General features: G+C 39.0%; 11 protein-coding genes and 1 long non-coding RNA gene across 17 annotated transcripts; 4 read left to right on the top strand and 8 right to left on the bottom strand.

Annotated features, from left to right (window-relative positions):
- Positions 1-12,414: 12,414 nt before the first annotated feature.
- Positions 12,415-15,068, bottom strand: htr7a (5-hydroxytryptamine (serotonin) receptor 7a). The gene is made up of 2 exons (XM_082143964.1): positions 14,283-15,068; positions 12,415-13,623 (listed from the first exon to the last, which is right to left on the bottom strand). Exons 1-2 carry the CDS (start codon positions 14,888-14,890, stop codon positions 12,792-12,794), a joined length of 1,440 nt encoding a protein of 479 aa, XP_082000090.1. The 5' UTR covers positions 14,891-15,068; the 3' UTR covers positions 12,415-12,791.
- A 1,509-nt stretch (positions 15,069-16,577) lies between these two features.
- LOC309479135 (C-signal) lies at positions 16,578-20,564 on the top strand. The gene is made up of 3 exons (XM_082143040.1): positions 16,578-16,942; positions 17,047-17,224; positions 19,927-20,564. Exons 1-3 carry the CDS (start codon positions 16,619-16,621, stop codon positions 20,211-20,213), a joined length of 789 nt encoding a protein of 262 aa, XP_081999166.1. The 5' UTR covers positions 16,578-16,618; the 3' UTR covers positions 20,214-20,564.
- Positions 20,565-23,259: 2,695 nt separating this feature from the next.
- Positions 23,260-36,279, top strand: pank1a (pantothenate kinase 1a). 2 transcript variants are annotated; one of them, XM_082143038.1, is made up of 7 exons: positions 23,260-23,866; positions 27,953-28,305; positions 29,476-29,729; positions 31,328-31,504; positions 32,303-32,426; positions 32,993-33,118; positions 33,736-36,279. In XM_082143038.1, exons 1-7 carry the CDS (start codon positions 23,638-23,640, stop codon positions 33,793-33,795), a joined length of 1,323 nt encoding a protein of 440 aa, XP_081999164.1. In that variant the 5' UTR covers positions 23,260-23,637; the 3' UTR covers positions 33,796-36,279. The 2 variants fall into 2 exon arrangements, with proteins under 2 accessions (XP_081999164.1, XP_081999165.1); XM_082143039.1 differs by lacking the exon at positions 23,260-23,866 and adding an exon at positions 24,438-25,270.
- Positions 36,280-37,788: 1,509 nt separating this feature from the next.
- On the top strand, positions 37,789-46,811 carry slc16a12a (solute carrier family 16 member 12a). The gene is made up of 9 exons (XM_082144013.1): positions 37,789-37,946; positions 38,395-38,497; positions 38,790-38,851; positions 39,098-39,398; positions 40,548-40,651; positions 41,538-41,681; positions 43,268-44,219; positions 44,990-45,249; positions 45,383-46,811. The coding sequence occupies exons 4-9, from the start codon at positions 39,157-39,159 to the stop codon at positions 45,517-45,519; spliced, it is 1,839 nt and encodes a 612-aa protein (XP_082000139.1). The 5' UTR covers positions 37,789-37,946; positions 38,395-38,497; positions 38,790-38,851; positions 39,098-39,156; the 3' UTR covers positions 45,520-46,811.
- A 164-nt stretch (positions 46,812-46,975) lies between these two features.
- LOC309479824 (interferon-induced protein with tetratricopeptide repeats 1-like) lies at positions 46,976-50,018 on the bottom strand. Its single transcript, XM_082144020.1, has 2 exons — positions 48,934-50,018; positions 46,976-48,717 (listed from the first exon to the last, which is right to left on the bottom strand). Exons 1-2 carry the CDS (start codon positions 48,936-48,938, stop codon positions 47,427-47,429), a joined length of 1,296 nt encoding a protein of 431 aa, XP_082000146.1. The 5' UTR covers positions 48,939-50,018; the 3' UTR covers positions 46,976-47,426.
- Positions 50,019-50,662: 644 nt separating this feature from the next.
- Positions 50,663-52,947, bottom strand: LOC309479825 (interferon-induced protein with tetratricopeptide repeats 1-like). The gene is made up of 2 exons (XM_082144021.1): positions 52,667-52,947; positions 50,663-52,453 (listed from the first exon to the last, which is right to left on the bottom strand). The coding sequence occupies exons 1-2, from the start codon at positions 52,669-52,671 to the stop codon at positions 51,223-51,225; spliced, it is 1,236 nt and encodes a 411-aa protein (XP_082000147.1). The 5' UTR covers positions 52,672-52,947; the 3' UTR covers positions 50,663-51,222.
- Positions 52,948-53,330: 383 nt separating this feature from the next.
- On the bottom strand, positions 53,331-56,977 carry LOC309479823 (interferon-induced protein with tetratricopeptide repeats 1-like). The gene is made up of 2 exons (XM_082144019.1): positions 56,459-56,977; positions 53,331-55,882 (listed from the first exon to the last, which is right to left on the bottom strand). Exons 1-2 carry the CDS (start codon positions 56,461-56,463, stop codon positions 54,586-54,588), a joined length of 1,302 nt encoding a protein of 433 aa, XP_082000145.1. The 5' UTR covers positions 56,464-56,977; the 3' UTR covers positions 53,331-54,585.
- A 147-nt stretch (positions 56,978-57,124) lies between these two features.
- Positions 57,125-65,432, bottom strand: LOC309479827 (tumor necrosis factor receptor superfamily member 6-like). Its single transcript, XM_082144023.1, has 8 exons — positions 65,110-65,432; positions 64,574-64,688; positions 64,085-64,216; positions 63,811-63,925; positions 60,125-60,204; positions 59,693-59,805; positions 59,554-59,569; positions 57,125-57,963 (listed from the first exon to the last, which is right to left on the bottom strand). Exons 1-8 carry the CDS (start codon positions 65,146-65,148, stop codon positions 57,668-57,670), a joined length of 906 nt encoding a protein of 301 aa, XP_082000149.1. The 5' UTR covers positions 65,149-65,432; the 3' UTR covers positions 57,125-57,667.
- Positions 65,433-65,879: 447 nt separating this feature from the next.
- Positions 65,880-68,988, top strand: LOC309479826 (uncharacterized protein). Its single transcript, XM_082144022.1, has 2 exons — positions 65,880-67,471; positions 67,713-68,988. Exons 1-2 carry the CDS (start codon positions 66,571-66,573, stop codon positions 67,763-67,765), a joined length of 954 nt encoding a protein of 317 aa, XP_082000148.1. The 5' UTR covers positions 65,880-66,570; the 3' UTR covers positions 67,766-68,988.
- A 2,253-nt stretch (positions 68,989-71,241) lies between these two features.
- Positions 71,242-71,656, bottom strand: LOC309479829. Its single transcript, XR_014199445.1, has 2 exons — positions 71,492-71,656; positions 71,242-71,459 (listed from the first exon to the last, which is right to left on the bottom strand). It is a non-coding gene; the product is annotated as an uncharacterized lncRNA (long non-coding RNA).
- A 3,757-nt stretch (positions 71,657-75,413) lies between these two features.
- LOC309479828 (tumor necrosis factor receptor superfamily member 6-like) lies at positions 75,414-82,086 on the bottom strand. Its single transcript, XM_082144024.1, has 9 exons — positions 80,811-82,086; positions 80,275-80,389; positions 79,781-79,912; positions 79,501-79,615; positions 78,629-78,708; positions 78,269-78,381; positions 78,130-78,145; positions 76,970-77,084; positions 75,414-76,140 (listed from the first exon to the last, which is right to left on the bottom strand). Exons 1-9 carry the CDS (start codon positions 80,847-80,849, stop codon positions 76,005-76,007), a joined length of 861 nt encoding a protein of 286 aa, XP_082000150.1. The 5' UTR covers positions 80,850-82,086; the 3' UTR covers positions 75,414-76,004.
- A 7,784-nt stretch (positions 82,087-89,870) lies between these two features.
- ptena (phosphatase and tensin homolog A) lies at positions 89,871-116,764 on the bottom strand. Of its 5 annotated transcripts, none has more exons than XM_082144015.1 (15): positions 116,030-116,764; positions 112,348-112,432; positions 112,143-112,187; positions 112,006-112,049; positions 110,407-110,645; positions 110,107-110,248; positions 109,367-109,435; positions 106,824-106,990; positions 106,114-106,434; positions 99,280-101,619; positions 92,603-98,843; positions 92,078-92,192; positions 91,587-91,715; positions 91,313-91,427; positions 89,871-90,526 (listed from the first exon to the last, which is right to left on the bottom strand). In XM_082144015.1, exons 1-10 carry the CDS (start codon positions 116,112-116,114, stop codon positions 101,434-101,436), a joined length of 1,383 nt encoding a protein of 460 aa, XP_082000141.1. In that variant the 5' UTR covers positions 116,115-116,764; the 3' UTR covers positions 89,871-90,526; positions 91,313-91,427; positions 91,587-91,715; positions 92,078-92,192; positions 92,603-98,843; positions 99,280-101,433. The 5 variants fall into 5 exon arrangements, with proteins under 5 accessions (XP_082000141.1, XP_082000142.1, XP_082000143.1 ...); XM_082144016.1 differs by having other exon boundaries at positions 92,603-99,429; positions 100,474-101,619; XM_082144017.1 differs by having other exon boundaries at positions 92,603-99,407; positions 100,474-101,619.
- Between the last annotated feature and the right edge of the window lie 1,122 nt (positions 116,765-117,886).

Genomic DNA, 117,886 nt, shown 5'->3' with positions numbered 1-117,886 from the left:
ATCCTTGCTTGATGAAGAATGAGACGGCCCAACGGTCAGTTGAAATATAAAAGGCTGATTTTCGCGCTTCAGGGTAGTGACGAGTACATATGTTGTCCAGTGGTTGTCCAGACACCCTAGACACAACCTCATGCAATGGCCCTGAACGGTGGTTTAATGTCAACATTGTTCGCTGTAACAACCTTCACCACACAACGTAGTTATAGCAACCTTTTGGCCATGTTGTTAGAAGGTTGGGTAGGCTACGTTGTGCCACGTCCTGTGTTTGCTGGGATCCACCTTGTTCATGTTTACACGACGGAAAAATGTTTTATTCTGTGTGAACCCGTTCTCATACTGCATTTACATCTACATTTACATTTGCTGTGGTGAAATTAAAGGCTAGGTACGTGGAACTCTATTTTAGCCTAGGAAAGCATAGCCTAATTGAGTATTTTTCAGCTATAGGCACAGCTGGTCACAGCAGCTACTGAAGTGCTTAAGTTGCTTTTATTTTTTTCCACACATAAGAAACACATTTGTGGTGGTGTTTTTTTGTTTTGTTTTGTTTTTAAAGCATTTAGCACCTGCTGTTAAACCATTTTCACACGTCCAGCACCCTACAGTTGCGAGTGATTCTGGACTATTTACTGGGCTATTTAATTGGGTCTAATGACCCCTGATCATTGTAGGCTTACATGCTGGTCCTTTTATCACATCACACCAGCAGCCTACCAAATAAATCTATTTTAGAATTGCATAATGTTCCTAATTGCAATGGTGTTAATAGCCTTTCCTTCCGGTTGAAATAACTTTTTCTAATACAAATGTACTAACTCTAAATGTAGGGACCAGCCAGGGTCATCACTGTGCAAACTAAGATGACCCAGAGAGGCAACATACTCTGTGTCTCCTTTCATTTTCCCCCTCACTTCATTCTGATGTTGTTCGATAAGTCTCCCTCCTCCACTTTTTTCTTCTTTCTTTTCTTATGTCTTCCCTGCCGTGACTTGTACAGTTCACTAGTTATGGCAAATTAATTTGTTACCTCTATTTTAAAATCTGTTCAGACCAGAGCAAAATGGTGGAAAACCGTCCTCATTGAATGTTGCTCATACGATCGGTTTTGTGTCAATTAAAGATACTTTTACTGTTAAAATTTACACTACTGTTTAAAATGTTGTAGCCTGTGAGAAATATTTTTGCAAGAAATCTCTTATGCTCACCACGGCTGCATTTATTTGATAAAAAATGCAGTAATAACAGTAATATTGTGAAATAGCAACATTTAAAATAACTTTTTTTTCGTAATTTACTCCTGTGATGGCGAAGCTGAATTTTCAGCAGTCTTCATTGTCACATGATCCTTCAGAAATCATAATATGCTGATTTGCTGCTCAGATAACGTTTCTTATTATCAGTGCTGAAAACTGTTCTGTTGCTTAATATTTTTATGGAAAGTGGAAACTGTAATACATTTTATTCAGGATTCCTTATTGAATAAAAAGTTCAAAAGCACTGATAAATGTCTTTGCATCCTTCACGCTTAAAAACAGGTTCTTTATTGATATTGATGGTTCCATGATCATCTACAAAACCTTTCCATTGCATAAAAGCTTCATCATTGTGGAGAAGGTTCTTTAGATTTGTTTAATGTTTATTACTAAGGAAAAAAATGGTTTTTGAACTGTTCACTGAAAGGTTCTTTGGGGAACCAAAAATGGTTCTTCTGTGGCATCGCTGTGAAAACCCCATTTTGGATTTTTTTTAATTGATTTTTATGTGCTTTAGTTGAATCTTTCACGTGAAAGTAGAAACCTCAAATCAAAGAAGCTGTGTATGGTCAGAGAAGGACAAAACAATACCTTCAAACTTATTTTACCACCTCTGCTACAAAAAAAAACTATTTTAATTAAAGTCTAACTTTGTTCTTTCTGGAAAAAAATAAAGTAGCTACAAAAGAATAATTCAGCTCTTTTTTCCGGCGTGGTACTTGGCCATTTGGCCATGTTTTGCTTTTGTTCTTAGACCACAAAGAAATAATTAACGTTTACAACAATTTAAAAGGCAGTTAAACTAAATGGCAGTCAGACAAAAAAAACACAGATTTCCGTCTGGCCACTTAAAACGAGACTCTAATGGTGTGATCTTATTGCTTTTGTTTGACTGTAAAAATTCAGTGTTACTCATTATTGCAAGGGAATAAAGCCTTCTAAATGAGAATTACTGTTGTACATATCCAGTAGTGTTAAACCCAGATAAAACTGTCACAAATTGAATTTATAATAAAATAAAATAGCAAAAAGGGAAAAACCAACCTGTTGGATATGACTTGTATTGCTTTAAAGGGATAGTTCACCCAAAAATAAAAATGTATTTCATCATGTACTAGTTGTTCCAAACCTGTATGAGTTTCATTCTTCTGTTGAACACAAAAGAAGATATTTTGAAGAATGTTAGTCACTAAACATGTTTGTATGAGTGGGGCTACACATATTTATTGGATGGAAATCCTGCCCTCAATTAAATTGAGTTTGTCCAATGAGTTATTTTTTTTAGTGCAGTTGACGGTAGGCAGTAGCCATTGACTTCCATATAATGTTTTTTCCTATAAGGGGTGCTGTCAACTGTCTGGTTATAATAATTTTTTAAATATCTTATTTTGTGTTCAACAGAAGAAAGAAACTCATACAGGTTTGGAACAACATGAGGGTGAGTAAATGATGACAATTTAAATTTTTGGGTGAACTATCCCTTTAAGGAGTGTCATAATATAAACATTTTTCATAGAAATTTGTAAAGTAATTGTTTAACCTTAATACTGGGATTGTCAGCATGGTTTCATCCGAAAACATGGCCAAAGGTGAATGGTGTGTGACATTTGATAGAAAAATGCCTGGAGCAGCAGTGGCGCAGGAGATCAGTAATGTCTGTCTGCTCAGATCTGACCGTCTGCAATAAAGGTCACCGCCCTTATTACCACTGGTGCTTTAACCTATGACGCCACTTTCATTTTTACAACTAAATAAAGAGCTTTTTTTTTTGTCTTTTTTATTATTCAGATGTTCTGTTGTCATTTTGCGGTTAATGTTGAGCATTTTGTCTGATTGCTGTGTTCACATGCTTGTTTGCCATGCTCTGCAGAGCGTGAATAAGACACACAGCACGCTCAAAAGCACTATTTCTGTCTTATATTGCCCCTTTTAAGGTCATTCAATAAAAGCTATGAATTTACTTTTTTTAAGTATCTTACCAGATTTGACTGTCCAAATTGGGCTGGTCTATCTTTTATGGTGTAAAGATTTCTAGGTCAAAAGGGTCTCAAACTATCAGCCCCTCAGGGAATTCCCTTAATTCATCCTGGCTGGAAATCAATTTTTACTTTTTGGTTTCCTGTAGTTCTCTTAAGGACTTTAACAGTGAGCATGTCATTTTGTGTGTGTGTGTGTGTGGGTGGTCCTGGTACGTTATGGGAATAATTTTTTTGGTGAGACAACTTGTAAATAACACTAAATTATGTTTTTTGAAAATGTAAAAATGCAGAAAGTTTTCTGTGATGGTTAGGGTTAGATGATATAATATACAGTTTGTATAAAAAATCAATATGTCTATGGAAAGTCCACACAAAAAATGGAAAAAAATGTGCGTGCGTGTGAAGAATTCTCCTAAATGATTTATGTTTCTTAAGAACACGACGCTTGCTTTATTTTGAAATGGATTATTGAAAGTAATAATAACAGTTTAATAAATGAGTCATATGTTGATTCTTCCAGTTTTTTGATTGCTAAATACAGATGCATTGCAGTCATATATTTGTGATTCTGATTATATATATATATATATATATATATATATATATATATAGTGAAATATCAGAAAATAAATTAAAAGCGATACATTTAATCTACTTTAAAAAATAATTTATTCCTGTGTTGGCAAAGCAGAATTTTCAGCATCATTACTGCAGTCTTCAGTGTCACATGATGATCCTTCAGAAATCACTTGAATATGCTGATTTGGTGCTAAAGAAACATTTATTATCATAATCACTGTTGGAAACTGTTAAGCTGATGCTTAATAGTTTCTCTAGAAATCGTAATTCTTTTTTTCAAGACACTTTGATGAATAAAAAGTTCAAAAGAAAAGCCTTTATTCGAAGTGGAAATCTTTTATAATATTATAAATGTTTTTACTTTCACTTTTGATTTATTTAACTAATGCAATTTAATATACAGTACTGTGCAAAAGTCTTACGCACGTTCCAAAAAAATGGTTTTATGCCAGTTATTTATATCTTTTGCTGTAGTGTGTCAGTAGGAAATATCTTTTTACATTTCCAAACATTCCTTCTGCCATTAATTGTAATAAACATAGTTTTCAGGTACCTTTGACGGAAGGTTTCTTCAAGCATCTTGGAGACGTTGCCACACTTCCACAGTCTGTTTTAGTCTTTTCTGTTTCTTAAAATAATCACAGACCGACTCGATGATGGTGAGATCAGATCATACCGGTTGATGTCAGACTCCTTGTGCATACACAAATCTCACTGGATTATTACAATTAATGGCAAAAGGAATGTTTGGAATTGTAAACTGATATTTCCCTGCTGACACACTACAGCAAAAGATCTAAATAACTGCTTAAAACCAACACACAAAAAACAAAGCCAGATTGTGTTGTGCCACTGACTTGGTTTAACTCAATAATCAGATGGAAAATGTCAAAGTATCATTTGTCCTAAGATTTAACAAAATACCACTGGAATCATACAGAAGCATTTCATTAAAACAGGGGGGCTTAATCAAGATTGCAACCACAGATTTGGGGCACAACGAAAATTAGAAATAAGAGAATATAGAAGGATTAGAAAAAGAAAAAAAACAATTCCAAACAATTTAAAGAGGACAAAATCTATTAAGGGTTGAGTAAAAGGAAAGATTTAGGGAAAGAGGTGTCCTTACAATAGTAACAAATTCAAAACAAATTCTGCTGTAAAGCAGCTCTGCCAAGCCAATAGTGTAAATATTCAACGCATGTTGATTCAGTTCAGTTCAATAACTGTAAAGTTCATCATTTGTGCATACATACTGTACAGTGTATTTGTGCACATACATGTACGTGTGACAAACTCCTGTAACTCCACGGCACACTGAACAAGCAAAATGCACGAGATAGTAGTGTTTTACATTTTTCACATCCATGTGTAGTTTGGTGTGTATGTGGCTAATCATTTTATGTTTGTGTGTAGAGTACTACGCAAAAACACAATTTTTGGAAGAGGTAAAATAGTTTTGAACAAAGTGTTTGCTTTTGCAAGAGATGGCTGATGTTTTGCTGTGTGTATGCTTTGTGGTTTTGTGTAGAGTTTCAAGAAATGGAGCCATAGTTTCAGAAATTGTGTGTAATTTGAAAAAAGTAAATGCTTTTACAGTTTTTTTCCAATTGCTAACACACAATTTTGCAAACTAGGCTGGTTTTATCAAAATACTTAACACAATTCACAAAACCACACACCCAAACTGCAAAATACCTAATATACCTAATAACCAAAACTATATATAGCATTATCAAAATCAAACTTTTGCACGAAATGGCGCACACTTCATTCATATTACCAGATTTTTGTGTAACCAACTACACACTGTTGGGCATAACGAAAATGCTTTGCCATAATACTAAAATAGTTCAAATTATAGGAAATTCTTCAGATTGTTCACATGCACAGAAATATTTGCAGATATACACATAACTATATATTGAACAACTTTTTTTTTTTTACCAAACAAATCAGTGCAACATATGCATAGCAGATATATTTACATTGGACTGAACAAAAACATACTCACAAAAAAACAAAAAAAAACAGTAAACTGAAAAAGATTGAAGTGTTATAATTACCCATTGAGGTGTTTGGCCAGGTGGCACATGCATTGGCCAATTAGCTCATGTAGTGTCATTTTGAATGGCAGTGTTTTGAAATGGAAAACATGTGACTTTATGTCAGATTGTTGTGTCTTATGCAGAGAACCGTGTTCAGTGCATTTAAAAAGTGCCATTTTGAATTGCAAAATGTGTGTGAAGCAGAAAATGTGTTTAGACTTTTGGAGACTTGAGAAGAGGTTTTGCTCTCTGTGTGTCAGTTTAAATAATTGTGCTGTGCATGTCGTTTTAGTGTGTTAGCAATTGGAAAAAAATGTATATACCTGCCTGCTTAGGCCTGACTTCAAGATGTTGATATATACTTTTTAAATGATCTTATAATAATATCTTGGACTTTATAGGTTGTTTTTAGGCTGTCTTTTTTTCAAACATTTGTCAAACATTTTTTGGGGGGATTAGACCAAATTAAAGTAATCATAATGTCATATACAGAATTTTTCTGAGACATGTATCTCTCTTTTCAGGCACTTATCTTTTGTGGTTGGGACCTTGTTTTTAGATTTTTTTCTCAAATAAGACAAAGTTTTTGTGAAATTGGTTTTGCAATTTAATAATTTAAAGGTCCCATTGCATGGATTATTTTATTATTTTAGAATGTTTCCTGGGGTGCCCTTATAATGTTAGTATGTTTTTTAGATCAAAAGTTGTTATAATTTAGAAATAAAAGGCATATTTCCTAGCCTGATTTTAGCCTCTGATTGAAGGGGCGTGTCTGCTGTGAGACTTCAGTGTAAACGCCCACTGCTGTGATTGGCTGACATGCTTGCATATGAAATATTTAGCATTACATGTGGAACTCTCTCGAAAACTTTTACTATTACAGCTATTATACGTTTTTACTATTACAGCTATCGGGATTAACAAATCGTGAGAAGTTTTTTAAGTATTTAGATCTATTCCCATCACATAAAAGGTTGCACTGATGAGCATTGAGAAGACGACAGCCTGTTGATTGCGTGAATGAAGATCTTATCATTGCAACGCAGTTTCTGCACTCTCACTAATGATTTCACCAATGCAACGTTTTGGCAAGTGTCCAGATAAACTCGCGCTGTGTGATTGACAGCTTGGGCGATTGGAAAGGGATTGTTCTTTGATCGTTTTCTGTATATATATTAATCACAGTTTAAGTACGATTATTTTCATCCTACTAAGAGAAACGACGTGAAGTTGATCGTTTAGTCACTGGCTGGATTTACTGATGCATAAACAGTATTGAACGACTTTGAGAGAAAGATTATCTTTCTGAACTTGAACAATTACACATCAGAAATTAACATAACCCACTGGTTCTTCAGAGGCTCGGATGAAGGAACTGTGTGTGTGTGTGTGTGTGTGTGTGTGTGTGTGTGTGTGTGTGTGTGTGTGTGTGTGTGTGTGTGTGTGTGTGTGTGTGTGTGTGTGTGTGTGTGTGTGTGTGTGTGTGTGTGTGTGTGTGTGTGTGTGTGTGTGTGGATGTGTATGTTTTTCCTGTGACCATGCTGTGAGATTATGAGATGGCTGTGGGAAGCACAGCTCTCTGTAATCAGTCTCACAGAGGGGAACTGACCATAGAGGCTTAATTACTCCAGAGATTGAGATGCCTTTTTACAGTGTCCTACCCATTGAGTGCCCATATCATGTGTATCTGGGCAGGTGTCGAGATGCAGTGGGCAGCCTCAAATTTCCAAATAGGCACTTCAAGACTAATGTTCTCTAGAAAATAGGATAATAAACAGTTTGGTATATATGCAGTTCAAACCAACGCAATCTCACGATCAATTCATACGAGTGAGTAAAATGTGACTGATTCCTGTCTCTTTCATGAAGAATTACAATCAGTCAGTTTAAAAAATCCTGTCCTAAATGAATTTTGTTGAATATTGACAAATTTACCCACAAATAATGCTTTTTTCACTCATAAGGTGCATACGCGTATAGATCAATGAGGTCTATGATCAATCAGTTCCAAAAAGAAATACAAAACCTGTCCTAATTGAAAAAAAAAAAATGTGACAAAAAAATGTAATCCAATATTTGGTGATAATAGAATAATGAGAGATTTATAAGCATTTTTTGTAGGCCGGTCATTTTTGACCTAGAACACCACAAGTTTTGAGTGTAACAAAAATTCAAAAAAGGAAAAGAAATAAAAATGAAAAAGAAAATTCTCTCTGAGTCAAAATGACGCGAAACAAAACTTGAGGGTTGAATATTTATACATTTTGTACAGTCAAACTTTCACATGACATTTTATTTTATTCCAGCATGTATAAGGGGGGAATTTAAATGGTAATAGAGTGCTAAGGTGCCGTCCACTTTTTTCGGTTCTGAAAGTATTTTTCCAGGTAACTTTTCTCAAAAAAAAAAAAAAAAAAAAGCCTCAGTTAGAGTGTTATATAGCATTGAACCAAACCATCCAGCTACGAGGTGAATCACATTACAAACTTTGATTTGAAGCAAAATTGTATTTGAAAATCGGACAAAAAGACAAAGGTACAAGACTGTACGTAACAGGCGACATACTGATTATTGAACTATTGTACAAAACTAAGTTCTCACCCCTTTAGCAACAACCCTATGTATACAGTAGTGGCCAACAGTGATGTACGATGCACAACACGAACACTTTCACACTAATGAGTCGCTGGGTAACAGAAGAAAGAACATGCTTCTTCTTACAGGGACTGGGAGAACGTGGAGAGCTGGAGAAAGAGACAGGTTAGAGTGGAGGTGAGGAGAACAACACAGAGGAAGGTATCTAAGAATAACATCCAAAGCGTAGACCAGACAAAGATGAGTGTGTGGAGCAGGCTTAAATGGAGTGGAGCTGATGAGGCTGAATGATGTGTGCAGGTGGGAAACAGGAACGATTCTGGGAACTGAATCGTTACATATTAGGTATATTATTAGATGTTATTTTGTAGGTTTTATAGAAAAGGGCCAGGTGGAAGAAGCTGTCCTCTACAATCAAGGAGGATATTGTTGAAATGGCTAAATATGGTCAAGCGGTTTTGGATATTGCTAATGTACAGGATGTGAATGGTCACAAAGTCTTTATTTCAAAGCTAAGTGAGACCACTACCATGCAGAATTTAAAGTGCTGTGGCTGGTCAAGGAACACACGTGATCATTTTGATCGGAGGGTGAAAATCACCTGAATGTGGGAAGACTTTAAAAAAGCATCTAAAGACCTGGATGAGACTTCCAACCTCCAATGTCATCTTGAACTGGAGAATAGAGACCGGATTGAGAGGTTGTGTACCAGTAAAGAAACCATTTATTGGATTTATCTACTGCAAAGTGTTTACCTTGCATTTGCCCAAAAAAGAAAAACAAGGACTGGAGTGTGGAAGATGGGAGCCATGTTCTGCAATCTGAAAAGTCCAAAGTTTGCAAAGGTGCAAAGTTTAGCGGGTCAATGCCCAAAATAATGTTCTGCTGTTATCAAGGAGAACCAACAAAATATTAATAACTGATTACATTTTTAGTCAATGAATGCCTTATTTCCTGTGAGCTTTTGGTTTTTCTATGCTTTTTGTGTAATCCAGTAAAACCCATATTTAATAATATGCTGGAATTTGCCTTTCTTGACAAATAATTTTAATACCGTCCTTAACCAAGTTTAGTGGATACTTCTTCCCAATACAACATACTCCATATTTTGATTGTTTATTAGGACCTGAAGTGTCATTAAAAGCAAATATTGTGCAAATACCCCCTCACTTTTGTCACACATCTTGATTATAACTTTGCTTCAAGTATTTTGTCCAGTTTTATTTAAAAATTAAGAATGATGGGAACTAGGACTTGTTGTACACTTCTCTACATTGTACTGCCTTTTAGTTCTTATTCCAGAGGAACATAACCTGATGGAAGCCAAATGTATAGACAGTCACTCAGATATCATTATGATCTATTTTAGACATAATTACATTAACCTTTATAATAATTACCTGCATTGGCAATTGAGCAAGTCCTTATCACATAATCAGTGCGGCGAAAAAAGCCCTGTAGTTAGACACTGAACAGCTTTCCACTCAAATGAGTGACAGACAAAAGCAATGAGACAGATCTGAGTGGATTTGTGAGTAAAAGTCATCCTCACATGGCACCGATGAGTAACAGGCAACATTTTAGATAAGCAGCAACAAGTCCTTTTAGGAAACAGAACACATGATCATAATTTTTGTTTTCTGATTGTTAAATAATGTTTTATATAATGCAAATTATGTGATCATGATCAGTGTCTGTAATTACTGTTGTAGTGAAAAAAGGCAGCTTGAATATTTATTTCTTTTTTTAAAGCACAAGTATGAGCTAATCAGTCTTAAGTGCGCAGAATGCTCAAAGATCAAGCCTCTTGTTATTTTTCTGGTTCTCTGTGCTCTCATCTCTCTCGCTTTCTTTCAGCAGGAAGCCGGAGCAATTTCTGTGACCACCTTATGAGGCACTTCATATGTAAATGGCATGCAGACTGATGAAGAATGCAGATGTATCTATTTTTCTGGCACACAAATCACATAAAGAGCAGTTCAACGATCCACTGACTGCTTCTATACAGCAAGACGAGAGAAAAAAAGCAAGAGGAAATTGTATTATTATGATTATTATTTATTTTGCTCAGAGCGCTCTAAAAAGTTGACAAAGTGTGAATGCCAAGGACGCAAATGAGCTTCACAGAATATATTAGCAGAATTTTAGCAGGATAATTTAGCTGGGCCTAATGTGATTTTCAGAATTAATCTCCAGGTTCCAAATGTAATTAATTTATGCAAAAAATATATATAATGAATTAGTGTTCATAAGGAGAAATGGACTCAGGTGAGTCAATAATCTGAAATAAATCACATCACTGTCACGATGAATGGAGAGAACACCTTAACGCTGATGGAAAAAAGGAAATAAAGAAAGATTAGGAAAGTAATAAAAAGACGCAGAAGTGTGTCAGAGGTGATCATATGGGCTATAATCACACTCTTATATGACTGAAAGGATTTTCTCAGTGGGGGAATTATTATGACCTATAATTTTACAGTCCTCCAGACCATCTACCACTGCGGCATCAGCCTTTATGTTATTTTATTTCTTCAGCTCAGCAGGCAGAAATTATTTCTTTGTGTCAGCAGGAGCTCATACAATACTCATGGACCAGAGTAGATTCATGTTGAGTGAAACACACGTGTGAAATCAGGACCATCATCATCATCGGCAGTGCAGCCTCTGAATGAATCTTTCACCAGCGGCAGGTAGCTGTCACAGGTAGACACGATGGACCCTTAAAATAGAATTCCCAGCAGGGCCTCAATGACCGGACAACTAATTAGATTTGAGTCATAACAAGTGCTTTAGTGATTCTAAGTGAATACCTCCCCCGCACTTCGCTTCTCTTTCTTTTCTTTCTCCCGCCATCCTTCGCTCACCCTGAGCGCTGCCTAGGTGTATTCAGTATTCAAGGTGCAGTCATAGAAATGGCATGCTAATGGGAAAAAACAATTATTAGTGGCGTAATAGGCAGCAGTTAAATTTTAGATCTGTCAATGTTCTGGAGATTCGAACTGTAAACAAAAGTACTTCACAAAACTCCCAATTTTCTCATTTAATCCAACTCGTATGGGAAAATATGCACAAGAAGTGACATTAAAACATGTATACAACAATAAAGACACTCAGATCTATCTTTACATTTTGGGGCATTTTTTTATATTTACACAAGCAGACTTTAGACTTAAGCACCATACAAAAGTCATTACAAATTTGATTAGGCTATATTATTTTTATGCACAGGTGATTCTGAGGGATTCAAAAGAGTGAATCTGATCACAACGAGATGAATTTTTCCGTGACAAGTATACTAAATAAATACTCGTGACATAAAAGCTAATTGCGTAAGATCCACGCAGAACCGAACTATAAATAGCTGCCAACAAAAAGAAAAAGAGCCGAGTCAATCTCATCAGAATCCCTTTAATTACTGATTGGTGATCAGATTACCTCCTGTTGCTTCTGGCTTAACCACAGCTGCAGGAAGAAGCTTAGCTGACATTAGACCTGTGTTTTTAACGCATTGGTTTTATACGGAGTGAGCATGTGCAGACTGAAAGTAGAAATGGTAAATTGTGTTTAGCATTTAAAGTAGCAAGAATCAGACACAGATGAATCACACTTAGTGAGCTAACAGGTGCTGACAGTTTACAAACCAGTTTCTCACAGCTCGTTGAGCTCGATTAACGTTTTTACAGCAGAAACGGAGCTGGGCGGTTTTCTATTTTTAAGAACAGATCAATCTAAACAGATTTCTCCCTACAGTTCTATTGATCTCTATATCTCGATTCCCTCAAATCCCTTGAGGGACAAGATTTCACAATATCAAGTTATCAGGATACTGATGCAATATTACACGTGTCCTGTATATAAATTTTTTTTTTAAAATCATATATATATATATATATATATATACATATAGCCTACATATATATATATATATATATATACTTTTTTTTTGTCAAGGTAATATAACACAAAGTATGCCGTTTTAAATATATACATTTTTTAAATGTGAAAAACGTTTGTAAAAAGGGTTTGTCCATTTCTTGTTTTGTGGTTTGAAACAGAACCTGTACTCTATTTGATCCATCCGCTATATGTATTTTCTCTGCTGTTCTACTAAAGAAAAGCCAGTTATAGTGTGTTCCTGTGTCAGCAAAGTTGAGAAAATGCAACTGCATTGACCATAATGCACCTCTGTCCGAAGTGGCCACTGTTTTGACTGTGTAGGTACTGTACCGTGACATCTTCCAAACATGACTCCTAAATGCCATCATGACCATTTAGGCTTGCGAGTTGCAAATGTTAACCTCTGAACTCTTTGTATGTTATGTGCACTGTTCGGGTCACCCAGAGACAACCACCTCCGGTCTTTCCACCAGTCGTAGGGCCTCATGCATGCCGGCGGCTGACAGTCTGCGGTTAATATTACGGTAACGGCAGCTGAGCAGGCTTCGGTAGGTGGTGCGCAGGTCGCGGTTGAAGAAAGCATAGATGAAGGGGTTGATGAGTGAGTTGGCGTAGCCCAGCCACAACAGAGTTCTCTCCACCCACAGCGGGACACAGCTACACTCTGTGCCACAGATGAAGGGCCGGGCCGTGGACAGGAGAAAGAACGGGAGCCAACAGACGGTGAATGCTCCTACCACCACCCCGAGCGTGGCTGCCGCCTTCTGTTCCCGTTTGAATATGGAAATGCTCCTGCGGTCCGAGCTCCTCCTGCCCACTCCTCGCAGGATTCGAGGCAGACACGCACACTCTTCCACTTCCCTCTGAAGCTTGATCGCAACAGTTACGCAGTCCACACCCATGGGACCCACCGTCCCATCGACCCCTTCCACTTCCACCTCATCCTCCTCTTCCTCCTCCTGTCCTGCACGAGGGAAGCCAGTGATGGTGTGTTTGGCAGCGCTGAGCTTGGCGGCACGGTAGATGCGGTTATACATGACCAGCATGACAGTCATGGGGATGTAAAACGCAACAGCTGTTGAGTAAATAGTGTAGCCAAAGTCCTGGCTGATCAGACACACGCGGTCATCGTTCACGTTCTGCGCCCAGCCAAAGAGCGGTGGCAAGGTGATTGACGCAGAGAGCAGCCACACTGAAAGCACCATTTTGGCCATACACCATCCGTTCTGCCTCACCGGGTATGTTAGGGGTCTGGTGATGCCCAGGTACCTGTGATAGAGGGAAAATTTGGATGGATGGATCGGATGGATGGAAACATTTTTTTTTTTTTTTTACATCAATTTAAACAAAATAAAAAATAAGAAGTGTTGCCTTGGCAACTATAGCTGAAATAAAATACGATTAGGTTTTCTATATTTTACTTTATTTCAATGACGAATATTTTATGGGTTTTTTTTAATATAGTTTTAGTTAACTTAAAATAAAAAAAGTATTAGTTAATTATACCTAATGGATTCACTAATGATAACAAACAGACCATTATTGTAAAGTGTTGCCAAATCATTTATCATGTTTGTAGGTTATGTGCCTATCCATCCCTAGGTCCAGATTGAAACACCGTGGTGATCGAGCTTTTTCTATTGCTGGTCCAACATTCTGGAACAAGCTCTCTGTAGCCATCCGAACAGCACAATCTCTTTTTGTTTTTAAATCTATGCTTAGGTCCTATTTTCTTGAACAGATGCTGTTAGTCTAAAATATGTTATGTAGTTGTATTTTATCCCTTTGTAAATTTTAATGTACAGCACTTGTCAACCCATGGTTGTTTTTAAATATGCTTTATAAATAAAGAAAAGAAAGAAAGAAAGTATCAATAAACTGATCATCATTATGATGAACATAATCAGTTCACTGTTAAGAAAACTCACCGGTCGATGCTGATAACGCAAAGGGTCATGATGGACGCGGTGCAGCACATCACATCCATGGCTATGAACACGTTACAGAAGAACTTGCCAAAAATCCATCGGCCGCCGATCAGGTCCGTGATGCTGACGAACGGCATCACCGCGAGCGCAACGGAGAGGTCCGCGAGCGCGAGGGACACGATCAGATAGTTGGAGGGCTGCCGTAGCTTTTTCACAAAACACACGGAGATGACCACGAGCAGGTTCCCGCAGATGGTTATGAGTGTGAGCATAGTCAGCACCCCACCGATCAGCACCTTCTCGACCTCTCCGTAGCTGAGGATCTGCTCCGCGCAGCGCGTGCCGTTTGCCACCTCCATCATCTCCAGTAGGATCGGCGAGCTGGAGGGCTTCATATCCAAGGAACCGGAGCCCGTAGACACTGACATTTCTCCAGACTCGTCTGCAATTTTGAATAGTCGAGGGACGAGGATCTCGGAGATCATTATACCGTTAGATGTTTCAACACATGCACCTGTCTCTCTCGTGCGCTCCTCGGCCATGAAGGGCTTCATAGTTTGTCCTAGGCTTTGCGCGACACTAGTTCTGTTGGTATCGCCCAGCACCATGCCGTGCTCCTTTTATTCATGAACTTTTCAGAGAAACCGATGATGGCACGAGATCACAGCTGCGCGCGCAAAGACTGATGCGCATCCGATTAGCGTTCAATCACTGACGCGCGGCTAATTTCTCTATTTTTAGAGGAGATCATTGGTGATTCGTCATTTTCGCACACCATGTTCCGACAAAAACTGAGAGAAGTTTGTCATGTTTTTATGCAAGTGATCTAGCAAGCTGGTGTCAGTCTTTTATCCTTCACAACAACAAATAAGAATTTGGAAGATAATAGGCCTAACTTATTTATACACGATGGCAGTTTATAATCGTGATAAATTGTTGTAATTGATATAGCTATATTACAGTAACATAATATATCAACATTTTGTGTCTGATGTAAAATCAACAATATACCCCTAAACTGTGTAATTAGTGTTACAGCCTGTACAGTTTTAGTAAAATAAAAACATTTACAATTTTGTCAGTAAAAATTGTGGTAATCAAATAAATATTTTGCCATCATCACCATCCAGCACACCTTTATTACATTTTTAACGTTTTAATTAAAAATGGTATGCTAACCATATAGGACACTTTAACTGAAAAAAAACGAAGAAAAAACAGGAACTAGTGATGAAAATAGAAAAACATTGCTCTAAATCATAAAAACAATGTGTTATTATTCGCTCTGAGGGTCTCTATATTAATTAGGTCTCTAATATATTAATATCAGGAATATCTGTGGGTCTAATATAACTATTCTGCAAAGTGTGCTACAACCCCAAGAAAATCACTTTTTAGCATTAAAATAATAATAAAAAAATAACATTATTCCACAGAAACCAGAAGGGAATATCAATACTCTTCTACTCTTCTACCTACTCTTCGGTTCTATCCTGAAGTTTTATTTAGAAACAAGCTGCACTGTCGCCTCCTAGTGGCAAATAAATATACATAACTATATATAATATATCTATATACAAACGGCAAAGGCGCTACCCAAACACATGCTTAATAATCACACAAACACATAATCACAAGATTACAGCTGCGCGCATGAGACACATTTGAACAATGTTTTTTTTCTCTCTCTCTCTTTTCTTTCTAAGACACATGTGTGCTCCTGAGAGCAACTGAAATCATAAATTGACCAAAATGACATTGGGACCAGCTGCTTAAAAGTAACTGCAAAATGTAAAAGAATAGTAGTAGCCTACAGTTAATTCTAAGAAATGTTTTATAATATTTTCTTCACAGGTGCCACTTTTTGAGTCTAATGCAATGACATTCGTGCATTTTAAGAGTCCCTTAATTGTCTAAATGATTTTTAGGGCTGTTCAATGACTATGCTACATTGGCTTCCTTCTACTGATAATATAGTAAGCCTAAATTTGCAAATGTAGGCTATTTCTGGCTTATTATTTACTTTAGTATTAGTAGTAAATTTTAAATATAGCCTATATAATATATAGCCTACATAAAATACAATGTGATTTTTATAGGCCTAGCTACAATCATAATTGACAAACTAGATGTAGGCTTAATCTTTGGAGCCTATTACCTAAAAAAAAACCCCACTTTTTTGAATGCCATCTGAATTGAAATTACTCCCAACATCTAGTACGGAAACACGCACGATAATACAAGTTACAAAACTAGTTTGTTGTGTAAGCGTCCTTCTGCCGCCCATAGAGGGCAGTCAATACAAATTCACGTGCGTCTGATTTTCGTGAGGAGTCATGGCTGCTGTGGCGCTTGTGCAGGGAGCAAGCAGAGGTTTGGGCTTAGACTTCTGCAGATATCTACTTTTAAACAAATCTCCAGCAGCCGTTATCGCGACATGCAGAAATCCGGACGCCGCACAACATCTGACTGAGCTGAGCGCGCAGCACGCGGGCAGGATGACTGTACTGAAACTGGATGTCAACAGGGAAGATGACATCAAAAGAGCAGCTGAAAGTGTCAAATCTACCTTTGGGAAAGTGGATTTGATCATTAATTCTTCAGCTATGCTTCATCCATCCGGTAAAGGAGAAACAAGTTTACGGGACGTGTCCGCTCAGGTGACCAATATCAGTATTGAAATAATAGGCTACGTTGTGGGGCATATTCAAATGTTGTGGACAAAATTCTAAAGCTTTGACGAATTTTTATTTTATTTTTACAGGGAACCATTTCCACTTTGGTCACTAATACGGTGGGTCCTCTAGTGATGGCCAAATATTTTGTCCCCTTGCTTCAGAAGGGAACAGGGGCGTTTGGCCAGCAGCCCCCAGAGAAAGAGAAACAGCACAGTGGCATCATTGTGAACATGACTGCTAAAGTGGGATCTATAGGAGACAATGGTTTGTATCCCTATGCAAAACAGTTCAAGTGCAGGTTTTTCTCCATTAGGTTTACAAGTGCGTATCCTAAATAAATAGCCTAATTTTGATATATTTTAAATATCAATTAAACGCATTAAAGTCAGTAATATTTTTTTTCAAACGTGTTATTTGTGTCACGTCTTATTTTGATTGGTATGTGCCACCGAATGTTTTGTAATACCAGTGCTACTTTATGTTGTTTATCTCGCAAAGTCACAAACTGCCCATTCTAGGAAAGACACGAAATAAATCTATCATGGGTCACTTACTACGAATTAAAGCAACAGTCGCGTCCGTTACTGTAAACCTTTATTTTTGCGTGATGCTGCACGGACGCACGCACGCCAGTAGGTGTCAGTATAAGTGAGTGTAACACTGGCCAGCGCAAGATTCTCATCTGTGGCTTTCAAGTCCTTCCAAAAAGTGTATTAAAAAAAAAAAAAAATCAGATATTAAAAAAACATTTGTTAGGCTAAGGATTACATACCGAGGTACTAGCAATCTTCTTTATTTACAAGTGCAAAAAAGTGCTCAGTGCATTTGAAAAATTCTACAATTCTAAAGTACTACCTTTAATATTTCAAAAATAATTTTATGTAATTATTCAATAAGATAAATATAATCCATTTTTGTTGTGCAAATAAAGTATGTGCATATGTTACATAATCTACATTATACTCAGGCAGACAGCTGCAGGTGTCACTACTGGAGGTGCCACAACAAAAAGAGACATGTCAGTTTTAGTGACACAGGCCAACTGGCACGTGTCACTAACACGTGTGATGTGCCAATGGATTGCGTCATGTGCCACTTGCATAGCAATTTGCTTTATGCTGTCAAACATATGATTTATTACATCGCTGAGTTAATGTGTACAACATTATTATTCATAATTCGATACAATTATTTTTTTAAATGTTAATACGTTATTCGTAGTGAACCATGATAGATTTATTTTGTGTCTTTCCTAGAATGGGCAGTTTGTGACTTTGCGAGATAAACAACATAAAGTAGCACTGGTATTACAAAACATTCAGTGGCACATACAAATCAAATACAGACGTGACACAAATAACACGTTTGAAAAAATATTACTGACTTTAATGCGTTTAACTGATATTTAAAAATATCACAAAATTAGGCAATTTATTTAGGATTTTGTGTCACAATTACGTCAGTATAGGTGCTCAATTCATCTGTCAGTCACTACTGGAGGTGTCACAACAGTGACATGTTCCGCGACTCGGTGTCAGTCAGGTGTCATGTCAGTGTCGGTGTGTCACGATAATGCCAATACGCGTAGTGACATGTGCCATTGGCTTCTGAGCGTCAGATGCCATGTCACTTACTATTAATACTGCTACTGGAGAGAAAATAATTCACAGTACAAAAATAAAAGTACACATATGGATTTTAATTTTCTAGGAGCCCTGAAGACCTTGGCTGAATCTGAAATCGCCCCCTATACCCATAAAATAGAGCATTACTTGAGTCAGCCATTTTTAGTGGTGTCTGAAACCATAGTGGATGTTATTGAGTGCACTCATTCAATCGGAGGGATATAAATCTTGTGAGGAGTCATACAAAAAAAACAATAAAATATAATGACAAAATAATAATATAAATTCACACATAATAATTTTAAAGGGATAGTTCACTCCAAAATAAAAATTCAGTCATAATTTACTCACCCTTAAGTTGTTCCAAACCTTTATTAATTACTTTGTTCTGCTTAACACAGAAGAAGATATTTTGAAGAATGTTTGTAACCAAACAATTGTGGGGCACCATTGACTTCCATAGTATTTTTTTTCTAAATACTATGGAAGTCAATGGTGCCCCACAGCTTTTTAGTTACAAACATTTTTCTTTTTTTACAGTCTATGGTCTGTGCATGACACTTGCAGTGTTAACCGAGCTTTGATGATGGATGATCTGAAAATAAGTTGACTATTAAAAAGAAAAGCCTAATATCAGTTTACCAAAAACATAAATGAAATATGAAATTTGTTACAGTTATTATTTTGGAATAAATTAAAAAATTATTAAAAAGCACTTGATGAGAAACTTAAAAAGCAACTTGATGAGGAAATATATTTAGTTTTGATAAATATAACATTAATTACACTGTTAATGTAAAAATACAAAATATAATTGGACTAGTTGTTTTTGTTTATTTGATAGTATAAGTAATGCTTATTTAACCTGTTTAAATGTTGTTGTTTTTTAATTTACATTAATTTACCTCCTTTGCCTCCTCAATTCAGAACATAAACGGCATGAGCTTCAGATCAATACCTTAATGAAAAAATGATGCTGTCATAAGTTACCTGTACTTGAGCTTAAGTTTATTCTACCAATTACCTGATTATGGCCCTTCAAATATGACAATAATGAAACAAATGTTGCATTTGTCTTATTTTTTAAGAAACTCATGCACACATTTTCCACAATGTTTTCTATCCCCATTTAAGTCTGTTTCTCAAAATAAAACAGAACTTGAATATGATGTTGCATTTTAGAGCAAAGCCCAAATTATTTACTCCTACTAACATATAATTATAGCTACATGCTAGAAGTGACTTCAGATGAAATTAACTAGAGTTATTTACAGCCACATCTGGACTATTTCTTAACAGCCTGAAGCTTACCACTCTGTTGGTTTATATTTCTGTCTACAGCTCTTGGAGGCTGGTACAGCTATAGGATGTCTAAAGCTGCCTTAAACATGGCCACCAGAAACCTGTCCATTGAGCTGGGTCGAGGGCGATCTAAAATTGTGTGTGTATCCCTGCATCCTGGAACCGTGAATACGGATTTGTCTCGGCCCTACCATCGAAACGTACCCAAGGACAAGCTGTTCAGCGCAGAATACTCTGTCCAATGCCTTATGAACATAATAGACAATCTAAACATTAACAAAACAGGGAAAGCCTATGCTTGGGACAGCAATGAAATACCTTGGTAAACAGTCACGTCGAAAACAACAGAGTTGTGTCTACCTCATTTTAAAATAAGGTGTATAACAAAATAATGCTGAAACAAATAATCAGGCAATGTAAATCTAGCACAGAAAATAAATGTTTGCATATTAATAAAACACTGGGGTTTAAAATTGACTGTTGGTTTTTTTAGAGAGACACACATGCATTCCAGGAAGACTAACGGATGTCACAGCAGATAAAAAGAGCTTATCACAAATTTCACAATATAAAACATCATAAGAAGAATATGTTTGTGATATAACAGTATAAATTTTTACTGTTTTTAAGTCTATAAGCTTAGATCAAATGTTTAATAAATTACATTTTTAAACATGTTTGGTGTTTTCTTCATTTCTGAATTCTTTTGTTTGGATCCAAGAAAACATTGATGTTTGTGTTGCCTTATAGAAGTATTCAGTTTTCCTCATTACATTTTGTCAAAGATGTCCAGTTCTTTAGTATCTTTCCAAGTAGTTGCTGAGGTCACTGGTGTCACATTAACAGCAGTTTCCTAAATGATTTGGCTCCTCTCAGTCTTGTAGCTATTTTGGCATGTAAAAAGTACCACGCACTGTACTTTCCAGAAGATGTTCACAGTGAGTGAAATGACATTTGATGGTGCAATTGTTCCGCTGTTCTAAAGCTAACTGAACTGACCAAAGTCAGTTAACTGTGGTGTGTGGAGACCAGAGGTGGAAGTAACGAATTACAACTACTCACGTTACTGTAATTAAGTAGTTTTTTTGGGTACTTGTACTTTTTTGAGTATATTTTTTAATCTGTAATTTTACTTGTACTCAAGTACATATTAAGATAAGTAATCTACTTCGCTACTTGTAAAATCACATTTCGTTACTGAGTACAATTTGAATTGATATTCAAATCTTTGAATGGCATTTCGGTAGCCAATAAAAATATTCGATCGTAAACGGACCAATAAAACCCCTGAAATTTGGACTGAATGAAAGCCGCCGCAGTCGCAGCAGGTTTTGAAGAGCTGATCATGAAGGAGGCGAGGAGCTCAGAGTGATTAATGGCTGGACTGAAAGTTTGGAACAACAAACTACATAGTAGTATTGTCAAAATATCTATATTTTACCAGCTGCGCGTTCTCATTCTCTCATCTCAACGACAGCGAGTTTGACACACCCGCCTCCTCTCAGCGCGGGATTGCAGGTAACGTTAGGCCTATTACGCATAATTTTATTAATACCTGCAAGTTTCTATGGCATATTTTAATGGCAAATGTCACGAACAATATTATAACGCGAGGGCACATTCATGTAATCGCAGAAAACTGGACGCGAGCTCTCAAATATACGAACGAACTGGACTCGGATATTGAGTGTGCGCTCTCGGACTGTGTGTCATATCATGTGCAATCGCGAATCTCTCCAAGTGGTTCTCACTGCAGACTCAAATGACGTCCAGCTCCAATCTCTCCATGCTCTTGAATTAAACGCTGTCAAAAGTTATGAAAAATCTAGTCTTTTTGCAAATTAAATTCAGTTTGAATTGAAATCAAGCTTCCTTGTGCTGTGTGTGAGCTATTGCAACAGTTCACGTTACCCTATTGTAAAGACAAATACACTGAGTGAGTAAATATTAGATTATTGTAATGGTTATTGATCAATGTTTAAATATGTAAACAAAAGCCTAAATTAAAATCTCACCTTATAAAGTGGATGTGTCTCTTTAGAAGACTTGAATTAAACTTTTCCATTCAAATAGATTACTGTTACAATGAGTGTTGTGCTTTTCAATGCTTGAAAATAATGATTGCCTTGACAAAATGGATGGACAAAAATTTAGATATAAAAATATTTAGTATGTAGCCTAGTAGTTTTCCCGATGGTATTAAAAATTATAGGCTAGGCCTACTGAATATTGACATATTTCAAGGTGTCATATTGAAGTTAGAAATTCCAGTATCCACTAATTAATGTCCTTTGACAATAAGGTAAAAACGTGTTAAAAGTAGCTATTTTCTACATAAATCTATGATTTTGTTGAATATTTTTATTGGTAATGCATTAACTATCGCCAGCTAAAAAGTAATTAGTAACTAGTACTCTGAGTAGTTTTTGAGAAGAGTAATTTGTACTTTTACTTAATTACTTTTTTGACACCAGTACTTTTACTTGTAATTGAGTATTATTTCAGCAATGTAACGGTACTTGTACTTGAGTACAAATTTTCAGTACTCTTTCCACCTCTGGTGGAGACTTAAAATTGACTTATTTTGTCTCTGGTTATTGTGGTATTTACAGGTCTGCCACTCAGTCAACTGTCTTTTACTCTTCTCTCCATTAGGTGGCCGAGCCAATTGAGCAATCACAAAGGAAAATAAAATACAAATTGCAACATTTATTATTATAAGATAATGGTGTGAAAAGTCAGAAACTGTCGATTGATGTGTAAATTTGTCTTTCTGTGGGTACTAAAATAAAATATTGAATTTAGCAGAAGGTAATTCATCCGTTTAAACTTAAAAAGCACACTCTAGTCCACCACATATGTCTGTATTTGGTTAACTTCAGCAAGAAAATAGATAAGAGAGAACTAGCCGAGTTTATTTTAAACGACTGGAATAATTAGCCTGCACGTGTGCATTTGGTTAAAAATACACTTTATGAACCCTCCATCTTCTCTGTCTTCCCAATGTCCTTTCTTACCTCCACGATGCTTGCTAGACACCCGAGAACCACCATACTGAAACCCTTTGACCTCATTCATCCCACACCCATCCATGCTGAGAGAAATCGCTTTCAACTTAGATAGATAGATAGATAGATAGATAGATAGATAGATAGATAGATAGATAGATAGATAGATAGATAGATAGATAGATAGATAGATAGATGATCAACACAACAGAAGTGACGCAGGTAGCCTACACTTTGAAAAGGAGGTATTTAAAGACCTTATCAGTTGACTTGTGAGGAAAGATCGTTTTGTACTTTGATCTTTAGCTTGCGATAATATTAGAAGATGGTTGTGTGTGTACGTGCGCGCATGGCGCAATGCTCTGCATGCACTGAGCCGTAAACTGGCTCGAGCCATTCCTGGTGACGTCATGAGCCGGTTGTTTGACGGGGTATCTGCCGCAGCGCCAGGACTATGGAAATATGACCGTCAATGACCTCGACCGCAGCGCGTGTTGGTGTATTGCTCTAATCGTTTTGTATTCGACACTTGTAAACACGCGATTTTATTATTGCTGTAGTTGTTGTAATAGTCGTTTTTTAGATTAAATCCGTGCATTGGTTGTTGTTGGTCATTATTAGCCACGCGCTTTTTCTTATCTCGAGAGCGCGGCACATTCATCAGCGCGCATATCTGTGTGTGTGTTTTGAGGCTTACAAGAGTCATAACGTTACGCTGTTGACATTTACTGTGCATTGAAATATGGATAAGGCCAAATCAGCGATGGATCAGAAAGGTTCTGGTCCTTGCTACACAAACATGCACAACAAGCCAATCCGGCGACAGCTGAGCAACGGGAGCTGTAGTCCGTACAGTCCGACGGACGATAATTACCACCATCTTCTTAACCACGACCCTCAAACCAACGGCTCTCCGGCGAAAAGGTGTCGGCTGTGGAGGCGATTGGAGTCGGCAAAGAAAAACAGACCTCGTAAGTTTATAGTTAACGTTACTGACTGACACCTTCAGTGTTTTTTAGATCTGTACATGATTTCCTCAATGTCTGATAAGTGATGCCATAAAGGCTAAAGATACAGACAGACCTCTTTGTAAGGACGTGTTCGAGTCAATATTTAACACATTATTGCGAGAGCAATGGAATTCGTCGCAATTAAATTGAAATGTTGCCAGTGTAATGGCACAATATATTACTTTGCCCTATTTTTGAGCCAGTTACTGGCATTTAGAATTACAGATGTCATCGATTTCAGTTAACCCCCACAATTTTACCTCAGGTAAACTCAACTGAATAAGGGTACAAAGTGGAAATGGAAATCTTAATAAATGTATCGATTCCTTTATGTAATAGCCTAGGCTAGGTTACATTTGAGGGACTGTTTGGGGGAGAAAGTGCAATTCTTTTTTCGTTCACTTCGCTCAGAAGTAACGTTACGTTGCCAAATTGTAAGATATATAACGTTATACATACTACAAAGAAATGTACTACCGTTCATGTATGTTGACATACTTTTAAGTATAACGCATCAGTAGTTGGGTCATTTGGAGTGGGGCAATGGGAATGTAATAATTTTCGGTGCATTAAATAAGTCAGATAAATCAGTAACCGCTCCGACTGATTCATAAGTGTTTTGTTTCAATAAAAAGAACCGGATGAACCGAGTCTCTGGTCTCGCTGGGGATCAGTATCATTGAAAAGTACTGCAGGAATTGCCAATGGTCAAAATACTTTAATGGGTTTATTTTCATTTGATGTTACTTGCAAAATAGTAATAAAAAGTAATGCAAGAATCACTGTCATTATTTTAATACATTCAGTTCATAGCAGCTAAATGATGACGTTCAAGTGCTTTAACGCTTCTCGAACGTGCATGAAAATCATTTGGCTGCAGTATTTATAAAAAAAAAATGATTCTCAGCTCCCAACCTTTGAACAAACTGTCATTATTTCTGTGCTGTGTCTGACCTGTACACCGAAGAGTGTCTTTTGTTTTGATGAAACCTTTGAGACTGTTCTTCTCGCTCTCTGATTGGTCGGTGTGAAGTCAGGAGGTGTGTTGAAATCGCTCCTGATGTAAAGGCTCGACGCGCTTCGACCAATCAGCGCTTGACTTTTGTCTTCGCGTGGCCGCGTTAAAGGGACAGACAGAAACGCCCCCATCCTTCAGTAATAAGAATTTCTCTGTATTTATTCACTTTTGCTAAACGACGACAAGAATTCAACTTTGAGAGCGTAGTTATAATGCCATTACAAGACAAACTGAACTTCTAATTTCTGTCTGTTTGTGGGCTTTCCTACTGCTTGGGCTTTTGTGTTGGGCACTTGAACGTATTAGGGCTACCAGCAGGATGAAGTTAAAGTGTTCAAAGAAGCCAGGTAAGACATCACCTCATCCTTGTGTAATGTAAAATATCTTGCTTCCTTGGAATTGCTCTGACAGTTTTAGGAAAGTTATACCTGCAGCATATTCTGGTGATTGCAACACTAAATGGATTTGATTTTTTTTTTCTTTGCTATTTACTGAAGTGCAAAAATGTTTTAGAACAAAGCGAATTTATGTCAGGAATTTGTTTTGCCAAAGGTAACGGCTGCAGAAAAGTGACTGCTTTTTACAGTGCTTATATGCAGTTCAGCGAGTCTAAGTCTTAGTTGTGTCAGACAGCATGCCAGGCCAGCTTGTCTACATTCCTCAGCTCCAGCCAACTTTTGTGTGTGTGGTAACACCTTTGTTGTTGCAGTTGTTTTTGTATTGTTCTTTTATTTATACTCAACCCATGTTAATGGTGTTAAAAAGTATTCATACCAGATATACAGTATTCTGAAGTATTTCACATGGTCCTCTTTCACATGGACACTCAATTTGCTCGCCTACCATGTTAGTCCCTCTCCTTCACTCGGTCACATTCTCTCTCTCTCTCGCCACTTTTCTGCCTTTCCCAGCGTCTCACATGGACACACATGCCTGCCAATTTTCTCTCTCTCTCTTAGTCTCTCTCCCTTTCCATGCCTCTGCTGACTGGGGGATGTAAACAGACCTCTCACCCACATGAGCTGTTTGATGTCATTATGTCACACGACTGTCACACCCCGTTCACCTGCTGCTTCTGGCTCAGGTCATTCAGTTTAATGAAGAAGCAACATTGTTCATTCCTGGCTAGTAGTGCTGCACGATTAATCGAAATGAAACTGCACTCGATTTGGCAAATAAATAAAACATCTACAATACATGATCTAGCATAGGTTTACATAAATTGGGAAAGAAACGCTATGGAAATGTTATGGAGCTGGTTATCGATTTACTTATACAGTATATAAATATGTTCATAATGAGTTAATATGTTCGTAACGCAATACAATAGTAACCTGGAAGATTTGAGTTTTGTTTTGGTGATGCTGTCACAAGCTCTTAGTGCTGGTTATATCCTGGATTACATTTCAGCAAAGAATAGGTAGCACTTCCAGTATATTATTCCGAATATTTTATGCGCAGCTTGTCAGTGCAGCACAGCTGATCGGTAGTACATGCTGCTCCATCTGAAAGCCAGAGGGCGCTCTTACGCAGAAACTCCAAATATGCCAAATAGGTTAATAAATGCTTCTCATGTTTGGAAAGATGTTTGACGCGTGTTGCTTTTTCAAATGCACGTTATAAGTGACTCAAACTCGCAGTGCTATCAGATGGAGCAACATTTACTACGGATCACAGAGCCGTACGTCACTGACAAGCTGCGCATAAAAAATAATCGCAATAATCCCAATCGGTTAAGCGCGATTTAGCATGCGTTTTCCTTTGTACAACTGTGTTTTTAAAACTATGAAAGCAAAGCATGTGGATATTTATTTAGTTGGGCTCTTGTCCACTTGATTTGCATGCTTTGAAATAAGAGTGATGTCCAAAATAAACCTCCCAGCATACGCCCACATCTATATTAGGGGGGAAAGGAAGCGTGAGGGTCATTTGAGATGATTTTGTAGCAGAGAGTATTCTGGTCAAAGACAGGTCATCTGTGCAATACCAGCTGACAATGTGGCAAGTCAGTCATAATAAATCTGATAGAACAAATCAGATCTGAGGAGCACAGATTGGTCTGCATCTACCAGGTTATTCAGGTTTAGATCTGTGTGTCCCTGACCTGCCCAAATTTTTCCTGACTTTTCTGAGTTCAGCCCAGTGAACGTCTGATGTAAGAGTCATATCAGTAATAATGTACCTATTAATATCTGATAAGATAAGACTTTGCTCTCTCTGCTTGTTTGAGATTTCTGTCTGCTGATCTTTTACATTTATTTCGAAATGATAGAAACAGACATGGGAATCTGTGAACGTTTGAACTGGTTCTGCTTCTAAGCATCCTAGAACAGCCATTTGCAGCCTCATGGCTGTTGCCATGGTAACTGCCTTGTCTCATCATTAGCTGCTGCAGTATTGCTCATCACTGCCTCTTAAGTTGGCCAGATAGTTATGTTTGAATTAGTTTACTTGCATTCAAAAGTTTGCTTCTTTTTTTTGAAAGACGTCTCTCATGTTCTCCAAGGCTGCATATATTTTTGATCACAAAATACATTAAAGAAGTAATATTGTGAAATATTTTTAATGTATTTTTATCATTTATATAATAAAATAAAAAAAGTAATTTATTCCTGATGGCAAAGCTAAATTTGCAGCATCATTACTCTAGTCTTCAGTGTCACATGATCATTTAGAAATCATTCTAATATGCTTTGTGTTTAAACAGTTTGAACTGCTTATTGTTTTTGTGGAAACCATCATGAATTGAAAGTTCAAAACAAAACGGCATTTATTTGAAAGAAATCTTTTGTAACATTATTAATGTATTTATGGTCACTTTTTCCAATCTAATGCATTCTTGATGAATAAAAGTATTAATTTCTCTAAAAAAATATGGTAAAATTGTTCTTAAAATGTTTTAACTGACCTTTATTATGTTGTGGATTTGTTGTTGTTGTTTTTAGTTGCCAATCCAGTTTGTCCACTTTCTTAATCTTTGGAACACAATTTACACAATGACATTAATCAGTCTCATTGTCTCTTTCTAGCCTTTCCATGGTTTGGGATGGATATTGGTGGTACTTTAGTAAAGCTTGTTTACTTTGAGCCAAAAGACATCACCGCAGAGGAGGAGCAGGAGGAGGTGGAGAATCTGAAGAGCATACGCAGGTACCTCACCTCCAACACAGCCTACGGCAAAACCGGTGTCCGTGATGTGCACCTGGAGCTGCGCAACCTGACCATCTGCGGTCGCACAGGGAACCTGCACTTCATCCGCTTCCCCACCGCCGGCATGCATAGATTCATACAGATGGGCAGAGATAAGCACTTCTCCAGCCTGCATACCACACTGTGCGCCACCGGAGGCGGGGCGTACAAGTTTGAGAATGACTTCAGAACGGTAAGGAGATGGCAGCAGTTGGGCTTTCAAATGGTTTTGACAATAAAATCAAATGTTTAATATACAGCTATGTGGGGTAGGATTTTGGACCAATGAGATTTCACAGTCAGGTTACTGCGTCATGCCAAAGAAAATAGAAACCAAGCAATCTGCAAAAATTTCCTAACTCCTGGGTCCTAAATTTTTTTACCCCATCAGCCATATAAATTTTTTTTTTTTTTATATTTAAAATATATTTAAATGTATATTTAAAACAAAACATAATAATTCAACAATGGGGTAAGAAATAGATTTCAAAATAGAAATCTTTTCTAAGAATATAAATCTTTACTATCACTTTTTATGAATTGAACACATCCTTGCTGAATTAAATATTAATCTCTTTTTTTAAAGGAAGAAAAAATATTGAACAGTTATATATTTTGTTACAAAATATTTCAATAAATGCTTTTAAATAAATGCTGTTCTTTTTAAAAACTTTTTATTCTTCAAAAATCCTGAAAAAAGTATCACAGGTTATAAATAATTATTAAGCAGCACAACTGTTTCAAAATTGATAATAAATCAGCATATTAGAATGATTTCTAAAGGATCATGTGATACTGAAGACTGGAGCAATGCTGAAAATTCAGCTTTACCATTACAGGAATCTTAAAGTATATAAAAATGGAAAACAGTTATTTTAAATATTAAATATTTCACAATATTACCGTTTTTTTCAGGATTTTGGATCGAATAAATGCAGACTTGATGAGCATAAGAGACTTCTTTCAAAAACGTGTTTCATAACTGTAAATGTTTCATAACTTTTGATCGGTACTGTATGATTTGAAAATATCTTATGCTGAACAAGGCTGCAGTTATTTAATCAAAAATACAGTAAAAACAGTAACAAATAGAAATATTATTACAATTTGAAATAACTTTTCTTTATTTCTATAGAAATCTTTTGTAACTAGTTTTTAATGTTACTTTAGGGCATGTTACTTTTAAGCTGACCTATAAACACATTAAGCATCTTATTTTGGTCCAAACTGCTCAATGGAAAGTCAAAGCCTGAGGTTTTTTTGAATTAATAAACAATGTATCATCAAGAATTACATTTAAGGGATAAGTCTATTGCATGCAGAGCAGTGAGTAGCCATAAATGATTAATTTTTTTCTTTGTAGATGGCAGACCTAGAGCTGCTGAAGTTGGATGAGCTGGACTGTCTGATCCAGGGGCTGCTGTACATAGACTCGGTCGGTTTTAACGGTCATCCTGAATGCTATTACTTTGAGAACCCCTCCGACACACAGAACTGCATCAAGAGATCCTGTTGTCTTGACAACCTTTTCCCCATGTTGCTGGTCAACATTGGCTCGGGCGTCAGTATTCTGACGGTGTACTCCAAGGACAACTACAAACGTGTGACAGGCACCAGGTCAGCACAGCTGAGCAACGTGCACCATGTAGCAGAAACCCCTTCAAATGTGTTACTCACTCTCAATAACTATGTGATTAAACTAGTATTTTGTGCTTTTTTTTCCATTTGTTTCCAAAAGAAATTCACACAGGGATGTTTTACTTAGAGTAATTGTTGATAATGGCTGAAAAAGCTTGTAGTACCAAATAACAAGCTAACAATAATAATAAAAAAACACTACATTAGTGGTTGTAATTTATTAGATTTTCTCTGAAAAACGCTCTTTGCTTATTCTGTCTTTTCTGTGAGCAACTTTTGCTGAGATACATCCAGCTTGAAATATGAGTTTACCATTGGCTATTTTCTAAACACGCGAACCTGATTGTTTCCTCATCTCTCATTGACACAGTATCAAAGCCTGTTAGAAGCATAAGAGCACCTGCTGTGTTAATTTTTCCCTTTGAAACATGAGACATCTTCAGAAGATAACAAATCTGTGATTGACAACAGAGTAGGTAGTCAAGTTCATTTTAAATGTGGTTGTACCAGAATGGAACAGCCTTTCAGCGGTGACTGACAGGAGGGAGGAGATTTGTCAGGGGAAGTAAAAGCTCTTGTGCAAATCTGTCACACTTGCTGGAGGATCAGGAGCTATTACTTACACTCTTCAACGTTTTACAAATCCCAGTGTATTTCCCTGTCACTTTTACTAAAAATTCCATTTAGTAATTCTGAACATTTAGCACATTCATTTACACTTCAGGTCAAATGTTTGGAATAAATGATTTTGAAAAAGTCTCTTATGCTCACCAAGGCTGCATTTATTTGATCAACAAAACAGTAATATTATGAAATGTTATTATAATTTAAAATAACTGTTTCTATATATTTAACATTTTAAAATGTAAATTATTCCTACGATGGCAAAGCTGAATTTTGAGCAGCCATTGCTTTAGTCTTCAGAGTCACACGATCCTTCAGAATCATTCATTGAAATAGAAATCTTATGTAAAGTTTTTAAACATCAATTTTGATCAATGTAATGCATTCTTACGGCATACAAATATTAATTTATTTAAAATAAATCTTACCCCAAACCTTTGAATGAAAATGTATCACAGTTTCCACAAATTAAGCAGCACAACGGTTTTCAACTTTGATAATTTCTGAAGAATCATGTGACTCTGAAGATTGGAGTAATGATGCTATAAATTCAGCGTTGCCATCATAGGAATAAATAACATTTTAAAATGTATTAAAATAGAAAATTTTTATATTTATTTTTACAACATTATTGTTTTACTGTGTTTTTAATTAAATGCAGCCATGGTGAACATGAGAGACTTGTTTCAAAAACATAAAAAAAAAAAATCTTAATCTTAATTATTACAAACTTTTAACATTTATAATATGTGAACTAGTCCTTGCTTTTTGTTGCAATGACCACATTCTGTAATCTGGAATGTTTGAGACCCTTGGCCATAGGCACATAGTTTAAATTGAGTTTAAAGGTCAAAAATGTCTGCGTGTGTGAATGCACATGTGTGCTCTTCAGATGCAGCTAGTAACCATGTTTTGACCCTCAATGTTCCTTTCTCACTCTTTTTCTCCTGTAGTCTTGGAGGAGGGACGTTTTTGGGGTTGTGTTGCCTGTTGACGGGTTGTGAGACATTTGAAGAGGCCCTTGAAATGGCCAGCAAAGGGGACAGCACCAACGTGGACAAACTGGTGAAGGACATCTATGGAGGGGACTACCAGCGCTTCGGCCTACAGGGGTCTGCGGTGGCTTCAAGGTACAGAAGACACTCTGTGTCTGTGTGTGTGGTGTCAGGTGACAAAGGTCCACGAGTGAAATGTGATGCTATGGGGTCTTGCATGTAGGCCTGCCTGTTTCATGTGACACAAATGTACAGTATGAGTCCCCATTCCTTGGTTATTTTAATATACATTACTTTTCAAAAATTTGCCATCAGTAAAATTACTATTTTAAAAAAAGAATTTAATGCTTTTATTTCGCAGGGGTGCATTACATTGCTCAAAAGTAACAGTAAAGACATTTATTATATTACAAAAGATTTCAAATGAATGCTGTTTTTTTTTTTTTTTTTACTTTCTAAACTCAAAGAATTCTGATGGGGGAAAAAAATGTGTTTTAAGGTTTCCACAAAAATATTAAGCAATGATGTCTGAAGGATAATGTGACACTGAAGACTGGAGTAATAACTTCTGAATATTCAGCTTCGCCATCACAGGAATAAATTACATTTTAAAATATATTCATATATAATCTAATAGAAACAGTTATTTTAAATTGTAATAATATTTCACAATAATTCTGTTTTTACAGTATTTTTAATTAAATAAATGCCTTGAATAACATAAGAGACTTTAAGAAAGAGACTTTCTTACAGACCTATTTTGAACTTAATATGAACTTAATATATCTAATAATATATTAATTTAATTATAGAAATTATAAATAATTGTTTATTGCTTCAGCAATAAACTCCAAAATCTACACAGACTTGATTGCAGTGCTTTCTGTGGGTGTCTGTTTGGTACATAAATATATGCTTGTGTTTTTGTTATAGTTTTGGTCACATGATGAGCAAAGAGAAGAGGGACAGTATTTCTAAAGAGGATTTGGCCCGAGCAACACTCGTCACCATAACCAACAACATTGGCTCCATCGCACGCATGTGTGCAGTCAACGAGGTGTGTGTGTGTGTGTGTGTGCGTGTGTGTGTGTGTGTGTGTGTGTGTGTGTGTGTATCTGCACACAGTCAGCAGCAGCTGTGAGCGTCTGTCTGGCCACTCTGGGCTTCTCTACAGTGTTGCCTTGTAGCCTGGTGATCAAGCAGCATTGTACAGGGCTTTCAGGGTGTACAGAACACCATCAGAGCAGTGACTCCCAACAATACCTGGAGAATACAGGACTTTTATCACATTAGTTAGTATCTATGACAAGTTGATGATGGCAAAAACTTTTAATTTGTCAAAAACACAGATTTAAGTACCTACTATAAACAGTCCATAAAAGGAATTGCTTGTGTCAGGACTCCCTCTGCTGGATGAAAGATGAAACGCTGCCGGAATCAACCTGCTGGTAATTCAGCAGAAAGAATGTAGTACTTGGCACTCAGTTGAAGTAATTTTACCATGATTAAATCTGTTTCACGAAATTCTGTAGATTTTCTTCCAAAATGCGTGAAAAAAATGTGAAAAACATCCACAGATTCTATGGTCATAACTAAGTGATGCGATTGTGTTTTGTCCTGTAGAAAATCGAACGAGTTGTTTTTGTGGGGAACTTTCTGCGTATAAACACAGTGTCAACAAAGCTTCTTGCCTATGCTATGGACTTCTGGTCTAAGGGCCAGCTGAGGGCCCTTTTCCTGGAACATGAGGTAATTTTGTCTTCATTAAGTTGTATTCTATTGCTTGTATTTTCTCAAATTTGGGAAATACATTTAAGATAAAATGTTTGGGGTCGGTAAGATTATTGTAATGTTTTTGAAAAGAAATCTCTTATGCTCACAAAGTCTGCATTTATTTGATCAGAAATACAGTAAAACCAGAGTACTGTGAAATATTAATTTATTACAATTTAAAATAAGTTTTTTATTTTAATTTTTTATTTTAATACATTTTAAAATGTAACATTCTTTTGCTGGCAACATTTATAGCAGCCATTACTCTAATATGTTGATTTGGTGCTCAAGAAACAATTCTTATTATTATCAATGTTGAAAACAGTTTCATAATTTTGTGTGGAAACTGATCATTTTGTTTCTTTGGATTCTTTGATGAATAGAAAAGCCAAAATAACCAAATTTATTTAAAATCTAAATATTTTATGAGTCTTTACTGTCACTTTTAAACAAATGAATCCATTTTCCAACGGTAGTGAATAACAGCGAAGGTCTCTCAGAATCACATATTTTATATGGTAGTAGTTCAATGAAATTATTTTCATATATTGTTTGTTTATATGCACACTCATATGTGTGTATGTGCGTTTCAGGGATACTTTGGAGCCGTTGGTGCTTTTCTAGAACTGCTGAAGTCTTCTGAAGACGCATAAAGGAAAGGAATCCTCATCTCTGATTATCCAGAAGCTGCTTCAAGACTTCAACAAAGAAGCTCCAACAGGAATGCTGGAATACTGGGAACACTGGAAAATTTGAAAGAAGCCACTATAGTAATTAACCTGTAAATAACCCTTAAAATAAGATTTTAAAGAATATTTTTATGAGCAACAATCTCCCTCAGACTGACGACTAACGGAATCTAATTGTTAATTTGTTTTCCTTTTGTTGTTCTCCTTTTGTACTGTTTGTAAATATCATTGTGTAGTGAACAGGGAGAGTTTACTGATGGCCAAAACCTGCTGTTTAAAGTTTTGCTGTTCTTGACCAGCCACCAGCAGACCCAAATGATGTTTAACACACTATTATAATTCAGATTTAAGCATCAGATGCTGTGTCAGGAATGTGTCCCGGCTGTTTGGGATACAGATCCTCTAAGTAAAGAAAAGATGTTGACACTGTTATCTGTACAGCTTAGAGCAGCCTCTTCACTCGTCCTCTTTGCTACAGTTAACAGTTTTCCATGGGTTTATGCAAAACAATCATTTTAAACAGTTCAGTTTAGAATCCGTTTTCTGTTCACTTTTTAAATATATATATATTAGCGCTGATTCACATGAAGCCTTTCATTTTAAAAGGATTCACAGAAAGCTCAGGGTGTCTCACTTTTAGTTCTGAGAGGGAATTCTGTGGGACCAAGTGGCCAATTTGACACTTCAGATAACAAGTTCCCCTAACATCCCATATTTTTTGTCCTCCTTTGCCCAGCTTTGCCTCTTCTTGTTCCATCCTGCCTTTTCCTATTCTTTTTCGTATGCAAACCAAAACTACTTCATTCATCTTTGTCAGAATGCACAGTCATATGCATATACTTCCTCTTTGGTTGCCTTCCTCGCATCTATGGTTTGAAAAACAGCACTAACAGTATTCAAAGTAGCAGAGAGATGACAAAACAGAAGGATTAAGTCAGTATGACAGCAATTACCCACAACCCCCCTTTCTTCACCATTCAAATATCAAACATGTTTAGACAGTTCAAAGACTCACCCATTGTGTTTCCATTGTAGTGCCAAACTGAAAAGGGGAGGAGTCAAACCAGAAAGCCTGCCAATACAAGCATTCCTGTTTTACCAGGCCATGCACATCATTACTTCTCCCAAAAGTCACCTAGCATTATAATGTTAAGATGAAATTCAATATGTAATCAAAATATAAACACTACTCCCTTAGTTATATTCTGTTCTTCGGTCGTCCTTCTGTCTCTCATGCCTTCTATGTGATCGCTCTCTTCTTTTAACTTGTGGCTTTTCTTTTTACTGATTTCTAAGAAAAAGCAGAATTAGATTTTTGGGACCTCATGCCAACTGCAATATTTTCTTTTTCAGAAAATACCTATCTTGGTGTTCTGTTTTGTTTTGTTTTTCACCTTTTTTTGTGAGTTTTTTGGGGGATATAATTGCCTAGTTAAAAATGTCATATTGCTTTATAATATTTAATTATTGCTTTGGTTGGCCTTGTATATTTGGCATTAAATTATTTTCATTCTTGATTTGGATGCTCTGCTTGCTTGTTTGTTTGTTTACCAAACACCATATGACAGCAGTAGTATGCCATATGGATGATTAACATTCATGAAGATTGTACATTTATGGTATTGTTAACAAATTGTCCTTGCCACCCAATCCTAGTAAGATACAAGTGTGAACATGCTTCAAAGTGTGCAAGCCTGTGTAATTGCACTTTATATTTCTAGATATTAGATATAGCTAACAAAAGCTGTCATCTATAGAGTATTAGATAAAAAATACAGCTTCGTTTTGCAAACACGGGTGAGGCCCTCAGAGATTGGTAAGGTTTGAAGTAACTGTAACTTGTGATGTAACTTATTGGTCAGTAAGCAGCAAAACTAGCTGCCAGTTACAGCAGTTTTATATATTGAAGAAGCAACACCACAGACTGTATGTGTATTAATCTGTATCGCAGAAGGTAGTTGAGAGGTCATCTAGTGTTCTTTTCCTCTGAATAGAGTCAGTTGCTCTGAATGTTGTTTTGCTGAAAGCTGCTTGGTTGATGGAGTCATGTGTCTCTGAGAAACTAGCTGCTCATGTCCTGTTTGCCACTGTTGGCAGTAATGCTGTTATGCAGAGTGAAAAGGGTATTTGAAGATTTTTCTGTGTCTGTGTTTTCTTTTGATTCCTACTGACAATTTTAAACACATGATCCTTTGCGTTGCTTGTTTGATGCTACTCTAATGGATACTTTGTGCTGTTTGATCAGATTGTACAAACATGTAAATATTCTTATCTTTGTTTTTCAACTCTCAAAGTGTCTTTAAAGCCTGTGTTGAAATTTGCGGCTTTATTAAGAAGACATGAGAGACTTGATATATGTGTGATTGATGCTGTTATGCATAGACTCAAGAAAGGACATTTTTACAAAATAATAAAAGTTTGAAAACAAAAAATGCATTTTGTGGATTTTATTCAGTATGAATTGCTTAATGTCTCTTAAAGGGATAGTTCACCCAAAAAAGACAATTCTATCATCATTTATTCAACCTCAAGTTAAATACACCCTCTTGTATAAATGTCTATAAATGTGTGCTAAAAAGGAAGATATTTTAAAGAATGTTGGAAACTAAACAGATCCCGTGCCCCATTGACTACCATAGTAGGGAGAATATACTATGGTAGTCAATGGGGCCTGAGATCTGCTTGGTTACAAATATTCTTCCAAATATTTTCCTTTGTGTACAGCAGAACAAAGACATTTATACAGGTTTGCAACAATTTGAGAGTGAGTAAACAATTACAGAATTTGTATTTATGGGTGAACTAACCCACCTAGAAATGGCTACTTTTATGTTATTTTCAATTATTCAGTCACCCATTTTAAATGCTTGCACTTTAACAAAATGCACAGGTTTGTGAAAGTCATCTTTGAGTGAAAATCTTAAAAAATCTCTCCGACTTTTCTTCGTTTATTTTGTCTTAACACTTGATCATATACATTTTTAGTTACTTAGGCCTAAACTAAACTGAACCCGAGAGAAGGAACGAGGACAAAAAGAACAATTAAACCATTCACTACCCCCTCTCAAACTTCCCAGATAAATGTTTTTCAACAGCAAATGAGTGATCACCTTTACCCCTAGGGTAATATGCATGAGCAAATCGCTGTTCTCCTGTTATCTCCTGTCTGATCCCCTCAGTTAAGCTTGGGATTGAACCCCACGAACTCAAAACAAACGGTGAGGGCGGGGTCTTAGAAATACACTTTTTTTACTTTATTTCTTTTACATATAAATATATGTTTCCCTTGGGTTTTCAAACACTTCAGTAACCACAAAAGTTAGTTTACAATTCATTCAGGGCGTATTTTCACCTAGCTCTAAACACTTTCGTACACTTTTCGCTGATGAGGCAGGTAACAGTATTTAGAACCGTAGCCTATTATAGATTTACATTTTAAATATATCTCATTGAACGTTTTTTATTTTTTATTTTAATTTTTTTTAGTTATATTTCACAAGATAAAATATTTTTCAAATTAATTGCGTGATACAATTGCGAGTTATAAAGTCGGAATTGTGAGATATACTTGCAATTCTGAGGAAAAAGTCAGTTTTTCCCCCCTCATAATTGGACTTAATATAGCTCGCAATTCTGACTTTATAAATTGTGAGATAAAAAGTCAGAATTGTGAGATAAAAAGTCGAAATTATCCTTTAAATTGTTATATTCCGTAGCGGACACAAGCTTCCAGAGTTTGACCAAAAGAGAGTTTGAACGAACTTCAATCTATTGTGTCCTGAAAACTTCTTATTGAAATTCCATTAAAACAGTGAACCCCCCTGAAAGTCACTGTATAATAATAATTTGCATACAGGGTGGGGTGAGAGGGAACCATGACAAATATCGTACCTAGGACATTAGTTAACTGTAGTTTAGACCAAGCAGCCCCTCTACTTCCACCTCACGTTGGCTGGCTGTAATTTCCGCCCTGCTGATCTGTCCAAGCGCGCGCGCACCCCGCGCAGTGATGCAGAGCCATGTGCGCCAATGTGTACCACACTTTGGAGGAGAGCAGTGGTTGTTTTTGTCCCTCGTCTGTTCCAGATTCTGTACACTGGGAAATATGTTTCAGAGTAAGTGCGCTTCTTTTTGACCACTTCGAAAGCTCATTCATGTATTTTGTTGTGTGTATGTTTAGAAAAACTTCCTAAGTGATTTTAGGCTACACAACTGTTATTACTCATGTGCTAATTCATAATTATTTGAGCTTGTACCTACATTGATCAAGAATGATGATTTGTACATGTTCTGTTCACTCTTCTGACCTCTACTGGTTACAACTTTTCAATGGCTAATTATTTTGTTTCACTCACAGGATAGTGCAAAGTACATTCCTTTATTTATAGATAATTGTAACTATAGCATAGTATAATGTCAGATGAAAACAGCTGCTTAATATTTTTGTGGAAACTGTAATAGTTTTTGTTTTGTTTTTTATGAACAGAAAGGTCAAAAGAACATATTCTTTTAAAAAGTTGAAATTTTTTGTCTTTAATGTTATTGTGACCTTTTTTCATGCAGAAGACGTTCCATCAGTGAGGCGGCCTGTTAAGTCTTTCATTTAAAGACTTCAAGTCATTGCATCAGGTCTGACTGTGATCTGGTTTACCAGACTTAGATTGAGGTGAGTCCAGGACAAAATCTAACTCTGGTAATGGTTACTATCAGGAGTTGGTTGATTGAATGAAGCTTTGTTTCATGTTTACTAATTTTTGCAATAAGTAACTGCTATTGCCCCATGAAGTAGTTTTTGGCCCTCTTTCTTGGCATTGATAGACACACTGTTCCTCGCCTCCCTTTGAATCAGACTAGTGTGTGTAGTAACTTGGTCACTATCTGTATCATGGAAAGCATCTCAGAGTGTATATGTAGGATAGACTCAGCCTGGGACAATTTTGCTCTTATTTCTTTGCCAGGTCTCTCACTCACTAACCAGTCAGTCATAGTGGTAACTCCTGAGTTGTGTGTTCACACAAGGGTGAGTAAATGATGACAAGAATGTTAATTTTCTGTCTCAAATTGTTTTTTTTTTATCTCAGAGACATTTAGTATTCAATCCAAACCACAACAATGTCATTTGAAGCAATTTCACTTTTATTATGTCATTTGAAGCAATTTCACTTTTATTACAACACAGATTTTTCTTATAATACAGACTGATATAGATTGCACATACAATTTTTGAAGGCTGCTAGGATTGAAAAAAATTATGTTTCTGGTGCAGATTTTGCTTGATGACATTTAAAAGCTCCTCATAGATGAAAGCGAGAAGGAACAGAAGTAATGAGAGAAAAACAGCAAGTAAATACGTCCCAAACAGAGCCGGAGAGAACAAAACCAGCTGAAACTGGACAGAAGAGGAAACAAGAGGCTGAAAGGAGTGAGAGAGTGAGGGAGAGGATGAAGAGAGGACTAGAGATGACTGAAAAAACCCCACATTCAGCGGCCACTCCGGATGGCGGATGGGGCTGGATGATCGTGGCTGGATGTTTCCTCACCACCGTTTGCACACGTGCGGTCACTAGGTCAGTTCATGACTCCCCACAGACACGTTTTTTTATAATCTTCTTTGCTTACCAGAAATCAAGGTGATACCCTCACATCACCTCTGTTTTGTCAAGAGGCTATATATTATGGTCTTGATTTTGTATTTGGAGTCAACTAGAATAGGTTTTTAATGCTTGAAACACATTATATATATATATATATATATATAATAAAAGTTTGTGTTTACATAATAAATGTGTGTGTACTGTGTATAATTATTCTGTATATATAAATACACGCACTTGCATGTATATATTTAAGAAAAATTTGTTATTTATATATACAAATATTTATATTTACATATAATATAAATTATATGTAAATATATACAGTATATACATGCAAATATTTCTTAAATAAATACATGCATGTGTGTGTATTTATATGTACAAAATAATTATACACAGTACACACACATTTATTATGTAAACACAAACTTTTATTTTGGATGCGATTAATCGCGATTAATCTTTTCACAGCCCTAATATATTTATTTATTTATTTTTTTATATTGTTGCAGCACCTCTCTTCCCAGTCTGTCAGTAACGCTCTTTTTAGTTTCTGTCTCTCTGAAGGCCCTCCTTCCAAAAGTGTAATGTGCTCTGATTGGTCAGCTGGACAAGTGTGTTGTGATTGGTCAACATGTTTCAGAAATGCCACGCCTCACCTTTTAGCGGGAATTATTTAATTGAGGAATATTGTGACGTGTACGTTCCTGGAAGAAAACACAAGACTACAATTGAAGCGTTTCAGGGAGATCAGAAACAGTGCTTACTGATATAGAGAATAACTCCCTCTGGAGTGGACTTTGTGCTTTGTAACGTTGCAGACATTTTTCATGCACAAACAGCAACATTACACATTAAAGGAAGTTGAAAATGTAATGAAGCATAATAGATCATCTTTAATGTGAGACTAAATTAAACTAAATGCTGTGGAAATGGCCTTTAAACTCAACCAAGATGAATCATTCAATAAGCAGGATAACTACCCCAGGAAAATACCCACTTTTGGATGTTGATTGAAAATGTTGTACTTAAAAGAACTAAAATGAATGTTGCAGTAAGCAACAGATGACCTTTAGCATATTGCTTCCTCAAAACTGTCCATTTTCATGCTGGTTGCAGGTGTGTTTCCATCTTTTTTGTGGAATTCCAGTCATACTTTTCCAGAGATTATTCTGCAACTGCATGGATTCATTCTCTGCTGGACTGCACTACAATGTTGTGTGGTAAGACCCATATAAGGCAAAAGAAAAAAAATCCTCTAGTGTTCACCCTATAGTCAAACTGGCAGCTCAACTATATTGATTTTAGGAGAACTTTGTTTAAAAAAAAAAAAAAATCTGTTTACAGTTTTACAGTGCATAGTCCACACTAAACCCGATTTATCTGGCTGACAGTGAGAAAGAATATTCACAGAAACACATTTTATTATTTATGTGGGGGTTTTGGGTGTATCTTTTGGTATTTATTTTTCCACTGTTTCTTTACAAGCAGTTCGATTATTTTGTCATATCAATTGTGATGCATACATACACAATATTCATTAATCATGAGGATAAACACCCATATAAATGCACACAAATGGTAGGGTTTAATAAAAAAAAAAGTCACATATGTTAATACTAACTGTAAAAAGGGATTTTAATGAGCTATTTTTACCTAACACTTTATACTTTTTATATATATAAAAATAATGTTTCTGCATGATGAACAATTTATCTGTTCCTTATCAGTTTTTTATTTATTGGTATAGATTGATAATGTATATTTATCAATCAATATTTAATTGTGAATGCTCATTTCCCCTCTTTTTACATTTAGATTACTGTAATCTAACTCTCATTTAAAGTGGAAATTAAATAATTTAATAACACTCTTAAATGTGAACAAAAGTAAAAAAAAAAAAAAAAAAAAAAACTGTAAATTCACTTGTTGCTTTTAAAATTATACATTTTAGTATTTAGTTTTTTTTTTCTTCTATACATGCAAGATGTGAGTACAACATGTACTAAATTTTTATATTGTCCATTAATCGGTTATCAGTCATAAAATCATACGAACTTCCACTATCATGCAATCCACCTCATTCTTTTTCTCTTTCTCTCTTTATAGCACCACTGGGTAGTTATATAGGGAACCGCCTCTCTTCTCGTATAGCTGTCATGATTGGTGGACTTCTTTCCTCTGCTGGTCTGGTGCTCAGCTCACTGGCCACTAGCGTAGAGTTCCTGTATCTTACACTGGGTGTTCTTACAGGTTTGATACAGATTACACACACAGCAGCATACACAACATTCTCAATATTTCAAACTCAAACAGAGATTTCAACTACACTGATAATCATAATTTTCCCCTGTAACTATTATGTTAAAGGTAATGAAAATTGCTGTTAATTTACTCACCCTCAGGTCATCCAAGATGTAAAGAAGATTTTTAGCTGAAACTGTGGTCCTTGGTGATTCATATAATGGAAGTCAATGTGTGTTGTCACTTTGAGATAAAAAAAACAAAACATATGCTGACAAATCAAAATGAATACCCGCGACTCCTGACAATACATTGAGGTCTTCTTAAGCAAAATGATTGGTCTATGCAAGAACTGATCATAATTAAATTTTTTTTTTACCTCTTATCCACAGCCTTGGCAAACGGTCAAGCATGTGCCTGTCTGGAGCGCAAGCTTTCTGTCGCATAATGACGTATGTGTAGGAGCGACCTCGCATGTAAGCTGAGCGCTGTTAAATTATGATTTCATGTAGAAATGATTATGTATTCATTTTAATTTATTAATGCAAATAAAAGTCAAAGGTGTATAAAGTGTATTGTGAATTCCAAACATTTTAATGAATCAAGCAAAAATGTAAATGTTTATGCGACAGAAAGCTTGCACTAAGACTGTCGCTAACACGCTCAGGACCGTTTGCCAAAGCTGTGGATTAGAGGTAAAAATGTTGTAAATAATGTTCAGTTTCTTGCATTTCACTTCTTAAGACCTCAATGTATCCTCAGGAGCTGCGGGTATTAATTTTGTTTTGTCTGCATATGTTTTTTTTAATCTCCAAGTGAATGCACCCATTGACTTATATTATATGAATCACATAGGACCACAGTTTCAGTTAAAAAATCTTCTTTACAGTTCTACTGAAGAAAAAAAGTCACTTAAATCTTGGATGGAGTAAATTAACAGCAAATGAAAAATTTTGGGTGGACTATCCCTTTAAGAGGGTACATTATGTAACTTTCTGCCCTCTAGCAGTTAAAAATCAAAACTGCTTGCATTTGCCAAAGGCAACTTCACTACTAGGTTTAAGAGATCTAACCAGTTTAGATGGAAAGGATCTCAAGCTGACTAGCTGAAGACATTACTGTAGATTTACCCATTAATAGACAGTACTTACTTGAAAATAAATTCCAGCACAGCACTGCAACAACCATAATGGAATGACCCTTCACAATAGATAATGATTTAATGAACTTTGTTAGAGGTCTAAATATGGCAGTATCTGTTCAATAAATTAGCCCACTTTACTCATCTTTTGAGTACTCTGCAACTCTGCATCACTTTACAACATTTCAAATCCCTCAGTTCTCGACATGTATAAACACAATTTCCAGTGAAAACCATCCCGTCATGTCTAAAATATAAACACTTATAATAGGCTTATATTCTTTTATAATAGAAAATCAGGATAAGACAAAAACTCATTTTGAAAGAAAGACTGATGATGTATTTACACATTCTTTAAATTGTGTTAATTTTGAACAGTGAACCTTTAATTTGCAACAAACTAGCCATGCATATCTGTAGTCTTGAATACTAGCCTTCCTGATTTTCTGCACAGGTTTGGGATTTGCTCTCAGCTACACTCCTGCAATCGCCATGGTGGGTTCTTATTTCAGTGAGAGAAAAGCGCTGGCTTACGGGATCGCCATGTCAGGCAGCGGCATTGGAACCTTCATCCTAGCACCGGCTGTGCAACTCCTCATTGAGTTCTTCTCCTGGAGGGGTGCGCTGCTCATTCTGGGGGGTTTGGTGTCTCACCTGTGTGTCTGTGGAGCCCTTATGAGGCCTTTGGAAGGTCAAAGAGGGAGGCAGAAGGAGATGGACTTGGAGGGGAACAAAAAGGTTGATTTGCTGGATGTGAAACTTGCTGATGGAGTCCTTAATGTTGAATTGAGTGCACAGGAACAGAGATCAGTGGCGGTAAAACATATGGATACAGATAAAATGATGAAAGACAAAGGGTGGAAAGAACAAGCTGACAATATGCCATGGGATGGAAAAGAACAGATGGAGGCAGATAAGTCAGGGCCCTCTGATGCAAAGCATACACACTCCGATGAGAAGCTAAACCATAGACAGGATCTCTCTGAAGACTCAGAGACCGTGAACGGAAGCGCAGATGAATGGAACATCTCAGTCCCAGCTTTAATACAATCAGATGACTTGCCAGCTATCCCAGAATCAAAATCCGAAGCAAACGCTAACCACACCAGTCTGACACAATCAAAGGTGGTAAACACAAACATACAGAAGGAGTCCAAGGAAAATGTATGGTCTATCATAAGGAAACCCGTATTGAGAGAATATTCCTTCCTGTTGATACCAGACTTCCTGTTGCTGTTGGTGTCCTTCCTGTTCCTTGCATACGGTTGCAGTGTGCCATTTGTGTATCTTGTACCATATTCACTGAGCGCAGGCGTCAGCCCTCAACAGGCAGCATTACTCATGTCCATACTTGGAGTGTCAGGGATTGTCGGAACTATCACTTTCGGATGGATTGCGGATAGAAAGTAAGTACGGTTGGTGTGAATTTTTTTTTCTTATTTTCTCGTAAATTGCAATATTTGAGAGTTACATCTACGCTAGACATCGGTTTACTTCATAGAATCTGTGGAGGTAGACATTTAATTAAATTTGTGGTACTGTAATCTGTCTTTAAAATCACATTCATGTCTACTAATGTACTGTGCTGTGATAATACATTACAAGTAATCAATTACTTTTCCCAAGTAACTAGTATTTTCCATCTATTTCCATTTTCCATTGCTTTTAAATTTACTACAAAATACCTGAGTTACTTTGTTAAATAAGTAACGCAAGTTACTTTGTGTTCCAATTTATTGACTGACACCTCTCTTGTCCCCATTTTGAGAGAAATTGCAAAATACATTTAAACATGCATTTACTCATCTCACTTGCACAAAAACAGATTCACTATTCCTTAAAAATGAATAAAAACGGTGAAATGCATACTCAGTTTATTACTCAAACCTGCAATATTTAAATGTATTAATTAGCACAAATATACTTTATGTACTTAATCTCGCTTTATCAACCAACGACTGAAAAAGGACAAAAGCACTGAAATGTCATTAGAAGCTTGAACAAACACGTATTCTAAAAATTAATTTACATATTGTTCAAAATATCTTCTCTTTTTTTTTATTAATTCCTTGAACGTACTAAAAATACTATTAATGGAACTGTTTATTACTGTAATTCTTAACGATTCCCATCTAACTCTGCGGTTTGATCTGTATCTGTGTGTGTTTCTGTTTAGGTGTTTGAGGCCATATAGGGTGGTGAGTTACATGCTGGCTGTGGGGTCAGAAGGGCTGAGCTGTCTCTTTCTGCCTCTGCTGAGTGGTTTTTCCCTCCTCGTCCCCTTTTCTCTCATCTACGGCTACTTTGACGGAGCTTACGTGGCACTTATTCCTGTGGTGACCTCTGACACTGTCAGCTCCACTCAACTGACCTCAGCTCTGGGAGTTGTTTACTTCCTCCACGCCATCCCCTACCTCATCAGCCCACCTATTGGAGGTCAGAGAAGAATCAATCACACAAGTTACTGTAGTTACGGAGTTACTGTTTACACATACAGTTGCTTATTCACTTGTATGTGCCTGCAGTATATTTAACTAAATCAGAGTGTTTTATGAAATTTCTCTCTCAGGTTGGCTATTGGATCAGACAGGCTCCTACACATCTACATTCTTCCTCAGTGGAGTCTCTCTGATCTGCAGTGCTGTGATTCTGGCTGCTGTGAGAGTGATCATCCGCTGCACTAGAGGGAGCTCTTGCTTAAACTGACTCACAACCAGGTACAGGAGATTTCTAAAGCAGCAGAAAGGTACAGCAATATTGCTGTCAAGAAACATGAAAGTGCCTCCTCTGGAATTAAACAGGGTTATATGAGAGTTTATTCTGTGTTTCTGATCCAAAGCTCTCATCCGTCAAATGGACTGCCACAAACACATGCTCAAACACACGGCTCTACTGCCAAAAGACAGGTTTGGTGATTTAAAAAGGTGACATTTTGTGCTTGAGAGTAACTTCTGTCATTGTTCCAAATATTTTAATGAGTTTGCTAAAAAAGAAAGTGTTTCATATTTGATACTCATTTGATATTGTAATGTGTCTCTCAAGCTGATATCTGATTGGCTGGACAGACAAATGAAACAATGTCCTTTGCCCAGTAGTTAAATGTATACTACTTTATTCACAGTTCAAAGTATTTATAATGTACACTACCATTCAAATGTTTGGGGTCTGTAATATTTTAATGTTTTTAAAAGAAGCCTCTAATGCTCACCTATTTGTTGAAAACAGTTGTGCTGCTTTTTTTTTTGGAAACTGTGAAACAGTTTTTTTAGGATTCTTTAATGAATAGGAAGTTTAAAAGAACATCATTGGTTTAGAAATATAAATCATTTGTAACATTATAAATGCCTTCACTGTCACTTTTAATCAATTTAATGTTCCTGTGCTGAATAAAAGTGATCCCAACCTTTTGAATAGTAGTGTATACAGCTTACATGCACTACTGTTTCCAAACAGTCAAGCTCATTGGCCTTAAAACACTCAAATCAAATGTCACCCTATTCAGTGTCAAAAAAGTGTTATTCATTTTAGTGCTGCTATCAATATGATAGCTAGTGGCCCAGATGAAATCAAATCTGCTTCTTTTATTTCCACATTTTCTATGTTGATTTTTTTGGGAATGTTTTGAATTCTGCTGAATGTTGTAATGATTTAAATATGCCAAATGTGTTAAATAGAGCTTTCCTAATTCTGCATCAGTCAGCAGAGTTTTCTTTGGATTTTAGACTCTCTTGAAAATCATTACCAAGGAAACAAGAATAATATTAGATACTATATGTAAGCAGTATCAGATAGCCTGTATTTCAGATAAAGGTCATGAACAATACTGTGCCTTTGATAGGAATTATGGGTTTTTGACAAGAAGGGAAACAATTTTAATTCCTTTTTTACATTTTTAGAAAATACATTAAATACCTTGTGATTCTCAACAATACACATTTATTTGAAAGTGACTTGTAACTGCTGTTTACAGTAAATAACATTCAATTTGTCACAATGTATCTTCAGCCTTTCCACTGGCAAGCTACAGAGTTTCCTTAAGAAAATGGAAAACAGAAAAATCATGTTTAAAATGCACTCAACTTGTGAGACACTGTAAGAAAAGGGTTTAATTTGTTACTGCACACTGAAAACAAAGTTGCAAAATCAACTGAGCAGGTCAAGTAAATCTTATCAACAAACTAAAAATCTAATCAGAAATGAAAGAGAGACATGTTTATTCTTGTATTTGAAACATGTAGCTACTTTAAGCAACACATCTGTATATCCACATTTCAGAAATTAAAGTCTCAAAGGAAAGCAGTTGCGAAAGGGGTTTTCTGTCTCATATGAGAGCAATAGTTATAACTAGATGCAATAATCATATGATCCAAGAAGTTTTTTTTACATCAATGGAAACAATAAACAGGTATTGGAATCTACAGTCCATTAACACAACAAATATAACACTGAATACAATATATTGACTAGAGATTGGGAATTAAGATAGTTGTCCCATTTCTTCATTATGGTTTCTGCATTGAGTGAAATTTAAAGATCCTCCATAATGATTTTTGAGGATTGATGTATGACGTTGGGACATTGTTCATACCTTGTCTGATGCGTTAGAGCACATTTTAATCAGAAGCTTTAATTCCCTCCAGAAAATGCTGAATTTCCATACAGCGAGGGTCTCTGCCCCTCCTCATAATGTTTTTAAGGACTTTTATACTCTTTTGTTTGAATTCTGTCATTACTGGGATTTCTGCTGCTTTCATGTAAAAGGAGACTGAATCACTGGATTGTGATTTATTATGATTTAGATGTTGGGCATAACTATAAAATAAGTGCTGCTGTCTATGAGGAGAAATATCATTTTCCTCTGACAGGAGATTCTTGTAAATCTCATCTGCCTTCTCAATTTCATGTGTGGAACAATACAGCGATGCAAGGTCTTTCTTTACTTTGTATGAGTGAGGGTAATGTCTAAGATCCTCCTCAAAGAGCTTAATGGATTCCCTAGCCAAAGTCTCCCTTTCCTCGCTGTCGTTCATGTTGTAAACCTTCCATTTGTAGCAGTCTGCCAATTGTTTCAACGCTTTAACTGAAGAGGGGAACTTTTCATGAGCCTTCTCTGCTATTCGAATAGCTTTATCTAAAGATTCCTGTTCTCTATAATATCTGAGAATAACATGAAAACTCTCCAGGTGTTCAGTTTCAAGAGATCTTTCTAGTAAACCTTGCATCTCCCTTTCAATGCACACATTTTTCTGTTTGCACAGTTTTAGTAAATAATGAGAATAAAGGAACAAACTATTTGGTTCTTTTTCATGTGCAATTTTCAGTTGCTCTACAATCTCATCTAGAGTGAATTCAGACTGTGCAAATTCCGTGTTCATGGCAATGGCAAGTCCTTTGTGCCATTCCTTCCTATCTGGTTCTGCATTTAAAGCCATCTTAAAGTAATCAATCGCCTGCCGCTTCTTGGACTTGTTAAACTTCACCAGCGTCCAGGCCTTTTCTCCACTGACTTCAGGGTGTAAAGGGCATCCAGGTGGAGCAGGATGCATTCGCTGAAGCCTCTCCACCTCTTCTAGATATCCTTTGCTCTTATCCATCTCTCCCAAATGGAAGTAGACCCAAGCCAGGTTTGCTTTATTGACCTGAAGCTGGACTCCTGCCTCTTCTGTTCCCTGCTCCTGGATCACACTTTCTGCTTTGTGCAGGTGCTTCACTGCCTCTGTGTTGGAGCCAAGAGTCTGATGGATGTAGCCCAGCAGGTTGTAATAGTGAACTGGCCAAGTGCATGTTTCCTGGTCCATATAATTCAGCTGGCTCAGTAAATCCTTGAATTCATTTGTACTGCACTCCAGATCCCAGGTGAAGTAGCACTCCAGCCTCTCAAGACGTTGTTTTAGACTAGAGTTACTGACACATTCAGAAAAAAAAGATCTATTAATAAAGAGTTTCAAATGCTGTGTTTTGGTTTACATATAAATATGTCGCAGCAGTCATGGGACAGATGATCAACAATTTCAACAATGCCACAACATTTTTACACAATCTTGAGTTTAGTCTGGTAAATCACTTTAAATTCCTACATTAGACTAGATAGTTGCATATTTGTATTGGAAAAGTACTTACTCCATAATAATGGTTAGAGGTGGTCTGGTTTGAGATGTTCCTCAATGCTGATTTGAGCTTCGTGTGAGTTGCTGAGAGATTGTTCTGTATTTATAATGATCACACTCATAAAACCATCTTCTAATCTACCGGAACAGTCATTAAACACGTCAGCTAAGGATTCTTCTCTAGTTTCTATTCTGTCTAAGGTTTCGTTGTTTACTTCAATCAAGTGTAGTACGTAATGACAGTGATAAAGTCCAGAGCCTGCCTTCTTCCTCAAGCATAAACTCTTTAGATGCAGGTTTTAAGTGTCATGGATAATTATTAGATCATATATTCCAGACATTTTTTAATCATTTGATATTAATGATATTATGTGGGTGTGACCTACTGTATTTCTAGCTGGCTGTTCAGATGGTTGAATTGATTTACATATTTACCATATTATATAAAAAATTTGGTAACACTTAATAAATTTGAACTAACATGAACAATGAGCACTATACATTTGTTACAGTATTTATTAAGATTTGTTAATGTTAGTGTGATGGATTTTTAATAGTTAAGATAGTAAACTATCTTTTAAACTAACCATGATTCTAACATCTAAATCTTACTCCCCTTTTAGGCCTAACACTAACATTTGAACAAAATGTACCAAAATGTTCTCTGAATATTGTGTCCATTGAAAATTCTGAAGTGCTGGCCATGACAATATCAAAAATATACTGTCTTGAATTGTTTCATGACATATTGAGTAATCAACTGAACTCTTAACCCTTTTCTTTATTTTTTGTGATGATTCGAGATTATTTTGCTCACGCCAGTAACAGAGGGTGAAAGAGGGGGGATTGCTTTTACAAACTGAACCAATCATATTGAAAGAAGGTGGCATGAGTTAATCACATTGATCTTATTGTTGTATCTGTCTTTATCCTATAAAACCTGATTTCTTTTGCGGGTGGGATTCTCTCTGAAATTTGTCTGAGATCCTCCAGCCGTGATTAAAGCATGTTTGAAGGCATTGTCTGTCGGTTATTATTGCTGTGCAGCAAGTTAGTCAGGGGAGCAAGTTAGGGTTAGAAAACTCGAAGCCACTTGTCGACTGTAGACGCAGCGCTAGAGTATAAAGATTATTAAGTGTCGACTGTAGACGCTTGGGTGTCGATTGGGACTACCCAGGTATTTGGGTTCAAGGTACGTGAGAAAAATCTACCACATTAGTCAAAATAAATCTGCTAATTTTTAGTTCATGTTAGCTCAGTTCCATTAAATGATATTAACAAATACAACTTTTGATTTAAATAATGTATTAATAAATGTTGATATTCACTTAGAGTAATGAATGCTTTATTGTTAGTTCATGTCAACTAATGAAGTAATGATAACAAATGCAATCTTATTGTAAAGTGTTACCAACAAATTTATATTCAGTTTCACTCTCAATATTGTGCTGCTGTTAACACAGTTAATTTCACTGTTTTAAAACATTTTATTATTTCCAGCTGATTCTGCAGCTATTTCTCTCTTCAAAAATGCCCTTTTAAAATGTTGTTTTAAAAAAAATACCTTTACTACACTATACAGAAAAAAAGAAAGAATTATTAAATATAATTTGTTTCAGATAAAATTGTACATGTGCTACTACTGTCAAAATACTCTTAATGAGAAATGTAAAGCCACAACATTAATATACCTGTGTGAAAAAAACAACAATGTTATCTTGTTTCTTGCTATTGGTTTTATAGCTGTTATAAGTCATGCAAAAATTAATACATAAAAAATGTAGAACAAATTAAGAAATCATATTTTATGATGCATGTACAATACACAAATACATCTCCACTTTTATTTAAGCTGTGGTCACATTTGGGGAAATTTCATAGTCAAAAGTCTATTTCCAATAGTGTAGAGATGTATGAAGCACAGTTTGTACAGAAGTCTCATTGAAACCAAGTAGCTTTCTCTTGGTCAACACGGTGAATCCACATGACCAACTTGAACCCATTGTGAAATCTGACCAAATTAAACCTATTGCAAATTCTTTTGATCACATGGATTCTTATTGAAATGACTGGATTTTACCCATGAAAATTCACCACACAATTGTAAATGTGACGCATCTTTACACTTAATGTTTAACACCTATTGAGATATTGGATCTAGGTTGAGTGATTTTTCTAGCTATTGCTATGCTATGCTATTCATGTTGCATAAATGAAGTGAAATAAAGAGAATATTTACTCATCTTTGAGAACAATCTTTAGAAATTTTGAAATCTCCTCACAACGAGAGTTTCTGCCATTCTTAACAGTTTTTTTTAAGACGCATGCTCTTCTGTCTGTCTTCTGAAATGTTTTGGATTGCTGCTGCTTTCATGTGATAGTTGATTGATTGGTCTCTGGACTGTTTATTATAATATAGATGGCACGCGTAACTATAGTAAAGTAACTGTTGGGTATGAGGAGGGAGATCATCTTCCTCTGCTAGAAGCTGCTGGTAAATCTCATCGGCTCTCTCAGTGTTGTGTGCGTAACAGTGTAGTGATGCAAGAGAAATCCATCCTCTGACACTATCTGGGTAATCTCTGACAACCTCCTCAAAGAGCTCAATGCCTTTCAGAGCCCAAGCCTGCTTTTCCTGACTGTCTTCCTTCATGGAGTACACTTTACGTTTGTATAAATCTGCCAGGATTTTTAAAACTGTAGTGGAAGTGGGGAACTTTTCCCGAATCCTTTGTCCCTCTTGAATAGCTCTCTCAAAGGAAATTAGTCTAAAGTATTCGAAAATAAAACCCAAACCATCCAAGTTTCCGGTACTAAGGGTTCTCTCTAGAATACTTTGTACCTCTTCCTCATTGTTTTCGGCCTGCGCCTTAGACTTTCTTAGTATATAGAGGGATTGAAGGAACAAATCATTTGGGTCTCTCTCTGATGCGGTTTTCACCTGCTCTAGAATATCAGCGTCCAGCTCTGGAGTGAATTCAGACCATATATATGCCGTGTTCATGGCTATGGCAAGTCCTTTGTGCCATTCCTTCCTATCTGGTTCTGCATTTAAAGCCATCTTAAAGTAATCAATCGCCTGCTGCTTCTTGGACTTGTTAAACCTCACCAGCGTCCAGCCCTTTTCTCCACTGACTTCAGGGTGTAAAGTGCATCCAGGTGGAGCAGGATGCATTCGCTGAAGCCTCTCCACCTCTTCTAGATATCCTTTGCTCTTATCCATCTCTCCCAAATGGAAGTAGACCCAAGCCAGGTTTGCTTTATTGACCTGAAGCTGGACTCCTGCCTCTTCTGTTCCCTGCTCCTGGATCACACTTTCTGCTTTGTGCAGGTGCTTCACTGCCTCTGTGTTGGAGCCAAGAGTCTGATGGATGTAGCCCAGCAGGTTGTAATAGTGAACCAGCCAAGTGCATGTTTCCTGGTCCAGATTCTGCATTTTCCTCTTCATCCCCTGGAGCTCATTTCGATGTTGCCCCAGATCCCAGGTGAAGTGGCACTCCAGCCTCTCAAGACATTGTTTTAGACTAGAGTTACTGACACATTCAGAAAGAAAGATCTATTAATAAAGAGTTTCAAATGCTGTGTTTTGGTTTACATATAAATATGTCGCAGCAGTCATGACAGATAATCAACAATTTCAACTAAGCCACAACATTTTTACACAATCTTGAGTTTAGTCTGGTAAATCACTTTAAATTCCTACATTACACTAGATTTTTTCACATTTGTATTGGAAAAGTACTTACTCCATAATAATGGTTAGAGGTGGTCTGGTTTGAGATGTTCCTCAATGCTGATTTGAGCTTCGTGTGAGTTGCTGAGAGATTGTTCTGTATTTATAATGATCACACTCATAAAACCATCTTCTAATCTACCGGAACAGTCATTAAACACGTCAGCTAAGGATTCTTCTCTAGTTTCTATTCTGTCTAAGGTTTCGTTGTTTACTTCAATCAAGTGTAGTACGTAATGACAGTGATAAAGTCCAGAGCCTGCCTTCTTCCTCAAGCATAAACTCTTTAGATGCAGGTTTTAAGTGTCATGGATAATTATTAGATGATATATTCCAGACATTTTTTAATCATTTGATATTAATAATATGATGTGGGCGTGACCTACTGTATTTCTAGCTGGCTGTTCAGATGGTTGAATTGATTTGCATATTTACCATATTATATTAAAAAGTTGGTAACACTTTACAATAAACATGAACTAACATTAACAATGAGCAATACATTTGTTACAGTGTTTACGATTTGTTATTGTTAGTCAAAATAAAGCTGCTCATTTTTAGTTCATGTTAGCTCAGTTCCATTAAATAATATTAACAAATACAACTTTTGATTTAAATAATGTATTAATAAATGTTGATATTGACTAAGATTAATGAATGGTTTAGATGTATTTTTTATTGTTAGTTCATGTCAACTAATGAAGTTAACTAATGATAACAAACACAATCTTATTGTAAAGTGTTACCAACAAATTTATATTCAGTTTCACTCTCGATATGTGCTGCTGTTTACAAAGTTAATTTCACTGTTTTTAAAACATTTTATTATTTCCAGCTGATTCTGCAGCTATTTCTTTCTTCATCAGATTCAGTGTGGTTTTAAAGTCAGTTTACGCTTTCCTTGATGAACAGAAACAGGAAATTAAAGTAATAAGGAATAAACAGATTTATTGAATAACTTTGTCAAAAGTTCCATTTAACAAGTGCTTTTATTACAGGCAATAGGATGGAAAATTGCTGCTGTTTTACAGTGAGACATATGATAGAGAGAACTCCTTTATCAGCTGATACAATTATTCTGCCAATTAAACATATAGGGGAATCTATTTATATCTATTTCATAGTGTGCTAAATGTCTTAAATACAGGGTGTGAATAAAGGTGAAGTGTGACACTTTTTGATAATTTGTCATTGCCTTTGTTATAAAATATAAGTCCCTTATAAAATGGCATTTTAAAATGTTCTTAAAAAGACCTTTACTACACTAAACAGAAAAAAAGAAATAATGATTGAATATAATTTTTTACAGATAAAATTGTACATGTGCTACTCCTGTCAAAATACTCTTAATGAGAAATGTAAAGCCACAACATTAATATACCTGTGTGAAAAAAACAAACAATGTTATCTTGTTTCTTGCTATTGGTATTATATGAATAGCTGTTATAAGTCATGCAAAAATTAATACATAAAAAATGTAGAACAAATTAAGAAATCATATTTTATGATGCATGTACAATACACAAATACATCTCCACTTTTATTTAAGCTGTGGTCACATTTGGTGAAATTTCACGGTCAAAAGTCTATTTCCAATAGTGTAGAGATGTATGAAGCACAGTTTATACAGAAGTCTCATTCAAACCAAGTAGCTTTCTCTTGGTCAACACGGTGAATCCACATGACCAACTTGAACCCATTGTGAAATCTGACCAAATTAAACCTATTACAAATTCTTTTGATCACGTGGATTCTTGTTGTAATGACTGGATTTTACCCATGAAAATTCACCACACAATTGTAAATGTGACGCATCTTTACACTTAATGTTTAACACCTATTGAGATATTGGGTCTAGGTTGAGTGATTTTTCTAGCTATTGCTATGCTATGCTATTCATGTTGCATAAATTAGGTGAAATAAAGAAAATATTTACTCATCTTTGAGAACAATCTTTAGAAAATTTGAAATCTCCTCACAACGAGAGTTTCTGCCATTCTTAACAGTTTTTTTAAGAAGCATTATGCTCTTCTGTCTGTCTTGTGAAATGTTTTGGATTGCTGCTGCTTTCATGAGATAGTCGATTGATTGGTCTCTGGACCGTCTACACTGATGTAGATGGCACGAGTAACTATAGTAAAGTAACTGTTGGGTATGAGGAGGGAGATCATCTTCCTCTGCTAGAAGCTCCTGGTAAATCTCATCGGCTCTCTCAGTGTTGTGTGCGTAACGGTGTAGTGATGCAAGGGAAAGCCTTCCTGTCCAATCTGGGTAATCTCTGACAACCTCCTCAAAGAGCTCAATGCCTTTCTGAGCCCAAGCCTGCCTTTCCTGACTGTCTTCCTTCATGGAGTACACTTTACGTTTGTATACATCTGCCAGGATTTTCAAAACTTTAGTGGAAGTGGGGAACTTTTCCCGAAACCTTTGTCCCTCTTGAATAGCTCTCTCAAAGGAAATTAGTTTGAAGTATTCAAAAATAAAACCCAAACCATTCAAGTTTCCGGTACTAAGGGTTCTCTCTAGAAAACTTTGTACCTCCTCCTCATTGTTTTCGACCTGCGCCTTAGACTTTCTTAGTATATAGAGGGATTGAAGGAACAAATCATTTGGGTTCATCTCTGATGCGGTTTTCACCTGCTCTAGAATATCAGCGTCCAGCTCTGGAGTGAATTCAGACCATATATATGCCCTGCTCGTGGCACTGGCAAGTCCTTTGTGCCATTCCTTCCTATCTGGTTCTGCATTTAAAGCCATCTTAAAGTAATCAATCGCCTGCCGCTTCTTGGACTTGTTAAACTTCACCAGCGTCCAGCCCTTTTCTCCACTGACTTCAGGGTGTAAAATGCATCCAGGTGGAGCAGGATGCATTCGCTGAAGCCTCTCCACCTCTTCTAGATATCCTTTGCTCTTATCCATCTCTCCCAAATGGAAGTAGACCCAAGCCAGGTTTGCTTTATTGACCTGAAGCTGGACTCCTGCCTCTTCTGTTCCCTGCTCCTGGATCACACTTTCTGCTTTGTGCAGGTGCTTCACTGCCTCTGTGTTGGAGCCAAGAGTCTGATGGATGTAGCCCAGCAGGTTGTAATAGTGAACTGGCCAAGTGCATGTTTCCTGGTCCAGATTCTGCATTTTCCTCTTCATCCCCTGGAGCTCATTTCGATGTTGCCCCAGATCCCAGGTGAAGTGGCACTCCAGCCTCTCAAGACATTGTTTTAGACTAGAGTTACTGACACATTCAGAAAGAAAGATCTATTAATGAAGAGTTACAAATGCTGTGTTTTGGTTTACATACAAATTAGGGCTGTCAAAAGATTAATCGCGATTAATCGCATCCAAAATAAAAGTTTGTGTTTACATAATATATGTGTGTGTACTGTGTATAATTATTTTGTATATATAAATATACACACATGCATGTATATATTTAAGAAATATTTACATACATATACTGTATATATTTATATATAATTTATATTCTATATAAATATATATTTTTATATATAAATAACAAATTTTTCTTAAATATATACATGCATGTGTATGTATTTATATATACAAATTTAATTATACACAGTACACACACAAATATTATTTAAACACAAACTTTTATTTTGGATGCGATTAATCGCGATTAATCTTTTGACAGCCCTAATACAAATATGTCGCAGCAGTCATGACAGATAATCAACAATTTCAACTAAGCCACAACATTTTTACACAATCTTGAGTTTAGTCTGGTAAATCACTTGAAATTCCTACATTACACTAGATATTTGCATATTTGTATTGGAAAAGTACTTACTCCATAATAATGGTTAGAGGTGGTCTGGTTTGAGATGTTCCTTCTAGCAATGCTGATTTGAGCTTTGTGTAAGTTGCTAAGAGATTATTCTGTATTTATAATGATCACACTCATAAAACCATCTTCTAATCTACCAGAACAGTCATTAAACACGTCAGCTCATGATTGTTCTCTAGTTTCTATTCTGGCTAAGGTTTCGTTGTTTACTTCAATGAAGTGTAGTTTGAATGTAGTGAAGCCTTGTTCCTCAAGCATAAACTCTTTAAATGCAGGTTTTAAGTGTCATGGATAATTATTAGCTCATATATTTAGTCATTTGATATTGATAATAACATGGGGGAGTGACCTGCTGTATTTCTAGCAGGCTGTTCAGATGGTTGAATTGATTTGCATATTTACCATATTACATACAAAATTTGGTAACATTTAACAATAAGCATTAACTTAAATTAACAATGATCAATACATTTGTTAATTTTTATTAAGATTTGTTAATGTTAGTCAAACATTTTGAGTTCATGTTTGCTGTCCCATTAAATAAAATTAACAAATTCAACTTTTGATTTTAATAATGTATTAATAAATGTTAATATTAACTAAGACTGATAATGCTTTTGAAGTATTCTTATTGTTAGTTCATGTAAACTAATGATTACAAATGCAACCTTATTGTAAATGAAAATGAAAATGAAAATTTTTATTCAGTTTCACTCTCAATATGTGCTGCTGTTTACAAAGTAGTAGACCCAAGCCAGGTTTGATTGGTTAACCTGCAGCTGGACTCCAGCCTCTTCTGTTCCTTGCTCCCGGATCACACTTTGTTTTATACAGCAGATGTCCTCGGCAAACAGGGCTGCAATTACTTGAAACATGCCTTTCCACGTTTCAAGGGAAGTTACCCAGCATACGGTATACAGACTGTAGCATTGTAAACAAAGACATTATTCGGAAAGCATACCTATGATAAACATAATAAAACAGTTACCTTACAAGTTAATAAAGTCAGGGTGGAGGATTGTTTGACTTTCTGTGTTGCAAATCAGTCTAAATTGACCTATTTTGGGGCATCCTGAATATACCAGGTATTTTCTAATTATTTCTCAATGTGAAACTTAAAACTAACAATATGGCTGTTATTTATAACTGTTAAATTTGACAAGGTAAAGTGCAATACACAATGTTAAAAATGAAGTACATCTCTTGTTCAGTCTATGGCTGAGCTTTAGCCTGTCCTTTCTCAATGATTTTCTTGATCTCATCTGCTGTTCTTCTTTCCTTTATGGCATGAAGAGTTTTGATGAGAGCTGGGTAGGCTTCATATAAACCTTGTGTCTGGGACCACTCATGCAGAAGTCTATAGGTCTGTTCTTTCGCATCATTAGGGTGGTTACTCTCGTGATTGTCAATAGAAGCTTGCTTCATGCCACTGTGCAGGGCAACACGTTTCATCACTTTCCAGCCCAGATGATCAGCAATTTCTAACAGGTAAGGGTTCAGGTCCAAGTCTACACAGAAAAAGACACCATTGATTTAGGTTTCTTACACAGCTATTTTTTAAACCAGTGGTTCCTAAACTTTTTCTGCTGGGCCCCCCTTTTGTGGAGAAAAATATTTTCAAGAGCAGAACACGCATCATTCATTTATAACTTTCTACGGCTTCCTGCAATACTCAATTATGATTCTTCAATCGCACAATACAGCGGGTATTGTGTCATCTTGAGGTAATAAAATGTCAAATTAATATTTTGTGTTCAATTAATAACTTATGTGGCAAGTCGCTGCACAAGCGGGATCATTTAGCAATGAAGTCTTGTATCACCCTGAAGAAGTTTATTTTGCATAAGAATCTGCTTTAACTTTGCTGGACCCCCGTTTTTATCATTTCGAGCCCCCCAGTTTTGGAACCACTGATTTAAATGTCTTTTTCTTTTTTTTACCCTCCATGCACTTTCCAGGTACAGAGTACAAAATAAAATAAAAACAAATTTTTTACTGTTTTTTTTCCCACACAGACAAAAAAAATGCCAAAATAGGTGCTTAATCTTAAGAAAAAAGACATTAACCTCACATGGCTAAACCAAATATTAAATTCAGCTTTTTCTTCATTTAAAGGGGTCATGACATGGGATTATTTTATTATTTAATATGTTCCTTCAGGTTCACTTATAATGTTAATTAAGTGTTTTTGCGCGCACACACATACTGTTATGATTGGCTTATGTCATTGCATAGGAAAAAGTATCACTCGTTATTGCACGCGAGTAAGATAAATGAGTAAACAAACAAAATCCTCCGATGTGATCCGGGACCCCACACAGATGTCAGAGAGACGCAAACAAGCTGTTTAAACAGGACGTGTTGTTTACGCTTCCATTTGACCTGTTGTCAGCAGACTCGGGCACGTGGAGTATGTCAGAGAACAGGCATCTGTATACTGTATTTATTGTATACAGTGCAGTGATTATAATGGACGATTATAATTGATGCAACACTCGTGTCTGGAGTAGAAAGCAGTCAGCCGTTAAGCGACTGAATGGCAGTGGGCATAGCATGTGGTGCGATGATATCGATGATTCGTCAATATCTTGCATTAGAGGCAGTCATATGCAAAATGTATTTGCCCGTATGATATGATGTCACAGATCCCACAGCTTGGTAAAATAAATGCTTAAAAAGAAAGTTTAAAAAGAGGGGGGCGTTTGAAACTTGCAGGATATTTTAATGGTACAAAGAGCAAATTTGATTTCTCATGCCATGTGCGAGGATTTGCAATCCCGTTACCATAATTTAAGACAGTTTAGTTTGCTAAAATTGATTTGTGTGATTTTGTCATTTTCAAAGATAAACATTGAATAAACAATTAAATAGTTAAAAATGTTCTAAAACTTAAAATCCAGTGCAAGTAGCTTGAATTAAATAATTAAACTTGAATTAACCACCCAGAAGGGGCAAGTTTAGGACCAAATGATAATTAGAAGTTGATTAACATATTTCCCATAAACGAAAGGGAAATATTATATATATATTATATATATACATACATACATACATATATTTATATATTTGATGTAGATGAAAAGTACAAGCACACTTGCCTTTCAGCTGTTCTGCCTATATGGGAAAAAAAGGAAGACAAACAATCAGACACAAATGTTTTGAAATACACACACACACTAATATGCAGTTCCACAGTAACACAAGGGTGCCATGAACACTTAAAAAAAGATAACTTACCTCAGGCCCTGTGTCTATACTCTTTTTGTCCTTTTTTTGTTTCCACAAATAAAAGAGAACCAGGCAGATTATGATGATGAGTGACGGAACCAAAACAGCAGCTGCAATGACCCCTGGAACAGAAGCAACCATAGATATTTATCCATTACCACCCCCTGTACTGTACTTTGTGTTTATACTGCATAAGCTTTAAAGTACATTTCCAGTCACATCTTATACTGTGTGTGTGTGTGTGTGTGTGTGTGTGTGTGTGTGTGTGTGTGTGTGTGTGTGTGTGTGTGTGTGTGTGTGTGTGTGTGTGTGTGTGTGTGTGTGTGTGTGTGTGTGTGTGTGTGTGTGTGTGTGTAGAGAAGAGCACTTGGAACAGAAGCATTTTAACAAATTATCCCTTGGCTATGCCTGTGGATGTGTGTAGCTTGTGGATATACATGCCTTTTGACGTCGTTGTGTCTTTGGCATCTTTGCACACTGTGTTGCTGGTTTCTGTGCATTTTGTTTCCACTTCATCACACCTGTTGGATAAACATGAACACAACAAAGACTGAATACTGAGCTGAAAGAAATGTTTCTAAATATAAAGCTTATGAAATGCTGAACGCTAAAACAAAAATTCAGATTTTTAAGGAACTGGGTCTTCAATGTTCCCTCTAACTTTTGCTCTTGCTTAGCAAACCTTTTATAAATTAAAGAACAATTTATAAAATAAATGTATATTGGGCATATCCTTCAGGCATCTGAGCAGAAACACCCTGCGTATCAGAAATGTGAAGCCCTCACCGACTCCCTCTTTAATAGGGCTGGGCATCGTTCAGAATTTTTCGATCCGGTGCCAATTTCGATACCGATTCCTAACGATACTTTTTTCGTTACCATATGTTTTAAAATTAATTTCAACATCAACAAAAATACATTAAACACAAAGCTTTTATTTTCCACCTTAATTGTGAATCAAAACAGTTATCAAAATAAAATAAAAAATCTGGTAAAACTACTCACTTAGCATGTCCACAAAACGTATATTTTTCTCTCCGTTTTGGCCTTCCGTCCACACGGAGACGGCGTTTTTATTAATGAAAATGAAGCTTTTTTGAAAACGCACTCCATAGTGGATACATTTGAAAACGCGTCAATACATGAGAGCAGTTGCGTTTTAGACCAAACATACGGTGACTGCGTGCGACCTGGACCGCATCAGTGAATGGTGAGATATTTTACTAAATAAAGTTATCCTGTCAGACGAATTGCGCGATAACTTCATTATTTATTTTTCCATCTGAATCATATCAGTGATCTTTGGTGGGGATTAACACATGCGCAGTAAGGTGAATTAAGCGTTTTCAGGCGTTTCTCAAAAGTTTCTCATCCACACTGAAACGTCCGAAAACGCCTGAAAACGCTAGTGTGGACGGAGAGCGTTTATAAACGAAAACGCCGTTTTCAAATGTATCCGGATTAATGTAGACATAGCCTAACATTAATAAAATGACTGCCTGTCAGTCAGTCATCAGGGGAGAGAAAACACCATTGTGGCTGCTTGTTTAGTAAGAGGAAGTGTAACGTCAACAGCACCGCGACCGCTTTCTGCTCGCCATTAAATTAATATCATATCGCAGCAAACGCTGTCTGCGTGAAGTTTTAAAAAACTGTTACCACACTTGAGACCAACCGTGACTCTCTGTGACTTCAGCAAAACTGCAAACAGTTTAATCCGTCCGCACCTCTCCGTGTGTGTGTGGGTCGGAGCTCCGCTCTTTGTCAATATGCAGAGAGCAGTGGCGTATCCAGGACATTTTTACTGGGGTGGCCAAGATGGGACACAAAACTAGAGTGGGGTGGCCATATATACTATAAAGTAATGTTATGTAAACCTTTAAACTCTTATGAACAATAGAGGATTTTAATAATAGTAACAAAGTGCAAACTTTATTTTTAAATAATGGTACTATTTCATAAAATGTAAGATACAGTCACAGGCCTATTTAGGAAATGTGTTTACTATAGTCTGTTATTAATTGCCATAGTGGGGATATGATTTACTCATTTAGCTTGGCCATTAACTTGTCCGAAAATGCATTTGTGTTTATCTGCAAAAAGGTTTACATACACTAGATTGCAGCCTAGGCTACTGTTAATGTAAATATAATGTTAGTGGTTTGTTTTTAAAGTCTACATTAGAGACCTGCGCGGGACGGATTTCTCACTTATTAATTCCTAATGACATCTCAGTTCATCGCCATCTCACAAATCTCTGTTATTCTTAATCTTTCATATTATCTACACTTTGTTTGATATGATAGATGATTTGCCAGCATGCAGAATTCAGCACTGAACAAAAAGTCCATTTTGAGTGGTGAGGGGATTCTATCTTAAATGCATCTGATTGGCCATTGCGTTCAAGAAATCAACACATATGTCTGTGATTGGTTACATTGTTCAACGCTGCAAACATGTTATAAATAGAGACTCTGGCCTGTAAATCGTTTCTATTTTGTTTTAGTTGTTCTTGTTGCTTTTGTGCAACAGATGAATGACAATTTATTCGTTTTTATTTGTTCAATTTATAGATAATTCTATTTTGCCGGAGTCCCGACTCCCGCGAATCGACACACGAGTGCATTACCGCCCGCGCCCGCACTCGGCCATCAGATCTATATTCCCGTGCCGCACTCTGTTGCGTTGGGTCCCGACCATACCTCTCAATCGACTGATTCCAGCGTTTTTATCGTTGTTGTATTGTTGCAACTGTGTGACCGTCCTCTTGTTTCACGGACCAGCAGCAGCAGGTGCACCGTGCAGCGCGCGTGCTCTTATCTCATGGGTCATCTGACCTGCATGGCCAAACGTCCGCTGAGCAGAAATCAGCTCTCACAGTCTCAGTACGACCGTTACTGTGTTAGTTAAAAATGTGAAACTGGCCCTAAATCAGTTGATCAGCTGTCATCACTGATTGACAACATTTCTCGTTTCTTGTGTTGACGAACTTGACCTACCTATCAGATCTGGGGTGGCCACAGGGGTGGCCAATGAGCTTTCAGGGGTGGCCCCGGCCACCCCAGGCCACCCCCTAGAATCGCCATTGGCAGAGAGGACAGATAAGCTTGCGCTTACGCGCTCAGATGGAACAGAAATTTGGCACCGAAAGATAAAGAATTTTTCGATACTCATAGAATTGGAGTATTTTTTTCGATACCATAAAAGTATCGAAGTTCGGTACCCAGCCCTACTCTTTAAGCATGATTCATTTTACACAGAAACTAAAAACAAACTAATATTTATTATTCAAATATTTAGGACAATTTTGCCAGGATTTAATGTGTTTACTTTTTTGTCTTGTCGATTTAAGATTATTATTTTTTTAAATGCTGAGATCATGAGGGAAAAAAAAGTTATAAACAAATAGAAAATTAAAAGACGGGGCTTTTTGTTTTGGACACAGTCACTGAAATCCGGATGGATGCAGCTATTATCTGAGGAATTAGCACACACAGCTTCAGTTTTGCAGTGAAAATCAAATGGACATGCTTTTCCCCCCGCACATTTCGGAGTCTGACTTCTGCATGGATTTTCTTGTGATTTGTGTGGGAGCAAAATAAGTATGCATCTGCACACAGCTTTTTAGAAGGAACATTGGTCTCCATTAAAACTAACAATATAACTTTCTTCACACACACACACACACACACACACACACACACACACACACACACACACACACACACACACACACACACACATGTCTGGTTTACTATCTTTGTGGGGACTCTCCATAGACTTAATGGTTTTTATACTGTACAAACAGTATATTCTATCTCCTTACACTAACCCTACCCCTAAACCTACCCATCACAGAACACTTTCTGCATTTTTACATTTCCAAAAAAACCTCATTCTGTATGATTTATAAGCTTGTTTACCCATGGGGACCTCTATTTAGGTCCCCACTGTGACACGAGTCCCCATGAGTCTGTGTGCATTCAGGTTGAAGTCCCCACCAGGATAGAAAAACAGGTACACACACACACACACACACACACACACACACACACACACACACACACACACACACACACACACGTCATTCTGTCCAGAGAGAAAAGGGTCTTTGGCTGACTACATACTTGTCACAAGGCTTACACATCCTGCAGTAGTCCCCCTGGTCACAGTAATGATCCTTCTTACACCTGCAGATAGTGTTGGAGTACGGTGAACATCCCTCTTTCACCTCCATGTTTGCTAAAGCAGGGAGACAAAGCACAAGTTAGACTTTATAGAAAAATGGCCACTCTAAATGGGATTTTCCTCAGTGCATCATCAAATAAGCAATCACAAACATTTGCACAAAATAACCATTAACTTGACTTAAACTAACAAGGATAAGATGTTAACACCTACCTTCGGTTTCGCATATTTTACAAGGCTGGCAATTGCGATCATTGTTCGGGTAGTCCAAATAGGTGGTGTTATACTCACACAGATCACAATCTGGATGATTTGTGTCTGTGCAGTCACGTATGAGCTTGTAACCTGTAACACACACAAATACATACATTTGATTGCATATATAGAGAACATCCTATTGTCTTTATTCCTTTTAAATAAAGATAATTACATGGTTCTCTGAAATACTTGATTCTGATTAGTCAATGAGAGTAAAATATCTACTGGCTGCTAAACTTTTTATTTCTCCGTTGCCCATGACAACGCTACTTGCAGGTCTCTCATATCACTCCACAGTCTGTGGAAACAAAAATGGTTTTGAAAAACAAAAATCACAAAAAAAGAAGAAAAAAAGAACCCTTTCCAGACCCTAACGCTACACTTTCATGTGGAATAAGACACAAAGTCTACCTCGCTAACCAAAATATAACGTTTAGATCTTACCAACTGAACAGAAGCAGCAGGTTTTGGTTGTCCCCGCAATCGTGTAGTTCCCGTGGTCGCACGTGTCGCGTCTCTTGCGCATGACCCTGCCTTCTGTCAAGCCTACAGGGAACATCTGACACACGAAAAAATACATTTTACAGATAAATAGGAAATTAAAGTTATGTTTTCTTATTGAAACATTCTTTTAAAAATATCTTTTGTTAACCATTATAAAACCAGTGACGACCTCAAATAGCTTTATTATACAAATCGAAAGTGAAATGAAACTTTTTTTTTTTTTTTACTATTTTACCACTCATGTTTAGTATACAATTTATCCTATTTTCAATCAAAATGGCATTAAATTGGCTATTTTTAACTGATTAGAATACAATCAACAAATATAGGACAAACTAAGTCCATACATTTCCGTATTCCCCTAGTAAATAGTCGATGTAGGGCGTTGGCTAAGATATGTTTTCAGCTAATGTTAGGACTATAACTTAAGTTACAGTATAAATTGAATAAGATAAGGTTTAAAAGGCATGACTTACCACACAACACAGAAATGCGATGAGATTGCAAACATACATGTCTGAAGAGTAACAGGCAAACAATAAGAAGCTGTAGATATCCTTCCACTTATTTACATAAACAGCTCGCGCAGTAGGCTACAGCTAACGTTACACTACTGTGGTCTTGCCATCTGTGCTCTCAGATTGCTTGACTGCAGAAACTTAACTGAGTTCAGGAATTGTTGTGGAGGTATCCGATTCGTGAGCAAATTGTTATTTTGAACCAGATCTTCTCATTCGGTTGAAGCAAAACCGGCCAATGTAAACCTGCTGTGCTCGTACTCTACTCTAAAGGCGCACGGGGTTTTTCCAAAATACGACGTGACGTAAATGAATCACTAGAAGGTTTTTTTTAAAAAATCGGTTCATTGAAACAAACTGTGCGAAAGAACCGATTCAGCTGTGGTTTTCTTAGAAAATGTGTCAGAAAGAAACATCCGTTATTGAGCTGCATTCAAATTTCAGGTCGTTCTTACTGCAGACATTTGTAGACCAAAAATATTTTTAATATTTAATATTTTATTTTTATATGGTTAATTCATAGGCATCTGACACTAACTGACTTTTGCAAGTTCTATAAAACAACAGTTAAAGGAATAGTTCACTTAAAAGTTTTATGCAACCGGCCCCAGGCCTTAGTGAATAATGTCTCGTATTCAAACCTAAAGTATAATTTGAGATGCCATTACTTTCCCTAAATTCATCCACCTGCCTTTAAACCTAACCGTGACAGGAAAAATGTGGGGTACCTGATACTGATACTACCCAACCTTTATATGCATGACCTGCAGTTGTTATGTGCAGAAACCGCACGTGATTGAGCGCTCATCTTTGTTTGGGTGTTACCACAATGTTGCATCATCTTTTTTTTCTGAGACACACAGAGGAAGGTGACACTTATCTGGGGCAGGTGGAGGGAGGAAGAGGAAGGCGAGATGGCCATTTCAGATCAACCCTTTCATACCTGAACAACAGTTTCTCAGCAGCCAGGAAGTCTAACTCTGAGACATTGTGTGTTCGTATTCTTAAAGAACACTGGCCATGCGCATTCTTTCATAGACAGACTCTCAGCTGTGCGACCCAGTTTCTGCTATTTTCTTATTGGTTGAGCCCCTGCTGTGAATTATGGGATGTTTTACTTCTGCTTTGTTACTGGCAGATGGCACCAGAGGACAATATACACATACAGTACTTCTAATTCTGACAAATATCCATGCGGCTCACACAGTATGAATATGAAAATTAGTCAATTTAAATTATGATTTGCCATCTAGACTATGGTCCCATAAAGAACTTCAATGGAACCTTTCCATTGCACAAAAGGTTCTTTATTGTGGAAAACGTAATCGGTTACTAACGTAACCTCGGTTCTCTCTAGAAGAGGGAACGAGTATTGCGTAAGTTAGCTTACGCTACGAGAGCCGAGGCGTTTGTTTCAAAATGCCTCGTATTTCATGCGGCTCGTGCCGAGCCCCTCTCAGCGACAGGGACCGCCACCTCGTCTGCGCTCTCTGCCTGGGACGTGACCATGCAGCCACCGCCTTGTCTTCGGGCGGCTGCGAGCTTTGCGAAGAACTGCCGATGTCGACCCTGCGGGCTCGACTCGCCTTGTTCGACGCTGATGCTGCCACTCCGCCTGTCTCTGGGCCGCGTAAGAAGAAACGCCGCTCACAGAGACCACCGGAGTCTGATGCGCCAGCCAGGTTTTCGCCGGAGCCTCTCCCGCGAGCCTCGCTCTCTCCCTCTCCGCCCCCGCTTCCCGACGCGCAGCTGCCGGCTCCTGCCCGCACTGCCGTCGCCTCAGGGGATGAAGCGGATGAGGACACCATCATCGACAGCTGCTCTATCCTGGCTTCGGACAGCGAAGAGTGGTCCGGATCTCACCGCTCCACCTCCTCTTCGACCCAGGAATCTGGCCGGGCTCGCGCCAGTGTGGACGACGAGCTTCTCCGCCTCCTCACTCAGGCTGTCGAGCACTTAGGCCTCGAATGGTCACCACCGAAGGCGCCCGCGCCTAACAGGCTCGACGGGTGTTTTCTGCCTAGCCGCCGCCAAGCGCCTGCCTCTAGGTCAGCACCCTTCCTGCCCGAGCTCCACGCTGAGCTTTCCAAATCCTGGAACGCTCCTTTCTCTGCGAGACTCCGCTCCTCAGTCTCCTTGACTCTCTCTCACGTGGACGGAGCCGCGGAGAAGGGATATACCCAGATTCCCCCGGTGGAACAGGCGGTCGCAGCGCACCTTTGCCCCCCATCCGCGAGATGGCGCTCAAAGTCTGCCCTCCCGTCAAAAGCCTGCAGGACTACGTCAGCACTCGTCAGCCGCGCCTTCTCTGCCGCTGGACAGGCTGCTTCCGCCCTGCACACAATGGCGGTTCTCTAGATCCTCCAGGCCGATCTCCTCCGCGAAATGGACGAGAAAGGCCCGAGTCACACCGCCTTCACGGACTTGCGCAGCGCGACGGACCTCTCCCTTCGCGCTACCAAGACCGCGGCCCAAGCCATCGGGAGATCCATGGCCTCGCTTACAGTCACCGAGTGCCATCTGTGGCTAACGCTCGCCGACATGGGTGAGTCTGAGCGGTCCGTCTTCCTCAACGCCCCGCTCTCCCCCACCGGCCTCTTCGGCCCTGCTGTAAGCGGCATCGTGGATCATTTTTCGGAGGTACAGAAAGCGTCGCAGGCCATGAACCTCTTCCTGCCTCGCCGCTCAAGTTCCGCTGCAGGCCGCTCTCAAGCACAGCCTCCTGCACGCAGCTCTACGCAGCGCTCGTCTCGACCTCCGCCTTCACAGCAACGACAGGGCGGCCGCTCTAGGTCGCGCTCATCCAGCCAGCACAGACCGCCTCCCTCTCGGGGACCCCGGCCTAAGATCTCGCTGAAGCCTGAGCCTGCGAAGTCCTCCTAGCATGCGCAGGGAGGAAAAGACGGTTGGGTCCCGCCGCGGCCGGACCGCCGTCGAAACTCACAACGTTACCTCTGCCAGTCCCGTTAGAAAAGGCTACTGCAGTAGTGTTCACCGCAGCCAACGAGTCAGTTACACAACTCGCTCGCCTGCACACAAACGCCGTTCTCACGGCGACCCAGAGAAATCTCAAAAAGAGCATAAAGTCTGGTTTTCCGGCTCACGCCGACGGTGTTATGAGTGTAGCAAATGTGCCCACATCCCAGTGTTCACCCCTACACACAAGCACGATCTCCCCTGTGTACCCCACAGAGCACACTCTCATAAAGCGGGCACGCACCGCTCGAGTGTCAAATGTAGGAAATGTGCCCACGATCCAGTGCCCACACCTACACTTTGCCCGCTCTGTCTCACAACTGTCTCGGGGGTTAGATCACATAAAGCTCCCCTCCACTGGCCGTGTTACGAATGTAAGCCCTGTGCCCGCCTACGAGCGCTCACGCTTACTGATAAACACATTAAAGCCCACGCCGCTCTCGCGCCACGGGTTTCTCACTGCAAAATGTTCTCCGTCCCAAGTGACCGAGTCATTAAGTGCTGTCCAGCCAGTTATCACTATCAGCGAGCTCCCGTTCCCCAGAATCGACAGCGCGCGCACCGCGCAAATTCCTCTGTTACGTGTCCCCTATCCCGCGCAGTGCAGCGGCCGGGACCCAGAGGCCATTCGACCCCTAGCTATGCATGCGGAAGCGTGGGAAGCTATCCCGGGCGTGTCAGAATGGGTGCTGAACATTGTGAAACGGGGCTATTCGCTGCAGTTCGCTCGCCGTCCCCCGCGCTTTCGAGCACGGACCGAGACGAGAGTGAATACAGAAGCAGCCCATCTGCTTCATACAGAAATAGCGAAACTATTGTGCAAGGGGGCAATAGAACGAGTGCATCCTTCTCTGACCGAGACGGGCTTACAGCCGCTATTTCCTCGTTCCCAAGAAGGACGGAGCTCTCAGACCCATATCAGATCTGAGATATTTGAACAAAGCTCTCATGAGACGGCCGTTCAAAATGCTCACAACCAGACAAATCCTCGCGCAAATCGGCCCGAGGGACTGGTTTATTTCTCTCGATCTGAAAGACGCATACTTTCAGATTCAGATTATACCCCGTTACAGGCCATTCTTGAGATTCGCCTTCGACGGTCAGGTATATCAATACACCGTCCTCCCGTTCGGCCTGTCCTTAGCACCCCGTACGTTCACGAAGTGCATGGACTCGGCCCTCGCTCCCCTGAGAACACAGGGCATGCGAATTCTGAACTATTTGGACGACTGGTTGATTCTAGCGCAGTCAGAGGAAGAACTCATATCCCACAGACTAGCGCTACTCAGCCATCTGAAAAGCTTGGGTCTCTCCGTCAACTGGACCAAGAGCTCATTAATACCCAGTCAGTCGATCTCTTTTTTGGGAATAGAGCTGGACTCAGTGGCTATGACGGCCAGACTGTCGACACAGCGCGCGCGCCGTATTCGACATCTCGCCGCGTCTTTTCAGAAAGGCAGGTGCTTCCCCCTGAAAGCATTTCAGAGGATGTTGGGCCACATGGCTTCAGCTGCAGCGGTGCTTCAGCTGGGCCTACTGCGCATGCGCCCGCTTCAGCGCTGGCTGAAAGCGAGAGCGCCCCGCAGAGCGTGGATTGCCGGCGGCTCGCGAGTCAGTGTGAATCAGGGCTGCGTCTCAGCCCTGCAGCCCTGGCTGGCGGCCGAATGGTACCAACGGGGAGTTACAATGGGAGTTATCTCGCACCGGAAAACGATCTCGACAGACGCCTCCAACCTAGGTTGGGGAGCGCTTCTCGAGGGCAGACCTGTCTATGGCCTCTGGTCAGACCAGGAGAAATGCCTTCACTTAAACTGTCTGGAGATGCTAGCGGTCGAGAATGCACTGAAACTTTTTCTCCCATACCTGCGAGGACACCATGTACTAGTTCGCACAGACAACATGTCAGTGGTGTCCTACGTGAACCGTCAGGGCGGGATCAGATCCAAAATCCTCTGCGCACTGGCGGAACGCCTCCTCGTTTGGGCTCAGGGCTCACTGCGCTCGCTGAGAGCCGCGCATGTGCCCGGTCACCTGAACGTCGGCCCAGACAGACTGTCCAGAGACAACGTTCCCCCCGGGGAATGGTCTCTGCACCACCAGACAGTCCAGCTTCTATGGCGCCTGTTCGGCAGAGCGAAAGTCGAACTCTTTGCAGCAGACGACAATGCCCACTGCCCGATATTCTTCTAGAAGAGCGAGGACGCGCTGGCCCAAGCCTGGCCCAGCCTCCCGCTGTACGCTTTTCCCCCGATCTCGCTGTTACCCCAGGTGATCGGGAGGATCAGAGAAACGCGCCACTTAGTGCTCCTCATAGCCCCGCACTGGGAGAACCAGACATGGTTCCCGGAATTAATGCGGCTGGCAGACTCAGCCCCATGGCCGATCCCGGTGAGGAGAGACCTTCTCTCTCAAGCCTGCGGTTCGATCTGGCATCCCCATCCAGAGCGCTGGTCTCTGCATGCGTGGAGAATCAACGGATACTCGTTGATTTGCCAAAAGGGGTCGTGAACACGATCACGCAGTCTAGAGCCCCCTCTACGAGACGGCTCTACGCGTCAAAATGGTCTGTGTTTAACAAGTTGTGCACGGGGAAAAATTTAAACCCACAAGCGTGTGGGATTTCGTGGGTTTTGTGCTTCCTTCAGGAACTGCTGGACGCGGGCAGGTCCCCCTCCACGCTCAAAGTCTATGTTGCGGCTATTGCAGCGTTCGCCGACTCGGCGTGCGGCCGCGCATTAGGAAGGAATGAATTCATCATCCGCTTCCTTAAAGGAGCCAGGAGGAGGAATCCCCCGCGGCCCCCCTCGGTTCCGATCTGGGATTTGTCTTTGGTCCTAGAGGCCCTGAAAGCTTATCCCTTCGAACCTTTGGACACTGTGGATCTGAAATACCTCACTTTCAAAACCGTTTTTCTGATAGCTCTCTCTTCAGTTAAACGCGTGGGTGACTTACACGCGTTATCAGTTAACGCGGCGTGTCTTGAGTTCGGACCTAATGACTCAATAGTCATTCTCAAACCGAGACATGGTTACGTCCCCAAGGTGATGGGCACTCCTTTCAGAGCACAGGTCATTTCCCTCTCAGCCCTACCGGCATCCGGCAGCGAGGTTGATAGCAGAGATGGGACCAAGTCACACATGTGCAAGTCTCAAGTAAGTCTCAAGTCTTAACCTTCAAGTCTCAAGTAAGTCCCAAGTATTTTTTTCTTGGGCAAGTCAAGTCAAGTCAAGTCACAGGCTATGTCAAGTCAAGTCAAGTCAAGTCCTGTAGTAGGTCAAGCCAAGTCCAAGTCAAGTCACCTTATTATTGTAATTTTACCTGCAGAATCTGATCTTAATAAAGTGAAAAGACAAGATATAAGTACTGTAGCCTAACTGTCAGTAAATTACAATAATTTGGATTTGACTCATGTTCAGTAAAATACATCATGGAATCAAACAAAATTGTAACTTCATAAAATTATTTATTTTTCACTTCTGCCAACAGTGTTTGAAATGTTTTAAATTGTCAACATTGAGTCCATAAAACAAATAACTTTGTGGAGGAGGGACAATGCTCCGCTCGGACAAGGAACATGGACCAGAGAACCGTGGTGGTCAGACCGGGTGGGGAAACAGCCTGACCCAGCCCAGGGAAAGTGCACTTTGTGTGGGCGAGACTTCCAGTAAATAGAGTCTGGTTTGGACACCCAGTCCCTCGGTGCCAGGCCGTGCACACCGGTGAACATGCACCGTCCTGGGTGAGCTAGGGGTGAAAGACACACTGGAGGATATTCCTCCTTGTAAAAATGTCCAAAAATATCTTGTATTTGAAGAAGAGCTCCATGCTCGCAGACCTCCCGGGCCAGCCCCAGGGAGGGTGGGTCATTTCCGGTCAAAGTCAGATCCGTACACCTGCTGGCGCTCCTGCTGGAGCAACCACGGACGCACGGGGTGTTGTAGAGGAGGGAGACGACACTCTTATCGGACTAGGTAATGGAAAACAGGCGCCTCCGGGTTGCCTGGGGCCCAGAGGAGCGCACCCTCTCTTTCGGGCCGTCAAGTCGGGGTGCCCGGTCGATTGGAGCTTCGGACGCGCCTGGGGATGGAGCAGCTTGCTCCTCCCCGATTTGCGCGTTGACCTCGGGAGACTCAGATGGCCCGTCTGAAACGGATGTCTGCAAAGGTGGCCGAGGGCGCGTCGGGAGGCTTGGATTAGTTGGGGCCCCCCTGGCATTTCTTAAGAGCCAAACTTTGCCCTGCGCCTCCCCCCGCTTTGAAAGCACCCTGCCCCTGCCCCCGGTGGATGGTTCCTCATGCGCCCTACGAGTGGCCGTGTTGTCTCGAGCCTAGGCCCAAGTGGAGCGAGACCCGTGTGTAGGGAGCCTGCGCATCGCGGTTCACCGTCCGGGGCTTCTCGGTTGATCCCAAAGGTAAAACGTATGCATGTCGAACAGTCGGTCTGGGTAAACGGCGAAGCGACTCCAGGGGCTTGAGACACCCCTGGAGAAAAAGCGGTGGAGGAAGGTCCTCCTCCGAAAACAAAACGGACAGTGTCCGTGAGGTTGCAGATGGACGAGATTCCCATGCTGACTTTACTCCCTAGCAGGCTCCCAGGGAGAGTGCGGAGCTCCTGTCGGAGCGACCTCGGTCCTAAAACGGACCTTGGGGGTTTTGTCGAGGAGGGGACAAACGCTCCATTCGGACAAGGTGAGACGGAGAAGGTGCTCCACCTCTTTGCCTAAGCTAGTGCACCCCAGGCTACTGATTTTACTTCCCCCTTCTTTTATTTCTCTCCCTTGCAGCTGCTCTTATAGACTTCTTTCCTTCCTTGACCTCAGCGGCTGCACTCTCCATCTCCTCGAGGGGTGTTTTGCCCCAGGTTTTCTTCCTGGTGTATTACCTTGGCATGATGGCTTTCCTACTATGTTTATGACATTAAAAATAAAACATATGTCATGTAATATTACATTAAAATATGTTTAAGACTAAACTTAACTTGTGCCTCATGTCTCACTTTACCCCACAGCATTTGTCTCACTTTACCCCACCGCCACATTTTAGAAAAAAACTATCTCTCTTAGCAATTCAGGCTTATCTTCAGCTAGCATCATCACATGGTTTTATATGTTGGTAGTTCATCAACATGTATGATATAAGTTTTTTTTACCTGAATCAATTTGCTTTGGCACAACAGTTGATTAAAGCTGCCGTCGGCAAGTCTGGCAGATTGGGTCGATTAGCCAAAATTTTGAATGTTTACAACTCTCATGCCCCTCCCCACTACCAGCGAGCACCCTCCCATCGAGGTCGTGCTCGTCAGTGCGTCACTGTGCGTGTGTACCTGATTTTCTGTGAACGCGTCCGTCTCTTCAGCATCTATCAACACCATGGACTCGGAGGTAGGCTGCCCTGGCTAATCTATCCATAGATAGCAATAACCGAGGAATTGGAAGCTTGTTAGTAGATTTTCTCTCCGCCATCACGCGTCATGCAATCTCCAGGCGAACTTCAGGCGTGGCGTGTGCATGTGATATTAATGTGCGCGAGTGAGGGGGGATCTGTGGCGTGTGCACGACCTGTGATTGACAGTCAGATCTCACACCCCCCTGCGCTGATTGGACCTGATGAAGCGGGAGCCCTGGATTTTTGCAAAACAAATAACACGCTCCAGGTGGAGTTAGAAGCTCGGGTTTTTTTCTAAAACCACCTTATTTATGTTGTTCTGTCGGATTATAGTGTCGATTACACTGAATATGATAAAAAAAATGTTGCCGACGGCAGCTTTAAGTTGACAGCAAGAAAATTTACTTTTACATGCAAAAAAAATATTTTTGTGGAAAAAACATGCTTACGACAGCACCATGAGGTCCTCTCCTTCATGGCCAAGGGGAAATGGAAGGGGCTTGAAAACATAATGGTCATATGACCACAATTGTGTTCCATTGCCTAGATATAGGGGGTGTCTCACATTACCCGATGTCTCACATTACCCCGTTCTCCCCTACGAGAGGGCATGACTGATGATAGTTTCATGATCCAGTCATGACAACGCTATTCTCAGCCTGCGCTCCAGCTGGGTAATCAACTTGATTTTTTAAAATTATTTATTTATTTTATATTCAAACTGAAAACATGATGTGATTAACACTCAAGTCATTCAAGTCATCGTGTCTCAAGTCAAGTCAAGTCCCGAGTCTTTAACTTCCAAGTCCGAGTCAAGTCTCAAGTATTTAATTTTTTGTCAAGTCAAGTCACAAGTCATAAAAATAGAGACTCGAGTCGACTCGAGTCCAAGTCACCAAGTCACAAGTCCCCATGTCTGGTTGATAGTAACCTCTGCCCTGTCAGGGTTCTGAGGAATTACGTCACGCACTCCGCCGCTTTCAGGCGCTCGGAGCAGCTTTTCGTTTCGTTTGGAGGGCGCACCAAGGGTCTCGCCGCCTCGAAACACAGTCTGTCCAGATGGATAGTGGACGCTATTGCGGCAGCTTATGCGTCCAGAAACCTGCAGTGCCCCTTGGGCATCCGGGCTCATTCCACCAGAGGCATGGCCTCATCGTGGGCTTGGTCCAGCGGAATTTCCATTCATGACATTTGGACAGCGGCAGGCTGGGCCTCCCCCTCTACATTTGTTAGGTTTTATAACCTGGAAGTCCCCGCCCTGCAGGCTAAACTTCTATCAGTCTGAGTCGTGTGTATGCCCTGCCCACACTTTTGTGCGCGGGCTACTTACTCGGTTTAGCTCTCCTGGTTGAGCTGCACTAGAAAGGGTTATGTCAGTACAGACCGGCCGAGCCGCTCTACACCCCCTAATGTGTGCTTATGAACATGTGCTGGCCCACTATTAAACTGTCGGCCACCTGTTTCCCACTTATCAGTGTTCCCCGGGTTTCCCCTGGGACTCATGTAGTGGATGCTGGGTGCGCACGGCGTTGACAAGGGGTTCTTTAATCATGAATAGATGCACTTTTATGATGGATGGATGTTTTTTTTTATGGACTTCAAAACATAAACGGCCATTCACTGCCATTATGACGCTTGGAAGAGCCAGGACATTTTTTAATATAGCCTGACTCCGATTGTGTTCGTCTGAAAGAAGAATGTCATATACACCTAGGCTTGAGGGTGAGTAAATCACGGGGTACATTTTTTCTTTGGGTGAACTATGTGTGTTTGTCCTTCAAGTTTCAAGTTCTCAATGAAATTAGATATGCTGATTATACAGTATTACCACCAGTTCAGTTCATTTTTACATGAATATGATATGCATTGTGGAATAAAATGGTTATTCTTTTCAGCATCTGCTTCTGTGATTTGCTCAGGAATTTAATGATACAGAATAATATTCAAAACATTGCAATAATAGGAACAATGACAACATTTTCTCAATTTTTATCAAAATGTCATTCAGAGTAACAAACCATGGTCATTCGGTGTAACAGATATATTTATGTAAAAATTAAACAATATTCTTTTTCTGAGCTGTACTTATTAAAATATGTAAAACAATATGTGCTCCTACAAAATTTTATTAGATTTTAATTGATTTTCAATTCCTTACAAAAACTTCTTGCTGACAAATGGGTAAAACCTAATGGTTTAAAGGATATTGGCGAAGTGTAAAGATTTTAAATTACAAATAATTATTATTTGGGAGCTGCACTGTGATCTTTAAATAGAATCCTATAATATGTTATCAAATTAGAGTTTTTCTAAAAATGTCTGATAAGATTTTTTTGCAATAAAAATATTGTTACACTGAATTACATTTTAGTGGGTGTCTTCAGTAAAATCACAGTAAAAATGTATGGTGGTAATTATTTTTTGCTCAGAAAAATATAAAGTTAAACAGGATATATTCTAATGTATGTGAAAAAGAATACATTTAAAGCAGTTTTACACTTTTATTTTTTTGATGCTTGAAACCCCCTTTTCGTCTTTGACCCACATGCCTTTTGACGTCGTTGTGTCTTTGGCATCTTTGCACACTGTGTTGCTGGTTTCTGTGCATTTTGTTTCCACTTCATCACACCTGTTGGATAAACATGAACACAACAAAGACTGAATACTGAGCTGAAAGAAATGTTTCTAAATATAAAGCTTATGAAATGCTGAACGCTAAAACAAAAATTCAGATTTTTAAGGAACTGGGTCTTCAATGTTCCCTCTAACTTTTGCTCTTGCTTAGCAAACCTTTTATAAATTAAAGAACAATTTATAAAATAAATGTATATTGGGCATATCCTTCAGGCATCTGAGCAGAAACACCCTGCGTATCAGAAATGTGAAGCCCTCACCGACTCCCTCTTTAAGCATGATTCATTTTACACAGAAACTAAAAACAAACTAATATTTATTATTCAAATATTTAGGACAATTTTGCCAGGATTTAATGTGTTTACTTTTTTTGTCTTGTCGATTTAAGATTATTATTTTTTTAAATGCTGAGATCATGAGGGAAAAAAAAGTTATAAACAAATAGAAAATTAAAAGACGGGGCTTTTTGTTTTGGACACAGTCACTGAAATCCGGATGGATGCAGCTATTATCTGAGGAATTAGCACACACAGCTTCAGTTTTGCAGTGAAAATCAAATGGACATGCTTTTCCCCCCGCACATTTCGGAGTCTGACTTCTGCATGGATTTTCTTGTGATTTGTGTGGGAGCAAAATAAGTATGCATCTGCACACAGCTTTTTAGAAGGAACTTTGGTCTCCATTAAAACTAACAATATAACTTTCTTCACACACACACACACACACACACACACACACACACACACACACACACACACACACACACACACACACACACACGTCATTCTGTCCAGAGAGAAAAGGGTCTTTGGCTGACTACATACTTGTCACAAGGCTTACACATCCTGCAGTAGTCCCCCTGGTCACAGTAATGATCCTTCTTACACCTGCAGATAGTGTTGGAGTACGGTGAACATCCCTCTTTCACATCCATGTTTGCTAAAGCAGGGAGACAAAGCACAAGTTAGACTTTATAGAAAAATGGCCACTCTGAATTGGCTTTTCCTCAGTGCATCATCAAAGCCTGTTCCTTCAGGTTCACTTATAATGTTAATTAAGTGTTTTTGCGCGCACACACATACTGTTATGATTGGCTTATGTCATTGCATAGGAAAAAGTATCACTCGTTATTGCACGCGAGTAAGATAAGTGAGTAAACAAACAAAATCCTCCGATGTGATCCGGGACCCCACACAGATGTCAGAGAGACGCAAACAAGCTGTTTAAACAGGACGTGTTGTTTACGCTTCCATTTGACCTGTTGTCAGCAGACTCGGGCGTGTGGAGTATGTCAGAGAACAGGCATCTGTATACTGTATTTATTGTATACAGTGCAGTGATTATAATGGACGATTATAATTGATGCAACACTCGTGTCTGGAGTAGAAAGCAGTCAGCCGTTAAGCGACTGAATGGCAGTGGGCATAGCATGTGGTGCGATGATATCGATGATTCGTCAATATCTTGCATTAGAGGCAGTCATATGCAAAATGTATTTGCCCGTATGATATGATGTCACAGATCCCACAGCTTGGTAAAATAAATGCTTAAAAAGAAAGTTTAAAAAGAGGGGGGCGTTTGAAACTTGCAAGATATTTTAATGGTACAAAGAGCAAATTTGATTTCTCATGCCATGACACCTTTAATGCGAGGATTTGCAATCCCGTTACCATAATTTAAGACAGTATAGTTTGCTAAAATTGATTTGTGTGATTTTGTCATTTTCAAAGATAAACATTGAATAAACAATTAAATAGCTAAAAATGTTCTAAAACTTAAAATCCAGTGCAAGTAGCTTGAATTAAATAATTAAACTTGAATTAACCACCCAGAAGGGGCAAGTTTAGGACCAAATGATAATTAGAAGTTGATTAACATATTTCCCATAAACGAAAGGGAAATATTATATATATATTATATATATACATACATACATACATATATTTATATATTTGATGTAGATGAAAAGTACAAGCACACTTGCCTTTCAGCTGTTCTGCCTATATGGGAAAAAAAGGAAGACAAACAATCAGACACAAATGTTTTGAAATACACACACACACTAATATGCAGTTCCACCGTAACACAAGGGTGCCATGAACACTTAAAAAAAGATAACTTACCTCAGGCCCTGTGTCTATACTCTTTTTGTCCTTTTTTTGTTTCCACAAATAAAAGAGAACCAGGCAGATTATGATGATGAGTGACGGAACCAAAACAGCAGCTGCAATGACCCCTGGAACAGAAGCAACCATAGATATTTATCCATTACCACCCCCTGTACTGTACTTTGTGTTTATACTGCATAAGCTTTAAAGTACATTTCCATTCACATCTTATACTGTGTGTGTGTGTGTGTGTGTGTGTGTGTGTGTGTGTGTGTGTGTGTGTGTGTGTAGAGAAGAGCACTTGGAACAGAAGCATTTTAACAAATTATCCCTTGGCTATGCCTGTGGATGTGTGTAGCTTGTGGATATACATGCCTTTTGACGTCGTTGTGTCTTTGGCATCTTTGCACACTGTGTTGCTGGTTTCTGTGCATTTTGTTTCCACTTCATCACACCTGTTGGATAAACATGAACACAACAAAGACTGAATACTGAGCTGAAAGAAATGTTTCTAAATATAAAGCTTATGAAATGCTGAACGCTAAAACAAAAATTCAGATTTTTAAGGAACTGGGTCTTCAATGTTCCCTCTAACTTTTGCTCTTGCTTAGCAAACCTTTTATAAATTAAAGAACAATTTATAAAATAAATGTATATTGGGCATATCCTTCAGGCATCTGAGCAGAAACACCCTGCGTATCAGAAATGTGAAGCCCTCACCGACTCCCTCTTTAAGCATGATTCATTTTACACAGAAACTAAAAACAAACTAATATTTATTATTCAAATATTTAGGACAATTTTGCCAGGATTTAATGTGTTTACTTTTTTGTCTTGTCGATTTAAGATTATTATTTTTTTAAATGCTGAGATCATGAGGGAAAAAAAAGTTATAAACAAATAGAAAATTAAAAGACGGGGCTTTTTGTTTTGGACACAGTCACTGAAATCCGGATGGATGCAGCTATTATCTGAGGAATTAGCACACACAGCTTCAGTTTTGCAGTGAAAATCAAATGGACATGCTTTTCCCCCCGCACATTTCGGAGTCTGACTTCTGCATGGATTTTCTTGTGATTTGTGTGGGAGCAAAATAAGTATGCATCTGCACACAGCTTTTTAGAAGGAACTTTGGTCTCCATTAAAACTAACAATATAACTTTCTTCACACACACACACACACACACACACACACACACACACGTCATTCTGTCCAGAGAGAAAAGGGTCTTTGGCTGACTACATACTTGTCACAAGGCTTACACATCCTGCAGTAGTCCCCCTGGTCACAGTAATGATCCTTCTTACACCTGCAGATAGTGTTGGAGTACGGTGAACATCCCTCTTTCACATCCATGTTTGCTAAAGCAGGGAGACAAAGCACAAGTTAGACTTTATAGAAAAATGGCCACTCTAAATGGGATTTTCCTCAGTGCATCATCAAATAAGCAATCACAAACATTTGCACAAAATAACCATTAACTTGACTTAAAGTTAAACTAACAAGGATAAGATGTTAACACCTACCTTTGGTTTCGCATATTTTACAAGGCATGCAATTGCGATCATTGTTCGGGTAGTCCAAATAGGTGGTGTTATACTCACACAGATCACAATCTGGATGATTTGTGTCTGTGCAGTCACGTGTGAGCTTGTAACCTGTAACACACACAAATACATACATTTGTGTGCATATACCCTAGAGAACATCCTATTGTCTTTATTCCTTTTAAATAAAGATAATTACATGGTTCTCTGAAATACTTGATTCTGATTAGTCAATGAGAGTAAAATATCTACTGGCTGCTAAACTTTTTATTTCTCCGTTGCCCATGACAACGCTACTTGCAGGTCTCTCATATCACTCCACAGTCTGTGGAAACAAAAATGGTTTTGAAAAACAAAAATCACTAAAAAAAAGAAGAAAAAAAGAACCCTTTCCAGACCCTAACGCTACACTTTCATGTGGAATAAGACACAAAGTCTACCTCGCTAACCAAAATATAACGTTTAGATCTTACCAACTGGACAGAGGCAGCAGGTTTTGGTTTTCCCCTCAATCGTGTAGTTCCCGTGGTCGCACGTGTCGCGTCTCTTGCGCATGACCCTGCCTTCTGTCAAGCCTACAGGGAACATCTGACACACGAAAAAATATATTTTACAGATAAATAGGAAATTAAAGTTATGTTTTCTTATTGAAACATTCTTTTAAAAATATCTTTTGTTAACCATTATAAAACCAGTGACGACCTCAAAAAGCTTTATTATACAAATCGAAAGTGAAACGAAACGTTTTTTTTTTTTTTACTATTTTACCACTCATGTTTAGTATACAATTTATCCTATTTTCAATCAAAATGGCATTAAATTGGCTATTTTTAACTGATTAGAATACAATCAACAAATATAGGACAAACTAAGTCCATACATTTCCGTATTCCCCTAGTAAATAGTCGATGTAGGGCGTTGGCTAAGATATTTTTTCAGCTAATGTTAGGACTATAACTTAAGTTACAGTATAAATTGAATAAGATAAGGTTTAAAAGGCATGACTTACCACACAACACAGAAATGCGATGAGATTGCAAACATACATGTCTGAAGAGTAACAGGCAAACAATAAGAAGCTGTAGATATCCTTCCACTTATTTACATGAACAGCTCGCGCAGTAACGTTAGGCTACAGCTAACGTTACACTACTGTGGTCTTGCCATCTGTGCTCTCAGATTGCTTGACTGCAGAAACTTAACTGAGTCCAGGAATTGTTGTGGAGGTATCCGATTCGTGAGCAAATTGTTATTTTGAACCAGATCTTCTCATTCGGTTGAAGCAAAACCGGCCAATGTAAACCTGCTGTGCTCGTACTCTACTCTAAAGGCGCGCGGGGTTTTTCCAAAATACGACGTGACGTAAATGAATCACTAGAAGTTTGTTTTTTAAATCGGTTCATTGAAACAAACTGTGCGAAAGAACCGATTCAACTGTGGTTTTCTTAGAAAATGTGTCAGAAAGAAACATCCGTTATTGAGCTGCATTCAAATTTCAGGTCGTTCTTACTGCAGACATTTGTAGACCAAAAATATTTTTTATATTTTATATTTTATTTTTATATGGTTAATTCATAGGCATCTGACACTAACTGACTTTTGCAAGTTCTATAACAGTTAAAGGAATAGTTCACTTAAAAGTTTTATGCAACCGGCCCCAGGCCTTAGTGAATAATGTCTCGTATTCAAACTTAAAGTATAATTTGAGATGCCATTACTTTCCCTAAATTCATCCACCTGCCTTTAAACCTAACCGTGACAGGAAAAATGTGGGGTACCTGATACTACCCAACCTTTATATGCATGATCTGCAGTTGTTATGTGCAGAAACCGCACGTGATTGAGCGCTCTTCTTTGTTTGGGTGTTACCACAATGTTGCATCTTTTTTTTTTTCTGAGACACACAGAGGAAGGTGACACTTATCTGGGGCAGGTGGAGGGAGGAAGAGGAAGGCGAGATGGCCATTTCAGATCAACCCTTTCATACCTGAACAACAGTTTCTCAGCAGCCAGGAAGTCTAACTCTGAGACATTGTGTGTTCGTATTCTTAAAGAACACTGGCCATGCGCATTCTTTCATAGACAGACTCTCAGCTGTGCGACCCAGTTTCTGCTATTTTCTTATTGGTTGAGCCCCTGCTGTGAATTATGGGATGTTTTACTTCTGCTTTGTTACTGGCAGATGGCACCAGAGGACAATATACACATACAGTACTTCTCATTCTGACAAATATCCATGCGGCTCACACAGTATGAATATGAAAATGAGTCAATTTAAATTATGATTTGCCATCTAGACTATGGTCCCATGAAGAACTTCAATGGAACCTTACCATTGCACAAAAGGTTATTTATAGTGGAAAACGTAATCGGTTACTAACGTAACCTCGGTTCTCACTAGAAGAGGGAACGAGTATTGCGTAAGTTAGCTTACGCTACGAGAGCCGAGGCGTTTGTTTCAAAATGCCTCGTATTTCATGCGGCTCGTGCCGAGCCCCTCTCAGCGACAGGGACCGCCACCTCGTCTGCGCTCTCTGCCTGGGACGTGACCATGCAGCCACCGCCTTGTCTTCGGGCGGCTGCGAGCTTTGCGAAGAACTGCCGATGTCGACCCTGCGGGCTCGACTCGCCTTGTTCGACGCTGATGCTGCCACTCCGCCTGTCTCTGGGCCGCGTAAGAAGAAACGCCGCTCACAGAGACCACCGGAGTCTGATGCGCCAGCCAGGTTTTCGCCGGAGCCTCTCCCGCGAGCCTCGCTCTCTCCCTCTCCGCCTCCTCACTAAGGCTGTCGAGCACTTAGGCCTCGAATGGTCACCACCGAAGGCGCCCGCGCCTAACAGGATCGACGGGTGTTTTCTGCCTGGCCGCCGCCAAGCGCCTGCCTCTAGGTCAGCACCCTTCCTGCCCGAGCTCCACGCTGAGCTTTCCAAATCCTGGAACGCTCCTTTCTCCGCGAGACTCCGCTCCTCAGTCTCCTCGACTCTCTCTCATGTGGACGGAGCCACGGAGAAGGGATATACCCAGATTCCCCCGGTGGAACAGGCGGTCGCAGCGCACCTTTGCCCCCCATCCGCGAGATGGCGCTCAAAGTCTGCCCTCCCGTCAAAAGCCTGCAGGACTACGTCAGCACTCGTCAGCCGCGCCTTCTCTGCCGCTGGACAGGCTGCTTCCGCCCTGCACACAATGGCGGTTCTCTAGATCCTCCAGGCCGATCTCCTCCGCGAAATGGACGAGAAAGGCCCGAGTCACACCGCCTTCACGGACTTGCGCAGCGCGACGGACCTCTCCCTTCGCGCTACCAAGACCGCGGCCCAAGCCATCGGGAGATCCATGGCCTCGCTTACAGTCACCGAGCGCCATCTGTGGCTAACGCTCGCCGACATGGGTGAGTCTGAGCGGTCCGTCTTCCTCAACGCCCCGCTCTCCCCCACCGGCCTCTTCGGCCCTGCTGTAAGCGGCATCGTGGATCGTTTTTCGGAGGTACAGAAAGCGTCGCAGGCCATGAACCTCTTCCTGCCTCGCCGCTCGAGTTCCGCTGCAGGCCGCTCTCAAGCACAGCCTCCTGCACGCAGCTCTACGCAGCGCTCGTCTCGACCTCCGCCTTCGCAGCAACGACAGGGCGGCCGCCCTAGGTCGCGCTCATCCAGCCAGCACAGACCGCCTCCCTCTCGGGGACCCCGGCCTAAGATCTCGCTGAAGCCCGAGCCTGCGAAGTCCTCCTAGCATGTGCAGGGAGGAAAAGACGGTTGGGTCCCGCCGCGGCCGGACCGCCGTCGAAACTCACAACGTTACCTCTACCAGTCCCCTTAGAAAAGGCTAATGCAGTAGTGTTCACCGCAGCCAACGAGTCAGTTACACAACTCGCTCGCCTGCACACAAACGCCGTTCTCACGGCGACCCAGAGAAATCTCAAAAAGAGCATAAAGTCTGGTTTTCCGGCTCACGCCGACGGTGTTATGAGTGTAGCAAATGTGCCCACATCCCAGTGTTCACCCCTACACACAAGCACGATCTCCCCTGTGTACCCCACAGAGCACACTCTCATAAAGCGGGCACGTGCTGGTCGAGTGTCAAATGTAGGAAATGTGCCCACAATCCAGTGCCCACACCTACACTTTGCCCGCTCTGTCTCACAACTGTCTCGGGGGTTAGATCACATAAAGCTCCCCTCCACTGGCCGTATTACGAATGTAAGCCCTGTGCCCGCCTACGAGCGCTCACGCTTACTGATAAACACATTAACGCCCACGCCGCTCTCGCGCCACGGGTTTCTCACTGCAAAATGTTCTCCGTCCCAAGTGACCGAGTCATTAAGTGCTGTCCAGCCAGTTATCGCTATCAGCGAGCTCCCGTTCCCCAGAATCGACAGCGCGCGCACCGCGCAAATTCCTCTGTTACGTGTCCCCTATCCCGCGCAGTGCAGCGGCCGGGACCCAGAGGCCATTCGACCCCTAGCTATGCATGCGGAAGCGTGGGAAGCTATCCCGGGCGTGTCAGAATGGGTGCTGAACATTGTGAAACGGGGCTATTCGCTGCAGTTCGCTCGCCGTCCCCCGCGCTTTCGAGCACGGACCGAGACGAGAGTGAATACAGAAGCAGCCCATCTGCTTCATACAGAAATAGCGAAACTATTGTGCAAGGGGGCAATAGAACGAGTGCATCCTTCTCTGACCGAGACGGGCTTTTACAGCCGCTATTTCCTCGTTCCCAAGAAGGACGGAGCTCTCAGACCCATATTAGATCTGAGATATTTGAACAAAGCTCTCATGAGACGGCCGTTCAAAATTCTCACAACCAGACAAATCCTCGCGCAAATCCGCCCGAGGGACTGGTTTATTTCTCTCGATCTGAAAGACGCATACTTTCAGATTCAGATTATACCCCGTCACAGGTCATTCTTGAGATTCGCCTTCGACGGTCAGGTATATCAATACACCGTCCTCCCGTTCGGCCTGTCCTTAGCACCCCGTACGTTCACGAAGTGCATGGACTCGGCCCTCGCTCCCCTGAGAACACAGGGCATGCGAATTCTGAACTATTTGGACGACTGGTTGATTCTAGCGCAGTCAGAGGAAGAACTCATATCCCACAGACTAGCGCTACTCAGCCATCTGAAAAGCTTGGGTCTCTCTGTCAACTGGACCAAGAGCTCATTAATACCCAGTCAGTCGATCTCTTTTTTGGGAATAGAGCTGGACTCGGTGGCTATGACGGCCAGACTGTCGACACAGCGCGCGCGCCGTATTCGACATCTCGCTGCGTCTTTTCAGAAAGGCAGGTGCTTCCCCCTGAAAGCATTTCAGAGGATGTTGGGCCACATGGCTTCAGCTGCAGCGGTGCTTCAGCTGGGCCTACTGCGCATGCGCCCGCTTCAGCGCTGGCTGAAAGCGAGAGCGCCCCGCAGAGCGTGGATTGCCGGCGGCTCGCGAGTCAGTGTGAATCAGGGCTGCGTCTCAGCCCTGCAGCCCTGGCTGGCGGCCGAATGGTACCAACGGGGAGTTACAATGGGAGTTATCTCGCACCGGAAAACGATCTCGACAGACGCCTCCAACCTAGGTTGGGGAGCGCTTCTCGAGGGCAGACCTGTCTATGGCCTCTGGTCAGACCAGGAGAAAGGCCTTCACATAAACTGTCTGGAGATGCTAGCGGTCGAGAATGCACTGAAACATTTTCTCCCATACCTGCGAGGACACCATGTACTAGTTCGCACAGACAACATGTCAGTGGTGTCCTACGTGAACCGCCAGGGCGGGATCAGATCCAAAATCCTCTGCGCACTGGCGGAACGCCTTCTTGTTTGGGCTCAGGGCTCACTGCGCTCGCTGAGAGCCGCGCATGTGCCCGGTCACCTGAACGTCGGCCCAGACAGACTGTCCAGAGACAACGTTCCCCCCGGGGAATGGTCTCTGCACCACCAGACAGTCCAGCTTCTATGGCGCCTGTTCGGCAGAGCGAAAGTCGACCTCTTTGAAGCAGACGACAACGCCCACTACCCGATATTCTTCTCGAAGAGCGAGGACGCGCTGGCCCAAGCCTGGCCCAGCCTCCCACTGTACGCTTTTCCCCCGATCTCGCTGTTACCCCAGGTGATCGGGAGGATCAGAGAAACACGCCACTCAGTGCTCCTCATAGCCCCGCACTGGGAGAACCAGACATGGTTCCCGGAATTAATGCGGCTGGCAGACTCAGCCCCATGGCCGATCCCGGTGAGGAGAGACCTTCTCTCTCAAGCCCGCGGTTCGATCTGGCATCCCCATCCAGAGCGCTGGTCTCTGCATGCGTGGAGAATCAACGGATACTCGTTGATTTGCCAAAAGGGTTCGGGAACACGATCACGCAGTCTAGAGCCCCCTCTACGAGACGGCTCTACGCGTCAAAATGGTCTGTGTTTAACAAGTGGTGCACGGGGAAAAATTTAAACCCACAAGCGTGTGGGATTTCGTGGGTTTTGTGCTTCCTTCAGGAGCTGCTGGACGCGGGCAGGTCCCCCTCCACGCTCAAAGTCTATGTTGCGGCTATTGCAGCGTTCGCCGACTCGGTGCGCGGCCGCGCATTAGGAAGGAATGAATTCATCATCCGCTTCCTTAAAGGAGCCAGGAGGATGAATCCCCCGCGGCCCCCCTCGGTTCCGATCTGGGATTTGTCTTTGGTCCTAGAGGCCCTGAAAGCTTATCCCTTCGAACCTTTGGACACTGTGGATCTGAAATATCTCACTTTCAAAACCGTTTTTCTGATAGCTCTGTCTTCAGTTAAACGCGTGGGTGACTGTTGAAGATTTTATTATTTAGAAAATAAGTAATTTAACTATTTTTTGTACACTATTATTTCCTTTCTGTCTGTGTATGACTTTGGGTAACTTTGGAACCTGAGAGCTGTGTGGTTACAGCAGAGAATTCTATTTCAGTAATGTCACATGGTACAAAACTATTTCTCAAAATACCTATAGAATGTATTACCATATTTGGGAGAAGGATGTAGGTATATACGTTTGCTGGACAATCTTTCTAGAGCGTCTCTCTGCAGGGTCTTTCTGCAGAGGGGCACTCGGCTTTGTTTGTTAATAAAGTCTAATATTTCTGGTATCGAAAATCTCTGAAGTCATTTCCCTGAAAAGAATTAAACCACAACAAATGGCGACCACGAAGGGACTTGGCTCAGGAGCTGAAGAAGCCACGAAGGGATCGCTGGTGACTGACACAGACAACAGTGGCCGCTGTACTTTGAGGTGAGCAGTTTTGCTTTTGAATAAGGTATGTGTTAGTCACCAGTGGCCCGGATGTGGTAAGAAAAGGCTTCTCCAAATTTAAAGAACTTAAAAAGTGATGTTTGATATCAGAAATAATTGCATGCATTGTCTTTGTAAATGTCAAGTAGTTGGTAATAGCGTGGGGGAGCTCCCGATAGTGTTTGCCAGTACTTGTTTAATCCTGAGTGGATTCTATAACTACTGGTGATGCTGATTTAGCGCTAAGAGTTTTGACGTACGTACGTAAAGTTTTGTGTTTGTTGAGTATGACTTTGGGTAACTTTGGAACCTGAGAGCTGTGTGGTTACAGCAGAGAATTCTATTTCAGTAATGTCACATGGTACAAAACTATTTCTCAAAATACCTATAGAATGTATTACCACATTTGGGAGAAGGATGTAGGTATATACGTTTGCTGGACAATCTTTCTAGAGCGTCTCTCTGCAGGGTCTTTCTGCAGGGTCTTTCTGCAGAGGGGCACTCCGCTTTGTTTGTTAATAACGTCTAATATTTCTGGTATCGAAAATCTCTGAAGTCATTTCCCTGAAAAGAATTAAACCACAACATGACTTACACGCGTTATCAGTTAACGCGGCGTGTCTTGAGTTCGGACCTAAAGACTCAATAGTCATTCTCAAACCGAGACATGGTTACGTCCCCAAGGTGATGGGCACTCCTTTCAGAGCACAGGTAATTTCCCTCTCAGCCCTACCGGCATCCGGCAGCGAGGTTGATAGTAACCTCCTCTGCCCTGTCAGGGCTCTGAGGAATTACGTCACGCGCTCCGCCGCTTTCAGGCGCTCGGAGCAGCTTTTCGTTTCGTTTGGAGGGCGCACCAAGGGTCTCGCCGCCTCGAAACACAGTCTGTCCAGATGGATAGTGGACGCTATTGCGGCAGCTTATGCGTCCAGAAACCTGCAGTGCCCCTTGGGCATCCGGGCTCATTCCACCAGAGGCATGGCCTCATCGTGGGCTTGGTCCAGCGGGATTTCCATTCATGACATTTGTACAGCGGCAGGCTGGGCCTCCCCCTCTACATTTGTTAGGTTTTATAACCCGGAAGTCCCCGCCCTGCAGGCTAAACTTCTATCAGTCTGAGTCGTGTGTATGCCCTGCCCACACTTTTGTGCGCAGGCTACTTACTTGGTTTAGCTCTCCTGGTTGAGCTGCACTAGAAAGGGTTATGTCAGTACAGACCGGCCGAGCCGCTCTACACCCCCTAATGTGTGCTTATGAACATGTGCTGGCCCACTATTAAACTGTCGGCCACCTGTTTCCCACTTATCAGTGTTCCCCGGGTTTCCCCTGGGACTCATGTAGTGGATGCTGGGCGCGCACGGCGTTGACAAGGGGTTCCCGTAGCGTAAGCTAACTTACGCAATACGAGAGAACCTCTCGTAAGAGAACGTAATCGGTTACTAACGTAACCTCGGTTCTCTCTAGAAGAGGGAACGAGTATTGCGTAACCCGCCGTGCTCGCGCCACGAGCTCTTGTCGCTTCAGTCGACGAAAACCAGGGTGGCAGCCTCCGAGCCTTCCTTTTATACGCTAAGCCACTCCCATTCTGGCGGGCTGTGACGCGTGAGGGCGCATCAGGCTCACTGGTAGGCTGCTGCAGTTGCCGCGGAGCAGCCAATGAGCGCGATAGGTAGCCTGCTCTAGGTCTGCTAGCTGCTGCACTGCGTTGACAATGAATAAAAATTAAGGATAATTTTTTGGCTTCATATCTCGAGAAAAGATGACTTTACCCGTAGCGTAAGCTAACTTACGCAATACTCGTTCCCTCTTCTAGAGAGAACCGAGGTTACGTTAGTAACCGATTACGATTCATTTGAAATCGAATCAAATCGTGAAATTTGAGTCAAAGTGCATTTATCCATCATAAAAGTTTATCTATCCATCATAAAAGTGCATCTATTCATCATTGAAGTGCTCCTCATTGCTCTGGGGGGTTAATAAAGGCCTTCTGAAGTGAAGAAAAAAGAACACTTGTTCGTGTAAGAAAAATATCCATATTTAAAACTTTATCGACTAAAATAACTAGCTTCTGGCAGACGGCTATACGCATCGATTTACGGTGGACGAGTAAACCGTGACCTGTCGCACAACATAATGACGAACTTGGAAGCGCAGAGCAAATCACGAAGAGTCTAAAACGAGAATTTTTAAAGAGAAATGTCGGAGGAGTTTGAGTTTGTTGCCCAGCCCTGTTTGTTTGAACCGCGAGAGGCTTTAAACTTATGATACTCCTATATCTACGTCATACATCGTCAAGTGTTGCTCTTTTGGCGTAAGTTGACTTGCATAGGCTGTCTGCCGGAACATCGCACGAACGCATCGCTTCACTTCAGAAGGCCTTTATTAACCCATCAGAGCAGTGTGGAGCACTTTAATCATGAATAGATGCACTTTTATGATGGATGGATGGATGCTTTTTTTTATGGACTTCAAAACATAAACAGCCATTCACTGCCATTATGACGCTTGGAAGAGCCAGGACATTTTTTAATATAGCCTGACTCCGATTGTGTTCGTCTGAAAGAAGAATGTCATATACACCTAGGCTTGAGGGTGAGTAAATCACGGGGTAAATTTTATCTTTGGGTGAACTATGTGTGTTTGTCCTTCAAGTTTCAAGTTCTCAATGAAATGAGATATGCTGATTATACAGTATTACCACCAGTTCAGTTCATTTTTACATGAATATGATATGCATTGTGGAATAAAATGGTTATTCTTTTCAGCATCTGCTTCTGTGATTTGCACAGGAATTTAATGATACAGAATAATATTCAAAACATTGCAATAATAGGAACAATGACAACATTTTCTCAATTTTTATCAAAATGTCATTCAGAGTAACAAACCATGGTCATTCGGTGTAACAGATATGTTTATGTAAAAATTAAACAATATACTTTTTCTGAGCTGTACTTATTAAAATATGTAAAACAATATGTGCTCCTACTAAATTTTATTAGATTTTAATTGATTTTCAATTCCTTACAAAAACTTCTTGCTGACAAATGGGTAAAACCTAATGGTTTAAAGGATATTGGCGAGGTGTAAAGATTTAAAATTACAAATAATTATTATTTGGGAGCTGCACTGTGATCTTTAAATAGAATCCTATAATATGTTATCAAATTAGAGTTTTTCTAAAAATGTCTGATAAGATTTTTTTGCAATAAAAATATTGTTACACTGAATTACATTTTAGTGGGTGTCTTCAGTAAAATCACAGTAAAAATGTATGGTGGTAATTATTTTTTGCTCAGAAAAATATAAAGTTAAACAGGACATATTCTAATGTATGTGAAAAAGAATAAATTTAAAGCAGTTTTACACTTTTATTTTTTTGATGCTTGAAACCCCCTTTTCGTCTTTGACCCACATGCCTTTTGACGTCGTTGTGTCTTTGGCATCTTTGCACACGGTGTTGCTGGTTTCTGTGCATTTTGTTTCCACTTCATCACACCTGTTGGATAAACATGAACACAACAAAGACTGAATACTGAGCTGAAAGAAATTTTTCTAAATATAAAGCTTATGAAATGCTGAACGCTAAAACAAAAATTCAGATTTTTAAGGAACTGGGTCTTCAATGTTCCCTCTAACTTTTGCTCTTGCTTAGCAAACCTTTTATAAATTAAAGAACAATTTATAAAATAAATGTATATTGGGCATATCCTTCAGGCATCTGAGCAGAAACACCCTGCGTATCAGAAATGTGAAGCCCTCACCGACTCCCTCTTTAAGCATGATTCATTTTACACAGAAACTAAAAACAAACTAATATTTATTTTTCAAATATTTAGGACAATTTTGCCAGGATTTAATGTGTTTACTTTTTTGTCTTGTCGATTTAAGATTATTATTTTTTTAAATGCTGAGATCATGAGGGAAAAAAAAGTTATAAACAAATAGAAAATTAAAAGACGGGGCTTTTTGTTTTGGACACAGTCACTGAAATCCGGATGGATGCAGCTATTATCTGAGGAATTAGCACACACAGCTTCAGTTTTGCAGTGAAAATCAAATGGACATGCTTTTCCCCCCGCACATTTCGGAGTCCGACTTCTGCATGGATTTTCTTGTGATTTGTGTGGGAGCAAAATAAGTATGCATCTGCACACAGCTTTTTAGAAGGAACTTTGGTCTCCATTAAAACTAACAATATAACTTTCTTCACACACACACACACACACACACACACACACATCATTCTGTCCAGAGAGAAAAGGGTCTTTGGCTGACTACATACTTGTCACAAGGCTTACACATCCTGCAGTAGTCCCCCCGGTCACAGTAATGATCCTTCTTACACCTGCAGATAGTGTTGGAGTACGCTGAACAATTCACGTTCACCTCCATGTTTGCTAAAGCAGAGAGACAAAGCACAAGTAAGACTTTATAGAAAAATGGCCACTCTGAATGGGCTTTTCCTCAGTGCATCATCAAATAAGCAATCACAAACATTTGCACAAAATAACCATTAACCTGACTTAAACTAACAAGGATAAGATGTTAACACCTACCTTCCGTTTCGCATATTTTACAAGGCAGGCAATTGTGATCATTGGTCGGGTGGTCCAAATAGGTGTCAGGCTCACACAGATCACAATCTGGATGATTTGTGTCTGTGCAGTCACGTGTGAGCTTGTAACCTGTAACACACACAAATACATACATTTGTGTGCATATACCCTAGAGAACATCCTATTGTCTTTATTCCTTTTAAATAAAGATAATTACATGGTTCTCTGAAATACTTGATTCTGATTAGTCAATGAGAGTAAAATATCTACTGGCTGCTAAACTTTTTATTTCTCCGTTGCCCATGACAACGCTACTTGCAGGTCTCTCATATCACTCCACAGTCTGTGGAAACAAAAATGGTTTTGAAAAACAAAAATCACAAAAAAAAAGAAGAAAAAAAGAACCCTTTCCAGACCCTAACGCTACACTTTCATGTGGAATAAGACACAAAGTCTACCTCGCTAACCAAAATATAACGTTTAGATCTTACCAACTGGACAGAGGCAGCAGGTTTTGGTTGTCCCCTCAATCACGTAGTTCCCGTGGTCGCACGTGTCGCGTCTCTTGCGCATGACCCTGCCTTCTGTCAAGCCTACAGGGAACATCTGACACACGAAAAAATACATTTTACAGATAAATAAGAAATTAAAGTTATGTTTTCTTATTGAAACATTCTTTTAAAAATATATTTTGTTAACCATTATAAAACCAGTGACGACCTCAAATAGCTTTATTATACAAATCGAAAGTGAAACGAAACTTTTTTTTAAAACAATTTTACCACTCATGTTTAGTATACAATTTATCCTATTTTCAATCAAAATGGCATTAAATTGGCTATTTTTAACTGATTAGAATACAATCAACAAATATAGGACAAACTAAGTCCATACATTTCCGTATTCCCCTAGTCGATGTAGGGCGTTGGCTAAGATATTTTTTCAGCTAATGTTAGGACTATAACTTAAGTTACAGTATAAATTGAATAAGATAAGGTTTAAAAGGCATGACTTACCACACAACACAGAAATGCGATGAGATTGCAAACATACATGTCTGAAGAGTAACAGGCAAACAATAAGAAGCTGTAGATATCCTTCCACTTATTTACATGAACAGCTCGCGCAGTAGGCTACAGCTAACGTTACACTACTGTGGTCTTGCCATCTGTGCTCTCAGATTGCTTCACTGCAGAAACTTAACTGAGTCCAGGATTTGTTGTGGAGGTATCCGATTCGTGAGCAAATTGTTATTTTGAACCAGATCTTCTCATTCGGTTGAAGCAAAACCGGCCAATGTAAACCTGCTGTGCTCGTACTCTACTCTAAAGGCGCACGGGGTTTTTCCAAAATACGACGTGACGTAAATGAATCACTAGAAGGTTTTTTTTAAAAAATCGGTTCATTGAAACAAACTGTGCGAAAGAACCGATTCAGCTGTGGTTTTCTTAGAAAATGTGTCAGAAAGAAACATCCGTTATTGAGCTGCATTCAAATTTCAGGTCGTTCTTACTGCAGACATTTGTAGACCAAAAATATTTTTAATATTTAATATTTTATTTTTATATGGTTAATTCATAGGCATCTGACACTAACTGACTTTTGCAAGTTCTATAAAACAACAGTTAAAGGAATAGTTCACTTAAAAGTTTTATGCAACCGGCCCCAGGCCTTAGTGAATAATGTCTCGTATTCAAACCTAAAGTATAATTTGAGATGCCATTACTTTCCCTAAATTCATCCACCTGCCTTTAAACCTAACCGTGACAGGAAAAATGTGGGGTACCTGATACTGATACTACCCAACCTTTATATGCATGACCTGCAGTTGTTATGTGCAGAAACCGCACGTGATTGAGCGCTCATCTTTGTTTGGGTGTTACCACAATGTTGCATCATCTTTTTTTTCTGAGACACACAGAGGAAGGTGACACTTATCTGGGGCAGGTGGAGGGAGGAAGAGGAAGGCGAGATGGCCATTTCAGATCAACCCTTTCATACCTGAACAACAGTTTCTCAGCAGCCAGGAAGTCTAACTCTGAGACAGTGTGTTCGTATTCTTAAAGAACACTGGCCATGCGCATTCTTTCATAGACAGACTCTCAGCTGTGCGACCCAGTTTCTGCTATTTTCTTATTGGTTGAGCCCCTGCTGTGAATTATGGGATGTTTTACTTCTGCTTTGTTACTGGCAGATGGCACCAGAGGACAATATACACATACAGTACTTCTCATTCTGACAAATATCCATGCGGCTCACACAGTATGAATATGAAAATTAGTCCATTTAAATTATGATTTGCCATCTAGACTATGGTCCCATAAAGAACTTCAATGGAACCTTTCCATTGCACAAAAGGTTCTTTATAGTGGAAAAACTGTTCTATAGATCATTAAATGTTCTTTACACTAAGAATTTTTATTTTATTTTAATAACTGTTCACTGTAAGGTTCTGTGGTGAATCATAGTGAAGTCATCACTGCAAAAAACACCTTTAGGAAACTTTATTTTTAAGAGTGCAGGAGAGAAATATTTTGATATGAACAAGCAACAACTATTATGTCAACACTTTCCTCTTTCACAATACCAACTAGCACCTCTGTCGGCCATAAATCTGACACATTCATTGATGTACCAACCTGTTACTCAAAAGTAACACTGGTGACATGGAAACCACAAAACTTACTATAAGCGTCAACTCAGCTGTTGGAGTGGAGAACATGTCGGATGAAACTTTTTCCTGCATGACAAGTATTACAAGTTATTACATTAGAAATCTTATTTTGTGCTTGCTTAAAGACAACCTATTTCCTCTTTTATGAAAGTCCTTTAATACTAAGCAGCCATAATAACCCAATAAATTCCTGTTCTTATGCTTGTTTGTCTTCATAAATTCTCTTTAGCTAACAGCACCAACAGATGTTTTTTGTTGTTTTAAAACCATATAACAAAGCTTCATGGGAATGACTGCATGTGCACGTATTCAAGTCTAGTGCAGCGTTGGTGTTATCTTTATCCTTGTGTGTGTCGTTGGGTATTAGTGCGTGTGTGTGTTTATATCATGACGTGTTAATGTGTCACATCAACAAAGGCTGAGATAGTTTCTGCGGTTTTCATAATCTAGGGTCGACTCGAAGCCATTTCAGACCTCTTTATGATGGCCTTTGTGCTCGTATGAGATGTGTGACAGTAAGCCGGGTTCATGGAGAGGACACACTCCTCTGTGCTGATAGGAGAAGTGTTGGTGCCTGTTATCTGAGCCCCATATTAATTTGGCGGTGACGGATGTTAGCCTGGTCTAGCGTGGCCGATCGTCTCTAGGGAAAACACGCCATAATCCTCTAATCCTTTCCCTTTCGGATTCTGTCTAATCAAGCGCTCTTTAAAATGAAAGAGCGAACACAGTCTGAATACAAACATCTATACATTGCAAATTCTTGTCCCTCAGAATCTGCCACAGCTCTTCTCCAAGTAAAGATTTTCCTTCAGAGACTTAAAGGAATATTAGTTTAGTGTCTACATTTATATTGTTTATAGACATTTTCAGGTAACCTATTTGATTTAATCTTAGAAACCTGAAGAGGCAGTGTTTATTTATTGATACTGGAGCTAGTGTGCTGTCCACAAACAACCATAATGTTTGAGCTTGACAGACCTTAAAGGATTATTCCTGGCTCAACAGAGTTAAGCTCAATCAAACGCACTTGTGGCGTAATGTTGATTACTTGTCCCTACTTTCATAAAAAAAACTAAAATATAGGTTAAAAATTCAAGTGAATGAGGCCAATCCGTAAAGGTTAAAAATGTTATACTGTTTCAACAGTATAGCCACAAGATGTAAACAATAAGTCATGATGAAACAGAAGTAGTGACATTTTTTCTTCTGTATTGTACGTATACATGCAAATGTGTAAAAAGTAAAGAAAGTGGGGCAGTGACTTTATTCTACCCATCAATTGTTGAAATTCTGAGATATTGGTGTTGCACTCAAAAATGAATGTGAGCTTGCAGTCAATTGTGAAGGGGTGGGGTTTAAGTGGACTAAATGATTGGAGAAGTCTGGTGTATATCAGCAAAGAGAAGTCTGATGTTTTCACTGGAAGACATTGATTAAAAGTTACAAGCTCAAAAAAAAAAAAAAGTATATAAATTGTTCACAATAAGATCATTAAGATGCATTTAAAAGACAGGGTGGATTTTCATTCATGCTGACTTTGAAATAATGATAAAAAAAATGGCTTATTTAGCCTTTTCTGGGTAGTTGACTCCAATTGTACAATTTTGTTGCCCTGACAATTTGACACCTAAAATGGCCGTAAAAATGCCATTTTAAGTGTCACGTGGTCAGCTCAAAAATACACAAGTTTTAACAATCAAATGAAGTGCTTCTATAAAATAAGCATCACATTTCTGCTTTTGAATCCTCTAAACACTGGCCCCTTCACTCTTCCATCTAAAGTGCCTCACTGTAACCTCGGCTTTTGCGGGACAGTACGCCACAAATGCGGTTGATTGGGCTAAATTTGATTAAACCCAGAATATTCCTTTAAAGTCTAAATTGAGGTCATTAGATTAATTCTTAAACAAGCCTATACTTTCTGATTTCATCTATGACCACAGGTATATTTTCTAAAAATAAAATAAAATACAATATAGTACAGCTCAACTTCTTCTCTTAGAGCTGTTTAGCTCTTAAATAAATGCAGAACTTGCCACCCAGGCCAGTTAATCCCCACTTTCTGTTTGATTCTGGGCCTAATCCAAACAGCAAGTTTTCGCTAGATTAGTTTCATACTGTCCCACAGTGTAGATGAAGGGTTGACTTGCAAGATTGAGCGAATACTTTCCAAACCCCCGCCAAAAAAGACACGAACATGCTAATGCTGCAATTAGATGAAGCTTGAGTCAAAGCGAAGAGAATATCCAAATTCTAGTCTAATCAATTCATATTGCTGTATAAAGCAGCTCTTAAAATCTCCTAAAAATATGCATAGCAGGGTACAGCGGTTGCCATATTGTCGTGGCATTGCATCAGCGGCAAGTTCTAAGATGTAAACTGGAGGCGTAGCCGTTCTTGGTGACTGAACATCTTCCTAATGAAAGAAACCGTGCTTGCCGACAGAGGACAAGCACCTCATTGGTCATTCAGGGCTCATTTCTATGACTCCCCAATGGCCAACCAATTACGGTGTAGTGGAACAGTTCCCGTCTCCATCATTAGCGGCTGTGGGTCTAGTTTGATGTTTTTATCAAAATCAGAAAAAGATAAACGACAGCATCGAGCGAACGGACAAAGGGGAATAAAACCGACCAAGAGGAGAATTAAAAGGAAGAAGGAAGACAGAGCGACGAGGAGAGGGGTGGATTATATATCTGTCCTTTTCTCTTTGTTATGAGATTTATATTTCCCTCCATGTCTACACGCTCTAATCTAATGACTGCAGAAAGCTACTGATATGCAGAGACAGCATTACGGCTAGACAATTATATACAGGATAGACTAGTCAGATTACTGATTCCCACAGTAACTATCAAGATTCTTTTATAATCGTAATTATAAGAGTAAATTTTCACTGCTTATATCAAGCACTAAGCCCTAAATAGCTGCCTGAACCAACATCTGCTTCAGAGCACTAAAGTGCTGTGCCTAAACCCATCACAGGGATTTGCATCATTTATGTCAAGCTAAAAATATCCTCATCAACCTGGAAACCGACAGAAGACCCCAATTTCAAAAATGTATAATACTGCATTATAGTAGAGAAACACATTCTCCATTCACAATATAAAGTTCAACCCTCAAAGACCCAAATATAGAAGAAAAAAAAAACTACAATTTATTGTTTCACCTTTAAAATGTTGTACGAGGCCTCGAATGCAGAAACAAATGGGTTTTTATATATTTTACATTTTAGTACGTTTTTAGGGAAATGTTTGGTAGCAGAATTTTTGATTTCCGGGTTCATTTGCAGGGTGTACTGCTTATGTAGCCCCATAACCGTAGCCTATATACACACTAATAATCACACAATATTAATAATTGGAATAGTAATATTTTTATGAAAAATGTATTTATTATAAAAATATGTTCAGATTGTATTTACAAGTCCTGATGAACTGAATGAAAACTTTGGCATTTACGTGATTTAGCTCTGTTCATTCACAGCCATGCTCAATTATGATAAGCACAAAGCATCAGCATCTTTTCTCTCTCAAAATGCGCAAATGGCTTCACATCGATATATCCACACCCATTTAGTTTTGCAAGCGAACTGCACTTTAGCACACAACGTTTTCTATCATGACAATTTATAAATTCAAGCGATTTTAAACTATAAAGTCCTCGCATGCTCTCTGAGAGAAGGTCTTCAGTCAGTACGTGCTACCAAATCGAACACACACAGTCCATTTTAGCCGCTTATTACACATAACCGTTCAAATACACACAGTTATGTCAAAATGCCTGTCTTGGCAAATATTCGCGTCAGTAATGTAACTGAACAGCATATTGTCATTAAAACCTGCTACTGTCTACTATTGGCTGTCTGTATTATTAATGATAATGATAACAAAATAAAAACTTTAATAAGTTATCTATATTTAACTTAGTTATGATTATGCAGAGTTATTTTATCTTTGATTATTCAATTTCTGTGGTATTTTTACTGAATTCTACTGTTAGACCTATACCTGAAAAAATGTACAGCATTGTTTAACTAGTATCTTTATTCCATTAATTATGCTACTGCTTCTAATGTGTTTATTCATTCTTATTTACGGACTATTGCAACAAATTACCTCATAAAAACACAAATACATTGAGTGAGCAAACATTTCGGCAAGATAACTAATTTCTTTAAAAAAAATAAAGTAACCCCATAAGAGTAATCTAAGGGGAGAATTCCCCCCATTTTCCAAAATGAATTCTTTTTTTTAACCGTGGTATCGACTTTGGTATTGAGTATTTTTGGCTACTTTCGATTTTTGGTATCATAACATCCCTAGTTGGGACTGATAAAATCCTTTTTCAGCCAGCGATACCTGTCATGGGACATGGTCTGTGTTCTTGAATGACTTGATTTTGATCATCAGATGGGTGATCACTGGGTTATTTATTTTTCCGGGTCACAGGCATCTCCGCATTCCTCTTCATCACTTGTATCAGAATCCATTTAAAAATCACTGCACCCATTTTGGATGGCATCAATGACATCATACACTTAGTAGATAATATGGACTTTTCTGGCTGGTGGCATTCTGAAATGGAAAAAAAACACTGGTTATTTTCCAATCATACACATTTTAAAGAATTCACACATACTGTCTGGCTAACTTATCAGCCCCCACATTACAGAACGTTATCACCTGTCCCTCACACAGCAAGCAGATATTTGGTTAAAAATTATTTGATTCAAAATCAAAATTGTAACACAGATGACATTTAAAACTTGAATGATCAAAAACATATTTCTATTAGTATTTATTTCACATGGAACAGGTGAGAAGTAAAATTCATCCATGCAATGTGCACAGGCAAATTTTGCTACCCCTATTTCACCAATGTTGTAAAAATGACAAAATTGACATTACAAGCTCAAAATCTAACATGATTAAAGCATTCAACAGTACCTTAATATCTGCATGATCTAGACATTATTAATCAAATAAAACATATTTTGGGCAATTTACTTACTTGAATGTTGATTTATTCAGTCCAGTAAAACAAGATGAGGTGTTAAGACAATTTCGTAGGTTGTGTGAGTGAACGGGCCTATTCACAATAATCCCATCCAATAGCATTGCAAGGCTGAACAATAGGACCTATTAGATGTGTAAATGAGGTCTTAAGAGAGAGAAAAACATCTGCTAAAATTGATGTTGTAAACAGTGGACCTTACAGGATTACGAGCAAGATTACAGAGGGAATGAGCATCCACCAAGGACAACAAAACAAAACTTCTATTAAGGAGAGACTTTCAAAAATGTGAACCTAGAAAACCTCATAAAATGACAAAAACGTGTTCAAAGAAAAAGAGAAAAAATTAGGGATATGTTTATATTAATATTAACTAATAAATAGCCAATACTAAGTGTATTCTATAATTTACACTGTTCAAAAGTTTGGGATCTTATTCAGCAAGGATGCATTAAATTCACAGTAGACATTTATATTGTTACAAAAAATATATATATTTTTCAAATCAATGCCGATTTTTTAAAAACTTTCTATTCATTAAAAAGACTCCTTATAAAATGTATCACAGTTTCCACAAAAATATTAAGCAACAATTGTTTTTAACTGAAAATAATACAAATAGAATAAGAAAATGCTTCTTAAGCACCAAATATTTCTAAAGGATCATGTGACACTGAAGACTGGAGTAATGATGCTAAAAAAAACAGCTTTGCATCACAGGAAGAAATGACATTTTAAAGACATTTTTTACTGTATTTTTGATCAAATAAATGCAGCCTTGGCGAGCAAAAGAGACTTTTCAAAAACTAAAATTCTTACCGACTCCAAACTTTTGAACTGTAGCGAACCATTTTGTAAATAATTGAAAATAACACAAAAAAACCCCTCATTTTAAATGCAAATGAATTTAGGCATGACCACATTATAACGTACAGTATTAAGAAAATAGACATTCATTTTGTGATTTGCTGAAGATTAAATTTAAGTGTTGTAAAATGATTAGTGTTTTAAAAAAATTAACTAAGTGAGCATTAGATGTAAATGTATAAATACGGGAAATGAGCATGTACTAAAAATACTGATAAATAAAAATAAAAACACTTGCAAACATAGTACTTGTATATTGTGTTTTCACTAAAAGTGCTTTAAAAAACAAAACAATTATAGCTTAAGGTCTTAAAACCAATTTACCTTTGTGAATTGATCTCAGACGACCGTTTAAGAGAGTTCTGACACTTCTGTTTTAATAAAAACACATCATATAGCATTTATTAAACATGGACACTGACTCCAATGACATGCACACCAATTTATCCTTTAAATGTTGTGTTAACATTATTGCAAACACTGGTTCCCTGCGCTTTCATGTATTATATTTTTTTATTATCTTAGGATAAAAAAGAAAAAATAAAGAAAAAAACCGACAATTACATGGGATGTCGTGTTTTTCTGCATAATTTATCGTTATACACAGTGGGGGTGGGGAGGGGAGTGGGACGGGACGGGACGGGACGGGTCGGGTCGTGAGACTAGGAAAAAGGAATGCTGGCACGTCGTAGCCTTTGTACAACAGCCTGAAGGACTACGTACACCAGCACACACTGCGCAGGAAGGGGTCAAAGGTCTTAGCGCCCGCGGACAGCACGAGAAGCATTCACAGTAAGGAGGGGAAGAGCGAGGGAGAGGGTGATTGCAGCACTGGCCTGGGTGAAGACAGGGAGAAGGAGAGATGTGTGGTCTGCTCTACCTCTCCTCCTCTCCCCTCCCCTCTCCTCGCCTGATTGCCTAGATTTTTATTGTCTTTGACACAAAAAAGGGATTTTATATACACAGAATAGCTACAGGACCTTCCCTCCCACCTCAGGCAACGGTGTCGTTATCCACACACCAAAATCAATCAAAATGAAGTAAAACAATATATTGGTCAGGATATTTTCTTCGTTATGATCAATGGCGTCCGACACGACTGTCCTCGAGCTGTTGGAGGGGTGGGGAGGAAGGGTCCTTTTTCTCTTCAGTTTATTTTCAAGTTTTCTCCTTTTTTTTTTATTTCACTGGTGTTGGTTGGTTTTTCTTGTTTTTGTCCGGCATGTATTTGTGTGTGTGCGTGCGTGCGTGTGTATGTGTGTGTGTGCAGTTGCCAAAAAGTGTTCAGACTTTTGTAATCTGTGCGTGCTGTTCCTCATCAAAAGGTTCGTTTTCCGGGTCGGAATCAGTGGTGTCTGAATACCGGTAGTGATCTGGTTCATTATCACTCACATCCGGAGTGACAGAAGTTGAAGTGCTCGCTTCTGAGTTTGAGGGCTCCTCCACTGTCTTGGTAAAGTACAACTTCACCTGAGAGAGAGAGAGAGAGAGAGAGAGAGAGAGAGAGAGAGAGAGAGAGAGAGAGAGAGAAAGAGACAAAAGACAGGGTACAATAAATAAGAGTCATCTGGAGTACACAAGAAAAATAAAATCAATTCTAAATGTTCTTTTAATGTACACCATCATTCAAAAGTTTGTGTCAGTAAGAATTCTGGATGTTCTTGAAAGAATGCTCATATGCTCTTCAAGGGTGTATTTATTGAATCAAAAATACAATAAAATTAATTATATTAATTATAATAATAACTTCTCTATTTAAATATATTTTTAAATGTATTTTATTCCTGTGATGGAATTTTCAGCATCATTACTCCAGTCTTCAGTGTCACATGATCTAACATGATCAAATTCTAATATGCTCATTTGCTGCTCAACAAATATTTCTTACTATTATCAACGTTGAAAACAGTTGTGTTGCTTATTTTTGCGCAAACCATGATCAGGGCTCAAGACTAACATTTGAGAGCAGTAGCACTGGTGCCACCAAGCTCTACGGATGGTGCCACCAGCACCTAATTTGGTAGCTCAGAGGGGGGATTGTTAATCATAAATCATAAATCATTGTTTTGCATTAATAAGTGCAGTTACTAATAATATTTCATGTTTATTTCTTGGAAATGCACATTGGACAGTAAAGCTCTGAGCTTGAGTTGAGATGCTGATAAAATTAACTTTTAAAAAGTAGGTTGTTTATAAAAGGAACATTTTAATAATCTTCTCTTATTAAATGTACCATCGTTCTTCTATAGTATCTTACAGAGCTGACAGCTTCAGTGATTTTCAAGGAGCACTCTTTACTTGCTTTCTATGCAATTCGAAGAAGTTTTGTTTCTGCCACAATATCAGTTACAGTTAGCGTTACTACATTAAACCCATGGTGAACGTTGGTGATTTGTGGAATGAAAAGCCGTTTATGGTACAACGTTTCTCCTGGTTTCCACGCCAGCGCTGTTTGATCTGATATCTGTGGTTTATATGAGTAAATTCTGTGCTGAATTGAAATGCTTCCCACTAGATCTCTCTGCAATCTTGTTAATTCTGCAGCGAATTCAAATGCTTTCTCAGAGCATCTTCAAGCCTGTGTCAGTGTTAATTTTGACAGCAAATTTTGATTTAGTTTTAGTCATAGTCTTTTGACTAAAATGCCATTTAGTTTTAGTCATATTTTAGTCATCTGAATTGTTTTAGTTTTAGTCTAGTTTTAGTCGACGAAATACAAAAAGATTTTAGTCGACTAAATCTACAGTAGATTTAGTCGACTAAAATATAATGGGTTTCAATTTAAATGCATTTATTTCGAATTTATCAAAAATTTCCAAACCCATATACTCCCGGAGAAAACATATATTAACCTGATAATATGAATGATTTTAAAGTTTGAACGTGCAATACAGATACAGATTTAACTACTGTAACTTAAAAAAATATCTTAAAATTAAATAAAACAACTTTTCCTAAAGTAGAAGACAGTCTTTTTTTCAATGAATGATATATGAATTCTTTATAACTAGGCTACTTGCATACATACATCATTCTCTATTCTTTCAAGCAGACATATTTATTTATTAAATATAATTAATCCTTATTAAAGCTATTAACGAGCAGTGAATGCTTTTCTCTTTTTCTTTTGTTGCTTGATCAATATTAAGGACACAGACCGCATTAGGTTTATTACCCACTGTCACTTTAAGACATCGGATCATGTCCAATGACATGCGGATCTAATGCACTGATGCACATAGATACACTCACAACTGTTTAAGACATAACCGACATAATTTACGTGAATACTCTCCAAAACGGAAATTTAGACATAATATTTGTGTGTATTTGTCCATTCAGACACGAAAGAGAGCTCAATTCTGTACTCGCGCGCTGTGTAGGCTAGGTGTCTATGTGAATGGCTGCACGCTTCGGGTCGGGTGTGTGCGCACAGAAAACCGTACAGATTATAGCTCTTTTTTTGCGCCGTCACTCTTATTCAGATCTTCATGTCTGCTCCACTCATTCTCCCAGACGTTTACATGTTTTAACGTTTTATGAGACATGCAGCGCATGCCAACTCGTGTGCCGCTGGGTAGATCACGTTACAGTACAATTGTCTGTCTATGACAATTGTGCGCATCTACCACAAATGCAGGACATCAGACTGGATCGCTACCCAAATCGTCACTATCTAACATTTGTGTCTAGTTTTTATTCGTTGACGAAAATGTCAATAGATTTTCGTCATAGTTTTTGTCATTCAAAACTAGTTTTTATTTAGTTATCGTCTCGTTTTCGTCTGTGAAAAAATGTCGTTGACGAAAATAATGACGAAAATTATTCGTCAACGAAATTAACACTGGCCTGTGTAGTAACAGTGTCACGTGATCAAAGACTGGCCCGCAAATACCTGTTCTGAGCTCACGCTGCGCAAATGTTGGTCCAAGCTGATAAGCGGTCCGCGATACGCAGCTCAAATGAGTAGCATGGTTTCGTTCCACTTTTGTTTTGTTTGCCACTTGATGTTTCTCATGTGCTAAAGAAATGGCCGCTTTTGTCAGTTAACAAACTAACAAATTTAGTCTCACGGGCAGGAAAAGAAAAGTTGCACAGTGTGGAGCCCTGTGTGATACATTGAGTCTTTGATAAAAAAATAAATGTTCAACATTAAATCAAAATAGAAATAACATGAAATGTCTTAACTGTTACTTTTGATCAATTTAATGAGTCCTTGCTCAATAAAAATTCTACTGACCCCAAACTTTTGAATGGTGGGGTGTGCATGTATATGAATATAATTTGCAGTCATCCATGATTCACTTAACGAAAGATAAGACAGTGAGATAGAGAGTAATATTTGGCCAGTCATGTGATCAACACCCTAAACCCAAGAAGATAAATAAAACATGACTGTAAGTGTACATAATTTTAAAATAAATTACTAAGTTGCACTATAGGCATCTGGGGAGGTTGCTCCACCAGTTTCATTGTACATCTACAGTGACAATAAAAATCTTATCTTGTGATTTAAACATTTAAAACCCCACATTGCAGCGGTCTCATATTGCTTCAATATTTAACACATTTTGTCTCCAGTCTCCAAATTAAGTCATGTTTTGCTGCCAGTAGAAAGAGTTATCTTATGTATGCATGCATGTATATGTATATATGTGTGTGTATATATATATGAAATTTTCATCTAGAATAATCATTTTTATCAAGCTTGTATATTTAAGTTCAGTAATTTCACTTTAATGACAATTTATAGGTCATTTTCATTGCCATTAAAGTGAACATAGACATACTAGTGTTGTCACGGTACCAAAATTTCAGTATTCGGTACCGATACCAGTGAAAATCCACGGTTCTCGGTACCAAAGCTTAATTTAGATTAAATTTACATAATTATATTAAAGTGTATATCACAAAGATGGAAACTGTAGTATTAAAAACACTTTACAATAAGATTCCATTTGTTAGATAACATTAGATAAAATGACCTAACAAAAAAAAACAATAGTTATATACTGTCGCAATTATTCTCCTTTAGGGGTAAATTTAAAAATACATTTTTAAAATCAAAAGTTAACATTATTTCTGTTAACATTATTTAATGCACAATGAATGAAGTGAACAAACATGACCAATCAAGTGTTTTGTATTAAATAACATTCACAAACATTAATTAATGTTGTAAAAATATATTGTTCACGCAATGTGTTATGTTAGATAACACATTAAGTGATGTTAATGAATGGTATCTTATTGTAGCATTACCAAACTATACAGGAGATAAAATATGTTTTATTTGACTTGACTATACTTTTATTTAATCCAAAACTGTATTCATATTTAACTTTAAAAGGGCTTTTTAAACCTGCTAAGAGTTATCCAGCCAAGAATAAGACTAGAACTGCTTTTCTGACGGACTGATATTAATGACGGCTTTTTATTTCTCATCTCCATAAATATATCTAGTAGTAAAGCTAATGCAAGGGCTAGAAATCAATTAATAGACCTATGTCACACTTCCTCGTCATCATGGAGAGCGCAGTTCGCACAAGCGTTTGTACTCCCGTGGCGTCTGTCGTTGCTATGCATCCATGAACGCACATGGAAAAGCGAGCGCGCCGCTTCTATTATGAGCGCGCTTGCCGCGCGCCATTTGAAATAACGTATCTGCACGCGCAAAAACATCAGCACCACATCAGCAGCAGCACCGCCGATCGCCATCAGCGCTTTTATGAAGAGGACGCAACTGCACGCGCTTCGGGCATGCACGCGCATCAAGTACCGGGTTTGAGAAAACCTGGTACCGTGACGTTTAAAAAAGAATTAGTACCGACTTGGTACCGAAGTACCGGGTCTTTTGACAACACTAAGACATACAAGTGTTTTTTTAGTTTTTTTTTATAACTTGTAGCCACCAAGTATGTTTGAAATTATGCAAATGTCCAGCGTTGAATAGTGTTTCCTCACCTTGAAGTTGGGTGAGAAGTATCGGTTAGCTTTGTCCTTATTGGCCTTATCCAAGTCATTCTTCGTTAAGGTCAGAATCAAGTAGTCTTTATCTCCATCGGCTATACCCGCTCGCTCTCCTCCCCTTTCTGCTCCCTTTTCTCTTTCAAGTCCGACTGCTGCAACTCTCTCTTTCTCTCTCTCCCTCTCTGCCGGAGAGCTCTGGCTCTGAGAGGAGAGGCTGTCCACATCGTTGACCACCGACCCATTCTCCACTTTCTCCCCAGCTTCTTCGGGACCCGGGATGAAGAACGTGTTTATCCAGAAATGGAACATTTTATCCTGCGCACGCACACAAGCACACAAGCAAAGGTTTACATTTGGGCATTGGATGGCCATAAATAGCAAGTGTTTACAAACACTGCACAAATACACATTCCAACAAATGCACTTATAAACACATTTATATAGAGCACAGAAACGCAAACCGGCAAAGGACAGTAATGCTCTGTTGGGAGGGAAAAAAATTGAAATTGAGGAAGAAAACATTTAGAACACACATAGCTACTGAAGCAGAGACCAAAAACATAAAACAATAGGAAAACCACAAAACACCAGAAGGCAACGTCTCTGCAGCCATGGTAACAAGGTCAAGATCCTGTGATGCGATGTACCAAAGAGATTATGGTTTTGAGAGGTGGTCACAGGTCAAAGTTTACACAAGATCTTACCTTCTTCATCATCTTGCTCTGTTTGTGGAAGAATTCTACTTTGATGTCGCCACAAACCGGAAGAGGCTGAGGGAACTCAAAGATCATGTGCTTCTCTTCCCTCCGTGTGTGAGCTGGATTTGACGTATGGATCTTTACCTTCAACTGATACACGACGAACTGAGGGTCTGTTTGATAGAATAGAGAGATGGGGAGAGTGAGAAAGGGAAGGAGACAGGGAGAAAGAGGAGATCAAATGGTGGGAATAAATAAATAAATAAAAGGTAAGCAAAAACATTGTATTGAGGAAAAGAGGACAAAAGAAAGGTGTTAATTATCAAGGAGCCCACACTGAGTGAAATAACTCCACCCCCAGCTCTGACATCATCAGTAAAGACATGTCAGTGATTAGGAACAGGGTTGATGCAAAGGGAGAAAATATGTATCCAAGAATAACCAGCCGCCCAACCCCTGCATGCACCCAGCACAGTCAGCATGTTACAAAGGGAGGTTCTTCTTTTAATCAAGTACACTAGGTGTGCGGTATGACAGCCCATAGATGTTTTCCTATATATACACACACTACCATTCAAAAGTTTACATATATTTATTCAGCAAGAATTGATCAAGTGGCAGTAAAGACTTCTACATCGTTACCATTTTTTTGGGAACTTTCTATTCTTCAAAGATTCTAGAAAAAGAGTATTACATAGGACTGAGTGGTATATCAAGTTTGAATGATATATTGATATATTTTTAGACTGAGGCAATCGTTTATATCGATATACAGTAGTTTGAGCGCACCTGAAAAATAGCGGAGGACACAGAGTGAGCTGCTGCGTGGAAAGTGCATAATCCAAATTGTCCTAAACATGAGACATACTTTACATTAAAGGCTTCAAAATGACTGGTAGGATATAGTTAACCCATATAGTTTAACACTGGCTGCCCCATCAGATGTTCTGACAGTTGAGATGTGGTGTTGTCATCAGTGCATAACTTACATTTCACAGCTATTTCCTCTATCTGTAAATGTTAGAAAGTCATGCAAATATATCTATTTTAATGTCAGGAGTGGACGAGCCTTATGTAAGCGAGTCTCCACTAAACTTCACAGACTTCAGCGGACGAGCACCAGAGCACAATAATTCTGACTAAAATATAAATTTTGCTAAAAAAAAATTTTGTTGGATATTAAATGTGCCATGTAGAATTTTAAACCTACAAGTAAGTGTATTTTTATAACTGTGACTATTGTAATGGGGTAATATAAAAAAATTAAATCTAGGGTAATATAATTACTGACCGAATGAGTGATCCTCTTACCTGTGCTTTTGCTTTTATTTATTTTAATTTTTAATTTATCAAATTTAACTTCTGCTTTTAAAAGCATTATTTTTGTTTTTAGATTGTAATGTTGTTGTTACAATGTTAGAATGTAATGTGATTTAAAACTTTTTTGCACATAATATATAGTGCAGCCTACATGGATTGTTTTTATAGCCTTCAATTTGAACATTGTTTGTAGAACAACATTGGGCAGGATGTGAAAACATTTTCTTTTTTCATAAATACATATTATTTCTTTACCCAACAAGATATAATTTTTAAGCTATATTGCCCAGGCCTTGTATCATAGTTTCCACACAAATGTTAAGCAGCACAATTTTTTCAAAATAAATTACATTACAAAATATATTAAAATAGTAAACAGTTGTTTTAAATGCTAAAAATCAAGTGGGTCATACATTTTAGGTCGGAAAACACAGATATCCGCACAAATATGAAAAAATCACATCGCTGAATAATGTCTCACAATATTAGTGTTTTAACCATTTCTGATTAAATAAATGCAGTCAAACTAATTAACATGAGACTTAAAAAAAAAGAAAAAAAAAGAAATCGTACCGACTCCAAACTTTTGAACAGTAGTGTGTGTATATATATATATATATCTCCATTGACAGAACTACTTTGTTATTTACATGCAAAGAGGATGTTTCTCAACTTATCAAGGGGTGCATATAAATTATAAGTGCATATAAGTCCAGAAGTTACAGTATGTAATATATCTAACTAGAAGTAAATGTATAACACTATAAAAATAATAATAAAATCATAATAATATTACATATTAATACATTTAAAACTTTTTAGTACTATAATACATTTGATTCTTTTAAAGCATTTAATTCACCAGTAGTATTTAATAGTTAACTGCAAAATAAAATTACTCGTACCATGATATGAAATTTAGGTCATACCACCCACCTAATGCACAACAAATTCATTTTGTTACCCAACTTGATTCATTTATAATTATATCATTATAGTTAAATTGCTACTGCTTTTTGTTCTTGATGAAAAGAGTACATCTCTAAGGGTTTTTAGGGAAGATAAAATATTTAGGACTTCTCACTACTTCATGTTTCTAGGCTCCTGCCTGGAAGAAACTAGAGCAACAAAAGCTGTACTGAACTGTACTGAATGCTGCACAGGGCAGGGCCTGTCTGACATTTAAAGATGCTTCTATTAACAGTAGTAGTAAAGTAATGCCGTTTTACCCCAGTGCCAGCTGCCTTTCTTGAAGCCCTGGGGATTCACCTCACTCCTGTTTCTAACAGTATTGTCCCCTTAGAGAGAGAGAAGGAAGTTAAACACCACCACCATCAGCCTGACCAAGAGCTCAGCACCGCACTGGCCTTGGAATGACAGCAACCTCTACACACACACACACACACACACAGGTCTGGAACTCTGGAATCTACCTCTGAATCATGGGAGTTCTGAGACTGACTCTGCACTTTTAGTTCCAATTTCAAAACATGAAGAACTTCCCAAAAATGGCAGTGATGTAGGGTGCAGTTCGGGTTGGCGTTCAGCCTGGCTGTGGCGCACAAGTCCACGAACGTGAACAAAACATGGACTAGCACACTATGTACGAATGGGGGGGAGGGGAGGACAGAGGGCACAATGTGTGATGTCATTATGTGTGAGACTGTGGTGGGCGGCAGGAGCCGATATGTCGAAACAGTTCTCAGTGGAAATTTTTAAAGAAAAGAAAACAGGAACAGAGAAAGAAAACGTACCCATGAGTGTTAGAGTGTTAAAGACAGAACCAAAAGATGTGGTACAGGGTTAAAATGACAAACACAACAGCAGCTCCTTGTGAGTGTGACCACAACCTCACATGACAGCATAACCATGTCAGTTACATCGAACACTTTCAAAACATCTCAGCATTCAAAAAAGCTTCATTGCAAGACTTTGTGTTCAAGAAAGGTTAAAGGAGAGTAAGACTTACTGCAGGTGCCACCACTGAACATGGGCAGAGTCTGGAAAACCATTTTATGGAAGAGGAGAGCAACGGGTTTATAGTCCAGCTTGTTCTTCAGCAGGTAGCTGTAGTAATACACATACCTGCGCTGACTGGGAATGGTCACCCCCTGAAAAAAGAAAAAGATGAACAGGCTCAGTAACATCCACACAAAACATTTTTGTGAACCGTTAAAACTAGGAAATGCAAACTAGCTGCGAGAACTCATCGTCGATGCAACAGCAGTTCCAGATTGAAAATAGAATGCATAAGTAAAGAGTGTTGTACCTTTTTATCCCTGGTCCTGACTTCCCCATAAAAGTCCAGTGCCTCTTGTGCCTCTGAGAACTTTCTGCGATGCAACAGGTAGGCGCATATCATGACCCCCGTGCGACCTTTGCCTGCCTTGCAGTGGATGGCCGCCACGTGGTTCTCGTCCTCGGACAGCCACTGGTCGAGATCCTCGCAGAAGGGCTTAATTAACTCCAACTGTGGCGGGTTGTGGTCCTCGAAGGGATATTGTGCCACTGAAGACAAAAAGATTTAAGGTTCTAGAATCAACTTTATATTCCTTGAATGTTACTTTTGTAACATTCATTGAAACAAAAGTGCTTCAGCCAGGATAAAGAATATGAAAAGTGCTCAGAGTTGCTGCAGAAACCAGAAAAAAAAATAGTGAACAACAACAAAAACACTTGTTGCTGGGGCAGGGACATTGTTGAGTGTTGATGACATCCTGAATTCATTCCGAATGATGAATCTGAATGTAGTAAAACCCGAATGCTAAACGTGATCGGGTTGATATGCACGTTTAAATGTCACAAGATTCAAAACCGAAACTGATTTTTTGACATGCGCACACTGCACAAATATACAGTTTCCCACTCTTTGCGCATTATAACCATTCTCCTACATTGGTTCTTTATTTGTATTAAACAGCAAACTTAATATTTATCAATTTCTGGTCATAATTCGGAGACAATGAACATATAAACCGTTATGTCGTGCTGCTTATATTTATCACGCAGTAATAATGCCCCTCCAAGCGCCCGTCGTCTGTGGATGAGAATCCGAAAGAACAAGTACTGGCGGGACGTTGTCCTGCTCCACTTCACAGACGCGGAGTGAAAGGAGAATTTTAGAATAATTGGACACTCAATTATATGACACATTATTCAACAGGAAGAACAGTTTGTTCCGCACGTCATACATCCCATTATGCTATTTCTACGTCATTGCACATGCGCAGTCCTTTCAGTTTCGGTTTTCAATCCGATCAAGTGTTTGCATGTCCTATATCGGTTTATAACAGTAGCTTTTTGTGTTTTTGTGTACAAAATTCAATACATAAAATAAAAAACTCCTTTTTCAATATTTCAGGTTAAAAAAAGACCGTCAAGTGTTGGCTTGCTTGTCACAAGTCACTGCATGTGATCAGCACAGCCCGCAAAACTATCATAACTAGCAGCCTAATGACTTCCCACGAATAACAGACCATCTCAACTGCAGTGGACAATCAAATCACTTCATATAATGTGTGATGACTACTGTTTAACTGTGGCTTTAAGAACAAAGAAATTGTTTTTCTGAAATTCTGTATTATAATCTGAATATAAAAAATGTGTGCACATCATATATGACTGCGGTTTCCACAACTATGACTCCCTCCAGACTGCAAATCTGAGCAAAAGTTGCGTAGTGTATTCTAGCCTTAAAATCAAACTCAATCACTTCATGTCGGCTGATAGAAAAGAGCGCATGTCTTCCATTTAGGTGTAAAAAAAGAGGTATTGTGGGAAAGTACTCATGTCATCACAAATTTCACACACAAAAAAACCCTACAAGCGCCATTTAAACATTTTATTATCGCAAAATGGATGTACTCACCCCTACAGTTGAATTTGGATGCATCGTAGTGTCGTTCAGCACATCTGGTAAGACAAGCATAAGAGCAGCTCTGAGAATCCAATTTTCTTACAATAAACACTTATCTGTAACTTCTTCAAATAAAACTAAATACTTACAGGTTATAGATTTTATAATGGTTCTTATGTTTCGAATCAAGAAATCTGGAAGGAAAAACAACACCATATAAGAACAATTTCGAGGCTCTGATTTAGACAATGTTTAATTCTAACTTACAAAAACACTTGATTTGTCAAATATAAAGGAAGACGAGAGACAAAGAGAGAAAAAGAAAGCTTTTTAGGTAACTCCAACTGGACTTACCGGACGACGTCATCTATGTTATTCCTATAGACCCCCTCTAACCTTTCGGCAGGAAAGCCCATGGCGATGATGTTGGGATAAATATCTGATATGCTTGTTAAGGAAAATGAAGAAATATGCGGACTGCACACCACTTCACAAGTCTAAAGTTCACAAAGAATAATTCATCTACAAGTGACCACAAGCAAAACAACATGAACATTAAAAATGTCAATACATACATGCAGCAACATAAACAAGCAACAATATTGCTTATTTGGACAGAGATTCCCCAGAGTGTGTCATTCCATGTCTGGTCAAATTGCTGTAATCATGCAGTCGGTCAATTGTTCCCATGGCCTGTACCTTACCAAAGACTTCAAAATCAACTAAGGAGAAAACAAAGGCAAAACCTGTGATGCAAAAGTTCAGCTGTCTGTAAAATGTAAATGTCACACTCTCACTATCATCATTAGCAGTTGACCTTTTAGCAAAGTGACAGACCGTAGGCACAGAAGTGTCTGCACTTTCCACCAACGCAAAGCAGGTCAAACAGCTTCACAATCCTGACCTACACCAACCAGGTCAAAGGTCACCAAGCAGCCTATGCACTCAAATGCAAATTCGATACTTCATCATGCAACTATTTTTTGACACGGAAAGACAATGCAGTCTCCTTACAAAGCCTCGTTCATATCCATTCTTTCGTTTCTCACTTCCCTTGCTCACTGTGCATCTGCAGGCATTTCTACTGTATGCTCTCGCTCCCATGATGTGTGCAGACTCTGGGGGAGGTTCACACCTCAACCACAACACGGTGGAGAAAGGGGGAAAGAAGCATGGCTCCTCTGTTCTGCTCGTTTCCTGTCGTACACTGTCAGAATAAAAAGCCAGAAGCTTTATAATTGGATGAGTCATGCTTATTTTTAGCCCAATTCCTTTAAAACGGTTGGTCGACTCATTTATCATAACTAATGTTAAATAAATCTAAAGCACTAAAATAGCTGGTGTTCAGAACCCATACAGACTGGACCAACCACAATAGACTGGAAAAAAGAAATAGAAAGGCGGGTGAATTTGCACTGTATTGTACGTGGAAGGGAAAACGTCATGTTTTTAAGGTAATCGCACTTCAGAATAAGGCAGATAGTGAGCAAAGCATTTTCAAGGACTCTCAAAGCAAAGTTGTGAGACAATTTAAGCCCCTCTGAAAACAAAATCAAAAATCAAACTTCTTGCAAACAACCAGATTCTGTGTCAATGGTAACTACACCAGATGCCCATGTTTCACAAGCCTTGACAACACTTCTGAAAAATGCGGAATCCACAGCTTCATGTCACTGAGAAAAATGATCAGGGCTCACAGGAAGTATGCACAGGATGCACTGGTTAGCCGATTTTTATTTTGATGTTATGGACAATAACGGATCAATAGCTGATACTAAAAATGTATTTCATTTATACCATCAATCATTTAAAATGCAAAACAAACAAACATCCAATATCAACCAACACACGCATATGAAATCTACACCACCTTCATTAATCAGGTCAGGGTCTTTAGTCAGGGGCATGTATTTTGGCAAATGCACATCTTATGAAAAGAAAAGACGGAACATCAATGTGAATGAAACATCTATCAAGCCAGGCATGTTCATCATGTGTAAGTATTATGCGTAGCAGACCACAGGCAGAAGAACAAGGAATCTGCATTGCATACCTCTCCCTCATCAGCTGCTAAGCAATATCTCAATGTCACCCAAGTACACAAGGCACACTGCTAGAGCTAGTGGTTTTGACATGTAAACCATTTCCACCCAGAACGCTAAAACACCCTCCAGCCCTTCTGAACATAGCAGCATGCAAGAATTCTGACATGACACTTCAACCACACACACATAGACTTAAAAAAATCTCAGAAATCAATCAAAAACAAATGAAGTGCGGCTGTTTAAAACAGCAAGAGAGAATACACTAATTTAATGTCTCTGATGAGCAGACTAAAGCATTAAACTCTGCAGCTCAGACAGCTTGAATGACATTTGACCTTTCCCAGCATGCTCAGTACTCCAGTGGTGTAGCTTTTCAGAATCAGAGGTGAGATTTACTGCAGCAATGAAAAGGAAATGCTGGACAACCAAGAGCATCACTGAGTTTAATAATGACAATCTGGGGTTCTTGATTATTTAGAATACACTAAAAAGATTCAACCTCATTTATGGATCTGATAGATAAGCTACTCTTTATACTTCCATTCCAAAACGACAGCAGGCCATTTACTGTCAAACACCTGACCTGCCACACTTCCTCAAATCTACGAGGCTTAGCGGCTGTAAACTCCAACCGCTCGCTGGTGCAAAAACTACACAAGGGAGAACCAGAGATGCAAAAACCAGAGATATTCTCCGCAGATCGTGAAAGTTAGGAAGAACTCACGCACTTAATTCTCCTGCACCAACAGGGGCCAAAGTTAAAACAAAAGGCCGCCTGATATCAGCCAGATGAAAATGAGGAAGAGGTCTCTAAATGCTAAAAGCAAATGGAGATCTATCATAATTCCTTTAACAGTCATGAGTTCACAACCAAAAGGGAATTTCCACCTTCTGTTTTTATTTACTGGAAAATCAAATATTACTTCTATTTTGTTGTGGATTCATATATAACATTTAGACCAAGCTGATTAATCAGCAGGTATCTGGAAATGGAGTCAGTTCAGTTTTATCAGTTCCTAAATGAACTGACAGCTTTGTCAATTGATAATAGATTTGTTTTCAACGTTAATGAATTGTATCTAAAGTTAGTACATTGATAAAACATCTCATTGATATACATCAGCCACTGGCTAAAGTGCTTTCTAGACATGGGTCTAGAAATCTAATCCCACTATTAGATACAATAAACCAAATGTTGCAGACATCAGAATCATGACTGTCGTTTATCATTGCCCAGAGCATCTGAACTTGATGACGAAGCGTTACATGCGTTACATACATGCCATATGATCAAGTAATTACCTTTTTGACAGGCTAAAGATGTTTGATATTTTCTTGTAAAACGGACCAAGTCGGACCTTCCATGGAGTCACAGGGTGTCCCAGGTAACCAAACTTCTCTCCACAAGTGTGTTTGGAAATCAATTGATTCAAAGATAGCTAAGAATAGCAAGGTTAGAACACACTGCATTATGCTCACCGAATAGACCTCTCATGTCTTTACATGATCAATAGTACTGTCATTAGCCAGTAGAAGAAATCACAGATTTGTCAATACACACTGATTTGTGCAATCTCTTCAGCAAACTGTTGTCATTGTTGTGCCAAGCACATATAGGAACTGTCAAACTGCAAAACACACACTGCTATAAAACGAAATAATAGAGCATAATGTATGTAATATTGGCGGTCTGGAAAGAGACTGTGCCATTACATCCATGTAGCTGTCAAACCAGAGATCTGACTGTGGGTATAACAAGAGGTTAAAACAATATTTCATGATTAAAACAGCATGAGCGTCATGACAAGCATTTTTAAAAGGATTTGCCTAACATATAAAAAGACGTTAAAAAAAGGAAGCCATATTGAGAAAGCATATCCATCATTCTCACTAAAACTTGACGTTAACAAGACATAAACACACACAACACAAAATGTAAAGAAAGATTATACAAAAAGTAGTTTAGACACAGTAAATATGAGTAAGGATACAGGTTAAATCCAAATCGAACCCATCCTCCTGGTACCTCCTCTTATTCCGACTGACTATTTCTTTAATTTTAGCAGTCATTGCCATGACAGCAGTTCAAAACACTTCAGTTTTATTCCGGTTTATTGTTAGAAAGGGGATTATGTTTGTTTGGGATGGTTCTGTGCCTCTCTCACCCCTGACTGTGTATATGTGCGCGCGGGCTGTCTCGGTGGGTCTCGCGCAGCGGGCCGGATTAGAGCTTCTCGCAGGCGGGCCTCTATCCGATCCGGCGCAGCAGGCCCGACTCTCCCGGTCCCGATCGCTCAGTCCTCCGAGCTGCTGAAAAGGTCCTCCGATCCCGCGGCCCGGTCAAGCCGGAACGCATCCGATATAATAACAACAACAATAAATCAGAAGTCTGTGTGTCCGGCGCACGCGCCGTGATCAGGTCCAGAGAGAGGAGCGAATCCTCTCCATCTCCGCGCGAAGAAGAAAACACACAGGCGAGCCTTTCCCGACTAGCATCGCCCGCTAGCCACCACAGCTAAACCCCCCCTCCCCAAAACCCTCCTAACGAATGATCATCGTCGTCGCTGGATGGCCAAGTTGGTTCCGTGAAAAATGACAACTGACAGTCTCCACCTGAAGTGTGTGTTAGATATGCGACGGTAGCCGTTGGAGAAGCGTGAATATGTGCGGTTTATCGGTGGGACTCATCTCTCCTCAGGGCGCTCCGCAGCTCCACTCTCAAACTGCCATCATGGCTTCCCACGGAGGAAAAAAGAACGTAGATCCGGCACGTTTACCCAGAGAAAAAAAAAACATATCTTACCGCCACGAGCCGAAATAGTGCGCGGACGCGTGCCGTTTAGTGTTTTAAAAAAGCGACCCGAACTGTCGTTTTAAAAAATATCAGCCAAGGAAAAAATGAAACATGTATAACACGCTGTGTGGAAGGGAAATTAGATCATTTCTAAAACGCGATGGTGATAAAACGACATTCACGTTGAAGGGCGGAAAGATATGAATGTGAGGATGTACGCAGTGCTTCTCCCTGTCAGAGCGGTCACGTGCGCGCACATTGTTTCGTTCCTTGCAGAGCGCTGGTCTCACCCCCACATATATGCAATAGAGTGAGTAACCTATATTTTCGTGGATGATTTTTACAGCGGAGTCTGTCGAGGTCGATGGTCCCTAAAAGTACTCCAGGGTCCCCATGATATAGTGGTATATATAGGCCTATATAAAATATATATATTTTATTGCATTCTCTTTAAATATCACATTGCACTATGAATTCATAACTTCATAACTAATGCATTGGTTATCAGTTTGACTTTTGACTCTTTTTTAAAAAAATGTTTTATTCACCATTTCTACTCGATAATATATTTTAGCGTTTGGTATGACTATGTAACATGTATCAAATGTATAATGATTATTGTCGTTCTATGGCCATGGCGTTTTATGATTGTATTCATTTATATGACTTTTCCAGGTTTAGAAATCACACTAATTCAATAATTACAACAGCATTTTAGTGATTTTGAGGCCCCTTGGAAATTTGCTGAGGACCCCTGGCAGAACCACTGAACTAATGATCTGTTAAAAGTAATTAATGCTTAATAATTGCTGCTAAAATTATTGTTGATATGCTATTATTAAGCAACATATAATGTAGTGATGTTAATGGTCCTAAGTTATTAAAAATTGTTATTGAGAAGATCTAGCATTTTATTTGGTGGGTCCCTGACTGTGCTGACAGAGTCTGGGTGGGGTTTCCTGCATCTATAATACCCCTGGTTTAGTGCATTAATAGGCCTACTTACATTTTTTTTTAAACCACACCCATGAAACATCTTCAGCAACATTTTCAC

The sequence above is a fragment of the Leuciscus leuciscus genome, assembly GCF_965113295.1.
Source record: "Leuciscus leuciscus genome assembly, chromosome: 17".
Classification (NCBI taxonomy): domain Eukaryota; kingdom Metazoa; phylum Chordata; class Actinopteri; order Cypriniformes; family Leuciscidae; genus Leuciscus; species Leuciscus leuciscus.
The sequence above is the reverse complement of the archived record's forward strand: the minus strand, read 5'-3'. Positions and strand labels throughout refer to the sequence as shown.

Coding starts and splice junctions, on each gene's coding strand:
- htr7a (XM_082143964.1), bottom strand. CDS start 14,890: ATGGTGCTGGGCGATACCAACAGAACTAGTGTCGCGCAAAGCCTAGGA. Junction 13,624..14,282: donor TGCGTTATCAGCATCGACCG/GTGAGTTTTCTT, acceptor CCTCTATCACAG/GTACCTGGGCATCACCAGAC.
- LOC309479135 (XM_082143040.1), top strand. CDS start 16,619: ATGGCTGCTGTGGCGCTTGTGCAGGGAGCAAGCAGAGGTTTGGGCTTA. Junction 16,943..17,046: donor TACGGGACGTGTCCGCTCAG/GTGACCAATATC, acceptor TTATTTTTACAG/GGAACCATTTCCACTTTGGT. Junction 17,225..19,926: donor GGGATCTATAGGAGACAATG/GTTTGTATCCCT, acceptor TTCTGTCTACAG/CTCTTGGAGGCTGGTACAGC.
- pank1a (XM_082143038.1), top strand. CDS start 23,638: ATGGATAAGGCCAAATCAGCGATGGATCAGAAAGGTTCTGGTCCTTGC. Junction 31,505..32,302: donor GGGTCTGCGGTGGCTTCAAG/GTACAGAAGACA, acceptor TTTTTGTTATAG/TTTTGGTCACATGATGAGCA. Junction 33,119..33,735: donor CCCTTTTCCTGGAACATGAG/GTAATTTTGTCT, acceptor TGTGCGTTTCAG/GGATACTTTGGAGCCGTTGG.
- slc16a12a (XM_082144013.1), top strand. CDS start 39,157: ATGAGAGAAAAACAGCAAGTAAATACGTCCCAAACAGAGCCGGAGAGA. Junction 40,652..41,537: donor CTGCACTACAATGTTGTGTG/GTAAGACCCATA, acceptor CTCTCTTTATAG/CACCACTGGGTAGTTATATA. Junction 45,250..45,382: donor CATCAGCCCACCTATTGGAG/GTCAGAGAAGAA, acceptor TTTCTCTCTCAG/GTTGGCTATTGGATCAGACA.
- LOC309479827 (XM_082144023.1), bottom strand. CDS start 65,148: ATGTATGTTTGCAATCTCATCGCATTTCTGTGTTGTGTG. Junction 64,689..65,109: donor TCGCATTTCTGTGTTGTGTG/GTAAGTCATGCC, acceptor TTCGTGTGTCAG/ATGTTCCCTGTAGGCTTGAC. Junction 63,926..64,084: donor TAAAATATGCGAAACCGAAG/GTAGGTGTTAAC, acceptor TCCCTGCTTTAG/CAAACATGGAGGTGAAAGAG.
- LOC309479826 (XM_082144022.1), top strand. CDS start 66,571: ATGCCTCGTATTTCATGCGGCTCGTGCCGAGCCCCTCTCAGCGACAGG. Junction 67,472..67,712: donor CGCCTTCTCTGCCGCTGGAC/AGGCTGCTTCCG, acceptor GTCTGAGCGGTC/CGTCTTCCTCAACGCCCCGC.
- LOC309479828 (XM_082144024.1), bottom strand. CDS start 80,849: ATGTATGTTTGCAATCTCATCGCATTTCTGTGTTGTGTG. Junction 79,913..80,274: donor CTGCTGCCTCTGTCCAGTTG/GTAAGATCTAAA, acceptor TGTGTGTTACAG/GTTACAAGCTCACACGTGAC. Junction 78,709..79,500: donor ATGTGTAAGCCTTGTGACAA/GTATGTAGTCAG, acceptor TTTATCCAACAG/GTGTGATGAAGTGGAAACAA.
- ptena (XM_082144014.1), bottom strand. CDS start 116,114: ATGGCAATGACTGCTAAAATTAAAGAAATAGTCAGTCGGAATAAGAGG. Junction 112,433..116,029: donor GTTCGATTTGGATTTAACCT/GTATCCTTACTC, acceptor CAAGCATATCAG/ATATTTATCCCAACATCATC. Junction 109,436..110,106: donor GTTCAGTGGTGGCACCTGCA/GTAAGTCTTACT, acceptor TCTCTCTCTAAG/GGGACAATACTGTTAGAAAC.